Source organism: Bombyx mori, chromosome 12 (assembly GCF_030269925.1).
Source record: "Bombyx mori chromosome 12, ASM3026992v2".
NCBI classification, from domain to species: Eukaryota; Metazoa; Arthropoda; class Insecta; order Lepidoptera; family Bombycidae; genus Bombyx; species Bombyx mori.
Window position 1 is genome coordinate 4743288 of NC_085118.1, and position 142107 is coordinate 4885394.

The following is a 142107-nucleotide window of genomic DNA, read 5'->3' on the forward strand; positions in this document are numbered from 1 at the left end:
AGCTGCTTGTAGCTCATCAAGAAGCTATAATTATAGTAACACGTCTTTGCTTTTTCATGGGCCCAAGATCCTACATATTTAAAAACCTAGTATAACAGTGAGTTTGCTGCGTTTTCCTCTGTTACCGAAATACCCATTAATAGTAGCAGCGTGCTGTAAAATACAAACATCACAAAACAGCAGCAAATCTACATGGCTTAGATAACACTGAATAAAGTTGTAAAATATTCCCGGAGCAAGTTTATTCTTAACCTTAAAAGAGTAAATTAACATAAGTTCATTCTATTTCTATTCTATTCTATCAGCCCATGGACGTCTGCTGCTGGACATAGGCCTCCCCAAGCCTCGCAGATGTTAAGTTTTAATTAACTAAGTTCATTCAACCCTGATTAATTATGTGAGTTTAACCTTAACTTTACATAGAAAGTATGCAACGATATGTGTGAATGAAGAGCTAAGTTACAGGCATAAAATCACATTAATTTCAAATTAAGTCTTCTTATTTTAATTTATCACATTGTTTCATGAACAATTAGTTTGACATTTTTACAAGCCAATTTAATAAGCTTTCCAGATCAAATAGATTTATTTCAGTTTCTCAAAATGATTGTAAACTTGTATTTTAACTCAGACATCACTATTTTGCTTAAATATTATGAAACTTTAAAGGAGCTGCGCCTTGCAGTATCGGCATTATATCTCCTTTTTTAATCCAAATGGTTATTATATTCCATGATTATATTCCAAATTACATTTATTATCTATGGATTATAATTTTTCTTGGCGGGGACGCGAGTAACGGAGTTGTGTGAATTGTTTTATTTGGTTTATTTAGTGTTTCTTCAGGGTTAAATGCGTAATAACGGTGGTTTATTAACTGTTTAGTATCTGTGAAATTGCACAAATATGGTAAAATGAACCGACTGAAATACTCGCCGAAACTTCTCGGGCTCTTTAAAAAGTCTACTGAAAAAGTCTCGGTAAATAACCATTTCACTGAGATTATATTTCATCCCATATTATCTCATCTCATTTTATTTAATTTCATGCCAATTGATTAATGTTTCAAATTAATCAACTTAATTTAATTTCACTTCGTATTATCATTTTTCATAAAAAAAATGTATAAAAGATATAATATATGGTATGATGGCTTTGCTTTTTCAGTTGGAAAAACAGAACTACTACTAAAGTTTTTTAAATTTACAAATGTGGATTGTGGACTTTTTGGCGGGAACGTGAGGAGTGAAGTTGTGTGATTGTTGTTATTTTATTTTGTTTATTTTATATTTCTTTAGGCTTAAATGCGTAATAACGGTGGTTTATTACCTGTTTAGTATCTGTGAAAGTGCATAAATATGGGAAAATAAAACAAAGCCGCTGGAAGTAACTTCTCGGGATGTTCCAAAAAGTCCGTTGAAAAAGTTTCAGTAAAAGACCACCATTTTACTGAGATTATAATATTTCATCCCATATCATGTCATAATTTTTCATATAAGAACTGGACTTGGAAAACTGGAAAGCAAAGCCATATACGTAATACAAAAGACTAGGCTGTATGGTATGACACCTTTGCATTTCCAGCTGGAAAAATAATACTACTACTTCTGACTACTTCATACTTCATATCATATTTTTATTATTTATCAGGGCACGGAAGTACCGTATGTAATTATGTAAAAATCTTCAAACATGCAGAATGTTCTTGATTCAGATAGTGAAGACGAATTACCGCCTGGCTGGGAAGAAAAGTCTACAGAAGATGGAAATGTTTACTTTGTAAAGTAGGTTTTATGTTTATTTTGTGTTAAATTGTCGTTAATTACTATAAAATGTAAACTAGCACGTAATTTTTTTTCTGATAGTACTTATACAAAAAAGACCCAGTGGACCCATCCTCACACGGGTTGCAAGAAGGTTATTCCAAAAGATTTACCGTTTGGCTGGTCTAAAACAGTGGATGAAACCAGCAAAACAATCTATGTCAATAGAGAAACTGGTAATAAGACGTATGTAGACCCAAGACTTGCTTTTGCAAAAGAAGAGAAGAAGCATGTGCACGACTTTAGACAAAGGTTCGATGGGTCATCTACAGCATACCAGGTAATGTACCAAAAAAATGTATCTAACAACAATAATTTTCGAAAAAAAAAATTCATCCTCTTATAGTCGTGACCCTCATGTCATCTTTGTAGGTTCTCCATGGTGTTGATTTGTCTGGTAAGTATGCCTTGATAACTGGTTCTAATACAGGTATAGGCTATGAAACTGCTAAATCATTAGCCAGGCATGGATGTAATATATTATTTGCAAATCGTAATATGGAAGCTACAGATAAAGCTATTAAGGAGATTGTGAAAGAAACAAATGCATCAGAAGAAAATTTAAAATCTATATATTTGGACTTAGCTTCATTAGAGAGTGTCAAGCAATGCGCTCAAGCGGTCGAAACAGTTTTCTCTGAGTAAGTAAAAATTATAAATAAATTTGTTTTCTAACTTTCTGCCTTAACTATTGAAGACTAACTGACCTGGCAGACTTCGTATTGCTTCGATCGATAAATAAAAGACCTAATAAACATCAAAGGAAAAACAGAATTGTTATTTTTATTAAATACCGAGCATTTTCATATTTATCTACCATTTAAACCTTCTCTGGACTTCCACAAATAATTTAAGATCAAAATTAGCCAAATTGGTCAACCCATATATACATATATATAAATGAATTAATGTTCATTAGTCTCGCTAAAACTCGAGAATGGGTTGACCAATTTGGCTAATTTTGATCTTAAATTATTTGTGGAAGTCCAGAGAAGGTTTAAATGGTAGATAAATATGAAAATGCTAAATATATATATATATATATATATATATATATATATATATATATATATATATATAGATTAGAAGAAATAAAAAATGTAAGGTTGGATACACTTTTACGCAAATAATTTGTAGAATAATCACAGAAAGTGGTTGATTCACAAAGTGCTCGAAATTCAATCATAACCCCTATGATTTAGATTCATTTTATGTGTATGTACATGTTATGTTTTTTTATTGTAACATAATTTTCACTATTTACTCTGCACTACCTTTGGTTGATTGGTAGAGAATGCCTTAGGCATTAAGTCCGCCAATGTTAATTTTACATGAAGTGTAATAAATAAATAAATTTTTATTGTCTTCGTAAGTAGAACTAATAACTTTTCAACAATCTTCTTCACAATTTACAGCCATTTAGATATGTTAATACTGAATGCGGGTGTATTTGGCCTGCCATACACAGAAACTCAAGATAAACTGGAGACTACTTTTCAAGTTAATCACCTAAGCCACATGTATTTTGCACTGCTACTTGAGCGACTGTTGAAACGAGGTTCCAGAGTAGTATTTGTATCATCAGAATCACATAGGTAAATTTAAGAAATGAATCTTGACAAAATAATTGTTCAACATTTAAGTTATGTATGTTTAATATTGGTGTATTGCATCTAATTTGAAAAAATAATATTGTGGTTATGAAATCTGTATCATATTATATTGACTGCAATTTGATGTACAAAAGGAATCATTTCAGAAAGAAAATATACATAGGTTGTTACCATGTTTTTATGCTCGATGAAGGAACAAATACAAACTTCTAGCAAAAGTATTATGTCTGTTTTCTAACTGTTACAGTTCCATATTAGTTGCATAGGACTTTAATTTACTTTAAATTTTCAACAATACAAGTCCAAACCAATTTTTTTATCGTAAAACCCATCTTATGAAAAATTCAGTTTGAAAATTGAAACAAAAATGGATTATTGTCTTTCATTATATTGAGATTTTTAAGTTGTATTTTTTATTAATATAATTATTTTCAGGTTTGCCAATTTAACAAATATTTTTACTAATCAAAATCTTGCAATGACAAAAGATCAATACTCTGCTATGATGGCATATAATAATTCAAAATTATACAATGTCATAACAGCAAAGGTAAATTTTATTATGATTATAAATAATAATACTCAACTAATTTACGGACAAATTTTTATATTTACATTTAATTTAAGCTTCATACATTTTCAGTTTTAAGTAACAATACCAGCTTTTACCTAACACTAAATAACAATTTGCAACCTTTTAAGCCAAAGTAAACCTACAAATGATTAATCAAATAAATATTTTTAATTAATTCAAGAAAACCATTCACCACATGGGTTCAGTTATTATCTAGTTTTAGCTGTGCGTTAGTAGCTTAAATTGCTTCAGGAGTTTAAAATGTGTAGACTACCAGTGATTAAGCAAACATAAATTACTTCATTCAAATTGTAGTGTTTATCGACTCACATTACTATTTTATACTAACTGTAGAATTAAACAAATAGATATGTATGTACAATAATAAAAGCCCAGTCATCGTTCTTGTCGAACCCGTCGGTTGCGACGAAGGGCTCGACGAGTAAATTAACCCTCAGACACAGCCCACTGAGTTTCTCGCCGGATCTTCTCAGTGGGTCGCGTTTCCGATCCGGTGGTAGATTCTGCAAAGTACGGCTCTTGCTAGGGTTCGTGTTCGCAACGTCATTAGGTTTGAGCCCCGTGAGCTCACCTACTAGTTAAGGCGACGCTGATATAGCCTCTCAAGGCTATCAGCTTAGGTAGGAAAAAAAATAAAAAAATAATAATAAAAGATACCATGAAATTCATACACTGAAATTTTCTAATATAAAAATTTTATAAATTTGCAGATGTTAAGCGAAAAATGGAAGGCAAAAGGTATATGCGTGAATTCTCTGCATCCAGGTAATATGGTATCTACAAACTTGAGCAAATCGTGGTGGCTGTATAGATTGGCATTCTTTTTAGTAAGGCCCTTCACTAAATCTTTGGTGAGTAATTTATTTATCTTTTCAAAGAATTTAATGGCAGTCGAGGAAACGGAATGGTAGACATTGCTATGGGCACAACAAAACCTATTGATATTCAAACCACTATACCGTTTGAGATACATGTCTCAACCTCAGGGTAGAAGTTTGAGTTCTGATAGAATAATGCCTGAAATACTGAAAATCAGAACAGTTGAATGAATCTTGGTTGTCATACTAAAAAAAATTACACTTACATGTATGACCAATTGTAAAATAGTAGTGCCAGTACAGGCATTAATACATATAGAACTGATATAATAATAATTATATGCATTTAAATATATATATAAGTTAAGGAGATGCATATTGGGTATGTAAAAAAATGCACATATTATTTGGTTTTGGAACGTTGAGTACACTCGTTGGTACTTCAGGGAACATTTATGCCAGGGTACTGTAGGGCAGGGATGGCCAACTTGATTAAAACCAAGATCAACTGTTTACTGACGAAACACTACAGTCAGCCAATGACATTTCTTGAAATTTAATGAAACAATGTAATTCAGTATACAAATAAGTAGTATATTTTTTATTTATTAAAAAGATTTACATAGAGCTGAAATAATATAATAAAAGAGAACTATTGTGTGGAAGAGAGGATAAATAATGTGACGTAATGGTCATTTACAAATGATACAAGATGAAGATGATGTGTACAGCATTTATATTTTTTGTCTTGTCACGATCGACTCAAGTAATAGCCATGATCGACCGGTCGATCGCGATCTACCGTTTGGCCACCTCTGCTGTAGGGGGGAATGATACCCCGCCACGTTTTTCCCCTACCTATGCTGATAGCCTTGAGAGGCTATTTCAGCTTCTTAACGTGTAGGTGAGCTGACGAGGCTCAAACCGGAGTGTTGCTAACACTAGCCCGGATCGGAAACGTGACCCACTGAGAAGATCCGGCGAAAAACTCAGTGGGCTGTGTCTATGGGTTAACCCCGCCCCGCTTAGCTTTCTAGGCAGTTAGTAGTTAACCCTTATACGTTAGTTAGTCGTTAACGTGTAGCGATCCACCGCGGTCGCTGACGCGAATAAACATATGTTTTATTGACTGACCACTCCGCTGTGGTTTCCCGAGGACAATTCACACAACAATAAATAACCTCACTACAAATCTTACAGTAACATATATGTATTTAAAAGCTTTTTTTTATTGCTTAGATGGGTAGACGAGCTCTCAGCCCACCTGGTGTTAAGTGGTTACTGGAGCCCATAGACATCCATAACGTAAATGCGCCACCCACCTTGAGATATAAGTTCTAAGGTCTCAAGTATAGTTACAACGGCTGCCTTACCCTTCAAACCGAAACGCATTACCGCTTCACGGCAGATATAGGTAGGGTGGTGGTTAGGTACCGCGCGGACTCACAAGAGGTCCTAGCACCAGTAAGAAGAGTTCACGCATTGGGCACAATACGCCCTGCCGTAAACAATTATAATATTTGTCTAGCAACAAGCAGCAGCGACGACTGTCTACGCAGCGACCGCCTCAGAGCTCGAAGGCGTCACAGGATTGTACTTCAACAACTGTTTCTATTGCGAAGAGTCTGCGCTGGCAAGGGACAAAGAAATAGCACAAGCCGTCTACGACATGTCGCTTAGGCTGATCGAAGATATCTCGAAGACATGATCACGGATAATTTGTGAATTATTGTCGTACGTTATAAATAAAGTGAAATCGGGCTTAGTCGTGATACGATTAATGTACGGAATTGTTTTTATAAGGCGAAAGGGATTGACGTCACTTCACATCGTACATTGATGTATCGTAAACTCGAATAAGAAAAAGGGGCAATAAATGTAAAAATATGTTTTTATTTTTTATTTACTTAGATCCCCCGTGCAGACTCAGCAAAAAAAGGTATGTACAGCTATAAATACACCCGTCAAATAATTAAAGCAAATTCCGTAAAATGAAGTGTATGTAATACGCATGTATCAAAATTAAGTACTTTTTCATAATCTTGTTATTTTTGAGGTTTTCGGTTTATGTTCCTCTCTTGATTTTGGCAACAAGAGCGTAAGACCGCCGCATACTGTAATGAGAAAAAAATATATGTTAAAAAGGTCAAAGATTGTTCCAATTGGTGCATAATATGGACTTGTAATTGTCTAATTTTTTCTCTCGACTAAATGACTATAACAGTAAAGTAAAGAATAGTAATTCCCAAGTTTTAATTGAAAAATTTAGCATTATTTTGTGTACGATGTGCTTATTAAAACCCATTCTTTCTTTCTTTTTCACCATCGTTCCGGATCGTGACTCTGCTGTAGTTTTCTCACTGTTTTTCCCCCCCTATTCCTAACCCTTTTCCTGGTAGAGAGTTCGTTGATCTCCGCTGAGAGTAACCTGGTCAGACCATCGCTTTAAGTTTCGGCCTCTGGACGTTTTGTCGGTAAAGATAAGCCTTTCATTAACAATGTTAAGTCTCGCAAAATTGATGAATTTTTTTGGAACGCTGTCTAGGGAATTCTCATCATTCAGAGTCAACACATTTCAAAAGGGTCTATTCGATACTTGCTAGTGGTTCTCAGGTTTCAGACATCTAAGCCATAAAGCAAGACAGGAAAAATTAGCGTTCAAACTTCGTGTACGACTTTTTGTGTTGCCGTTTTTCACACCATATTCTAATGGGTCATGACTCTTAGAACCCATAGACACTGTTATCGTCACCCGAACACTGTCTATTAGATGGTGGGGCTTATTATATACGCACAAGTGGGTTCAACGATTCTACCAAATTAATGTGCCGGTTTGACGGCTTAGATTGTCTTTATACGAAATAAATGAGCATTTATATTGTGCTTTCGGGCTCGAGAAATGAGCAAATCTCTCACCTAAGAGTAATCCGCCGAATAGATAAAAAGTTGCTTCGCAGGCGGCACGCAGTAATATTCCGGCCACGTTGGTTCCTACGACAGAACCTGTTCGTCCCAACATCATTGATAAACTTACTGCCATTCCTCTGCAAAGATTACAAACTATGTAAACATTTTAATGTTGAAAATTATTGAATTTTGTGGATACACCACGTGTTAGGACTGAGAACAAAGCTTTTTCTTTCTTAAATAGAAACTATATTTCCAGAAAGAGATTTCTCGTAAGGTAGGTCCATCATCTCGTTTTTACCATCGCACCGCCCACCACCGGAGTAGAGTTCATCCATACTACTTGGAGCCACTGCGGTCATCCACAGTGCGTTTCCAGAGGTATTTTTGCCACATACCATCCGGCTATGGAATGAGCTCTCCACGGTGTTTCTCGAGCGCTATGACACGTCCTTCTTCAAATGAGGCTTGTGGAGAGTATTAAGCGGTAGGCAGCGGCTTGGCTCTGCCCCTGGCATTACTGAAGTCCATGGGCGATGGTAACCACTCACCATCAGGTGGGCCGTATGCTCGTCTGCCTACAAGGATAATAAAATAAAAATGTGTTTTTCAAATAAGTTTCAACAAGTCTCCCTGGTCTTAGGAAGGGGCTCTTTAACAAAAAAAAAGAAAACCGATTTCAAGAAAAGAAAATGAGAATAACATCAATTTATACTAAGTCCATTAAATATGCATTTAAATTCTATGCACCAACGATTTATAGGTACATTAAAAGAGAGAGAAAGAAGTTGTATTTATTTGAAGATATCTGATTTCGTGAGTGTTCTATAATAATAAAATTAGCCGATGATTTAAGCCAAAAAGGCATTGATACGAAAGATTGTTTTAATTAATTTTATAACAGTAGCTTAGTAGAAGTTAAGTTCTTAAGATTTTATGACTACGTATTGGATAATGGAATTAGTAAGATATGATAAAAACCCAAATCCATGTACTTCGTCACGTTCGTTCGGAATAATTCTATATTGGTCTTATCATATACTCCAGGTGTCTTAGAGCGATGCGATCAGTTGTCACACTCAGGAAACACGTAAAAATATGATGAGCGTGCTCATCATAGATAAGTCGAAAATAATCGTACAAATAAAAAAAAGTTTGAACATATTGCTTAAAACTTAACTTTATTCGTGTTTGGTTAAAATAATAAGTTTCATGTAAAAAAGCCGTCTATAAATACAGCTGATGAATAAAATTAAAACAAATATGTAATTAGTTCATTACGAAGACGGTTCAACCCGCTTAAATTCCAGATTTGACAGATTGCAGTCTATTTTATTTCATGGAGTCAGTGATGTCAGTTCAGTAATGACCATAATAGCAAAACTTGCTTTACGGCAAATTATAATTATTGGACTACTACCTAAATTCCAAAAACTTACATTTCAACATGTGATAAAACTATTTATGAAATATTTCTTCATATATATAAATATGAGTTATACTTATAAATATTAATGGATTTATTGATAAACTATCGAGCAAATCCGTTTTTTTTTTTGTATGAATAACATTTTAAAGAATAATAAAATTATCATACGAAAAAATCGGGTAAATCTATTTTAAAATATTCATAATTGCTGATAAGTACTATTGATATGTTATGACACTGCAAAATATATTAAAACACACGGAATAGATAAATAAGGTCTATTCCGTGTTAAAACACATTAGATGCTATGTTTTTATTATGACCTAATAAACCAGCTAAATGTTTACGAAACAGATAAGATAAATTTATTTTGGACAATATGTGTAATCTGATGTATAATTATGACTTCACAAGATACCCATTCAAAAGATAGTGAATTAATGAGATAAATCGTGAACCGGTTAGCTGACATGGATGGAAATGAACAAGCTTAGGAAATTATTCATTTTTATTTCCGTAGATGTGCAAACGAGTTCTTGGCTACTAGACATTATGATTGTTTGTTAAAAAAGGTGTGGTAATATGTAGGTACTGAAATAAACACAGAAATAAAGATAATATATTTATAACTATGTATATAAAAAAATATATTTACTGAGGAGTCGTTAGTATTCGTCCGGTGCATTCGTATTTAGCGATGCACCGGTATTCGAATCCCAGGCGAGTACCAATTTTTCTAATGAAATACGTACTGAACAAATGTTCACGATTGACTTCCACGGTGAAGGAATAACATCGTGTAATAAAAATCAAACCCGCAAAATTATAATTTGCGTAATTACTGGTGGTAGGACCTCTTGCGAGTCCGTGCGGGTAGGTACCACTACCCTGCCTATATCTACCGTGAAGCAGTAACACCTTTCGGTTTGAAGGGCGGGGCAGCCGCTGTACTCATAAAAGTGAGACCTTACAACTCATGTCTCAAAGTGGGTGGCGGCATTTACGTTGTAGATGTCTATGGGCTCTAGTAACCACTTAACACCAGGTGGGCTGTGAGCTCGTCCACCCATCTAAGCAATAAAAATAAAATGTTTCAGGTTAAAAGTGACGTAAAACGGTTTACCAGCAAAATTAGATGGGACATATAATATTATTATGAAAAATATTCATTTACGCACCTCAATTGTGTCGGAAATATCTCAACAGCGTAGGCATTCACTGGTCCAATGCCCAACCCCATGATCGGCACAGATGATAACAAAACCGCAAACAGCATGTCTTCGGTTATGTAATTAATCAGTATGCAAAAAACGCCAATTAAACAGAAAATAATAATTAGCAAGTTCTTCTTTCCGACGAATTTGACAGTACTGCTCACGGCTACGGCGATTATAGCGCAGCTGACGCTTGCTATCGAATTGATTATGTAAGTGATTGAGTCAATAGTGTCAATACATACAGCATCTTGGCTTACTGTCTGTAAAAATTTAGAGATAATTAAAATTAGTTACTAAGAACTATTTGTAGATATAGGATAGTTTAAGTATCTAAAATACAAACAACAATAGTACAGTAGTAGTGTCAACAAAAGCACTTAAACAAGGTGTAGAATGAAAAAAAAATCAATGTTTACGAACCTCATTAAATCTTTGACCGATTACTTGGCATGCAGTTAACCCTGACTGGCTTCCAGTTAATACTCGGTTTAGAAGGTCTGGTACCCACATATAGAGTCCATTTAATCTAAAAATAGGGCAACATTATTGAAATACAAAGCAAAAAACAAAATGATAAAATGGTGAAAATTAGGGCTGCTGCGTATTTATCAACTATTTCAATTATGTTGATACACATTTGACCATTTTGTAGTGTAAGATTTTTTTTATTGCTTGAACTAATATAGGTAGTAATAGTCAAGTTCTATAGTTTCAGTTACAACTTACGCTCTAACATAGTTGAAAACAATTTTTTAATTCCTCTAGCGGTAATTGAAACTTGGATTTCGTTTTATAAGGTAAGTAAGTAGTTTAATTCGCTTTGTCAACTTGACACCAGGTCGGTCAAGAGTTCGTCTACGCATCTAGTGTAGGTATTAAATAAATAAAATTAATTGTATTGTACAGTGACAGTGGCATCCTTCATAATGGAACGCATGATTCTTTCGCCACAGAAATATGCAGGGTAGCTCCTCTCCCAAGGGAATTGGTGTCCTCCTTTCGAGTATATCTGTAGGTGGCAGATAACAAGAGCCTCTAGGCCCAAAGGTATCGCCCGGTCTCTCTCGTCGTTACCAAGGCCGGGCGGATGCGGGCCAAAACCAGCACGAGGTGGGCTGGGAGGATTGTTCTCTCCATATTTTTGATTTGATGAAGAGTGCTGCTGTAGAGTGATATCTGCACCGTGTCGTCCGGATGGAACTTACGGCGCAATGCCATTACTGCGAAGACCGTTACGACGATGACACCGTAGAGCACACGCTCGCACGCTGCTCCTCCCAGACGACGTCGCCCTCGTCGCGGTCATAGGATGATCTGTCGCTGCTGACCGTCGTGGCTACGATGCTCGACAGCGACGTGTTCTGGCCGCCGGGCCGCCGTACCGTAACAACTGACGTCTGTGTCTTCGTTTCGCCTCGAAGGCTCCGTCAGCGTCCTAGGGGTGAGCCGAGCGTCTCTAACCTCGGCGAGAATCGGACGCTTGGGCGAGTGTAGGGTAGTCGTTAAGTCATTAGAGCTCTAAATACCATCCTTGTGCCCACGTTCCGCTCTCAACGTTTACGGACCATCCAGTCCCACATACTTCTTCGTAGGATATCGTAGGAGGTTCGGCCTCGAGTTCAGAAGAAATAAATAAATGGTATCCTACGTGTGCGAACTCACTATAGCACTACAATAAAATCAACCTGTTATAAACTCGTTTTAAATATATAAGATAAACAAATATGTCTTATCATCGAATACGTCATATTGTGCATTGTTGTTTGCATGGTTGTTTATAAGTAGGTACACATAATTATTCTACTTACACTGAAAAAATGCCAAACAATAGAAATCCATTTAAAAACAACCATTTCAAATATGGTGGTTTTAGCAACGGCATTGTCTGCACTTGGAGGGATTTCAAGAAGCTTATCTTTTCACGTTCGCCATCTGCAACCTGAAGTTGTTTAACCTGAAAAAATATTAAACTAGGCTTAGCTTTAAAAAAATAGACATACTCAACGTCCATATATACAAAATTGTTATATTTGCACTATGCTCCTGACACGAATGTAAATATTTATCAATTCGTTTAAAATATTTTGACTTATGGACGATCATCAAATCAGAAATCTGTAAGAGCTGAAATAGGAATCCCTTGTAAGTGGCAGTAACCGATAGGTCTTTGGAAGTAATCGGTATAGATTTATTCAATTTGGTAACAATTGTGCCAGTTAAAGCATCCTGGTACCAGTTAAGTGAATTTGGAATGATGTTATTCCGTGAATCAATTAGATGTTGTTCGTTAGCACGTATTAGGTAGGTATATTATTTAGAAAAAAATATGGTACCTGCTAGAGAATTTGAATGAAACCCAATGACATATTATATCATATCAAATGGGTCATTAAATTTTCTACAAACTAAAGAAAGGGTATTAAAAGTTGATGTTTTGTGAAACTTACAGGAAAATCTTCTGGTGATTTGCTTTTGTTCTTTGCGTACATTGTTTGTAATATTTTAAGTGCTTCTTCATTTTGTCCCTGAGAAACTAAGTATTTGGGACTTTCCGGGCCGAACGATAAAAGAAAAGCGGCCAAAATGAAGAACAGTGAATAAACTATGACCAAGAGACGCCACGATCGAAAGTAGTATGCCCCGAAGTCTATTCTGAAGTCTAGGGGTAAGATCAACCAACCTAAAACTGAAAGCAAAAAATTTCCTATTATTTTCATCGTTATTATTTTTTGTGACAAAACATAATGAATGTTGAAGTTTGTTTACAGGTTTCTAGAAGGATGATAGACTTAAGTACAATCACATTTTTTGTTTTGAAGGTATTCGGATAGTATTATTTTAAAGCAATGTGGTTTGTGCCTAAAATAGCACCGCTTCATCTTTTCTATTAGGTATCGTAAAAAGCGATCAGTGAGAATGGACAGTAGCAGTCTCTGTAGTTTTATTGCATAGAGGGGTACCAAATCACGGCCATCTGGTGTTAATTGTTTACCCACCTTGAGACATGAGATTTAAGTCTCAATTGTGTAACATAATGGTTGCCCCGTCCTTCAATCCGGAACGCATCACTGCTTTTCCGAAATAAACAGGCAGATTGGTGATATGTACCTATACGTACCGGCTCACAAGACGCCCTCCCACCACTAATCTATCATCACTACTTTTAGTATTAGATCATTATGATATATCAAATATATATTATAAATCTGTAAGATTTTGGGGATACCAAAAACGATTAAGTTCTCAAAATTAAAAACCGGACTCACGAGGAACTAAAGCTGATCCTGTTATTTGCAAAGCGTTTGTTATCGAAAGCATGATATCCCTATGCCTTCGCGGGAGAATCTCACCAATATACGAATAGGGAGCCGCAGCTGGACACGCTAAACTGGAATTATGGGTCACTATTAATTCACAAAATGTAAAGTACCTAGTACCTAGTCGTTTGCTGATGAATAATAATAGTGCATAAAATTAAGGATGGGACTTTGTCGCTATTTTAGGTCGTGCTAGCCTGGTTTTTATCTGCTGGGGATCAACTAAAGGCTAAAATGAAAATCGTTGAAACTATCTTTGAATCTCTAATTCGCCAAGTAGAGAATGCTATTAGTAATTTTACATTAATTTAAGACACTTAACCCAAATTTTTATGGGAATAAATATTATACTAATATATAGCAAGCCTAAAATACATTATTTTATTATTTACCAACAAATTATGAAAATTCTCACCATAGTGAAGTAATAAATTTGCATACAGTAAAACTTATTAGTTCCGGCATAAAGCCTGATATTACACCAAAACCTCCTGCCGCCAATGAACCATATATGATAACACGTTTCCGACCTTTCGTGTCTACTAAAAAACCCCAAGGGAATGACGCTACAACAATACCTGAAAACAAAAAAAAAACTGTTAATGTTTTATAATGAACAGTCTTTCTCTGTTATACCCGTCCACGGGTAGCTCTAATAGCCCCTTAGACTACTAGCGAATAGGTAGTGTAAAAATATGTCTATTAAGTGTTGATCAATATTAACGACTACTTTTGATAGATTGCGATTGTTGTCAATCATTGTCAAATCGCTTGGTGATCACATTAAGTTCCTGTCACCTTTGTCGTGCAGCAATGAAAACAAAGTAGGTCTGAGTAAATTTTAAAGGCGTAATGTAGCCGTTTTTCACTTCGGTACCTATATTTTGTTGTATTTTCTAATTGTCTAACATACTTGAAATCACCGGACTTCCGCCCTCCACCGGGGATGGAGGGCGGGGCATGTCGGAGTTGAATCGATTAAAACCTCCTGTCGCTCAACAACCAGCATCCAAACCTCGCATGAGACAGAACTCATGAAAAGGCAAAGGGGGGAAAGTGAAGCGTTTAGTGTCGGTCGGCAGCCTATCCGAAGCCCGCCTAGATGGCGCCGGTTAGAATGGTCTATCCCACGGAATACCCCGCTGTGTCAGAACCAGCGTGGTTTGAGGATAGCCGGCCTTTCATCACCCGGATGCTCTTGCATAAAACGCGTGCAGAGCAGGTTGCACGTCGTCTTCTTAGGCCCCCCGTCTAGCATACTATACATAGTTTTATTATTGCAAACTAAACAATTTACGATTCACGGTTGACACTCCGTTCGACATTCTAAAGAATTGAAACTCAGTTCTATTACCTTTGTTATAGGGTATATACTACGAGTATTAGGTATATAAGACGAAATGGATAGAGAAAAACACCCTTTTTTTATTATCGTAAAGCCGTCATTAGTATCTATGCCAGGAATAAAGATCATAATGTTTTTATTCGCATGTTCAAAATCAAGGATAACATAATAAAAAATGTCGATCGCATTTGAATTACTTGAGATCACTGTTCAACGACAAAAAATAATGACTTCGATACTAAGTATTACAATATTTCTGAGTAATTCATTTTGTGTTAGGTATCTAAGATTTAATTTAGAGGTCGAAGATTGCGTTTTAATAAAGATTCTCAGCAGTTTTCCCTAAACGTATTGAATGAAACCTGCTAATAATTTGCTTTAATTACCTTTGCACGTTATTAATTTTTTTTCTTTTTACGAAAGAAATAATGTGAGAAAATGCAACCTTTTTAAATCCTAAACAATTCAATACTGATGCGCTGAATCAATTACCACTCTGATTTCGATATATGTACAGTCAAACCTGGATAAGCGAGAGTTCAAGGGAGCACAATCTCATTCTCGCTTATAGAGGTTTCTCACTAACCCGAATTTCTCGCTAATGCACCCTCTGAATTTCATTTCGCGATTTTCCGGGTTCAAACGCAATCACTATTTTAAGTTTATAATTTAATGACAGTACTTTAATTTTCCGTTTTGGAATGATGCAGAACAGAACTTTCCTTCGCAATTGATTAACGATAAACTGAGTAAGTCCGACAAATAGGACGGTACACAGGCACACGTGTCCATTCGACAAGAATGCGAATGTTATTTAGTTCCACGAAATAGAATAGGTTCAATATTGATGAGAAAACAATAAAAAAACAATGGTAGGAAGTTCCACGAAAGTTAATAATGAGTCATAAAATATCACATATTAAATTTGTAATTTGTTTTGTCATTTATTCCTCCTAAATAATATAAATAAATAAAGCTCGACTGTCGCTTATAGAGGTATAGATAAGTAGCAGTCTCACTTACGGAGGTCCATGAGGGAAAAACGACTCTCTCTTACAGAGGTTTCTGTTTCTCGCTAATAGAGGTTTTGGGAGCTTAAAATGACGGGACCTGGCTATTACTCTCACTTATAGAGTTTTCTCACTTATCCAGTTCTCACTTACCCAGGTTTGACTGTATTTATATTGATTAATAATGGTTTTTATCAACCGATTTTATTTTGTTTTGTAGCTGTTGTCGAGCCTTAGGCTAAATTTTTTTTTCCAGTTTAGTTGGTTAGACGAGCTCACAGCCCACCTGGTGTTAAGTGGTTACTGGAGCGCATAGACATCTCGAGCTCACAGCCCACCTGGTGTTAAGTGGTTACTGGAGCGCATAGACATGCAACATACAACGTAAATGCATCACCCACCTTGAGATATAAGTTCTAAGGTCTCACTATAGTTACAACGCCTACCCCACCCTTAAAACCGAAACGCATTACTGCTTCAAGGCAGAAATAGGCGGGGTGGTGGTAGGTACCTACCCGTGCGGACTTACAAGAGGTCCTTCCACCAGTAAGTGATAAGTGATACTATATTGAAAAATCAACTCACCAATATACGGTACAGAAGAAATAAAGCCTCTCTGGGCATCAGTCATGTTCAGATCGCATTTTGCTGAAGGAACAATGAAGGAATATCCAACCGGTTCTATGATTGCAGCGATAAGAAACAGCGCCAACACAAGGCAGTACTTGAAATTATACCAACCTAAACCTGTTTAAAAATAAAAAGTTATTGTTAGAGCAAAGATAAGGTCATTGCTTTTTATTACTCCTATAAATATGCGCGTAAGTAAGGAATGTAGGAAATGACCTTTGTCTTAATATTGTAGATAGGATCTAAATGATGCAGCGTTGTGTTCTGAAATTAACAGGTTTATTCATTACTCAAATTTATAAGTTATTTGTATTCCATTGGTTTAGTTACGCAGATACAAAAGCTTAGAGCGGTACTATGATCATTGACACCCTGATCATTATGTTATCAATAATTGGCTAATGTATTGCAATGCCATCGTTTTGTTTCCATTGCAATAATTTAGTAGTAGTAGTAGTAGTATTATTTAAATGTATTAAAGCGATGAGCACATAGTGTAATTTTTAACACAATAGCTTTTTTTACTTTGTGCCTGGATATTGCAAAATTTATGAACAAACCTTTTACATTCATAAATTATATGTACCTACTTCATATAAAATTGTGTAGTCAGGGCCGGATTTAAACTGAATGCCGCTCCTGGGCACCGGAAAAAGATCCGCCCCCATACTGGAATTTTACTTAAACTTACAGTTTATATATTTTATTTTTCAAAATTAAAATATGTAATTTATTGCAGAAACTTTATTAGATTGTTGAGTCTCTATATCGGGCAAGGATTAATAAGACACATATTCAGTTAAGTGACTAAAGTATATTGGGATTACAACCTAAAGTGCTATCGACAGCCCGACTATCCCGAGACTGACGTAGCATCATCATCATCATCATCAACAGCCCACAGTCGTCCACTGCTGGACATAGGCCTCTCCTAATCTACACCACTGAGCATCACTGCAATGTAATTATAGCTCACACATACATATTGCTATGTTGCATAATTGCTATGGGGGTATTTGTGGTGCCTACAAGATGTTTTATATTCCAAAAACATAAATAAAAATTTGTTTTTTTTTCTAACTTTAAAAAATTTGCCGCCCTGGGCACTTGCCCCGACTGCCCCTAGTGTAAATCTATCACTGTGTATAGTTGTATCTAATCTTAATACGATACAGAATAAATGAAAAAAATTAAATGGGCAGAAAACTTGTTCTGTAAATAGTATAGGAATTTTATTGTTATAGTTTGTAATGAATCGAATTGCCTTTAACAAATGCATTCTAATTTTATCTCATGCCAATGCTCTCGTTGTACAAAATACGTTCGACATAATAATAAGATTCGTAACAGATTGTAACGTCGAGTCGGTATACTAATATAATACGAGTATGTATGTCATTCTTAATAGATTTAACCATGTGTTAGACATATGTCGTAAAACAATTAAAGATTTTTATTTTTATTTTCACACAAACGCCTTTACAGAATTTAGTCGCCGTACTTTTGGTAAATATACTGTGACTAACAACACAGAATTTTCAAAAAGTCCAAAGGCCTCGGAATTCTTCAATGTTCTTGAGCACTGGACATGATACCGAGATTAGGTCCCCCCAACAACTCATCTGGCGACGATAGCTAATCTCTTCCAACCCCCTCGTATCGACGACCCGAACCCCCACTTCTTTTAAAAATTGATTAAAGAGTGAGTCATCAGGTCCTCATAAGAGGTCCAAACATTTACCAAGGGCACCGACCAAGAAGGAGAGAACCCATCGTCGCTCCCCGCCTCCTCCCATGTCCCCCATCCCGGTTGTCTCCAATCAGGGAGTACCCACCTCAGACTGCAAGGCGGGACACCTTATGCGAACGAGGTGCGTAAACTCGGAACCTACAATTCCCCCTAAAATCCAAACTACCCCTGTTCCTCAATTGACTCGTGTTCCGCAATTGATTCGTATCCTGCACTACTTGGCGGACTAACGTAGCTCGGGCCAGTGCACGGTCGCAGTCCTTCTTGATATTGAGAAGGCCTTCGACCGTTTGTGGCACGAGGGGTTGGTTCACAAGCTGCAGGATGCGGGCCTACCGCTCGCCCATGTGAGATTGCTTGGGTAGTAGCTGGAAGGTCGATCCTTCTTTGTCGCGGTTGAGAACGCACGGGCCTCGTGCGTTCAATATCGGCGGGGGTTCCGCAGGGTAGTGTCTTATCTCCTATCCTCTACGCCCTCTACACGAAGATATTCCCACGCTAAAAGATAACGGGAGGAGGACGTGATGCTGTCACTGTTCGCTGACGAATCTGCCTACTTTGCGTTCTCCCCATTCCCTCTGCAGCCATAATGAGGATACCGAGGCTTTTGGATTTACTGCCCCAGTGGCTGGACCGTTGGAGGGTCGCGGTCAACGTGAGTAAGACAGCGGCACTCCTTCACCGGTCCAGTCCGTATCAGAGTCTTCTCCAAGAAACTCAGCCTCCGAAGTGTGAATATCGAGTTTAGGCCCAGGTTATTAAGATCGCTATTTATAAGGCATATGTCCGTTCCCGCCTCACATACTCTGTTGCGGCCTGGTACCGGCTGTTGTCGCTATCCCAGCGATCTAGGTTGCAAGCCCAGCAGAATTTTTTCTTCCGTAATATTGTCGGGGCCGGGCGGTATGTCAGAAATGACGTTATCGTCCGGGACCTAGGTGTGCAGTCGCTAAGGGAGTTCGTGATTAGGCTCGCCTTAGGAGCCGAAAACGCCCCCCATGAGCATCATCAGAACATTGCCCCGCTGCACGCCAGACCACCTGATGGTTTGGCGTTACCACGGCAGCTTTTGAAACCCCCGACGATCGTTCAGAGTTAAAGATCCGCCTCGGTTGTGAGGCCGAAGAGGACCTATGAGTGTCCGCCTTGGGACTGGGTTTCACTAGCCTCTTCCCACATATCTCGAGCCGGTGTGGCGGGTCCCTCCTCAGGGGTCCGCACTCTTGCTCCCCGATAACGAGCGTCGGTCCTGCTCTTGATTCGAAGGAGGGTGTCACGCTGCCCCAATATATAATGTTTCTGTGCTTTCTTTCCCCACAATAGCAAAAGATAACCCTTTTAGATCGAGACGAATGTTTTCTTCTTGGCAGTAATATGTTTTACATGTAAAACTTGATATGTAAAACATTAAATTGTACTTTTTTTTAATTAACACAGTCCACATACGTTTTTTTTTAAATACTAGCTTTCTTAAATATTTATAAAGTCTATAAATTTGTTTTATTCTCAGATCACAAAACTAGTTTGGTTTGTAGTTTCTAATTAATTTTGTGAACGAGTATTGTTTCTTTTTAACGTGATAAACAGGATTCGAATAATATAGTATAGAAGAAGGGAAATGAACACTATAAAGACTATTTTTAGGGTCGACCGGGTATTAACTGTTTACCAGGATCCATAGAAATCGCATCGCGATTGAACCATCCACCAAGACACCTTCAGATAGGTATAACATCGAAGACTCTACTGTATTCTGCCTGTTAGATTCTTCAAAACCAAATGCGTCATATGAATATATTCGATGGTGGCACCTATTTCTGCGGACTTCAATATGCTCTAGTCTCGTCATTCATGCAAATTTATAAATAATGCAATTTGAATATTCATATGCAAAAACATTTACATTTTAACAATATATCTTAAACCGATTGTATATGCTAAAGAGGACATTAAGAATATTCTTACATATTACGAGGTATTTTTTTTTTTGTTTTTATGTATCTCTCTACTGCTTTGTCAATATTTTCCTGTTTAAAAAACCAAACAGTGATAAGATTTTTTCACTTTTTAATTTTACAACTTTTCAATAAAGCAGTATAAATAAACAGTTCTTTGTGAACGAAGGTCAAACAGGATTGCTTAATGGAACCCCAATTATTTAGTTTTTATTAGGTATAAAAAAATTATGAACATATTAAGACTTTTACTGATTTATGTGATGATTCTTTATAGAACCAGTAAAACAGGTAATGCTCGACTCTAATTAACGTTAATTGTATGAATAGCATGGATTATTTGAAACTTCTCGCGCCTTTCTTATCGTATGTTGATGGTCCTCTCTCAGTCGGGTACTCTTGACAAGAGTAGTTATCATGGTCAGTTACGATTAATAGTTGCATTACATACGCCAATATCTCGCGCTGCTGCCTCTCGTATGCATGAATGAAAGGGAGTGGTTTTTTTTTTATTGCCCTTGTAGGCAGACGAGCATATGGCCCACCTGATGGTGAGTGGTTACCGTCGCCCATGGACTTAAGCAATGCCAGGAGCAGAGCCAAGCCGCTACCGCTTAATACTCTCCACAAGCCTCGTTTGAAGAAGGACATGTCATAGCGCTCGGGAAACACCGTGGAGTGGAGCTCATTCCATAGCCGGATGGCAGTGTTGATGAGGTCTTTATAGGCCCAGCGTACGGGGGATTGGCTCGACCCTGTATAACATGCCTCTCTACGTAATTATCTCCACGACATGTAGCATGGCCGCAATATCATTGTATGCGAACTCTTACTACAGATAATTAGCAGCTCGTCCATTAAATGCGAAGCATGCATTCCCAGTTCTCGTCTCCAGGCTGTCGACTCTTATCACTTTGATTCCTTTACTGTTCAAGTCTCAGTTCCATAAAATAGTATGGAGAACAACAGTCGTGACAAGTCTGACCTGTCTATGGTTATTCTTCTTTTCGGTTCAAATTCGGAGCAATAGATAAATGGTTGTTTGCCTTCATTATTTGTCTTCGGTCTTTTTAACGTAAGACAAAAAGACTTTCTTTCGGATCGTAATAGGTCATCCTGTGAAATGTTACAATGCGCCCCACAGACCAGTACGCATCTTTCAATAATTTTGCAGGGTTGATCTTTATTACTTTGTATTGTGATTAAGGTATCGTGGACTGTGTCTTCTTAATTTTTCATTTGTCGGGTTTTTTTCTAAAATTATTAATAAAATTATCACAATGAAAAACATAAGGTTAGAATCTAATGTCACGTCAAAAGAAGAAAATAAATTATTAAAGTCTGTCGTAACTTACTAATATATTTCCAATTATCAACTAAAGTTTATTTAATAGTCTAAATTTTTTAATTAGAACTAGCTTGAAACAACATTTCTAGGGACTTCGAACCAAAAAGAAAAAAAATATATTTCCCTTGTAGGCAGATGAGCATACGGCCCACCTGATGGTGAGTGGTTACCGTCGCCCATGGACTTCAGCAATTCCAGGAGCAGAGCCAAGCCGCTGTCTACCGCTTAATACTCTCCACAAGCCTCTTTTAAAGAAGGACGTCATAGAGCTCAGGAAACACCGTGGAGGGGACCTCATTCCATAGCCGGATGGTACGTGGCAAAAAAGACCTCTGGAAACGCACTGTCGATGAATGCAGCGGTTCCAGATGATATGGATGAACTCTGCTCCGATGGCGGGAGGTGCGATTTTATGTGTTACTGATAAATATTGTATTTTATGGTCCGCTTGATGTTTTAGTTACCGTATGGGTATGCCTAGGACATCACAACTTAAATGCCGTCTACCGCCTTAAGACATGGAGGGTCTTCTGGAGACACTGGATGAAGATCCGTGGGGGCGACCCTATCATATAGTGCACAATACAATGCACCCAAGGGCGTCTCCATCACGGAGCGTTTCCAGCCTCAGCAGCTGCGGGACATCGTCTCGGCGCTGTTTCCGGAGTTCAGTCAACAGTTCCGCTGTTTCAGGAGCGTGAGGGCATTGTCGCTCCCGCTATGGACGCGAACGTGGGGTGGGGTTAGCTTACGACTTCGCGAGTGTGTGTACCACCAAATCGAAATCGCAACACCCTGAGAAGATCCGCCGAGAAACTCAGCGGGCTGTGACTGTGAGTCATTTCGCTCATCAAACTCTTTAAACGAGTTAATTTTTTTATTGCCTGGATGTGTGGACGAGCTCACAGCCTACCTGGTGTTAAGTGGTTACTGGAACTCATAGACATCTACAACGTAAATGCGCCACACACCTTGAGATATAAGTTCTAAGGTCTCAGTATAGTTACAAGCCCCATCCTTCAAACCGAAACGCATTACTGCTTCACGGCAGAAATAGGCGGGGCGGTGGTACTTAACCGTGCGGACTCATAAGAGGTCCTACCACCAGTGATTACGCAAATTATAATTTTGCGGGTTTCATTTTTATTACACGATGCTATTCCTTCACCGTGGAAGTCAATCGTGAACAATTGTTAAGTACGTATTTCATTAGAAAAATTGGTACCCGCCTGCGGGATTCGAACACCGTTGCATCGCTATATACGATTGCACCGGACGTCTTATCCTTTAGGCCACGACGACTTCACAAAAGTTCGACGAAGACGGAGAATAGTGCTTGAAGAGCCTAACAGCACCTAGAGTGGATCCAGGGATCTGATAAGACGTGTTTCGGGTGATGGCGGCTTTGCGTTGCCCCCTTGCCCTGGTCGGATATCTAATTAGCGGCAGCCACGATAAGAGGGTTATCGTGTCGCGTTGCTTTGTCCAAGTATGCCATACGTCACATTGACACATCTTCAACGAGTTGGATGAGTACGGTGATCCGTGTTGTGACTGCCAATAGCGTTAGAACTAAAAGCACTAATTGGGTAAGCACTATGTATGCAGTAAGCTGTATTTTCATTACACCCTCGAGACTGAAAAAAATTTAATTGCACATGACCCATAAGCTGCAGTTTATTTACTGTAGGTAGTTATTAAAACATTTAACGAAAAAATTTAAATTGTTTATTTTTATATGAATTGATAAATTTGAAAGATTATTTAGTTATTACTGTTTTTCATATTTTCATTTTATTCTCACCATTTATAAAAGACATTTAATTAGCTTATAATTTTTTCTTGTGTCCACAAAAGCTCTTGTAATGACATCGTTGTGGCTATTAACATATGAAGATGTCGAAAAAAAAACTTTTAATTTTTATGACATACCAACAACATCCAAAGCTTGATCCAAATCAACCGGATTTTTGTGACGATTTTCGACAAATTCCGTTACTGTACCAATTTTATTTTCCATTATAAAGCTTCATAAGTATTGAGCACTATAAGTTCTTACACAAAACACTAGGTCTTGTAACAGTTTTTGCATGAACTTTTTAACACATTAGTGAATTTTTATAATATGTAAAAATATATTGTTTGTCGCCCGGACGAGCGTTGTTCAGTCGACTGTCTTACTCGAGAGTCGCACGTTTAAAAAACATCGGCGCCGGGACTGAAATCAACACGCTAGACTTTATCAGTGTTTTAAATTCATTGAAGCTATAACTGAGTTATAAATATAATCCTTCTAATTTTTCTACTGGCACTAAGCTCGTACGACCAAAATGTTAATTACTCATTTAAATCGTCAGTCACACGTGACTTGTACGTCAAGAATTACGTAGTGTATTTCTTTATTCAAATTATTATGTACAAGCAATTATTGTACGTATAACATTTTTGTTAGTCGAAAATAATCACAAAGACATCAATTTTCACTGAATTTTTAAGAGCATACAGGAATGCAGGGATCTGCAGGCTCACTACACTATCCTGTTTATATTTTCCGTGACGTAATCAATTAGTATAGTTACGGTATCTATAAGTTTCGGTGACCGCTTAACATAGATTAGCAAAGAACCGCTTTCCTTCTGCCAATCTACAAGAATAAAAACATATAATTATAATTTTATTAAAATCATCATTGGCTTAAAATAATAGCAATACAATATTGTCTGTAAAGTTTGTATATTTTATTTTATTACATAGATCGGTGAACGAGCTCATTGCCTAACCGGTATTAAGGGGTTGTAAGAGCCTGTAGATATGCCGCGAATGCCGCAACCCACTTTACGACATGAGGTCGAATTCTCAATTCAATTGTGCAACGGCTGTTTGTACCCATTCTTCAAATCGAAAGGCATGATTGCTTTGAGGCAGAAATAGGCAGGACATTAAACATCACCTCTTATCTGGACATTTGAAGCCCTAGATCGATCTTCAGAATAAGTTACTACTGATGAGTTTAAGAGTTGCTTGTGTCACTTTCTAGTCCGTGTAGTTTCAGTTTATTTGTAAATTAGTTGCTACGTAGAATCACGAATCAGTGCACACACTGTTATCGTGTCATCTTTTTTTAGCAGTTAAACCCGACGTTGTTCTGGGCACGTCATTTGCTATTTATCTTACAAGCATGTTTATATGAACTATTAATGTGAAAAAATTATTGCTTTATCAGTGGTCAGCATTATTAACTTTTAAACAAGTTGTTTGCATTTATTTGTATTATTGTCGAAGTGCTATGTTCACTAAGTTTCAACTTAGTAAAACGAACCGACACATAACATGAACTTAAAAGCAAACTTTTATTCTAATTGTAAATATTGTGGTACCTAATCGAAATTTTTGTTCGGCATAGATTGAAATAGTAAAAGAGTTTGATTTACCTTTGATTTGCATAGATTACAGCAAACACGTACAATCTTTCGTAAATTTTAATAATTTCATAGATTTTGTTTTCTTTACTTGTTGTATTTTAGCTTTATGTTGCTGCTGTTCAGTAAGAAAATCTATATCGTCTTTTAGTTCTTTGATAACGTTTTGTAAAGGAACTAATTCGTGATTGTATATCCAACTTAAAATATTCTGTAATTTGCTAGCTTCATTGTTGTTTACTGTTGTCTCATTCTTACTCTCTTCGTTTTCTGTGACCCAATTAATTTACAGATTACTAAATTACTCTATATCAATTATAATTGTTCTTGCCAATAGTTCATTCATCGTACGAGAAAAATGCTATTAATAAAAATTGTAAACGCTTACGTTGATCTTTACCTTCTAAAACATCTTCTCCACGAGCAAATGTATTATTAATTTGGACTTTTTGATTCATGATTCTAGTTTTTTTTATTTGGATTATTAAATCGTTTTCGCTATCGACCGGGAATCGTATTTCCTTGTTAGACGTTCTCATTTGTGATTTAATCATTATTGTTGCCAGATTCTGGCTTTTATCTTCGTCATATGTTTGAGAGGTATCCAAGGTTTTTATAGTTTTTTCGTTATTGTTATTCATAAAAATAGCAAATTCCAAGTCCATTAAATATGTATCGTTTTTTAATGCGAGGGAAGCTGATGGCTTGGGATAAGATAATGGTTCACCGATGTCTGATTTATTATTTTCATTTACTTGTTGTATTTTGTGAAATACTTCATTTTGAGCGTGAGGTTTATCTGTTTTATGACGGCTATGGGAAATATTTTTCTCGTTTCTAAGTTGTTTTTCAGCTATATTATGTCGGTTTTCCACTGAAGTGCTACTTTTTGGAATTGTAATTTTGCTTAAAATATCTGGTTCGATGCTATATCTGTCTTTGTATTTCGTTTGTGACGTTTCTCTTAATGGTTGTTCAATAGTTTGAGAATCAGAATCTAGATTAATTTCCAGTATGGAACCTTTCAACTCCACTTTAGTATTTTGAGTCTCTTCGTGATTTTTCGTTTTGAAGTCCTTCCTCAATTCTTTGTTAAAATTAAAATCTCCAACATCTTTGCGTACATTTCCATGAGATTGGTTTGGAGATACATCTATTTTCGATTCGATTTCATTAGTTTCATTATTGATAGTTTCTACACTATCTAATTTAGAATCGGGCACGTCAAAACTTCCTATATTCATCGAACTAATATCTTCTGTTACGATAATATTATTACTAATAGTTTTAGCATTAGGAACGTTGGTTTGTTCTAGTTCTTTTCGGAATATTTTTAGAACACTTTCGTTTTCTTTTTGTTTCTCAGATTGCATTTGTATGTCTTTTTTAATCATAAGGTCCCGGGATGTTGAGAAGTTAAGATCACGCTCGTCTTTATACTCCAAATGTTTACTTCGCTTACTACTATATTGAACCTTGTTTGTAAAAGTATTGGTTGTGTCCATTTCGTATTTACTATCGTGACTTGAACTGATTAAGGTTGACGGTAACAAATCATAATCATCTTGATCTAGGTCAGTGTTATGCGAGAAATTATCAGTTGTTTTTATATCATCGCGTGATTTTGATGATAATTCATTTTCATTATCGTGCTGAATTAAATTATTGTTTTCTTTTTCGATCAAATTATCAACTGATCGCATTTTTTTATCTAAAGACATATTTTCAATCTGGTGCTTTTGAAGATCATAGTTTTTCTGAAACGGGTTATGGTTAAGCGATCTATTACTTATGGAGAAAAATGGGGAAGATTTCGAATTATCATTCCTGGTCTCCATATTTTTGGCGTTATTTTTATCGATATAAGGTTCGATAAGTTTACTAATTTCAGGGTAAGCTGCCACTCGATCTTGAGAAGGCGTCGTACTATTTTGGGAGAACATATTTTGGTAATTATTGAGACGGATTTGGAAAGATTCCTGTTCGACATCCTGTAGTGATTTATGTTTTGTGATTTCACTCACTATTTTGGCTTGTTTTGTTTTGTATTGGTCAGATTTGGCGGTACCAATATTTTCTGCTGCACTAATTTGAGCTGGGATTTCTTCTGCTTTTAAAAAAGAGATATTGTTAGTATTAGCATTTTCTATTGAGATTGTGTTTGGTGGTTTAACAGTATTTGTTTGTGATTTACTTTTAGGAAAAACTAGTCCGTCGATAGCACGATTCAAGCCATTTGTATCAAGCTCTGTGATTTTAACTTTATTATCAGTTTCCAGTTTTGTTTCTTGGGATGGAAGGATGAGCCGTTTTTCTATATCTTCGTTTGTATCTATATTTGTGATAATGTCTGAAATCCTACCATGTTTAACAATATCACCGCATTCTGAAATTGATTTTGCCTCAACAATAATGGAATCTTTTTTCATGCTTCCTGTTTTTGGAATTAATGGATATTCGCTATTATTTTGATGTACTTTTTCTTGTAAAAATGTAAAATCAACGTCCGGCATTTCTAATTCACACTCAGGACTTTTAAATTTCCGTTTAGTATTATTGTCTGCTGTACTAGATTGATTTTCCAGAATTGCAGTAGATGATCTAATTTTGTTACTTAATCCCTGTTTAAAATCACTTTCTATGCTTTTTAATTTTTCGTTCATAGTATTTACTTCATCGCTATTATTTCTCACAGATATCTTCGAGTCAGAAAGTTTTTTTACATTTCTGGGAGGAGTAAAGTATGTTCCATTTGATATGCCCAAATACATATTTTTTGGACTACTTTCAGTAGAATTTTTGTTCATATTTTTAGTATTATTTATTTCCTCGTTAGATAGTGATGTGGGATAAATAGTTAAAGTGCTCGAATGGGAATTGCTGATAGTTTTATGAAGAGATTCTGCTTCATAAATATGTTGAATAGTATTAATTTCAAGATTCTCTTTAAAATTCCACGAAGTGATTTCGAAATCATTAGGCGTGTTTGCTATTTTAATACAGCTACCATGATTGAATTCAGGATCTTTTACATAGGGATCATTCGTTTTTTCTGGGGCGCGGATTTTTTTCGATATATAATATTCATAATTGTCTTCACTAAAAGCTGGATCCAAACACCCACCTTAAAACATATTAAAATAGACTTTCCAAGTTAGGACAGGTACGAACCGTTGTCCGATAAACTGAGAATTCTTAGTCCGGAAAAGAAGAGTGGAAAAATTGGCGTTTTACGAATCATAGTGATCAAATTTCAGCAATTTTTGTTATATATTTAAAACAAAATTAAGGATACCGTAAATATTAAACTATGATATAGGCCTTAGCTAGAATTTTTAGTACCGTGAGACTACTATTGAGACTAATCCTAATACTTATAAGCTATATTAGATTTACATAAATTTAGATATTAAGTACCCAGTCACAGAGCAACAAACCTATTTCGCCAAATAAATTAAGAAAATTGTACGTGTGTTTCCCCGGATCTCAAACTAATAAGTTTGTCATAAGGAGGTTACAAATTTGTCTGATCACGCTTTGTCGACTGCCTTTGCTTTTCATTCATTTTGGGAGTCTTCAAAACAATTGTAGTTAGTTAGTTTAACGTTCAGTTCAATTTTAATATATATGTTAGAATTAACTCACCTGGCTTGCATTTCCCAATGAAAATTTTATGCTTTTTTAGATCTGCAGGTGAATTTTTAATAAAGTTGTTTTTGGAAAGTCCAAAATATTTATGGCCCGAATCATAATCATTCAAAGTTTCGAATTCGCTCATTTCATTTCTTTTACGGGAAGGATTTTTGGGCATGTATGGGATGTTATCTTCTTTATTTTGGGTATTTAAGCAAAGACCTGAAATTGTGCTTAAATTAACAGTTGAAATTAAATTTACAATTAATCATTTCAGATATTCTAACCTGGCCGTAACATTTTAGTAATTTTATTGCGATGCTTCTTTGAATTTTCTTTATCCTTGTCGGTTTCAAGTAATAGTTTAAATGACATTATGGTATCATCGCTGCTTGCTAAGTGACAATTTGCTTGATTTTGTATGGACTCAGTTGCTAAGTTTTTCTTTAAGTGCAATTTATTATTTTTACGAACTCTCAGTTTTAAATGTAAAGGATGTTTTTTCTCTGTTTTATTAACTTCTGTAATTTGCGGTGGTTCATCTTTGAGTTGAAAATATAAATTCGTAGCTAGTTCTTTTAGCAACTCTTCGTGATCCATAATACTGAAAATAAATTAAGAATAAACAATATGATCAATGAGAAGTAGACATAAATAAAGCAAAAAATAAATTAATATTCATATTATTTAAAAATAAATTTATTTCATTCATTAAACACAACTGAATACACAACGCGATTCGAATATAGATTATTTTCACTTAAATTCGTTTGGATTTTGACAATATTTTCATAGGCGGTGCTATGTCGATTCTTTTTTTCCCAAGAAGACTGTAGTTTGGCGTATTGAATAGTAATTTCATTCAGCATTATTTTTAATGGTAGCATCTCCGTCTCCATTAAACGTAGAAACTCGGCCAGTCTTTGTTGTGGCGTTGCCCTTGATACCGTTCTTTTGTTTAGACAGCAATCAAAGTTCTCCTGATCACGTATCATGTTTTTAGCATAGCTATTATTGTCGTGAAGGTTTTTGACCAAATCAGTTTCCTGATATAAACCTGTGATCGACCTTTTGGCATTTTCCATTGTTCTTTTTGATATGATTATTTCTTCAGCTTTTATCGTATAATTATCTAATTCAGTGGTGTTTGTTGGTTCTAATCCTATTTTAGATAAGAAAAAATCCTTGCCATAAGAAGTATTTTTGTTGCCAATATTTTTGTACTTGAATAATATTATATCTGTACTTGTTGATTTGTCACAGTTTATAGTGACAAATCTATTTTCTAAAACAAAACAAAAAAATAAAAAACAAAATACAGCAATAAGAATAAAGAATAGTTGATGAATTATAGGAAACTCATTTAAAAGAAAAACTTGTTTTAATTGTTTTTTTGTTCATTGTTAATTTTGTTAACAAATTGCTTAAAATGTTGTATTTTTTGCGTAGATGGTATTAACTTGTTATCTGAGCCCTTCTTAATGTAAATGCCGGCACTGATCTTGATTCCTGAGGTTAAAATTTCAATTGTGTAACGGTTGCCTCATCATTTCAACTAAAAACGTAAGACACATCATCCTACGAGACAGAAATAGGCAGGATGGTATCAGCTAACAATATTCATCCGGTTTTTTTCTGTGAATAGTGAAACTGTTCGTCACATTAGCTTAAACTATTTTTGAGATTTAATATCACGTTTATTATTTTTATTTTAGTTTTTAGCTCACGAAGAAATACTAAATTGAATACCTTTTCCAAGTTTCGTCTCATCATCAATTATTAAAGTAGTTTCATTAATATTTTCTGAAATCTTATTTTTAGATTTATCATAACATAATTTGTAATCACTAATTTCTTTAGTGCTATCATCTCTATAATCTTTAATTGTAAATTCACTTCCCATCTTTTTATAGAAGACATCTACAATATGTTTGTCAAGAACTATTGTGTCACTTTTATGTCTTTTCAAATCTCCAGAGCCTTCGTAATTATTTGATAAAGCCGAAGGAATGAGTAAATCGACGCATGAGTAATAAAATTTGTTAGAATCATCCTTATATGTATATTTTGTTTGTTCGTTTGCTTTCTTGAATACAATTTTGTACGTGATCGGTATTGTATATTCGATTAGCGGATCTTCATCCCATTTCAAATTATTAAAATTTTCAATACTCTTTATTTGCGGTATTATTTCTATGCAACATTTTGTATTGCTTCTCTGAATAGATTTCATGATTGGTTTAAATTTTATCTTTAAGCTTGTAAAATCCATTGATACCCCAATCTAAAAAAAAACTATGTCTATTGTTTGTCTTTGTTTCTATTTAGGTTTCTTTATTGAAGTAAGTTTAAAGTCCGTGTAGATAAGCATTATTTTATTATCAACGTACATTATTGCAATTTCTATTGAATTTACTTTGTATATGACTAAATAATAACGTAACAATAAAAAATACGACGATAATACTACATAGCTTTCGAATTATATTGTTTATTTATTTTTAAAGTTTATGGTTGGAAAATTAAAATCCAAAATTACATTTACCTGACGAATTATTATGTATCTGATTGTGATTCTTAGATGAATTAATTCGAAATTATAACCGAAAATGAATAATATTATAATTTAACTCATAATTTAGAATTTTGCTACAGAGTGTTTAGCAGTGACAGTATTTAATGTCATGTTGTGGAAAGTATTTTTTTGGGAATCGAAACGAGGTCAGTTTCGAATATATTAAGTGTATAATCTATGTGTCAGTTTACTTGAATAATAATAGAACTTTAATTTTATAATGTGTATAATTACTAATACAGTCAAAATCTGTTATAACGACATTGAAGGGACTGCTCATATTACACAGTCGTAAAAACCGATAGTCGTAACAACCGGTGATGCTTAATGTGTATCGTGCAAGTACAAACAAATCGATAGGGAATTATTGGAAAAATATATTTATTCAACTATGTACATTTTGTTTATTACACATAAGTACAATGCATATTATTTTTCTGTGAGCATAAAATCTGTAATTTTGGTCTGTTTGGAACACTTCTGTTGTGCATAGATATTTTATAATTCACGTTGGATTTTAATTATCGTATCGTCATCGCTCTTTCCAAATGATTGCAATTGTCGAGTGTGATACACCATATTCCTTTGCTAAGTCTTTGTTTGAAATTCCGCTCTCTAGCTTGGATATAATACGCGATTTTTCTTCAATAATAATTTGTTTTCTTTTTCATTGCGACATTTTTAAAGTTTCACGAATAACTCCACAAAGTTTTGGTGCGTCTTGTGTATAGATAAGTAACAAACTAACTGAAGAGATATGAAAAAGCGGGCTTTGACTCTACTGCATGCACGTGTTTTGTTTCTAAGAATTAAAAAAGACCCTACACTAAACTAAATCCTATTGTTTTCTTTCCTGATTTTAATAGCCATTAAAGACAAATGTGGATACCTATTCAAATTGTTTACAATACAGCTTAGCCGGTCGTTCTAACAGATCTAACTCTCCGAAATATTAGTTAAATGTGGTCGTTTTATTAGGTATGTCGTTATTACCAATGTCGTAGAAAGCAATATTTTTAATAAGGCGGTCATATGGCATTCAGCCGGGACCTTTGTTCTAGGTTATTATAACCGGCATGTTGTATTAAACGATGTCGCAGTAAACGGTTTTGACTGTATCTAGAAAATAGTAATAACCGTGTGATATTCTACGAGCTTCTAGAACTTTATAGTTATGCTCACTGCTCCTCATCACATGTGTTAATAAAATTCATTTTGCAACGTATAATGCAGAATTTTTTATCCGACGTTTTAATGATAGTGCAGAAGAGTCGTTTAGTGAGTAGGGTCCTAAATAGCATTGTAAGGCCCGCGGTTCTCTCCCAACCGAGATAATTACCGGCTTGAAGGATCCTACTTAGCTAGAGCCCTCGACGACTTCAAAATTCAATGCTGCTATAGTAGAATTATTTTGTCCGTGCAGTTTGGGTCATAAAACATAGCCCGGCTAGGGCGGTGAGAATGTTGCGCGGGCGCAACGCCTTTATCGATAAAACCAATGAGTCATCGAAGGCAGGCACACGGCGGCGGGGTGGTATACGAAAGGTGGTGGACATTGTTATGTTAAGAGTCATTTGTACTTACCTGCAAATTATAGTACATTATGTCGAAGAGAAATGTGTTTTTATGCATTCGTGCTCTGAATTTCTTTAGTGACACAATGGCTACTCCTTTGTTTGTATCAAAACGCAGAATTTATTCAAAATAATATTTGCACGTGTTGTTATCAACAATGTGTTAAAGATTTTCACTGAAATAAGAATAGATCCCAAAAAGTTATAAAGTGTTAATTTCTGCCGTTCTCGTTAACTTGCTGCGGCGATATCTGTGTAAGTGTTCGATTAGTGATTTTTTCTTTGATTTTTATCACTAACCCATAAAATGACAAAACTAAATACACTATCGATAACGCTTATCGACAACAATAATGCGCATCACTATGCCCGTCCGTAAGGCTCGCGAGCGGAAGAGAGAGCGAAATACTAGAGCTTCACCGCTCCGATTTTTTATAACCCACACTGCACGGACAAAATAATTCTACTATAGTGCAGTATACGTAGGTATATACACTGTACGACTTGGCATTGTTCAACTATTTTATGTACTAAGTTCTTCACGGTTCAAGTTTTATTGTATATTATATCTACTTGAACTTTTCTGTCTCCGCGTTAATTTCGATAATAAAAAAATTAATAGAAATTTAAAACGTTTATAAGTATGACTATCGTCTCTTACTGAGAAAACCGATATAAATCAACGGGCTAATTTCTCGTTTTAAAGTATTTCTCATTTTATTAGCAGTTTTAGGGTGAGAAAAAGAGTAAATACAGAAATATAGCCAATGAATAATCGTATAAGTTAAAATTCAAAATTTTATCGTAATCTGTAATATCAATAACGAATTTAACTAAATCTAAAAAGAGATCGGAGCATGGATGATGTGGTAATCATCTGATTTTATTTTTTTATTTTTTTATTGCTAGATGAGTGGACGAGCTCACAGCCCACCTGGTGTTAAGTGGTTACTGGAGCCCATAGACATTTACGACGTAAATGCGCCACCCACCTTGAGATATAAGTTCTAAGGTCTCAAGTATAGTTATAGCGGCTGCCTCACCCTACGAACCGAAACGCATTACTGCTTCACGGCAGAAATAGGCAGGGTGGTGGTACCTATCCGCGCGGACTCACGAGACGTCCTACCACCAGTAATTACGCAAATTATAATTTTGCGGGTTTCATTTTTATTACACGATGTTATTCCTTCACCGTGGAAGTCAATCGTGAACATTTATTAGTGATAGGCTATTAATCAGAAGATATAGATGGATAAATGTCGCGCGAAAAATTTATATTCCAGCAATTTCTAAACTGTTCATGACTACAGACAGCGATGCAACAAACACCGCATCATAAAGATAATGAACTATTAAGGACATTATGTCTTTATGGCACACTTATTGATAGCGGTAATGTATATCTCATGGATATTAAGTGCGAAAATAAATTCTATCTTTAGTAAGTGAAATGTAAATTTCCACAATATTTCATTTAATTTTATTAGGGCTATTTACTACAGGCGCTTCCTTCTCCCAAATCATCTCCCGAACCCGAGTCAAACACAGACGCAGATCAGAGTTCATCAATTTGCTTTCCCAATGAGTATTTTGGAATCCTCTCTATGTTGATTACGTATATTTTTATGACTTTAGCAAACGAGTGATTAGAGGGATGGAAAACCTTGTCGCTAGTTTTGACCGTGCGATGGATTGGCATCATCCGTGTAGCATTAACCGCTTGTGGTCAGTGAGGTCCTCAACTAGAGAGACGATCGTTACAATGTTAGTACGACATTCTGTGGGGCGGATAGCCAAATTTATTCTATAACGGTACCGCGTCATCTCACATTAATTTCTCATTAATTAACTAATTCTGTCTTGACGGGATTAAACTCTTCATTAACAGAAGAATAGATTATAATTTGGATCCGATATACCGACTCAAAGCTAGTGATGGCGTCCGCCAATTACTATCAGTCTTTAAATTGACTATTTACAACAGAAGACGGTAAGTAAACAAATACAAAATTATATAACTTAATCTTTTCCACTTACCACTTGAATTAAAATAAAGGGTTCAACTGGAACCAATTGTTCGATTGCAATGAATGACTTTGAAAATAAAAAACCATTGTGATTGTATATTAAATATTTTATTACTAAGCTCTACACTACACATTCTTCACTGTCTCTTTTATTTACGATATGCAACGTGGCATTATTGCTCCTTCATGTACCAATCTTAATTAATAATTCGAAGAAGAAAAAAGTAGTGTGTGCGTATGTTTATTGATATTTTCACTTAAAAATGAAAAATTGATCACGGTTATTTATTTTTTAAATCATAAATACGAAATGACTAATATCTGTTAATTTCTATTCTTATTCTGACGTTGTAGCAACACTATTTCAGCTTAAAAACAACTCATAGGCATCATTCAACAAAACATTTTTTACAGCACAAATTGTTAGATAGTGTTGATACATATTGTTTACTTACGGCTAAATCTATACATTTAATTAATGGAATTTTACTTACGCAAGAAAGACGAATTAAAATAAGCATATAAAACGAAATTGTTTAAAGTAAAATGTAATTCTATAATTTGTAACCAAAACGTACCAATGTTATCATTTTATGAACAAACACTATTCTTAAGTTTATTATTTAAAATAAAATTTCCATAGGCAATATGCCCTAATCATAGTTTAACAACTTAACTATCAAATACTCAAACCAAATTAACCAAACATTCATTTCATTAGGTGTTAATAACTGAATCGAAAAAAAAAAGTCATTACGGACTGTTTCCGTCATGTAGTCGCCACATTACCAATTACGCACAATTGAGCATTTGTGGTGGTTACGTTTCCTGGTTAGCCGGCACCTTCGTATATCAATCAGCTCGTAAACAATAAGACTGGTTATTCGTGATTTTGACGCAGTCAGCGGGGCAACAACTACATTGATGGAGGCCCACTAATTATTTTATCTTACCGTGTTCATTTCTTATATTTTCCGATATATATTTTTGAGGTCATTAAACCCGACTTAAATATATTGCAATCGATTATACGAATTTTAAACAAACCGTATCCTTAAAATTAATATTGTATAAACCTATATTATGTAACTAGTATCGTAAAACTGCATCTCTATCGTAGTGTTTCTCTTATTAATTCCTTCAGGCAGTATTAAGATTGTCTATCAATATAAGGCATCTTTATCGGCGTCTTGAATGAGGCAAGCAATATGAAAATACAAATACTTTATTAATACGCTTTTTTTTGTTAATTAAATTTGATATTGACTTCGTTTTGATTTAGTCCTCTATATCTTATACTATTTATTAGATTATATTATATTATAACAAAGTATCTGATTATCATTATATATATTATATATATTTGTATTAATTATATTATTACAATAATCAGATTCTTTGTAAGCAATGATGATACAGACTTTACGAGATGCGTAGATGGATCGTAAAATTAAACAATTGGCGATGCGGTAGACCATTTCTCTGAATAAGTTATACACATTGACAGAGTATTTCATGCTATAGCAAATGTTAAATATTAATTATTAAACTATCAAACTAATATAGTACTAGCTTACTGTACCTATATATTGAACCGTTTTCTGAGAACGCTTCATGTCTTACAAGTTAAAGACTAGATTCTGAGATCATTTCGAAAGCCAATTTATATTTACATTCTTTTTAAAAATATTTACTAATTAAAGTTATATCTACATATTTTGTGGATTCCACATTTGTATTTACAGTTTTATATTCTTAGGTATTATTCTTACTCTCTCTCGCTAAAGCATTTATTTTTGTAAAATTCTTGTCTATTTTTATAGCTATTTATTCTGTTTTATAGTTGATTTGTTTTAGACCGGTAGACAAGCTCACGAGACACGTGTCAACTGACCACCGAGGTCACGTTAATTTATAAAATATCAATAACCGACAGCTTTCCTTAAGATTAAAATATATACGTTAAATACCTTCAAATAAATAAACAGAAGAAACGATTTATCTCTAGTCTTTTTTAATTGAGGTATTTAAGCTACAAGATAGAGGTTAAGAGGTTTTAATTTCGCGAGTACGAATTTTATTAAAAAACAAACAGCGAACTAAGATACGGCCGTTTATCTAAATTTTCAACTAAATTAAAATGATACATCAAAAAACTGATTATCATTATTTCGTGACATGTGATTATGTTGAGATATAACGCAAATTATAATTATTAGTGAGAAAGATTTTAAATTACTCAAATCTTATGCGTTAGACTGTGTATATTTTTGAGGGTTGCATAGTCGTGTCTACTGAAATAGATCAAAATACTATAATATTAACTGTATGTATAAACGATTAAATAGGTTTTAAATAATATAAAAGGGTCGGGCAGCCGTTGTAACTATACTTGAGACTTTAGAACTTATATCTCAAGGTGGGTGGCGCATTTACGTTGTGGATGTCTATGGGCTCCAGTAACCACTGAACACCAGGTGCGCTGTGAGCTCGTCTACCCACGTAGCAATAAAAAAAAAATTGTAAATTTTACCCTAAGTTTCACTTAGAAGTCATACAGTTTTTTTAAATGGCACAGGGTCTACTGAAATGTATTTCACAATGTCTGATACATTACATGAATGGATATATAAAAATCATCCTTGAAAACGAAGACTGGTGTTGATTGATGCCTAAAACGATAACAAAAAAAAATTGCTATCATCATTATTTATTGGTGTTGGTTCTTTCCACGCAACATCATATGGTTATAAATAGTACGACGGGCATTCGTCAGACGGCTTAGATTGCCATATTTTTTTTTCCTGCTTATATAGGTGATCGAACTAACGCTCTATTTTCCCGGTGGTTGCCAGAGTCCACTGATATCGCAATTTGTGTGCCTTGAGACATGAGGTTTAAGTCTCAATTTTTATAACGACGTTCCTACTCTTTAAGCTGGAATGCCTTACGATGGTAGCAAGCATCGTGCGGGCCTAAAATGCGCCTCATCCCTAGTAACTGATAGCAGAAAGTTTGAACAATTTTTTTTATTGCGCTTGTAGGCAGACGAGCACACGGCCCACCTGATGGTGAGTGGTTGCCGTCGCCCATGGACTTCAGCAATACCCAGGGGCAGAGCCAAGCCGCTGCCTACCGAAAACCGAAAACTAATATGACAAGTATCAATGTTTGATTAAATAAATAAATGTAGATTCTTAATTAGGTTAATTCTAATACCTAATATTATTTCGGAGTACATTGTGCCGGTTTTTGTGTCTTATCGTATTGTTCGTATTTCTTTATTTCGTTCACGTTTATTTCAATTTTCTTTTTTTTATTGTTTAGACGGGTGGACGAGCTCACAGCCCATCTGGTGTTAAGTGGTTAATGGAGCCCATAGATAAACATCTACGATGTAAATGCGCCACCCGCCTTGAGATATGAGTTCTAAGGTCTTACGTATAGTTACAGCGGCTGCCCCACCCTTCAAACCGAAACGAATTACTGCTTCACCGCAGAAATAAGTAGGGTGGTGGTACCTACCCGCGCGAACTCACAAGAGCTCCTACCACCAGTATTTTATTATTTTATTTATTTAATTATATAAAGTTTATAGTATTATCAAATTTTGAATCAGGACCTTGCTGCCAATATCAAAACGGGGTTTCGTTCCGCAGAAGAGGTATATTCGTGTTATTTATCTATGTTTAGTATATATATACTTGTTTATATATACAAACATCGGACGCATATAGCACTAAATGCGCCTGATGTCACGGTATGTGTGAAATGCAACAAATAAACTTTAAGAAGCTTTATCTCTATTACGGAATTTGTCTGGTAGTTTTTTTTTTTTACAAACGATACACCATTCCTCACAACTGTTACTAGTATGGGTCGCGAGCTTATTTACCCGTCTAGTGAAAAAAGACAACGAAAAATAAAAATTAATGCGAATGTGACTCTTGCACGTCTTAATTATTCCACCGATAAGGATAACATTTTTGCATACACGTTATCAGATATAATCCAATAAGAAAAACTATAAATTTATAATCATAAGTAAAAATAAAACGGACCGGTATTCTTGACGTTTTTCTACATTTTCTTTATCAACTTATACAACATGATTATTGTTAAAATATTCTGATCGTCAAAATGACACATCACTTTAAAATATTTTTTAGTATTCAAAGATAATACGCAGAATATATGTTTATCAAGAAACAAACATTGCATAAAAATGATTACATCAAGACAAATATGTGCACAATTTTAATGTAACAACTACTATCTTAGTACTAATTACTGGAAAAAGCCAACTCATAAAACTAGTTAATCATACTATAATGCTTCCTTGAACATATCTACAAGTATTATAATCTTTGTTAGAATTTATTTACGTTCACGCTTTCTATTTCTAACGTGAATGTTTTACGGGAAATGTCGATAAAAGGTAATAAAATAATTAACATTACTCTAAATTATGTACATAAATATTGCATTAAAGTCCCACCTACTACGACTGCGCATCGCAAATCTTAAACATACCTAGTCCTACACAAATTTGTAACTTCCATCGTGCTCTGATCTGCCCGCTTGGGGCAAATTCGTTTTATATTTTAATCACATTCAGTAATTATCTAATGCTAGTCATATCCGTAGTAATAATATAAATTTTTTCTTAAACAACGGTCGTAACTAATATCTATTGTGAATTACCACATATTAGGACCACCATTTCATTTCTGTTAAGATGTGATTATACTCTTTGATTACAAACGTATGTTTCATCTTATGCAATCGAGGTTTCTAGATCATACCTCAAAGGGGGCAAGGGGGGCAGTGCCGAGTCAATCACGTTGTGGTGTCTATGGGTTCGGGAAGCCGCTAAGCTAGTTTCAGGTGAGCCCTCTCAATCTACGCTATATCTTAATCTCGGTTTGAAAATTTTACGCAAAGATTGTATTCGTGACAACATTTTGTTTCACAATAATATGTACTTTTCTGAATGAGCTGAATGTGAATAAAATATAAGGCCTTACAACTAAACATCAAAGTTTGTTTTACGATGCTTCAATAATACTTTAAATCAGTTTTAATTTTTTCAGCATCTCTTCAGCAAGTTTTTTTCCCTTTCACAATTATTACCCAAATAGAGCGGGTTACTGAATGTAATTATCAAGATCAAGGTAATACTATCAATAGTGAAACCAAGTTCTATATTTTACCAAACTCGAATTATTTTTGTTTTGTTAACAGGGATACATTATTTAATATTAAATAAATGGCGTAAGCCATTACCTATCTAGGGGCCCGTATTAGTACCTTATGTCCAGCGGTGAACGAGTGAAGACTGCTGATAATAAATTGGAATAATAATGAAGTTTTAGCGTCGACATTAGTATTCGTTCATGATATTTCTAAAAAATGTTTTCTTTGTTTTTGTTCAGCTACACCTATTACTAGTAGAACTTGAATATAGTTTGCGATAAAACTTCATATTTTGATAAGAATAATTAAGATTTTTTTTAAAGTTGCATCGTAAAGACAAACTACAATCATTTCCATTCCATTCTTTGAATCTACTTCTTCTATCCAAATAAAAATAGTGCTATTATAACATATACTTGTGCATAACGTGTTTTTAAATTAGATTATGGCAGATTGTAAAATATAAGTGCATTTATTCTAAGCTTAATGAATTATGTGTTCGTTACTTTTAAATAAATCACAGCTTAAGCAATTGAAAATTACATTTCACCATGTGAGGTCTGCATATTTTTAAGCAAACTATATATAACGTGCGATCAAAAGAATTATTCTTTAATTAATTCATCGCTCACTTTTTTCCGGAAATGTAAATACTAATGTATTCATAACGATTTATGAGATTTTATTACTTTAAAGAACAATTTTGTGATGTCACGAGTCGTTTCGAGGTTATGAATGACAAGCATGTGCCTAATTAATATCTATATAATAATTATGGTATTACAGCACATAAAATTACTAAAACTAAACACATCTTTCGTTGATATTTGAAAGATGTTATTATTTTATTTTTCCATTTTATGGGACTAATATTCAATTTAAGAAAACGTAAACGCATATTACGAATAAATAAGTAAATTATGTTAGAAGTAGCAATAATCTTCAAAAACAAATTTCCAACATAATTAAACAGTTTTAATATATAGTTTATTTCATAGTGTTACTATTAAGACTTTGTATAAATAAACAGGTTTTTTTTTATTGCTTAGATGGGTGGAAGAGCTCACAGCCCACCTGGTGTTAAGTGGTTACTGGAGCCCATAGACATCTATAACGTAAATGCACCACCCACCTTGAGATATAAGTTCTAAGGTCTCAAGTATAGTTACAACGGCTGCCCCACCCTTCAAACCGAAACGCATTACTGCTTCACAGCAGAAATAGGCGGGTTGGTGGTACCTACCCGTGCGGACTCACAAGAAGTCCTACCATCAGTAAGGTATTGCCTTAAATAAATAATAACATCCGTCAAATGTCAAATTGAAAAACTTATCATCAGCTGGCATGACTAAGGGACACTGCATGCTTTAAAACAATTTTACGATTCGCAGATTTAAATCGAAAACACGAGATCAAAAAAAAATTACGGTTTTTAATCTTATTTTATATACGTCTGTACATTTTATGTACCTATAAAACTAATTAAAATGATTAACTATTTAGAGACATAATTACGTGCTAAGCTTCAAATTTATACTAAATACAAAACGTGTTTATTTTACAAAAGACTAGATTCACTCATCCTTTTGACTAGAAACTATTTCTATCTATCTATTGTATTGTAGAAAATAATTGTACACTTTAATTCTAATATAAAGCGGCTACCTTTGGATTCTGTGTAACTTTAATATTAATTAATCTATCCTAGAATGTGAGATACATAAATTTTACAATGCGTCTCAAGTTAAGTTCATATTTATGGCGTGTCTTAATAATAATGGAATACATTAGAAGATCAATCGATCGTAATAAAAATAAGCTTAATTTAATTTCTAGCACAAAAAAAAACAAAAAACAATTGTTACAAATATTATTACGCGACATTTAAAGAAGATGGCTTGTTATTGAATCAAGAAAAAAACAATTATAATTCGACATAAAAATCTTGATTTATCAGTAAATGATATGGGGTAATATGTGATGTGAAGCAATTTTTTTTTATTAAAAAAACCTTAAATGTATGAAGTCAATTCAATGAAAACGTTTTAATAGTAAATTGGCAATTATGTGGCACTTAATATTTCGATGTATTTTGTTCTCATTTGTTAGCTGAGCAGTAATAATTAATTATGCATTACTGAACTACTAAAATATTGTATTACTTTTTTTTTTTATAAAATATAATTTAGAAAAGGAGTATCGAAATTTTATATCACTGTTACATTTGCAGGGGATCCTACACTGACTGCCCGGTTCATCTCTAGTAATATTGTTATCGATTATCTTCTCCTTCTTAAATTTATCCTGCTTCCCGGTAGCTCCATTCGCTTTGTAATATCTATTGGCTCCCGCAATCTCTTAACATTAGGTAGACTGTGTACTCGTCTGCGCGTCTAACACTATTAATTAATTGATAAATACGAAAGCGTTATCAAAACTAATTCATAAATTCAGGTCAAGACATTCTTGTCTATTGTTTGTACGTATTACATTGAAATTAATATGGTTTACAATTTTAAATTGTGTTGTATGTATTCATATAAAATGATAATACGTGACATGTTGTATGAAAGTTAATGACCTCATTTTAATCTACAAGTACACTTTTCCAACCAAGAATATATTATTATGAAAGATAATTCAATTTTGTTGTGGCATTTAATCAACAATAAAACGTAAAACGATAGCTTTACGGTGCATTTTTAATTGTTCGTTTTATTCTCAGACAAGTTACAATTACTATAAAACAGCTCGAAATTCGAAAATTGCTTGGTCACGTTGGATGCAGGTGGCAACGGACCGGCCGCACTGGATATCAGTTGGAGAGGCCTATGTTCAGCAGTGGACAGTAGACAGGCTGAGATGATGAGCTCGAAATTCATACCAGATCCTTTAAAATCGAATTCTTATCTCGTATTAAACATTATTTGGCAGTAGTTTGTGTTAAAATTTTAATATTACAGATTCCTCTTGAAACACGCCCTTAACGCAGGCATCCGATTGAAATGCGCTATTGGGCGCCGGCGTGGCTCAGGTACACAGTCCCGAATTGTCGACCAGGGATCTCGCTAAAGCATCAGCCGCGGCTATGTCACTCACTTTACCTTCAAAATGGCCGCGTACGTGGAACATGAACTCGGCTTTACCGGCGAACTCTTGTCTACACATGAGACATAAATGGTGTGCGTGTGTGTGTTGAGTTCGTTCTGGAGCGTAGTGTGTGTGTCCGTGAGTGAAGTAAGTTCCCCCTCCTCCGCCTCCCCCAGTCTCGTTGACGACGGTCGCGGTGGAGACGGTCGCTGTCGCGATGCCGTGGCTATTTAGTATCTGCTGGTTCTGATTGTGATGGTGTAGAAGCTGAAGTTTCTCTTGGTTCGATAAATGAACCTTTTCTTGTTGCTGTAAATGAATGAATTATGAAAATAATTGTAAATAGACATGCTTTAACAAAAACCGATTTAAATTGAAAAAAAAAAACCATAACAAATTCATATACAATAAAAACAATAATCATCGAAATCGGTTGGCGTGATACCGAGTAATGGAGTTACCTATTCATCTATTTGTCGCGCACGTACTTAATGCAAATTTAAGACTTAAATGGTTTCCTCATGGATACCATTATCAGAACTGGACTAAATTGAATAAGGACCACACGGGAAGCGTCAGCTTTCTAATAAAAAACAGAATCATCAAAATTGATTCACCCAGTCAAAAGTTATGAGGTAACAAACATAAAAAAAACATACAGTTGAATTGAGAACCTCCTCCTTTTTTGGAGGTTAAGAAACGTATTTTCAAGAATAATATTCAATATTTGTAGCAAAAGCAAACTCAACTGAGGCCTTACGTACTGTATGGTTCTTGTAGTTATTTTCTATTTCTATTTGTCATGTCAATCAATCACTAAGCTTCACTTTGTTACAATCATAAAAAGTACAATTTGGTTTAACTATTCATTTTTTTTATTCATAGCAAGGGACGTCAGACTAGATATTATCGATCGGTACCACTATCATCCTTATTTCTGCCGAAATCAATTTTAGTGTGTTCCATTTTTAAGGACAGGACAGCCGTGTGTGTGTGTTTTTTTTTTTGCCGTATAGGCAGACGAGCATGCGGCCCACTTGATGGTGAGTGGTGAGTTACCGTCGCTCATGGACGTCAGCAATGCCAGGGGCGGAGCCTGTCTTTATGATTCGTCGGAAATTGCATTCAAGTTGTGTTTTCTGATCACAGCTATTAAAAAAAACGTACCTGATGTTGCGTTGCCTGTTGCATCTTGTCTTGCAATAACTTAGTATCAGGCAAATGGGACTTTGCGTGTGCACTCCATTCGTCTCTAGTTGCAAACAATCTGCCGCAAAGCTCACAGGACCACGAGACCACCATTCCAGCCGTAGCGGCCGCCACTGCCGCCGTTGTGGCACTCGTGTGCACCAAATTGGTGTTCTAGAATATTTGCGAATAACATCTAATTTGGATGGATATTTTTGTAACAAACAGGGTTTTCGTTTCGTGAATACTCTCATCTATATATTAATACGTGAAGGAAAAAAATTGTATCCCTTTTTACGAAAATTGCGCGAACGGAGGAGTATCAAATTTTTCACATTTATAAAAAATATAGAGAAGGAGCGCAGAATGTTAATATTTTTTTTTAATTATGCCTAAAAAAATACATTAAATTAATAAAATAAACGTTACACACACTACCATGTATTTGACGCACACACGATGCATACTATTTATTTATTGTCAAACTTTTGTTCTTGACGTCTGTGGTCAAATTGAGAATAGATTAAATATTGTTTGTTTTTATTAATATTTTTCTTTAATATAGTCTTGGCGAAAGTTGTGATTGTAATAGTCTTTGACTATAGAATCATATTAGTGTACAAACTTATAATTTCAATTAATTATAGTCGAATTTCGACTACCTGGCGACCATTAGTAACAATAAAGCAGCACATTTACGTTTATGATTTAGGTTTAGGATTGAAATTTGTGAGACATATATAGTTTAATCGGAAGACCAAAACGCACACACAGAGCTATAAAGTCACTTATGCGATTCTTGTTAAAACTGAACTGAGTTTGAGAATATTTATTTTTTAATAGTTATTAGTGAGATGATTGCTTTTAATAAAAAACGTTTATTAAAGTTGTAGTTTAAATATTATCATTTTATTTCTTTAGTCCAGAATAATTATATAATAATAATTGTATTAAAATGTTGAATATTCCAACGCCTCTTCTGAAAAATTACATAATTTGCATAAGCGATGTTATAGCACTGTAGGTATGTGCAAAAAGTAATGATTATCTTTTGTTTAATGTCAAATCATTTGAAGAGATATAGTCTAACATGAAATAGATGATAATTGATCAGCTAAGTAGACAAAAGCGGATATAACAGGTGGCAGAACGCAAGAGTCAAACAACGCATTATGTCAGTTACAAAATACACAAAAATTTTGCAATAGTAATGAAATATGAGAGATGTAAAATGAAATAATCAGTTAAAGTGGTTTTTTTTAATAACAGATGAAAGGTGACTCTACGAACCATGCGTTGTATTCTCATTGGGATTTACCGTAAAGTTGTGTCCAGGTACCTGGCACACCTGTATCGGCTGCTGATGGGAATGCTGCTGTTGCTGTTGTTGTTGAGCCACCGCCGCAATCTCTGCCTGGCTTGGCTTCGTATCTTCCTGCTTCGGTAGTTGAGGCTTAACATCGTCTAACTTCAATGCTGCAAAGTACTCTGGTTGAGAATCTTCGGTTCTATTGATTTCTGATGTTACGAACAGAAAAATATTCCTGTTTTCAAATCGAACATTCGCTGACCAATTATTAATATCTAACTACAATCTAGAACAGTCATTTCATTTCATTATAATTTCTAAACAGTAGATTACATATTATTGCAAGTACGAAATAATGCAATATCTGTAAATAAAAACTTACGTGGTATCGTAATGGTTCTTTTCCCCAAAGGAGCAATATTAGAAGGTGTTATATGTTTTAATTTATTCATATGTAGCACTAGTTTATCCCGACGTGCGAAAGCCTTGTTACAAACTTCACAAACGTAAGGTTTCTCTCCTAAAACATAATTTTCAATTTTTTATTTTATTGCTTAAATGAGTGGACGAGTTCACAGCCCACCCGGTGTTAAGTGGTTACTAGAGCCCATAGACATCTACAACGTAAACGCGCCACCCACCTTGAGATATAAGTTCTAAGGTCTCAAGTATAGTTATAAAGGCTGCCCCACTCTTCAAACCGAAACGCATTGCTGCTTTACGGCAGAAATAGGCGGGGTGGTGGTACCTACCCGTGCGGACTCACAAGAGGTCCTACCACCAGTAAAAAGTAAAGTAAAATTTTTTGTTTTCGATACATTTGTTTTGTATTCTACTCACCCGTGTGTATCCTCATATGAATTGTGAGCTTGTCTTTGCGTGCTAAGCCTTTACCGCAAACGGTGCATTCAAAAGCTTTCGTTCCTGGAGTAATTAGGAATATTAAACATCATTCATGAATGACAGATAATCAATTTAATATGAGTTGTTGTACCTTACTCTAATATATAAAATAGCATCAATATTTTAAGATTACAATTAAAGTCTTGTAATATATTTATCTATACTAATATTATAAAGAGGAAAGATTTGTTTGTTTGTTTGTATTGAATAAGCTCCGAAACTACTGAACCGATTTGAAAAATTCTTTCACTGTTTGGAAGCTACACTATTTCCGAGTGACATAGGTTATAATCTTTTTTGAAAAATATTAGGGATTCTTACTAAAACTCCAATAATGATACCCAAGGTGTAAAAAAAATACCTAAAATAATCTTTACATCGCGTGCCCTGCGAGAGCTATTGCTGATAGAATAAAATAATGTACTACGACATTGAAGAACACATTATTATTTACAAAAAGTGTTGGGACAGCATATGTCTAACTATTACAGTTATGCCGTAATAAGTGTTTTTTTTTTTAATAAAACATTGTCAAATATCATTGAAATTTTTGTTAAATACCCGAGCGCAGCCGGAGCGGGCCGCTAGTATTTTAATAAAGCCACACGCTATACGCAATTATGAGTTAAGGAAATATCTGGTATACCTTCAGTAGTAGAACTAGTCGCTTTAATAGCGGGATGTTTTCTAACGGTCGTCCCTTGTAAAACCTTTAGCCTAGTACCGGGGTGCATAGAGCCTCCTTCTGCATACGGTTCCGTGAATGGTATTAAATTAGGTCTCGGAATATTATTTGTTACTTCCGGTGACCTGAAAAAGTGCGAAACTGTATGAATTCTTGTCGTTTTGAAAATACTCACAAAAATGAGTCAGGCCGAGGAAAGTTACTACTCGTTTTCTTAACAAGCATATACATTTGTAGAAATCGGTAAATCTATAAATACTAGACCGATTGTAAAAGAACTTAAGCAATAGAATGTGACAAACATAAGCTACGTTGAAGCTATACATCGCAAGCATAAAGTCGGATGTAAATTTAAAAATCTGGACTGAATCTGATTCTTCTGTCTATAATCGCAATACATCGCAATTCTTTGTCTCCATCTTATTCCACTAGGTAGGGTCGGCACAGCGAGTTTTCCTTTACAAATTCTCCTCTATCAGCCGTCATCTCGACACTCAGTCCTCTCTCTCTCTCTCATATCGTCATTCACACACTCCATCCATGTCTTCTTCGGTTGACCTCTTCCTTCTCTACGTTGGTTCTCCAAAGACTATCTCTATATATAAAAATTAATTGCTGTTCGTTAGTCTCGCTAAAACTCGAGAACGGCTGGACCGATTTGGCTCATTTTGGTCTTGAATTATTTGTGGAAGTCCAGAGAAGGCTTAAAAGTTAAATAAATATGAAAATGCCCGGAATGAAATAAAAATAACAATTTTGTTTTTCCTTTGATGTGTCCCCAGTCGGACGGATTCCTTTTGTTTGTTTTATGTCTATTTTATACAAAAGTTCACGTCTTTTGTTTATCGATTGAAGCACTACGAAGTCTGCCGGGTCAGTTAGTAAATAATAAAAATTAAAGTCACCAAAGTACACTTTATATTACTTACCAATTACCCAAGCTCTGCAGTACCCGAACACCTCCTTCGAAGCCCATACCGACATCATCAGGTACGGTAAAAGTACTGTCAGGTCCGCCAGTACTGGAGCTAACTTGTGGGACCTTGATCGGTGAATTGATAGTGGCGTAATGATGTTGAGTCGAACTAACGGTGGGAGGGGACGGATGGCCTGGGTGAGCGTTGTTGGTTTGGGCTTGTTGCTGCGGAAATCAAATACGCTGTCAATTGTTATCCTTATTTCATATCAAAAGCTAAATATGCGAAAACGTAATATGTATTCTGACAAAATGCAATAAAGTAATAGTTTTATCCACCGAGATGGACAAACGAGTTTACTGCTTATCTCTGTTGATGCTCCTATAAAACAGATAAAGGACATAGAAATAGAAATACCGGTTCTCCGACTTTGCAATTAATTTTAAGCTGACTTGAATCTGCTTTTATAAAAAAATATCTATTTTTGCTAGTACCTGCAATTCCTGATGATGTCTTGTTTGATTATTAGCATTATTAGTTTGCTGTTGTTGATGTTGCTGTTGTTGTTGTTGTTGTTGTTGATGCTGTTGTTGTTGTTGCTGCTGCTGTTGTTGTTGTTGCTGCTGCTGCTGCTGCTGTTGTTGTTGTTGTTGTTGCTGCTGTTGTTGTTGCTGCTGCTGTTGTTGTTGCTGCTGCTGTTGTTGTTGCTGTTGCTGCTGTTGTTGTTGCTGCTGCTGCTGCTGTTGTTGTTCGCGTCGTGCTGCAGCAGCAGCCTGAGCCATATGCTGTTGGACAGCCACGTGAGCTTCAAGGTACGCCGTTTTCTGAGCTTCCGTCATTTTATCCATATTCACAGTGCCATCCTGTTATGACATAAATGTTTTATAAATTATTAAAGTTCATCATACGTTTAAGTTTCTATTTATTTAAAAAAAAACAGATGTTATGTCAAAATATGTTCAAAAATATGTTAAAAAAAACAGATGTTATGTCAAAAAATAGATAGACAGACAAACATTCCATTATCTATTTTATCACTGAATTAATACTTTTTCTAGGGTCTAATTGATCCCGGTCGTGGACGGGCTTGCGGTGCGCACTCTGCGTGCTGTGGGTCTCGTCTGCGGGGGAGTTGCTGGACTTCGACCGGGCGCGTCCGTAGGTGGCGGATCACGGGCCTCTGGGCAATAGTCACAGGGGCATCGCTCCTTCTCTCCCGTTGTGTTACGGCGGGAGAGATTGAGCGACGCGGACCAAAACCAGCACCGGGGGCTACACGCTCTCCTCCCCCTTCACCTGCTGAAGGGTGGTTCTTCTGGAGATGCGTGGGCCTCCACTTTTTTCCCTTTTCTTTGTTACTTTATTGTTTTGTTTTTACTGTCCCTTGGTTATTTTTATTGATCTTAAGTTTTACCCTGTCTCTTTCTCTTCTTTTGTTTCCGTTCATTGTTTTATTTTACACGCTTTTCTATTCTTCTTCGCATGTGGTTTTATTTTGTTTTATTTGGTTTTATTTTCATCTTCTTTCCCTCTCATACCCAATTCTAAGCTCTGACACCCGGCGAGAGAATGAATGGCTGGTGGGGGACCAGTCGTTAGGGTGTCCCAGGGAACCGTACCCCGGGTTAAAAAAATAAAAAATTTATGTAATGGCCAGTTTAAAAAAGTTATTACCCCAGGAGGGTACCTCCCGCTCAGCGGGAGGAGAATCCCTCCGTGTGGCCGACTCGTCGGACGCACGCTGCCCCGCGTATTCTGGGGGGGGCAAAAACTGCCTAGACGTCAGGTCCGGGAAGGACGGAGTTCAAAAGAAGAAAATTATGTCCGAGAAGGACCCTGAAGTAAGCTCCTTAAGAGCCGATGTCGTGTCGGACAACGATATGGCCACAGTTGGTTCGGCCCAGTCGTCGACCCATTCGTCGCCGACACGACGACGGCGGAAAAGGGTGCTCAATATAAGCTCGGACGGGCTGAGTAGCAGCTCCGGCTCGGAGGCTCAGGATCCGACAGGTGTGAAGCCCAGAGCAGTCACGCCGTCAAAGCGTGGACGGGGACGCCCTGCGACCACAGGGCAGTACGTTGGCATGGCCGCTGCCAGGCAAGCGTACCTCAAGGCGCAAAAAGAGGAGAAGGAGCTCACTGAGAGCGCGCGCACCACACGCCACAAGAGGAGAGCGGCTGAAGGGTCTGTCCCTAAGCCCGATGCCGAGCGTAGGCTCCATCAAAGTGCAGAGGTGGCCCTGATGGTCGCCGCCAAATCCAGCAGCCCGAAGGGCACGTACGTGCGTGCACTGAAGGAGTTGGCAGTCACTGTCAAGGAGGCCACGGAGGACCTTGTGGGCTACACCGCAGCCGAAGAGGCTAAGAGACTGCGAGCGGTCAACGTCAAGCAGGAGCAGGAGATCCTGCAACTGCGTAAGGAGCTCGATGAAGTTAGAAGGGAGTTGGCGAGGGTTTCGCAGGTGCTAGCGTTGCCCACATCGACTGCGACCCCGGCCCCGAACACCAAGGAGGAAGAGGAGGAGTTGCGCCTACAGCGCATTATGCGAGCTGTCGGCACTATGCTCGACGCTCGCTTTGAAGGGCTGGAGGCACGGCTTCTACCGGAGCCCCGAATGCGACCACCGCTAGCGGCGGACAAGCAGAGGAGCCGGGAAGAATCGTCTAATCCCCCTGTCGTCGTTGACGCTGCACCGGATGCGGCACCGTCATCAGTGCCACCGATGACATTGGCGAAAAAGAGGATGCGTGGCCCCAAGAGAAGTGTCACCGCGCAAGCGGCTTCATCCGAAACGCACACCTTCCTCCCGGCTCCAGCTTCCATGATCGAGAGCTGGTCAACGGTCACCCGTAGGGGTGCTCGACCGAGGGAGGAAGCAGTGAGGACGGTTCCAGCGGCAGCTATCGCTGAAGCGGAAAGGAAAGACCGGTCTTCTGTAAAGAGGAAAGAGAAGAAGCTGCGCCCTCCACGCACTCAGGCCGTTGTCCTCAAGCTGCAACCAGAGGCCGTGGAAAGAGGACTCACGTACCGCACTGTACTCGCCGAAGCGAGGGCCAAGGTAGATCCTGGGGCACTTGGAATACCCATCCAGCGCATCCGGTCTGCAGTGACTGGGTCTAAGGTGCTGGTAGTGGAAGGTGCAGACCAGAGCGCCAAGGCCGATCTCCTGGCCCAAAAGCTTCGTGAGGTTCTGCCCGCAGAAGGGGTCATAGTGACCAGGCCAGTAACGACTGCAGCCATCCGCATCAGCGGACTGGACGACTCCCTGATGCCGGAGGAACTTACCGCGGAGCTTGCCCGGATTGGCGAATGCGCTCCTGATGCGGTGAAGATCGGAGACATCAAGTATGGCCCAGGCGGGATGGGTCAAGTATTGGTCCGGTTGCCCGTCGTTGCCACGATGAAGGTTCTCGCCGTTCCAAAACTGAGGGTTGGTTGGAGCGTGCTCCGCGCTTGTTTGTTAGAAGCTAAGAAGCTACAGTGCTTCCGATGCCATGAGCTAGGGCACGTGAGCGCCCGATGTCCTTCGTCGGTCGACCGCAGCCGGGATTGTTATCGGTGCGGCCAGACCGGCCACGTAGCGGCCGGCTGCTCTCTTGCACCACACTGCGCTGTATGTACCGCTGCCGGCAGACCGGCGGACCATGTCTCCGGGAGCAAGGCTTGTGCCAAGTCCCCGAGACCGAGACTTAGAAGAGGAACTTCCGCTGCACTTGAAAATGCACGGAGGCAGCCCGGTACGGCTATGGAGACATCGAATGGCGTCCTGCTATGACAGGTGTCCTTCGATTCCTGCAGGGGAATCTCAACCATTGCGCCAGAGCTCAGGACCTTTTGTTCCAGAGCATGGCGGAGGGGTTGACCCATCTTGCGGTGGTCGCCGAGCCGTATCGGGTCCCTTCGAGCCCCGATTGGGCGGCCGATTTGGAGGGCCGAGTGGCAATCATCCGGCGTTGTTGTGTGGGTGCTCCGCCTACGTTTGCCGTTGTTGAAAGAGGTCGCGGCTTCGTTGCCGTCCTCTGGGCCGAGATATTCGTGTTGGGAGTGTACTTTTCCCCAAACAGGACGCTCGCCGAGTTTGAGGTTTTCCTCGGCGAGCTCAGCCGCGTCGTTGGAAGGTCGCACTTCCGACGGATTCTCGTTCTAGGTGACCTAAATGCCAAGTCATTGTCTTGGGGTTCCTCTAGGACGTGCCCCAGAGGTAGAGCGGTGGAGGAGTGGCTGGTCGGAAGCGGTCTCCTCATCCTCAATCGCGGTACGGAACTCACATGCGTGCGACGTTTGGGCGGGTCCGTGGTGGACGTTACATTCGCCACGCCTGACGTCGCATATCGCGTACGCGGTTGGGCGGTGATGGTTGGCGAGGAGACCCTCTCCGACCACCGTTACATCCGATTCAGTGTCGCCGCGACCCCGGTGGGTTCTGTTCGGAGCTTTTCCTTGCCCATCAGTGGCAGCGCTAGGGGTCCTCGTTGGGCCCAGAAGCGCCTCAACATCGAGCGGTTGCGTGAGGCGGCCATAGTGCAGGCGTGGCGTCTTGACTCGCTTGGCGAGCCAGCAGACGTGTGCGAGGGGGTGGAGCGTCTGCGCGAGGCAATGTCACGGGTGTGTGACGCTGCTATGCCTCGCGTGAGAGCTCTCGCTCCTAAGCGCCAAGTTCATTGGTGGACCGAGGAGATCGCCAGCCAGCGCCGGCTATGCGATATTAGTCGTCGCACATACCAGCGATATCGACGACGGAGAACGCGCCGGGACCCCAACGAGGAGGACCGCCTGTACGAAGTGTACAGGACGGCGATAAGAACCCTGCGCTTGGCTATCGGGGAGGCGAAGGAGGCCGCCTGGAACGACCTACTGGCCTCGCTGGACCGTGACCCGTGGGGGCGGCCCTACAGGCTGGCGCGTAATGCGCTTCGCCGTTGGGCTCCTCCCGCAACCAGCACCCTGCCGCCGGAAACATTGCAGCGGGTAGTCGGGGGTCTGTTTCCCGATTTATCCGGGACGGCCTTCGTCCCCCCTGTGATGACAATGGCGCGGATTGCTGATAGCGAAGAGCTTGAGGACGTCTCCCAGGTGGAGTTCGATTTGGCTGTACAGAGGATGCGGGCTAAGCGCACGGCACCCGGTCCCGATGGGATCTCGTCCCAAGCGTGGGCGCTCGCCTTGACAGGTGACGGCTTGGGGCCTGCCCTCCAAGGGCTATTCAGCAGGTGCCTCCGTGAGGGCAGGTTCCCAGAGCCATGGAAGACTGGTCGGCTTGTCCTTATTCCTAAGGAAGGCCGGCCACGTGATGAGCCAAGCGGGTACCGCCCAATCGTCGTGCTGGACGAGGCTGGTAAGCTCCTCGAGCGCATCGTCGCCAGTCGCCTCGTCCAGCACCTCGAAAGCGTTGGGCCTGACCTGGCTCCTAACCAATATGGTTTCCGGAGAGGTCGCTCCACCATGGACGCGGTCTTGCGCGTCCGCCACCTCTCCGATCGTGCGTGCTCCGAGGGGGGCGTGTTGTTGGCTGTGTCGATTGATATCGCCAACGCCTTCAACACGATCCCTTGGAGCACGATCGTGGAATCGCTCCGGTTTCACCGCGTCCCCCCTAGTCTCCGGACCCTGATAGAGGATTACCTTTCAGGGCGAAATGTAGTCTTCCCCGAGAGGAGGGGGTGGGGACGGAAAGCGGTGTCGTGCGGGGTCCCGCAGGGGTCGGTACTGGGACCACTCCTGTGGGACATCGGTTTCGACTGAGTCCTGCGCGGTGCTAGCCTGCGTGGCGTCGACGTAGTGTGCTATGCCGACGACACGCTGGTGACGGCCCGCGGAGCCGACTACAGAGCCGCAGCGATCCTTGCGACGGCGGCGGTCTCCACCGTCGTTAGTCGCATTCGGAGATTAGGTCTTGAGGTGGCCCTCCGCAAGTCCGAAGCGGTGTGCTTTCACCCAGTCCGGAGGGGACCTCCTCCGGGAGCGAATCTCATAGTCGGTGGAGTATCGATCGCTGTCCAGCCGAAGCTCAAATATTTGGGCCTTGTGCTGGACAGTCGATGGCGCTTCGACCACCACTTTGGTGAGTTAGTCCCGAAGCTGCTGGGGATGGCGGGCGCACTAGCCCGTGTTCTCCCCAACGTCGGTGGTTGCAGCGCCGGCGTCCGGCGTCTGTACCTGGGGGTCGTGCGCAGTATGGCTTTGTACGGCGCTCCCGTGTGGTCGCCCGCACTCTCTGCGCGCAATGCAGCTTTGCTGCTACGAGCGCAGCGGGTGCTCGCGGTGAGAGTCATCAGGGGGTACCGTACGATCTCCCGGGAGGTCGCCTGCGCCCTCGCCGGTTCCCTTCCTTGGGATCTCGAGGCTGAGGTAGCAGCTGCGGTATACCGGCGCAGAACACAGTCCCTGAGTCGGGGATGGACGCCCGGCCCGTCGGCTGTCGGTCGGTGGAGGCGTGCTGCGCGTCATCTGGCGTACGCCAAGTAGAGGGAGCGGTTGCTGGAGGAGCTTGGCCAAACTTCAGTCACTCGCCGACGCACCCTCGAGGCCCTGGTGCCCGTGCTGGAGGCATGGTCAGATAGACGACACGGCGTACTCTCCTTCCACTTAACGCAGGTCCTCTCGGGGCATGGTTGCTTCGGGAGGTACCTGTGGAAGGTCTGCAGGAGAGAGCCACATCCGGGTTGCCACCAGTGCGGGCATCCGGACGATGACGCTCAGCATGCACTCGAAGCGTGCCCGCGTTGGGAGCGCTCGCGGCGAGACCTCATCGCGGTGCTGGGGAGAGACCTCTCCTTGCGGGCTGTCATCGCCCGCATGCTAGAGGACCAGAATTCTTGGGAGGCCATGACCAGGTTTTGCGACCTGGTCATGGCGTTCCGTGAGGCTGAGGAGCGCGAAAGGGAGTGGGATCCCTCTTCGGCTTCAGAGCGAAGAAGGCGGAGTGGGCGGCACGGGCGCGAAGCTCCCGTTCATCTCCCGTAGGGGCTGTCGGGTGCCGGGTGCGGGGGTGCCCGGTACTCGGCTGTTGGTCCGGTGGTGAGGCGGCGCAAGGTGGCTCCTGTGCACCGCTCACGGTGTGTCTCCGAGACGACGTCCTGCGAGATTTTCCCGGGGATGGAGTGCCGTCCTATTAACAGGATGGGTACCGGCGACGGCGAGCCTTCGGCGCGCACTGTGCGGTACCGTGGGTTTCGTGGAGTCGGAGTGGTGGGGCTCGATGGGGTTTAGTCGGTAGTCGTTCTGCGGGGCAAGTGCTTCGCGCGCCTTTTTCAAGGCGTAGTCTCCTGTGAGAAATTGGGGGAGGTGAAGGACCTCGGCTCTTCTCTTCTCCCCTTCTTCCTCTCAGGAGGCGCCGGAGTCCGACATAACCCGGTCCGTTACCCCCCTCGACCGGGTATCCGTAAATGGATTCCCCAGCGTTAAAAAAAAAAAAAATAAATAAAAAAAAAAAAAAAAAAAAAGGGTCTAATTGATAATAGGATTTGTCTTTGTCACTCTTAAATAGTGCAATGAACTCTCCAAAGAATTTGAGTCAGACTTGTTATTGCATTTTTTATTTCGTCAACATGCCTGTTGGTTTGTCCATTTGAAACGCTTCGACTTTTATCCAGTAAATTAATTTAAGAATCAGAAATTTAACGCGATCAATCAGTATTGTACACCTAGTGGTTAATAAATATTCAATTCTTGTAGACTTCGTCGGAATTACATCGTCGGCTTCATTGAGTGTCTTTGATGCGACGGAGGGCTTCGAGGGAGGGTCGCAATAGGGTGGCCACCCCCGCCAGTGCATTCACCCCGCAGAAAGTGAGAATGGCCCCCTGAGCAGACTGTCGACTTTCATTCCGTAACACGTAGCGACCAACACCCTATGCTTAATTGCCCAAACTCGGTGCGATGCGGGTTCAACGACCCAGGATCTCTCGGGAAAAGCGCACGTCAGAATGTGATTTCCTCGCAGTTTCGTATGTAGAGGTCATTGACTCCCGGATTACGAAGGATTACATTGCATCAGTACGGGAAATGTTTACCGGAATTATAATGAATGTTTGTTAAACAGTGGTACGTTTTTTTTCTTTTTCTTAAAACTGCTCTAGACTGGATTGTTATTCTACAAAATAGATCAATGGCAGGTTATTATAAAAAAGGACAATAATTTGAAAAAAATAGTAAATCCTGAGTATTAAGTAAGAGAAAACAGTTCTCGATTTTATTTTAAATACCGTTATAGTTTTAACTTATAAGCGTGAACATATACCTACATTTGGAAATATAAGAAACAAGAGTAAAAAAATATTCTTATTACAAAATATCATATCAAATTTTAATGAGGAATTTCAATATGTCTGGCGCCCTTCATAGACAACAGAGCAGCGTGGAGTTGTCTCGAGGGGGTTTATCGCGCACTGATCAAAAATAAGCTTCCGTATATAGGGGTTTTGAGGTTGATATTGGTGGCTTTGTTTATTTATATTACGTAGAAATTATTTTTAATCAACGCGTTGAACAACACTTTCAAAGTCAGAATTTAAATGACATTTGAACTGAAATCTAGGAAACTTAAATCTCTTAACATCATGGATATGAGAAGAATGTTTTGTTTTTTTTGAACGCGGCCCTTACCCATGTGGTGCATATCTGTGGGAATCCCTTAATTAAGATAAATAATGAGAAAATTAGGCTCTTTATAATCCAATCCAACGAACAATTTGAACGACGTTAAACCTATATAATCGGACAATAAAAAGGAAAAAAAAACTACCAAATAGATTTTATTAATTTAGGGTAATTTGTAACTAAATAGTAGTAGTATACTGTTGATCTAATATACATACATTATAACTTAAATTTCAAATTCATAATCTAAAAGAAAAAAAAACCATTCTCTTTTTTTTTGCTATCTAATATTCAGTTAAAACAAAAATTTCTTACTCCGAAGTTTCATTGTTGACCGGCGTTATTTAATTGCATTATAGTTATTTACACTTCACTCGACGATATAGAATATCCATTTTATCGGCCACATTACTTTGATAAAATAAATCAAAATCTGGGTGAAATTTGTTTTTTTAGTGTACAGTGTGTTTAGTGTACAAAGTGCTTAGTGTACAGAGAGATTCTTTTTAAAATCGTTCAGGTGTAGACAGTCGGCGCGTCTTGGGCGGGTCAAAGACGGGCGCCCTCCGCCGTTTCTATGCACTAAGTGACAAGTGCAAGTTCATAGGCTGCAAGGCCCTCCGATCGATTATACTTTCCTCTTCCCTTTCCCTTCGACGGGGGTTGAAAAATAAAAGATCACTCTCGTTTGCGTCTTCTAATTATGTTATGCGTTATTATTTAAGCTAGTGCGTCTTCTAATTATGTTATGTGTTATTATTTAAGCTAGTGATCTCCTGGTATTATTAAATACTTCTATAATCACAGACTTCACCAAGACTACACTTTAGACAAATATTAATAAAGACAAACAATTATAGAGTATTCTCAATTTGAGCACAGACTATAAGCAATAAGAAAAGTTTGACATTAAACAAATAGTATGCATGCGTGGGTGGGTGTATTTGTCAAATACATTACATATAGTGTGTGTAATATTTTTATTTATTGATTTAATGTATTTTTTAGGCAAAATTAAAAAAAAATACTAACATTATGCACTCCTTCTGTATATTCTCTATAAGTATGGGAAATTTCATACTCCGTCTTCGTAAAAAGGGGTACAAAGTTGCTTCACGTATCGTGATATAGATGCTTACGTGATTTGTACATGTGTTCATATGTATAGTTAATTTTTATCAAGTGATAGACTAACCATTTTAAATTAAAATGAAGCTTTGGACATCACTTCTCTAGTTGGATAACGAAATTCACCGTGTGGTGTATTTTATATGGGAATTTAAATTTGCTTGAGAGCAAAATTAGTAGAGATACCTGTAATTCTGGTTATTGGTTGCAAATGTGGAATATATGTCGTCCCAGCCACACGATTCTTCGGTAGATAAGCTTTTTATTCATAGTAACTGTAATATCATACGGCGTCACCCTTCTGTTTGATAAGATATTTAATTACAGTCAAGCTCTTATCTCTTGTACGATTTTCGAGAATATTTAGTTTTATTACACATATATTTTTTGATCCAAACTTTTGTAATGATTGTGATATGAGATAAAATTCCCAGTTTTATTTTAGTGGGATTCATTGATTCATCCACTGAACGAAAAATAGTTCTGCAACTAAATTCAGAAAAGTATTCAAGTTATATATACGTTTACTTTTTTTCAGTTTTCACCAAAGACAGAGACCGTTCCGAAGTTTCCTACCACTCAATGTTATTCTACGAATCTGATAAACCCATATAAGTGTTTCTAACTAATCATGTTTTCAATTAAATAATTTCCTCATATTATCTTATGATAAATAATCTAATGTAACATTTCTTGTACGTAAAAAATTATTTGGTGGCGTTACGCTAACCGCATTGTGGTTCTTAGTACCTATTTCGTTATGTTACATTTTCGAGGTGTTTCGTGGCTGTATAGCCTCCATCACGTGGTGTGACGAGTGGGGAAGGTTTGAAGCTTTCAGTGCAAGTGGTGTTCAGGCAAAGCGGGGTCGTGCAGGCCCCCGCGGGTGGCGGGAGGCCGTAGTAGGAATATCCTTCACCTCCCGCGCTAGGTCAGGGTTAACTGTGCCCCCGAGCTCGCTGACGGTGAGCCACCTTCGACCTTGGACGAGATGCGTGCGGTAATGCACTCCCCGCAACCTAGCCTCCACTTATCGATAACGCCTTGAACATGATTCTCATGTGCATCTTGTGATCGAAGATTTAACGCGTTCTTAATGTAATAACATATACATATTTGAATTTCAAACTGCGAATAAGCATTCCAGCTCACGGACGTCATAGACAAAGGATATCGATTTATTGTCGTGTAGCTTTATTGGTTGTACGTACGTTTCAGCCGGCGTAAAACAACAAGTCTACGGACATGCGTAGCCAATGCTTGAACTTATACCAGTCATATTGCGCAGACAGAGAACATGACGACCTTATACCCATTGCTTTAAAGCGGATAATTCATTTACTTGAATTCTGTTTGATATCGAAATAACGACATTCGATTATCGCTTTTATTACAATTTTCTTAGGTACGAAATCGTATGCTTTCATCCAATTGTACGCCGATATGTGATTTCGAATTTTGTCGGCTATTACACGTGGTTAAGGTTGAGTTTGGTGAAAACGTGACGACGGGTGGTGGGTGGCTGTGGGTCGATAGTCCCGGGCGCGCACCGATCAATAGAGGAGGGGCGCTACCTCGCGCGGAGACGCTTCTTGCATCGCCCGCCGCGTGCCTACACACTCGAAGCAATAATACCTTCCTCAAAATATGAACGCTTAATTTGTCAACAGCAGGGGGCGCTTTGTCTTTTTTTTTATCTTACCTAAGCTGATAGCCTTGAGAGGCTATATCAGCGTCACTGAATGAGTAGATGAGCTCACGGGGCTAAAACATGCGGAAGTTACTAACACTGACCCTAGCAAGAGCAGTGCTTCGGAGAATCTACCACCGGATCGGAAACGCGACTCACTGAGAAGATCCGGCGAGAAACTCAGTGGGCTGTGTCTGTGAGTTAGTTTACTCGCCGAGCCCCGTCACAAGCGACAGGTTCGACGAGAAGGCCCTTTATAGTTTTGGGTATTTCCTCAATTTTGAACCGACTGATATGAAATGTTAAAACATCTATAATATAATATCGGCATAGTAGTCGATAAATTCTAATTAAGTAGCATGAATATATATCAAAGATCTTGTAAAAAATATTAAGCTACATAAATAATGAGATACATAAAACGTTTAATTTAGCATTTTGAAAGTACCTATATGATATAATTATTAATTTCTCGTCTAAAAATAGGTGCGGGAATCTTATACGCGATTTATACGATATTGACATGATGACAATTTAACAATAGGCCGAATATATATATTTTGTTACAAAGATATTGAAATCGGAAATAGAACCAGGACTCTGGAAGTCAATCCCTTCGTGAACCTATATTAGGATTTCAACCTCTTTTTATAAATAACGTTTAAAATATACTTCGAACAGTAGTAGTAGTTATATGTTTTTAATTATTATAAATTAATCGAATCAAAGTGACTTTTATGAATTGGATACATTGTCTGCTACTGCTGAAGTTCGGTAATAGATTGGAATTTGATAAAATAATTTAAAAGAGAACTTATATTAGATAAATAATGGTACGTCAAAGGTTCTTAAATATTACAATAATATAATTGAAACAGAACCTACATGTTTTAAAAATGGTATTAGCTTTTAATAAAAAATACCGATTGTAACTAAATTAAGCAATGTTACATTTTTCAAATGAATGAGAGCTTGCACCGCAAAATCGATCGCTCCTTATCGCGACACTAATATCTACATAGATTATGATTTGTGTCGATTATGTTGGCTTCCTAGTTTAATTAATTTTTCGAACATAAATGCCGATAATTACAATGCAATATTATAAATTCAACATTTACAAACAAATTAACATGATTGTAAACATTCACGAATGAATTACTTTTATAATAAATAGTAGTCCTCGATAGTCGAAACTCGACTATAATTAATTGAAATTATAAGTTTGTACACTATTATGATTCTATTATCAGAGACTACTATACTTTTGTAATTACAGATTTCGCCAAGACTACACTTTCAATAAACAATATTAATCTATTCTCAATTAGACCACAGACTATATGCAATAAGAAAAGCTTAACAATATACAAATAGTATGCATGCGTGTGTGTGTCAAATTCATGGTAGCGTGTGTAATGTTTTTTTAAATTGATTTAATGTATTTTTTATGTATAATTTAATAAACTATTTACATTCTGCACTCCTTCTCTATATTTTCTTTAAGTGTGGGAAATTCCATATTTCTCCGTCCGCTCAATTTTCGTAAAAAGGGGCACTAATTTTTTGCTTCACCTATTAATATATAGATATTCTTGGCACAGTTTTTTTGTGTATAAATTAAGCAAATGAATCAAAAAGCCAAACAGGTGATTAATATTAATATAACACTTACTTGAAAATTGATTGTAGAAGTGACGATCCGCATTGACTCCGCATAGTTTCTTAGTACAGAATCCGTATTCAAGCAACTCTGTCTCCACTCATACAGCTGCTCCAGTCTTGTGACGCATCGCTCACAGATCTTTTTCGGGAGGAAGTCGTCTTTCGATATCTGCTAAGTAACAATTGTATAGTTAGACATTAGATCTGTTACGATTTTTACAACGCATGAGTGAATGAACTATAATGTTTGAGTTAAGCAGTTTAGTATGAATATTGACGGATATTGGATTATCAAAAAACGGATGTCCCGAGTTAAGTAGAATTAAATAGGAGAATCCCTTTCCTAAAAGCCGAAAATCTCGAAATTCAATATTTTTAATTATACACTTTGGACTGTATTGGATAGACAAGTCTTAAAAATAACGGAAAGATAAAAAAAATCTATAAATAACTCAATAATTCAGTCTAAGTTGACATAATGTATGAGCTCTTTAGTTCAGCCTAACGTGTTCTAGTAGTAAGAATTACAACTTAAGCTGGTTGAAATAACGACTATTATCGTGTGAAAACAGTGTCGTCGTGTTAGTCGCGTGTCAGGGATCATTGCTTCCCTCGTTCGATTTACTTCTGTATTGGATACATTTGCTACGGTAACGAGTAAGAATATGAAATCCGACAGTATTGAGAGGGCTGAGATTTGTGGAGAAATTTATTAGGATTAAAATACGTACTTTTACTACCGAATATCGTGCTAATTTATTCTTTCGTTTTGATGACTTACGATTTCTAAGTTATCCTTTTAGTTTAGTTCACTTTGATTTAACGCTGATTTTTTTATTCTCTGTTAATAAAATATTTATTATCTTTATTTAAAAAATTGCGATTTTCGAATATGCTTTGAATATGCAGTTTTAATCACTTAAAACAGTAGTTTTATCAAGCGTGCATGCAAACACGGAAACTCTGTCTATAACGATACCATACTATGGGTTTTTTCGAGTATAGAATCTAGAAGAAATATAACTGTTACAATTAAACTTCTTTATTATAGAATATAAAAATGGATTAAGCCAAAAAGTTCAATGCCATTTTTTCTTCTGTTTGTTACCAGATTTTGTTTTTTTAATATGTAAGCTATTAATCAGTTTTGTGTATTTATAACATTTTTACGGCTTTTGCGCGAGTCGTAGACAGAATTACAACTACTTTTACTGATTAATCTCGCGTTTTCATTCTTTGTCTTTTTCCGGCGTTTGTGTATTTTTTTTGATTAATTTTACAGTTTTCGTGGTCAGGAACGTCTAAAGTGTTGTCAAGCTAACGACTTAATCTTCCGATACCACGATAAGGAAAAAATGAAATTACCTTATCAATGGAAAAAAAATACAAATGAATAAAAACAAATGCTTATAAATCTTGAAGTTGCAATAATTGTGGTCGAATTCGGACGATAGGTAGAGAGATCTCTTATTGGGTTAGAATGGGATTTGTTTTAAGATTAATATAACTTCAAAGTGTCGCGTGAAAAATAGTGGCAAGGCCGAAAATTATTTTACTAAAACTAAGTATTTGTTTTATATATTTTTTCTGTGTGAGCTTGTGATGTTTCAATAAAGAGCTATCTAACACTTCATATCCAATGCAGCCTTATCACTTAAATAGATATCTATAAATATCTATAAACTATAAATAAGATAAGAGCATATTTTTTTAATGTGATTCTTCCGTTTTTTGGGTTAAAAGGCTTTTGCATTATATATGTATACACTTATTAAACTTGTATTTTTACTATTTTTATTTACAAAGAAAAATGAGCGTCTCTACCTTTACAAAAAAAAAATTGATTTTTTATATGAATTTGGAACACATGTCATTTATTTTGTTACCAAGGGCTAAAATTGGAGTCGTAGAAAATTCAACAGGTATCGTGAAACACCATAATTTACGGCGTAACCCACAGCGGTGGTGCGTAGAGCGCACGCGTCTACGGGGCCTACGTCTCAGCTACGCAGACGTAGTGTGTGCATCTTTTCTTCACGGCAAAGCTTTATGTTTACATCTAATCAGAATAAAATTATCTATTGCTAAATCGGTTTCATGTTACAACGTAACATTATGATGACATAGTGACAAGTTTACATTATTCATTACTTTTAAGAGGTGTGCACATTAAAACGATAAAAGATATGAAATAAACATGATAGACTTACCATAGTCGGTAAGCAGGTCCTGAGTTTGAATAGGATCTGCCTTTGTTCCGACTCCTTATCGAATATGTGGAGCCTCGGACCGCTCTTCAACGAGCACAACCGACATAGGTCTGTGAATGCTGTGAAGTTGAGGTCCTCGGGCTCGGTCATAGCGAAGCACCTGATGAGGAGGTCAAGGAGGCAAGAGTTGTCCATGTATACGGCGGTAGTTGTCGGGTGGCGGGAGACAGGGTCAACGCCGCATGTTCGGGTGCAGGCGTCAGGGAGGCGTCGCGCCGCCACTGCGTCCGGGGGGCACTGGGGCCAGTGCGCGCCCCCGTCCGCCCCTCGCGACCCCCTCGACCCCCTCGCGCTCCCCGCCCCAGAGGGGTGGCGCGCGCTACGAAAACGCGTATCAGTTTTTCCACTTAAAATCTCCTACGTGACGCTTACTGATGTCGCAATTGATTTTCATTAATGATGCGTGTTTGTTTCTTTCGTGTTTTTTTTTTGCTTTTAATGTTTCATAATATCTCAATGAAATGATTCACGCGTGAATTGCATATTTAAATTTTAATTAATTTATATAATGATTGAAATAATTTAATTAAAGCAACCAAATAATTCTCATTACTATTTTTGGACCAGACAAACGTATATGCTGCTTACAGTTTCTTTTACCGTAAATTATATACTATATATTGTTTATAATACCAAAGAAATAAAAACTTAAAAGTTAAACATATACATAATAAACAAGAGATTATAATTAGTTTTACCAATAATTGTAGTCCTAATATATTTATTGTAAAAAAATATTAATGAATCAGGGAAATGAACAACATGATACTTCTTTTAACACAGATAAAAACACACAAATCCATCGTCACGAAATACAACCTCTTCTTTGCATTTAAATATAAACACGTATGTCATTTCCTTAAGTCAATTAGGCACTAGACATTTAGAAAACTGTTAACTATTAACATAAAACTACCAAGAGTACGTTTCAAGAAACTACTTATAAATATATGAACTGATTAATTAATTTTACAAAGTGATAATCGCCTATATTTGAAGGGAAGAAATGTCCGTGACTTCATCGGACTCACAAGCACCTAGTCATGCGTATTCCGAACGCACGCTTGCATTGATTAAGCCGGAAGCATTCCAGGATTCAGAAGCTATTCAAGATCATATAAGAAACAATGGCTTCACTATCCTAGCTGTAAGTGAAATTCAACTTTTGTAACTAATCAATGTTACTATACTATATTGTATTTAATAATTTTTTTGTTAGAAATTCCAGAATGAATACGTTTAAAAATTTTAAAACATAATAAATCAGTCAATTTTGTTTTCAGATTCTTATATATTTTTATTTTTAATTTATTACTGCTAATTTCGAGGGATGAGCTCACGGCCCACCTGGTGTTAAGTGGTTACCGGAGCCCTTGACACTCGAGTTCTAAGTTGAAAAGCTGCTTCACGGCAGAAATAGGCAGGTTAATCTATCCGTACGGACTCTAAGACGCCCTACCACCAGTAATTACGCAAAGTAATTACGTATGCTCATGTGCCTACAAGGACAATAAAAAAATATGCACGATTCATTACAATAGGTAAACTTGCATGAAAGCAGCGGCTTGGCTCTGCCCCTAGCATGCTGAAGTCCATGGGCGACGGTACCCATTCACCATTAGGTGGGCCATATGCTCGTCTGCCAACAAGGGCAATAAAAAAAATTGTTATTATTTTTATTAAATTAGTGTTCGCCTAGTAATAGAAATTCAACTTTACGGACACTTAATAATTTTGAATTATTTTATGCTTATTTAAGTAGTGCATTATTCCTTATTATTTCATTAAATATGTAATAAACATATTTTTTATTATTATTTAAAATGTTTAAAAAAAGTTATATTTCGAAAATATTTAACGATTGAACCTCGTCAACAGCTAAGTTATATAAATTAAACAGCCTTTAATTTATTTAAAATTAGACTACGAAATTGACCATAACTTTATTATATTTGTGTATGTACCTATTTGTGTTTGTGTATGTCAATTACTATTTTATTTATAATTTTTATATGGTTTATTTGATGATATTTAAATGGTAATTTTATCAATATTTCAATAACTCTATGTACACGTGCCGACTTGTTTCCGAAATCTTTCGAAAATTCCGTATTGGACGCGAAATAATGATTTTTTTTAAATAGCTTACTGAATGAAATATCAATACTCTGCATACATATGCAGACAAAGGAATACATTTCTAAATTTATTCTGTTATACATCTTGTCTCTTCACACCTACTTCTCTGAGTCTTGTCCTGGTTGTCTAGTTGCCTAGGGTTCTGCTGCTATCTTTATTTCGTCTTCTTACAGCTACTTCTGATTGATTCTATGTGATGTCTCCATTTCATTTTCCTATTTGTAACGTATCATATGTCTATTCTATTTCTATTTAAGAAAGTTCGAGCGATGCACCGGTGTTCGAATCTCAGGCGGGTACCAATTTTTCTAATATAAATACGTACTCAACAAATGTTCACGATTGACTTCCACGGTGAAGGAATAACATCGTGGAATAAAAATCAAACCCGCAAAATTATAATTTGTGTAATTACTGGTGGTAGGACCTCTTGTGAGTCCGCGCGGGTAGGTACCACCACCCTGCCTATTTTTGCCGTGAAGCAGTAATGCGTTTCGGTTTGAAGGATGGGGCAGCCGTTGTAACTATACTTGAGACTTTAGAACTTATATCTCAGGTGGGTGGCGCATTTACGTTGTGGATGTCTATGGGCTCTAGTAACCACATAACACCAGGGGGGCTGTGAGCTCGTCCACCCATCTAAGCAATAAAAAAAAAAGAATATTATTTGATTCGATCTGACAAGATTGTGGAAGAAACATCACACAGTCATCAAATTTCCCATTTGGTAACATTAGTTCTAAGCCCCAATTTCCCTGGCATAAGGTCTACGATTATTTAAGCACAGTATAAACCAACCTCTGTGCTATAATAATTCCCTGGTCCGATCGTAAAATACAAATGACGCCAACGCACGCAATGTGTTACAATGTAATTACATTTGTATGGTCGATAAAGGGAAAAAAAAAACTATTTCTATGTTAAGTAAGAAGTGATTAAATCATAATAATTATGCATAGAATTACGTGAAGTGGCATTAGTCATGGAATCGGCAGTCATATATTTATCAAAGCTCTTTACGATACGAAATCCATCAACGTTTTAAAATTGTGCAGAATTGTTCGTTCATTTCAATATCAAGATATGTATGTATGTACTTTTATTCTATTACTTTAGTTTAGCTAGGGGCGGCTGGACAGTGCCCCTGACATTGCCGTACTTAAGAACCACCTCACATATTAAAATGTAACTGGACTCGAAGAGGGAACTTAACATTTTTATTAATGTACTAATCACTTTTTTTATATTAATACGGGTACGTATCTTGAAAATTGGAATAATTTTTAAAGATTAAATTATTAGGAACCGAAACTTTGTGTTAGTGGTAAATAAAAAAAATCATTGAGTAATTTGTGTTTCAGGTTTATTATCGAACTAATTTTACGCAATCCTGTACATTATCGGTCATAAAAGAAACCACGCCAATCCATTTGTACCGAAGCACATGCTCAGTATCAGATAGAGTTGAAAATCGATAAACGAGCTATCTGCTTTAACTTCGTTGAATTACATCTCAAAGGGTTTCGTTGAATCTAAATACGCATGTCTGCATGACGCGTGTCCTGCGCTATATCTAGCGAAGGGTTGCGTAATATGTGTATCTTTATAGTATAGAGATGGGACACTGACCATGTGTATTAACTATTTGAACGAGTTCTGCATTACATGTATAACGCAATAAGCATCGAGTTTTGCTCGATAACTTAAATTATTTTTTACAAAGTAGACGAGTAGGATCGTTGTCTAACTACTCACAGTTTGTGGACGCTTTGACATTGAGATACAATATAGGGAATAGGAAAAAATGAAGAAAACAATTATATAAAATATCTGTAGACGGATTATGGTTGGACACCATCGTTGTGGTGGATAAAAAATCAGGAGTTCCATTTTTTCTCTATTCTTAATAATGCTGTCTCTTTTTCGCAATATCACTTAATTATCAATACATATAAAATTTTACCACGTTCCACCTGCTGTAAAGCTATGTTGTGTATGTATTTCGAATCCTCCCGATCAACTCTGGGTGCTTTTAGACTTTCTAAGCACCGGTCACCGTTATCTTTAAACTCGTCGAGCACGACTAAGAGTTCGACGTGCAACTTAACCCCCCGACCCAAGCCACTGAGTTTCTCTCCGGATATTCTCAGTGGGTCGGGATTCCGATCTGATCGTAGATTCAGCGACGCACTGCTCTAGCTAGAGAAAGATGTTAGCAAAGTCTCTCCGGCTGAGCCCCGTAAGATCACCTATCAGTTAGGTGAAGCCGGCATAGCCCCTCAAGGCTAAGTAGGAAAAAACATCTGTGAGGTTTCCGGAGACCATTTATACACCTTATCCGGAATGCTACTTGCTACCTGCACGACTCGGTATTGTGATACTGTATGTAATATGTATCGTAAACTATAAGCTGTATGTAACTAATAGTGAATGATGGAATGGTAGCCTATATAATATACTATTTTGAACGGTGGGGCAGCCTTTGTATATATACTTGAGACCTTAGAACTTATATCTCAAGGTGGGTGGCGCACTTACGTTATAGATGTCTATGGGCTCCAGTAACCACTTTAACACCAGGTAGACTGTGAGCTCGTCCACCCATTAAAGCAATAAATTTTTTCTAGGACAAATTCCGGTGGCGAGTATGCTGGTTTTTATTAAAGTAATGGGTAGATGACCTCACGATACTCCTGATACTAAACTTTTAACTTAATACTAAACTGTTAAAGACCAATAAGTGAATACAGCCACCTGGTTTGAATCGTCTTCATTGCTGAAAATCTTGTCGTTTACAAATAATAATTCAGACCTCGATATTATACCTGAAGCGTATTAATTAGTAGGTATTATGAATTTAGAAATCAAATGCTGTAATGATCTTGGACAGTTCTTTATTACCTCCTAGAACGTCAAGTTTTATAAAACGACGCAGAAGCTTTAAATTCGTAAAAGATGAATCAATTTTACTGAAATCAGAGTTCATCTCTAGTACACGATATGCAAAATTCCGTATCAACATTGGTGCAGAGAGGAACCCTTCGTAATAGCCCGTCATATGCACGCTGCAACCCTTATTTTCACAGGGCTGGCTCTGGTAGTATTTTTTTTATTTAACACCTCTTTGAGTAGTTTACTTTTAAAGTAAACGAGCTTAAGTTTACTTTGATCTTTAATTACCACCATTGTTCACACGCATCAATAACAAAGTAGTAAAGTACTGTATGTACGGAATGCGAATATATTTCACGTAATTACAATAAAATTCCGTTAGTCATAGAATCAGTAGATATTCATAAATATTCCTTAAAAAATGATACTTTATTTTCGTGTTTTGTCACGTTTTTGATACTTTATCGTATGAATTTTCCAATAAATGTTTTGATTTCCCTTAAATGCTTTGGAACCCTTGTTTACATGATTTTATATTGTTTGTTGTAATTTCGAATTGGACACTTCAGCTAATAAATACCCTATAACAGGTTTAGTAGTGATCAAGTTTTTGACAGATTGATATTTTATTTTCAAAGGTGTGTTGGAGACGAATGTTTTAAAGTTTGATCAGGGATCACTTTTTTTTTCTACTTTTACAAATAGCCTTGAGAGGCCATTTCAGCTTCATCCTAACGTGTGTAGGTGAGCTCACGGGGCTCAAACTGGAGTGTTGTTAGCACTGACTCTAGCAAGAGCAGTGCTTCGCAGAATCTACCACCGGATCGGAAACGCGACCCACTGAGAAGATCCGGCGAGAAACTCATATATTGTAATATATATAATATTAACGCGAAATTAAATTGTACCTAAAACCTTTTTTTTTTTTATTAATTGTTCTCAGATTTTCTAAATCAAATTTTTGTATGTACATATTATGTAGAAATTGGTAATAATTTTATAATATTTTGAATTTCATAATGAACAACCCTACCATAATGAATGATTCAAGGATCTTGGAGCACACCCCAGCTCCGCGGCGGTCACCGCTCTTATCTGTGGAAACCATACAAAAAACTTATAAAATTGTCGACGTTTCGAGGGGTCAGTGTTCGTGAAGGACGCGTTTCTATTCAATTACTAGTTTTATAGTTACGGGGTGGGGGGTAATTATAATTACTTCACGGCAATCTGTTTTTTTTTTCGAATGAGTCATAAGTATTTTATTTTTTGTTTTATGTTTTAACTGCAACCAAACAAAATTTTAATTTTTGTTTAAAATTTATAAATCTAAATTATTTTTCCTAGTAAACTTTGAATTGCTTGTTTTAATCTTTTTAATTATATTTGGAACACGGTATCCGATCCATAATTTGACTCCATACGGCGCTTCGGATTCTCGATAATTGCGATCAGACGAACATTTGAGAACCATTTTATGTTTTTTTAGAAGCGCGTAGTTCAACTAACACCGGAGCAAGCAGCGGAGCTTTACAGAGGTCACTACGGACGACAACACTTTCCTCATTTAGTAGCTCAAATGTCATGCGGTCCGATAGTGGTATTGGTCTTAGCTGCCCGAGATTGCATTCAAAAATGGCGTACCCTTATGGGCCCGGCCAGGTGAGCTGATTTTAGTTTCAGTAGATGTAACGTAATTTATCGTGGGGCTACTTTTATATTTTTTACTTTTTTTTACTGCTTAGATGGATGGACGAACTCACAGCCCACCTGGTGTTAAGCGGAGCACATAGACATCTACAACGTAAATTTGCCACCCACATTGAAATATAACTTCTAAGGTCTCATTATAGTTATAACGGCTGCCCCACCCTTCAAACCGAAACTGCATCACGGCGGCAATAGGCGGGGTGGTGGTGCCTACCCGTGCCCACGGCATTGCCCATGTATATGAATAATAGTGTCTATAATATGTCTATTACCTACCTACGTCATCTACCTTACATTTGAGGCCGTCAGCGTAAAAGTGACTTAAGCTTACCGTAGTTAGAATTTACATTTACATACTTCGTAGCTAAAAATAATTCGGACAAAAATAATGTTTACAAAGCCATCTGTTATATATGAGTCGTCTATTATCAAAGGTGGCAATCTGTGCATTTGGACAAAATTTTTTTATTGATATGTCAATACAGATTGATTTGAATATAATCGTCTCCTTCAAAGAATACGGTTCAAAACCTGCATTAAATAAAGGTTAATAGTTAACCTGTTATTTATCTAAGATGTCGTTCCGAAGAGTTTTGTGACTGCCGATGGAATACAAAGTCAATAATTCGTTTTTCTGATTTACCAATCATTGTCCAAAAGTCAGATTGCCGCCTTTGATAATAGTCGACTCATATGACTGTGTGAAACTAGGGCTAAACCGTTTTTGCATCAAAATGTATTGTTTTAAATAAATTGCAATAAATAAGCACGAATATGAAAAATTGTGGGTTAGGCCACTTTTACGCTGACGGCCTCATTTATCTTCGAGAGCAATAAAAAACAAACCGAAAATTTGTTTAATTCCTAAGGGTCGCCGAAGCTCAAGCATACTGGCCAGATAGTCTACGGGCATGCTACGGTCGTCGCACTAAATACGGAGATTATTTTAACGGTCTCCATGGCAGCGAGAACCTCGCGGAGGCTGTGAGAGAAATACATTTCTTCTTTCCTAACAGTAAGTTGAGATGTTACGACTAGTCTGAGATTACCGCGACATAATTTTATTTTTTTAAAAGAAAACCAGGTTTTTATGCCGGTGTTCAAATACCGCCGCAGTTGCCGTTTTTTTTCTAAGGAAATAAGGCGCAAAATTAGAAATTTGCGTAATTACCAGCACCATTCTTATTTGACAATATTGTCGACTTTATACTATTCACGGCAATTCTTAGCACCTGTAGTACACTTGTATAGGTTCTTAGCCAGTAAGCAGCATTGGCTGTGTCCCTGGCATTGGTGTTATTCAAAAGCAATGGTGATCATTCTTTAGTAGCTGGGCCATATTATGCTTGTACAATTTTTGAAGGCCAAGCTTGCATTATCATCTGATAATTTTCAGAAACGGAACTCGTTTTATTTTAAATGAGCAGAATTTTTTCATTTATTAAACAAATAAAATCAATTAAGCATTTTTTTATTGCTTACATGGGTGGACGAGCTCACAGCCCACCTGATGTTAAGTGGTTACTGGAACCCATAGACATCCACAACGTAAATGCGCCATACTTCGAGATATAAGTTCTAAGGTCTCAAGTTTAGTTACAACGGCTGCCCCACCCTTCGAACCGAAACGCATTACTGCTTCACGGCAGAAATAGGCAGGGTGGTGGTGGTACCTACCCGCGCGGACTCACAAGAGGTCCTACCACCAGTTAAAATGGTGATAACGTTATTATTTCAGTGATAGTCGGTCCTTTACTTCGGAATTGGCAAATAAACGATTATATGCAGAAGTACATTACTCCCACGCTGCTGCCTGGCCTCACGGCTCTGGCTCACGAGCGACCCGCTGAACCAATATTATGGCTGGCAGAGTTTCTCCAACGTCACAATCCCAATGAACCGAAACTAGCCGATAAGATAAATCATCAGCGCGAACAACAGCGCTGCTACACTCCCGTGCCATCTGAAGAGAGTATTTTAAAGTAAATAGAAATGCGAAAGTGTAGTAACCGAGGTATTGAGAAGACAAGAACTACATAAAAGCTATGTTTGTTACAAGAATGATTGACTTTATAAATCATATGAAATTAAAATCAATAAAAAAGAACCACATTAACCATTTCAACAAATTCCGATGTATGGTTTAGGAACGCCGGGAAGACGTAGTGTATTTTTTATATACACACATTTATATCATACTAGCTTTTCATATACCATCGCCTGCATGGATAATCCTTTATCGCACGAGGGAAGACCTGTGCTAAGTACTGAGTTGAAAGAGTTAAATGCCCTATATTATTTCGTAGGATTAAAACTATTCCCATGGAGAATTTCGTCAAAATCGTTTTTTTATATTTTTTTATTGCCTATTTGGGTCCGGAGCCCATAGACGTCTAGAACGTAAATGGCGCCATTTACCTTGAGATATGATTTCTAAGGTCTCAGTATTGTTATAGTTATATCTGATACGGCCGGTAAAATCGTAACTGAAAAACAGTTTTGTGTTCAGTGAACATACTTGTATGTAATGTCGGAGATAATTAAGGTTGGCATGTCCCGGGTCATATCATTTAATTGCCATAAAGTAAAAAGTGGTTTGCGTCAACCCATGTTATAAAAACCATCTGATAGGTTTCAACAAAATTCGTCCAGTTGATTTTTTGTGTGAAAGTTTAACACACAATCCACAAAAAAAACTTCCACGCTTATAATATTAGTACGATATTCACGAGCAATTTCGATACCGTACGTAAATCGGCTACAAATCTGTAGTGGATTCCCGTTGTCTTAAAGGTGAAATGAGGCCATCAGCGCAAAAGTGGCCTAGCCCACATTTTTTTATATTCAAGCTTATATTGGAATTTATTTAAAATTTTAATAAATGTTGATGCAAAACCGGCCTATCCATAGTTTCACCCATAGATAACTGATAGCTTTGTAAACATAGTTTTTGTGCGTATTGTTTTTTTTGGCTACTCAAATTGAAATTCATGAAAATTCAAACCTAATTACCTCCATACTAACTATGGTAAGCTTAGGCCACTTTTACGCTGACGGCCTCAAATATCCGTCACTCTTCCATCATGTTGATGGTGAGCTGCTGTGCCTAATCCTCATATACCTGGGCTCCATGATTACGAATACTGGATCGTGCGAGTCTAAGATACGAAGACATATCGGGATAGCAAAAATACGACTTTGGACTCCAGCATCAATGTCGCTCCACTCCGCGGACAAGAAGGAATATAGGAACATAGTCCTAACAAAAGCTCCTAATAAAAGTTACATTTCAACAGAAGCCGTTGGGTGGGAGTGGTAGTGTTTTCATTTATACTAATATATAAATCTACAGTGGTTTTTACGGATGTCCGTTATAACTACTGAACCATGCATCCGATTGACTTGAAATTTGGTATCCATGTAGAAAACACATGTACTTAATGGATAGGCTAATATTTATATGAGTGTTGAACTCCCTACACCAGTTGCGGGGTCGTTAATGATGAGACTCTTTGCGGGGGTGAGAAATAATATTGTTAATTTTAAATGTCCAGCAAAGCGGACGGGTACAGTTAGTTTATAAATAAAACGCAATTATATATTTTAATATTTTTTTCATAAAAACACATTTTAAAATTGGCCATATTATACAGGTAAGTGTACTACAAGTTAACAGTTTATTTCTACAACGTAGTTGTCGTTGATAGCCGTCAATGAAATTATATTAGATCGAATTCAGAAACGTCATAGCGACTGTTTTGTCGCATCGACGCGGTCTACTCGATGATCGGATTTCTCAAAAAAAACCCAGATACTGTGATTAGCGGTTTTTAAGTATTTGAAAAACTTTTAACACCCAATTTCTATCGGGGAATATGTATTATGATAAAATAAACCGGTATTACTGTAGAATATGTAAGATAAGAAAAATAATTATTATTCATTTACATTATATTATTGTTTCGTTTGATTATTCTAAATCAAGTAATAAGCAACGTATAGACTGAAATGATAAGTCTATTTCCATGAATAAGTACACTTTTGATACAATTTTTTGTTGTTGTTTATAATGGTTACAAAATTATGTTGATCAATCATGAAAAAAAATAAACTTAAAAATAAACACTTTTGGTAAAAAAAAAACGAAGGATTACATACATTACAAGAAGAGATTACCGATTCTATCTATAGTTATATTGTAGATGGAACAGGTACCTGAAAACAAAGTATATTTTTGTCAAATTAATAATGAATAATATTTTTTTACTTTTGACGTTTTTAAAGTAATTATTTTAATAGAATGATTAATATATTACAGCTATGTAAATGAAAAAGAAAAGAAAACGATGCCACTACTACGAATTCGTAGGAATGTGTTCGTTACTTTATAAAACTATACTGAGACCTTAGAACTTATATCTCAAGGTGGGTGGCGCGTTTGCGTTTTGGATGTCTATGGGCTCCAGTAACCGCTTAACATCAGGTGGGCTGTGAGCTCGTCCACCCATATAAGCAATAAAAAAAAAAACACATTTTGGTTATTTTTTGTCTAACATTAAATCGATTGGTAAAATCCTACGATCGTTTTTGCGCAACTTTACGTCCATATTTAGATTTAAAAGATGGAATCATTTGGAAGCGAATTACGAGCGGCAGTACCAATCCAGTGAAATATATATATATATATATATATGTAGGATGGCGGAATAACGAGAAATGGATCTCACCTTATTTATTTTTTATTTTTTACACAAAGAAACAACAACATATCACTTTTACATCTTACCACCACCACACACACTAATCTTTTTTTTCTGACTACCTACTGACTTTGACAGACCATCCACAAATTGGGGTTGTCAGATTTAAATAAAATTAAATTCTAAAAAATACTCCACACGGCCGTCCTGGTTAATCATCTGACCCAGATGAATAATTTTCTACCGACGTGACCCATGGTTTCATGAAATCAGCAGAAGAAGTCGTGTTGATTGGACCCTCTGTATTTCCAACTTTCTTCACAACATATCGGTCATTTCCTTTGTTTTTTAAGACTTCATAAGGTCCTAGATACTTAGGAAATAATTTACTGCCTTGAGAGAACTGCGTTTTCTTGATTGCTACTAAATCGCCAACTTTGTAAGAGGTCGCTTCTTTTCTCTTTCTGTTATAATTTTTTATGTTTTCTTCTTGTATCTTCAGCAGCGATTCTTTAGCTTTTTCTCTCAGCTCTTGTCTTTTTTCTTTAAACATTTGTATTTCTTCTTCCTCTATTAACTTCTTAAGTTCATCATCGTCTTTATCTTTTATTTTAGTGCCAAAGAGTAATTCAAATGGCGTCATTCCTATGCTTCTTTGGTAGGTACCATTCAGACAGCGTTGTACTACAGACACACGGCGGTACCATTTGGTCGGATCATCAGCGCTGAGCTTGCTCAACACGGCAATGATAATCTGATGAATCCTTTCGACCTGGCCATTTCCTCTGGGTTGTCCTGTAGTAATCGTATAGTGCGTAATATTTTCATTACGGCAATACTCTTGAAATTCATTTGCAGTAAATGCGGCGTTTCGATCAGTAATAATCCTTTCTGGTGATCCGAAAGTTTGCTGTTGCAGTCTTAACTTTTCTACCGCCTCTAGAGCGGTAAGAGTCTTAACAGGGTAAATCCAGGTAAATTTGGTATAAGCGTCAACAACGGTGAGGATATACTTGTAATTTTTATGAGTAGATGTCAAAGGTCCGAGATGATCAATGTGGTATGTTGATAATGGAACATTGCCTTTGTCTATCGGGTGTAATAGTCCTTCCCTTTTACCTCTCTTGTGCGATATGAGAATGCATTCAACGCAGTTATCTATAACTTTTCTTATCTTATCTTGTAAATTCTCAATATAATATTCTCTGTTGATTAATTCTTCTGTTTTTGTAATACCAAAGTGTCCTCTCTCATGGTTTTTACGAATGATCTCGTACTGCATTTTCTTAGGTATAACAATCAATCTATTTCCTTCCTTCTCTTTGTAAAGTATGTCTTGCTGTATTATGTAATCTTGATAATTTTCTTTCTCTAAAATTGTTTTTATTAGTCTTATTCGTTCATCTTCGTTCTGTGCTTTCCTCAAACGAGCCATCGTTTTAGTGAGAATTAAACAAACTGGATTTCTACTCAAAGCGTCAGCGTGCTTCATTCTGGATCCTGGCCTGTGTTCAATTTCATAATCGTATTCTTCGAGGAGCAGAGCCCAACGGGCGACTCTCGGTGGCAGATCCTTTTTTTGCAAAGTCATTGTTAGGGCAGAACAATCGGTTACTATTTTAAAATGTATTCCCAAAACGTAAACTCGGAACTTCTTAATAGCAGCAACTATAGCTAAAATTTCTAAATAATAGCTGTGGTATTTCCTCTCAGCTGGAGTCGTTTTCTTACTCATATAATAAACAGGGTGCATTAGATTGTCTTTAGGGCATTTCTGTAATAGGACAGCTCCGTATCCATCCATGCTTGCGTCTGTATGAATTTCTGTTTCGTAATCGGGGTTGAAAATTTGGAGAACAGGCGATCCACATAGTATCTTCTTTAGTTCAATAAAAACCTTTTCACATTCATCGTCAAAATTGAACTCGGCATCATTCTTCAAAAGATTCGTTAATGGTTTTGCGATCAAAGAGTAGTTTGTTACAAACTTTCTAAAATATCCAGTGAGTCCGAGAAATGATTGTAGTGATTTTACATTGTGTGGTATTTTGAATTTAGACACCGCGGCAATCTTTTCTTTTGATGGCCGAACCTCATTATCTTTGATGACATAGCCCAGATACTCTATTTCTTTTTTCATGAAATGACATTTCTTGTAGTTAAACTGTAAACCAAATTCTGCAGCTCTTTTAAATACCTTTTCTAACTTTATCAGTCCTTCTTCTTCTGTCTTTGCTGGAACAATAAGATCATCGAGATATGCCAGGACAGTGCTATCTGAGATAAGATCTTGAAAGATATTATTAATAAATCTTTGAAATACAGATGGCGCTGTGCAGAGACCGAAGGGCATTTTAAGAAATTCGTATTGGCCTTGGGGCGTAACAAACGACGTATACTTTCTGCTGTCTTTATGGACGTTAACGTGCATGAATCCATTTTTCAAATCTAATGATGAGTACACTTTCGCTTCCTTTAGTTTGTCTATTTGGTCTTCGATCAGTGGTAATGGGAACCGGTCTTTTATTATCTTCTTATTCAGTCTTCGGTAGTCTACGCATAGTCGGTAAGTTCCATCTTTCTTATTAGCTAGTACCACAGGGCTTGCGTAGTCAGATTTGCTTGGTTGTATTATCTCTTTTTCTATCCATTCTTTTATCTGTTCATTAACCGTCTTCATTTCCAGGGGTGAAAGTCGTCGCGGATTTTGATGTATTGGTTCGTCGTCGGTAAGTATAATCTTCATTTCAACGTTACTTTCTCTCTTTACTTTGTTAGGTTTATATTCTTCTACTATTTTTCTAATTTTCTCTGAATTTTCTGATTTAATTGTATCATTTTCATTGTAGATATTTTTCTCTTCAGTTAATAGCGTGAGATATACAATTTTTTCAACAAAAATCCCATTCGCAGTAAAATTAACTTCAAATTCTCTCAATATAGGGTTTCCCAAAATCACATTTATAGGTATGTCATTATCTTGGACAATATATAATGTTATATCAGCGTAACAATCATCTATTTGTAATCTTGCATTAAAGATTCCTTTTGTATATACCTCCTTTTCAGCTATACCTGTCAAGCATATCTTAGAGTTATTTTGATTATTCAATGCGTCTTTCGTAATCCTTTCAGCTTCAGTCATCCTAATCAAATTAACATCGCTTCCTGTGTCTATTAGCGCTATCATTTCTGTTTCATTAATCTTTATCTTCTTGTAGGGAACTTTCTCTTCTTCACTTTTATTTAGAATGTTCAGAGTCTTCTTGATTTTATTACTTGTACAGTCTGTAGATTTGTGGCCAAACTCGTTACATTTAAAACATTTTATTCCTTTTGGACAGGCAGGTGCTTGATGGTCCAAGTCGCCACAGTTGAAACACCTTTTCACATGAGTCTTCTTATGGGTTATGTGACTTGCAGACGACTGGCCAGAATGAAAAGGTCTAGCAGACATCTTCTTCCTAAATTCACTATAGATGTCCAACTTCTTTCGAAATTCTTTTATGTCTGCTGCACCGTACAGAATTGCTTTATTGGCTTCAATGTCACGAATGCCATCTATGACGTATTCTATTAGCGCAGTGACCTCAACTTTACCATGTAGGGCTAACTCTTTCATCGACAAGAAGTATTGTTGATATGTCTCGTCATTCTTCATTTTACGCGAAGCAAGTTTTTTGTGTACAACTGCGCTGTTAATTTTGGGACCGAACTCTTCTTTAAGAGCATTCTTCAAGGTTGCGTAGTCTTTTATCCTTCCCATAGATCGTAAGAAAAGCTTGGCAGTTCCATCTAAGAGTCTTTTTGCGTAAATCAATTTTTCGACTTTAGTCCAATTCATGATCTGTGCCACGTCTTCGAATTCGTCAAGAAATGTCTCAATCGGGTAGGTGTCATCTCCGGTAAATATGTTCATCGACTTCTCCAAGTCTTTGAATGAAATATGCACGTCTACTTCCTGTTCCTCACCTTCGGCATCTTGTAAGTCTTTTTTCGGCGGCATCGTGATGCTTGTATTAATCTTAACTTCTTTAGGGATCTACTTCTAATCTTAGGGCAAAACGATGGTCTTCCTGGACTTATTAAAGTTTTATTATATCTTCAACATCAGAAAATGGACGAAAATTATCACATCAACACATCATCAAAAACTATAATTTCCGTACTTTTTTGTAGTGTGGCAACATTTTTCACCAGTGTGTCGGTAAAACAATTCTTCACCTGAAGTTATCAAATTTGAATGATTCAACGTTTTTCGTCTTCAGTCTTCGATCCACTTCAAATTAATATTTTAGCCAATCCCGGACGAGCCCCCAAAAGATGTAGGATGGCGGAATAACGAGAAATGGATCTCACCTTATTTATTTTTTATTTTTTACACAAAGAAACAACAACATATCACTTTTACATCTTACCACCACCACACACACTAATCTTTTTTTTCTGACTACCTACTGACTTTGACAGACCATCCACAAATTGGGGTTGTCAGATTTAAATAAAATTAAATTCTAAAAAATACTCCACATATATATATATATATATATATGTGGAGTATTTTTTAGAATTTAATTTTATATATATATATATATATATGTGGAGTATTTTTTAGAATTTAATTTTATTTAAATAGTTTATATTAGTATATATATATATGTATATCTATACTAATATATAAACTTACAGTGGTTTTTACGGAGGTTCCGTTATAACTACTGAACTTGACAAGCCCGACTTGAAACTTGGTATCCATGTAGAAAATATAATATGTACTTAATGGATAGGCTAATAATATTTATATGAGTGTTGGACTCTCTAATAATAATGACAATAAATATTAATGTTAATTTTAAGTACGGCTAGTATTTTCATAAATATACATACAAATACACAATGTAATAATAACTATTAATAATTTTTCTTTTTTACACATAAAAAAAGCAATTTACATATAAAACATATTTAAAATACCTTTGAAACATAATATACAATTGAAGTAAATACCGATTTCAGAATCTACCTTTTAACTATTTTTATACTTTTGTATTTTTTTAAATATAGTTTTATTTATGGTAGGCAGCGGCTTGGCTCTGCCCCTGGCATTGCTGACGTCCATGAGCGACGGTGACCACTTACCATCAGGTGGGCCGTACGCCTACGAAGGTAACAAAAAAAAAAAAAGTTTATAAACAATACTAACGCGTTAGTTCCTCTTCTCGCGGTACATGCGCACGTATGCGGTTTCGGTCCGACCACAAAATCCGATCCTCTGGCAGACGCCCTTCGCGCCAAACTCTTCGATGAGGTGAATGATGCTTTCGCCGTAAATCTCCAGCATTGCGTGACACTGAAAAATAAAGCGTTTGCTGAAAAGTGTACTTATAATAATATGTATTAATGTATTATTGAATTCACATCAAAATAAAGTTTAGCCCAGTAAAACTATAGCCCCAAACCGAGTTGCTCTATAAAGATAAACAACATTTAAAGCTATTGCTTCACCTTTTTTTTATGTTTTTTTATATTTCAAAATTCAAAAATGTTTTAATATTTCTAATTTTTCTTCTAATGTTTCAAATATTCAAAACACCATTTATGTCACCTGTATATCATATTATAACCTCTTTTAAGATTTATGTCATAAATCATATATAAGTTACATAGTATGTAACATTAACGACTACACAGATAGCACGCATGTATCCTGTGAGAGTGAAGATAGTAATCGTCACAATAGGGGCGACTCCTCACGTGCATGCTTAAAGCGAAATTTCGCTTAATACGACATTTTGCAATTAAAGGTGCCTTTTATTTGATATTCGTACGAATAATTCAATGTTTTTAATTCGATTCGTTCAATTTCGTTTACTCCATTCAAATAGCTGAAGAAGTTTTGTTTTGGTATAATATTTTTTTCCAACATTAAATGCCTCTCGTGTAAAGTTAGAAAAGTCGCTTAAGCTTAATATTGTTTCAACCCTCGATATGTAAATATGTGGCATCGATTCCGATTGAGAGATACGGAAACTTGATGACAAATACCCGTTCTATGAAGCGAAGTTTCCCTAAAAACACATGGCACGGCTTTTTCTTCAGATGCATTTACGAAGAAAATCGAAATCGACTCAAACAAATCATCAACGCGAACGGTTCACGGTTCGCAGTTTCGTGAAGCGTCACGGATCACTCATCCCTTTCTAGCGTCCGAGTTAGAGAGAGATAAAGAGATATGGCGAACTCGCTCAGATTCAGTTCGTAGTTGTTTTCTTTCGTCTGTTAACGCACACGAATCCATCTCTCACTCTCTCTCTGTGAAACTTTGTACCCCTTTTTACGAAAATTGCGCGATCGGAGGAGTATGAGATTCCCCACGTTTATAATTTATATAGAGAAGGAGTGCAGAATGCTAATTTTTTTTTAATTATGCTAAAAAATACATTAAATCAATAAGAAAAACATTACACCACCACTACCATGTATTTGACACATCCACGCATATATACTCTTTTTGGTTATTGTTAGTTTGTGGTCAAATGGAGAATAGATTAATATTTAAGTCTTTAATATTATTTGTCTATAGTGTAGCCTTAGCAAAATTTGTGGAAGTATAATATTTCACAATAGAACCTTAATAAGGTTAAAATTTATAATTTAAATTAATTATGGTCGAATTTCGGCCACTAGGCGTCCGCTAATTATACATAGACTTACATTTAAACCTTATTGTTTCTTAGGCTGAGTTCATTATGATTATATCGGTAGGAGTCATATTTGCGTGACTCACGTACCTTACCTACGATAATAATTACTCGAGCTGCAAGTGATTTTGAACGCTATAAACACGTACCTGAGCGTTGTATTTGGCGGGCAAAAGTCCACACGACTTCTCGATGATGTGCACGATGTTGCGGTCGAGCTTCTCGTTTTTGAGGACCTTCTTCACGGCCATCACCACTGTCTCGCAGACGGCGCAGTCGAGGATGTCTTCTATACGAAATTAAATTATATATTAGCATCGGAGGATTAAGCTAATAGATAATTCAAAGGTCAATTAAATTATATATTAGCATCGGAGGATTTAGCTAATAGATAATCCAAAGGACAATTAAATTATATATTAGCATCGGAGAATTAAGCTAATAGTCAATCCAAAGGCCTTTTTATGCGGTTATGTTTTTGTGTCCTTGTGAACGATTATCGTCAATTACCACCGTAAGGTGACGGTCATAGTCCATTTTGAGTCATGAGGTTGAAGGCTCATTTGCCTCTCACTATAAGTCTCGTACGCTTCAGAATCATTTCGGAAGTGGAACTGGCCATAGCTGGGTTACCACAAACAAAACACTAAACTAATGTTTTATAAAACATGTTTATTGGTGGTTTTGTTGAGTTACTATTTTGTGAAGACGCAATGTAACGCAGTCTAAATTTAATTGCGTTGTGTGAAATATAAAGAACATGCAACTTTTCTGACATGACTTTCGCAATTGGTCCCAATATAATCTATATAAGATACAGGGTGCTATTTTTTGATTAAATATATTTTGTAGGTAATTTAATGATGTTTTATTATAGTTTCGCAATTAATCTTCTTTCGTTAAAGATTTACGAGCAGAATTGGGTTCGATTTTATGGATTACACGTTATTAAATTTAGAATTTCGCATTATTTGCAATGATAGGTTTAGTATAAGACCATGTTCGGTCTTTAGTACCGACCTGGATATTATTTAAGATTGTATTTAAATTATATACAATTTCTAGTGAAATACAACGCACCACGATCGTCGATCACTTAATAATGATGAAAGCACAAGAAAAAAAAGAAAACAATTACTTTTTATTTTATTAATTTTCAGTGATTCTGGTTTGCATAATTTCAATTCTTCGCAGACTTCGCTCGGGTCCAATTCTTGAGCGAGGAGAGAGATGACTAAATCCGCGTATTTCTCAACGAACTGGTCGCACTCAGCGCTGACCGACTTCGGCATGTGTTTGCATATGCCGTGAACAGCTTTCTTGATTTCGTCCTATTCAAATTATGTAAACAATGTTAATTATGTAACTTAAAAATACAAAATGAAATTAAATAAGGTGACTGGTGGTAGGACCTCTTGTGAGTTCGTGCGGGTAGGTACCACCACCCTGCCTATTTCTGCCGTGAAGCAGTAATGCGTTTCGATTTGAAGGGTGGGGCAGCCGTCGTAACTATACTGAGACCTTAGAACTTATATCTCAAGGTGGGTGGCGCATTTACATCGTAGATGTCTATGGGCTCCAGTAACCACTTAGCACCAGGTGGGCTGTGAGCTCGTCCACCAGTTTAAGCAAAAAACAAAAACAAAAGGTGAACGATCTAAAACAAAAAAATCCTAGTCTACCCTAGTACTATTTAAGTTTGTTGTATTGTGAAATTTAAAGAGTAATGTTACAGCATAGATCGTTATTGCTGTCCGCTGACTGAATATAAATAGATAACTGATTATTGGGACCCTTGTCTATGGATAAACAATAATTCAGTATAGTATTAAAATCTATATATTAATACGTGAAGCAAAAACTTTGTACCTCTTTTTATAAAAATTGCACAGACAGAAGAGTATGAAATTTCCCACACTTATAGAGAATATAGAGAAGGAGTGCAGAATGTTAATATTTCTTCAAATTATGGATAAAAATACACCAAATCCATAAATAAAACATTACAGTGTTGTTGACACAACACATATACACATATATACTCTGTGTTTATTGTCAAACTTTTGTTATTATTTAAAGTCTGTGGTCAAATTGTTTTATTGTGTGGATTAATATAGTTTTTAAAATTATTTGTCTATAGTGTAGTCTTGGCGAAATCTGTGATTATAGAAGTATAATAAATAGTATTTGATAATAGAACCATAACAATGTTCAAACTTATAATTTCCATTAATTGTAGTCGAATTTTGACTACTGGGGCACCACTAGTACATATTATTAGTTGTTATAAAGTTCATAAAGTAATTTGTCACATTTAATGTAAAAAAGTATGTGAAAACTAATTAAATACATATTTACAAATTATTTTTATTATGATCAATAGAACAGTTTAATAAGATTCGATACAAATATAAATTTCGAACACGCAAGCACAGGTTTTGAGAATTATAATATGTAACTCAATTAACTACCTAATTATTAATTAATTAATATAATATGTCATACGATTCCGATATTATTTAAATGGCTTTCTATTCCGCGAGTAACCGATATTAATTAAAAGGTTTAATCTTGCACTATATTATTTTCGATGTCACTTGACCACAAAAACTGTAACATATTCCAGATATTGGGTATAATATACTAACTAGTTTTTATGAGATTTACTTATTCGTATTGTTTTGACATTATTAGATTACGACTCGGGTAGGGATGTATGGTTATTGAGGACCGTGGTCAACATGAAGTGCCTGGTCCTTGAGGTATAATTCCACTATGCTGAACAGAATATTTGGACTGCTTCGTGACACAGAGTTAGGTCAGGTTGTACCGGTAATTCGTATCTTTTTTTATTGCTTAGATGTGTGAACGAGCTCACAGCCCACCTGGTGTTGAGTGGTCACTGGAGCCCATAGACATCTACAAAGTAAATGCGCCACCCACATTGAGATATAAGTCTAAGGTCTCAGTATAGATACAACAGCTGCCCCGCCCTTCAAACCGAAACGCATTGCTGCTTCACGGTAGAAATAGGTAGGGTGGTGGTTGGTGCCTACCCGTGCAGACTCACAAGAGGTCCTACCACCAGTAAAAGCTAAAGTAAGTAACCAGTAAACTAGAATGTTTGGACTCCTTCATGACACAGTGTTAGGTCAGGTTGTAGCGGTGATCTCATGTATCGTAGGGACGACACTTACGTCGTTATGTTTGTCTTTTATTTGGTCGTCGATTTCCTTCAGGACGAATTCGCAAAGAACACAGACGTTGCTCTGAGACTTGTGCGAGACGCGGCGACCGTTCACCGTGTCGTCCAGGATCTCGTTCGTTTCTGAAATAATAAAGCGATTTTTGAAGTGAAAACTTCTTTAGAATCGTTGTGATTTCAAACCGGATGCAACGGAAAAAACGACAGGTAAGAGACACAAATACGAAAATGTGTAGGATGAAGCCAGCAAAGAATGAGACAGAAATATACATACTATTTAATACAGCGCCATCTGTGAGATTTTTTAATACTAACGTGTGTATGAAAGCTCTTGTAGTGAATTTTAATTTAGGATTATACGTGAAATTAAAATATCAATTCACAGAGGGCGCTACCTTACAATTATTTACTAATGACAAAATTTTACATATCTTTAAGACGTTTAGGATAATTGTATTTTAATTTTGGAAGGTTTCACTTCTACCACGTGTGAATTGCACACATTTTGTTTTTTATTTATTGTCAACTTTACCATTATTGTAATGCAAAAAGTATTGTTTATTTTGAAGTTAAATGATTAAATTTGATTTGTTAATTTTGATAATTTTTATTAATAAAGAAAATAATTCGAGGTTAGACTTTTGAAACTCCTTTATTTACCTACATAAGAGTCATATTTTGCTTACTACTTTAGTTTTACGACCGCATGTTATAAGCGTTTTGTAATCTGCCATGTTAAATTTTTTGTTTGTTTGTTTGTTTGTAAACTATTCGTTCGCAACACAAGGTTTATTCGTATATGCCATAAAAGTCATAGTATGATGGGTGGTATGCGTCTATTTTACGGATACGTTAATGTTCTATATAATTGTAGTAAACTCACCGACGTCACTGAATTCAGAAACCAGCATGTGTTTGGGCAGAAGCGACTTCTTCCTGTGGTTGTTCCTGTCGCCTCTCAATGTCGGCTTCGCGTGGAACTTGTCTATGGACGAGTGGGTCAGCTTGAGGGGATCGTGCAGTTGGTCCCGACACAGCTTCAGGAACACGCAGATCTCCTTCGCGTTCATGTCGGCCACCAGCATCTCGACGAGCTGACTCGAGTACGTGTCCACGAAGTCGATGCACTCGCTCTGCAGTTTCTGGGAGAGCCGCGTGCAGAGACCGTCCAGAGCCTTGCGAATGTTCTCCTGGAACAAACGAATTTCAAATTAAGTTTTAAAAAAAGAACTTAATATTTTAAATTTCAAATATAATTGAATAAGTTCTTAGTTTAAAAGAGTAGGGTTGAAAAATAACAATTATAAAAGTTTTTCCAAATTATATATGTATGTTTAAATATGGACAATCTATATCATAATATGTATATATTTAAAGAGTAGGGTTGAAAAATAACAATTATAAAAGTTTTTCCAAATTATATATGTATGTTTAAATATGGACAATCTATATCATAATATGTATATATTTAAAGAGTAGGGTTGAAAAATAACAATTATAAAAGTTTTTCCAAATTATATATGTATGTTTAAATATGGACAATCTATATCACAATATGTATATATTTAAACGAGCAATTCTTGTATATAAACACTAGCGACACTAGAGCGACCCGCTCTCGCTTCGCTTCGGAAACTGTTATTTATTATTGATTTCTCCACTATTTAATGGATGTTATTATACATATAAACCTTCCTTTTCAATCACTCGTATCTATTAAAAAAAACCGCATCGAAATCCGTTGCGTAGTTTTAAAGATTTAAGCATACATACGGATATAGGGACAGGGAAAGCGACTTTGTTTTATACTATGTAGTAATATGTATAATCTGAACCTCGGAAACGGCTCCAACGATTTTCATAAAATTTAGCATACAGGGGATTTCGGGTGCGATAAATCGATCTAGCTACGATTTATTTTCAGAAAATGTTTTATTCGTGTTTTCAATAATCAACTTTATCGATAATTTTGATTATTTCTTTAAACAGCCAGTTCATATTTTATTATTATTCTGTCGGTAAAATCGAAAATTCATAATTCAATTCAATTCATATCTTATTTAAAATTAATATTATTCATATTTCATAATTTTATCAATATGTAATTCGTATTTCGGTCATTAACTTTATAAATTGCTGTGTATTTGTCTTTAAAAAAAAATACATCGACTTGTATATTGTAAATTAGTGAATTACAACGTTTTTAGTGTTGTGGTATCTGGTATCAGGAATTATAGCTGATATCTATATATTGATATTATAAATAAGGCACGTGCTTGTGAAGAGATTAAATAATTAGTTACGTGCCATCGTTGTATTTCTGCTACGAAGCAAGTTTTTAGTTTGAAGACGATGTCGGGCGTTCAAGAAGTTCAAGCGAAAATCATCAAGAAGTGTATTCAGTGATTCACAAACTACATTTACCATAATATCGTACATACCTCACTACGGTTGTTCTTGAGCACCGATTCTAGTTGTTCAACGGCGAAGAGGCACAGGGGGCAGTTAGATTTTTCAGAATTGACGTCGACTCGGCGGATTTCTTCTGTTTGAGGGCAGATTTGAAGAGCGGGACATACCTGCGGTAATACATGGAAATGTTTAGATGAACACGCGAGTTCAGAGCGCACTTCACGTTAAGCGGTTGCCAGAGTCCGAAAGACTATGCGTAACGTAACGTTACGTTATGAGACGCAACGTTGAAATCAAAATTGTATTCATACTACGGCCGTCCGATCCTTCAAACCGAAACGTATGATAGCTTCTTGCCGAATTGGACAGGTCAATAAAATAAAATAACATAGTCATTTATTGTAGTTTAAGAAACAAATCGGGAGTCGAAGGAATTAGTTAGTCAGGTACAGATTTCGGATTTCTGACAAATACCCGCGAATGGAGTCGCGAGCACGGCACTCATGGCAATAAAATTTAACCGTCTTCGCTAATAATATAGAACAAAATAACCGTTTATTACTGGTGGTAGGACCTCTTGTGAGTCAGCGCGGGTTAGTACCACCGCCCTGTCTATTTCTGCCGTGAAGCAGTAATGCTTTTCGGTTTGAAGGGTGGGGCAGCCGTTGTAACTATACTTGAGACCTTAGAACTTATCTCAAGGTGGGTGGCGCATTTACGTCGTAGATGTATATGGGCTCCAGTAACCACTTAATACCAGGTGTGAGCTCGTCCACCCATCTAAGCAATAAAAAAAAAAAACACTTAACCCCTTGTAACATTTTTGTGACAAATATAAAAAGTCCTAAAAAATTCACAGACTATACTTATTTCCTTTTAACTCCTTGTATCTTCACTGTTACATATCGTACTAAGGAAATAATACATCACGTCACACAGAGATAGCGTTACTATTATGTACTTGAAAGTTCATTTAGATCAAATCGGGCATTGGCCAATTTGGTCAGAAAATAGGATCAGAGGTGCAAATTCCTAAATGCACAGGAGTCTCCCAAACTTTATGTGATAATATGGTGTGGCTCTATGCTGTAATAGGAAAAAGAATTGCTTCAAAGAGTTCTACACCACATAGAGGAATATGATAATATTGGCTCAATGTCACAGATATGTATGTACTCTCTATTTTCCGATTTTCATTATAGTTAATTAAAGGCGATTTATTTTAGAACTTATGATCATGAGTTACAAGGGGTTAACATGTATGTATGTAATTTCACGTTCATGGTTCCGTCCCATATGAGGACAATCCTTGGAGCCTAAAACGGCAAATTCATATTGCAGTGACATTACATTAGCCAGCAATGGAAAACGTCTTTGAATACTGAATATCGGACGTGACAGCTGATTTTATTAATTGTAGTACATTGCGTAGAGCGCAATAATCACCAGTAAGTAAGTACAGTATGTAGTATATAATTCTCGATTGAGATTTTTTTTTGAGCCAATATATTTACAATTCTTATCTAAAATTTCGAATTTAATGATAAAATTGTGTATTTATTTGTTTGTGAATAATGAATGGGCTCGCTCATATTTTATCCGATTAAGTTTTAAATTCGTTCAGTTGTCGTTGAAGCTTTGGAGAATTTCTTATCATAGTACTTTAAAAGTACAGCAGGTGGCGCGAAAATATTTTTTTTTTTATATCAAATATTTGTGAGTCACAGCGAAGCCGTTCGACTAGTTGTCTTTTTTTCCGCTACCTATTCTGATAGCCTTGAGAGACTATATCAGCGTTACCCTTATGGAGGCAGCGGCTTGGCTCTGCCTCTGGCATTGCTGAAGTCCATGGGCGACGGTAACCACTCACCATCAGATGGGCCGTATGTTCGTCTGCCTACAAGGGCAATAAGAAAAAAAGAAAACCCTAGCTTGTAGGTGAGCTCACGGGGCTCAAGCCAGAGGTGTTGCTAACACTGGCCCTAGCAAGAGCAGTGCTTCGCAGAATCTACCACCGGATCGGAAACGCAACCCACTGGGAAGATCCGGCGAGAAACTCAGTCTGTAAAGTTGTGAATAAAGTCAACTCACGCTGGCGGGATCGATTTCTTGAACGAGCAAAGCGATGACGGCGGATCCGTACTGCGTTACGAACTCCTTGCATTCACCGTTGAGGGCGTCGGGCAGCACGTCGCACGCCTCCTCTACTGCGGCCTTCACTTTGTCCTGTCAACAAATATTTTGTAGTCGTCGTGGCCTAAAGGATAAGACGTCCGGTTTATTCGTATCTAGCAACGGTGCAACGGTGTTCGAATCTCGCAGGCGGGTACCAATTTTTCTAATGAAATACGTACTTAACAAATGTTCACGATTGACTTCCACGGTAAAGGAATAATGTAATTACTGGTGGTAAGACCTCTTGTGAGTCCGCGCGGGTGGGTACCACCGCTCTGCCTATTTCTGCCGTGAAGCAGTAATGCGTTTCGGTTTGAAGGGTGGGGCAGCCGTTGTAACTGAACTTGAGACCTTAGAACTTATGTATATCTCAAAGTGTATATCTCAAGGCGCATTTACGTTGTGGATGTCCATGGGCTCCAATAACCACTTAACACCAGGTGGGCTGTGAGCTCGTTCACCCATCTATGCAAAAATAAATAAAATATATATACTATAAATTACTGAACGTAACCAGTGTGAGGTTATTGATCATCATCATCATCATTCTCCTGCCCTTCTTCCAGTCACGTGGGTGCGGCGCAACATGTTTTCTCCTTCCATACTCCTCTATCATATAACATTTCTTCGCTCACTCCCCCTTACACATATACTCTTTCACGCAATCCATCCATCTCTTCTTAGGTATACCTCTTCCACGTGTTGCGTGTGGTGGGCTCCTAAGTTGCGTTTGGTAGGAGCCTAAGAATACCCCCAACCCAAACTTAGCTCATGGGTGTCGTAGAAGGTGACTAAGAGCCAAAACCTGACCGAGGCTAATACAAACTAGGTCCAAGGTTTACAAAAGCATTCCCAAGAAGGGTTGACGACAGGCAGGCGGTCGGTCATAATTTTTTTGCCAAAACTTAAGTGCAACATGAGAATGTGAGGTTATTGACCGTTAAGACAAATATTTAAGACAATTTAGTTTATGTACAAAAAAATAAACAATAAGAAAAGCTCCATCAATACTACTCCAGTCTGATGTCGATTTTCTAAGACGGAAAGCCCACAGTTTATGCGGTGTATAATATAGCTACCGTAGCCCACAGACATCGCGATCGAAATCTCGATTGTATTTAAAACGGTTATCTCAAACCTTCAAACGCGTTGTACCGGTTGACCGTACTGTGAGACTCACCTCGGTCCTGGTGTCGCTGAGTTGCACCTGCAAGTAGTGCAGGAAGTACTGGCAGAACGCGCAGGCGGCCTTGCTCTGCGGCGCCGCTACGAACATGCGCTCGAGGGGGAGCACGGGCACCGCCGCGCTCGCCGGCTCCGCTTGTTTTGCTAACGGTACATGAGCGATCTGGAACGAACAGCCACTGGGGGGTCAGTACCGATATCCCGAACACTGAGCGAGTATGTTTTGTTGCTCTACCTAATCTAAGTAGCCTAAGCAGCTATTCCAATTACAGACGGTTTGGTAGATGAGCTCACGGGGCTCAACATGAGAGGACTTGTTAACACTAGCCTTAGCAAGAGCGGTGGTTCGCTGAATACATCACTGTAAGAAATTGCGGTCCACTGACAAGATCCGGCGAGAAACTCAGTGGGCTGTGCCTATGTGTTAATTAACTCGTCGAGATCGATAACCGGTGGTGCTGGGAGAGTCTAAAAGCACCGAGAGTCGATCCGGAACATTCGACGAGACATGTTTTGGGCGACGGCGTCTTTGCGTCGCTTGGGTCCGATATGTTATTAGCGGCTGACATGATAAGAAGGCAATCGTGTCGCGCGGCTTTTTCAAAGAACCGTTCTGACGCTTTCTTTAGATATTCACGTATCGAACTTGTATTTCATTCATCATCATCATTCATCATGGCAGCGCCGCTCTGAGGCAGTCGTTTTAAATTTATTGCGCGTTATAAATGATTTTGAAGGTACTTTAAAACCTGGCTGTAGTTCGGGCACTATTGTTGTCCATTGGCCAAATACAAAGGTTTTAAAATACGTAATCCTTGATGATCTTACCAAAATTGTGAACCAAATGAAACATTCAACATTTTTCTTTTCTCGAAATCGGATTTTTGTCCTCTGATGATTTTTATAGTTAAGATTTGAATTCGTCTGTTTAAGTCCGTTCACACATTGAGCATTTTTTTTTAAATCTTACCTTTGATTCTTCAGCGCCAATCAATTTAGGTTGCACTTTAACGACCAGTTCCCTGGCCACGAGCGGCGAGATCGGCGCGCTAGTGAGGTTACCGCAGATCCCAATCATTTTGCACGTTTCAGCCGGTTTCAAATCGGACACTAGGAAGTTGTAGATAACCGGGTAGTACTGTTCGGCTAAGTGTAGACATTCGTCCTTGAATTTTCCCGTTTGCTTGCAGAGGCCTGTGTGGAAAATAGTACTATATTTATATAAATGGGAGGAGGGTGGGGTGGTAATGTGAATAAATTTTTTTTTTTTGTTATGCTTCTTTAGACGCGTTATGAAAAATTGATGAGAGTGAAATTTTACGATGCGCGCGCACCGTGACACAAAATTAACAGAAATGAAGTTGCCCACTAAATCGCTCATTACAATACGACCGACGTAACTTGGCGAGTCTGAATATAGCCGCAGGTAAACTTTCGCGCATGTACACTCGTAAAAATAAGTGTTATTAGCATTCATTTTTTAAAGTTAAATATTTATTATTAATAATTTAATATTTAAAAAAATAATAATAATAAAAATAAAGTATAACTTCTTACGCGCGTACATAAGTACACGCACCCTTTTTTTTAAAAGGATTTTTGACCTGGTAACTAAGACCTTTAAGCCATGTCTTATTTTAATTTATATTCTTATTTTTATGAAAAATAATAATGTGGAGTGAAATGAAATGAAGATGATTAATTTGAGACATTTATCAACTGGGATGAAATTAAATGAAATGAGACGATATGGGATGAAATATAATCGCAGTAAAATGGTGGTCATTTACTGAGATTTTTTCAGTGGACTTTTTGGAGGAACCCGGGAAGTTACTTCCAGCAGCTTTGTTTCATTTTCCCACATTTGTGCACTTTCACAGATATTAAACAGTTAATAAACCACCGTTATTACACATTTAAACCTGAAGAAACACTAAATAGACAAAATAAAACAAATCACACAACTTCACTCCTCGCGTTCCCGCCAAAAAGTCAATTTATGTGAATAAAGCAGCGGTGACATAGATAAAAATTTTTGTGAAAAAAGCAGCATAGATAAAAAATATGGCATTCAGTACAATAAGATGATCTTTAAATAGATGTAAAGATAGTGTACTTACTCTATTTAATCTGAAGCAGTTGGGAGGGGTGTTAATGGTATGGGTTGTTATAAAGCAGCGATGTCATAGATAAAAAATATAGCGTTGAATGAATTAAAAAGTGATGCGAAATTGATTTCTATTTTGATTGAGTGGAACTATTATAAATTACAATAAGATAATCTTTAAACGTAAAGACGTTTAAAGAAGCATTGTTGTACAGATCAACACATTAAAGTTTTATTTAAAACAAAAATAAAAAGTTAAATTAGAACTAATTGACATTATAAAATATTTAAAATCGAAAATCAATCAAGTGAGTGATGATATTTTATAAAATTTCAATTGTCTTATTCAGTTTAATTATTTTTCTTCTCCCATAACCGTTATACTAGTTGGAAACAAAGGAATACTAATGAATACAATATTTTGGATCGCGTATCCGAATCGAAAGCCAAAAACAAATACCTTGAAGGACTTTATAGAATTCGAGTTCAGTAGTATTAGCGACGAGAACGTCTCGCAGATGTTTGACCAGCTGTTCGCAAAATTCGCACGGAACATCTCTGTGAACATTAGAAAACCGATTTATAGCGCTATATAGTGCCTATTTCTGCCGTGAAGCAGTAGTGGACGAATTCACAGTCCATCTAGTGTTAAGTGGTTACTGGAGCCCATAGACATCCACAACGTAAATGCGCCACCCGCCTATGAGATATAAGTTCTAAAGTCTCAAGTATAGTTACAACGGCTGCCCCACTCTTCAAACCGAAACGCATTACTGCTTCACGGCAGAAATAAGCAGGGTGGTGATACATAACCGTGTGGACTCACAAAAGGTCCTACCACCAGTAATCCAGTAATTACGCAAATTATAATTTTGCGGGCTTGATTTTTATTACACGATGTTATTCCTTAACTGTGGAAGTGTCTACGTCTATGAGCTCCAGTAACTTAGCCCCAGATGGGATGTGAGCTCATCCACCCATTTAAGGAATAAAAAAAATCTTTTTATCGACTATACACAAAACTCCTGGATGAAAATTCACAATGTCGACAGTACGTATTAAAACGGATTTTGAAGATATTTTGAATGTTTCTCTTAGCACGTAGAACGCCATGACGGGTATCTGGACATATTTTGACCTAAACTTAGGCCAACCAGACGAGATAATAAACGTAAACAAGCGGACCGTTACTGAGTTACATTGCGATAGCGAGGGATTATTATCTCTGTCCTTATCACTCGTATGCGCAGTTATGGCGTCAGTTGGTCTACAACAGCTGTCGTTGTGTGTTTCGTGGTACAGGAAAGCACTGAGTACCGCAGTTGTCAACAAGTTCATACCTGTTTGGATTGCGTTCGAATTTTAAGGACAATTTTTATAGCAATATTGACAACATGATTGATAATACAATAGATAGTTTTATCATAAACACAGCTGACTCGGACTCTTCCGACGAATCATCTTTGTCTAGTACAGATGATAGCGATTAAAATTCGAACTTTGTAATAATTTATTTAAATAAAAATGATTTTTACTCCTGAAACTTTGTTTACATTTTTTATCTCGTCTGGTTGGCCTTACTTTAGAGCCGCATCAATTTATCAATAATCGCCCAAAAATTCTTGAGATGTTTGTTTTTTTCGCAAATATTGTCAAGAAATAACTCAAAAATAATGGGCGACATTCCAGAGAGAAGACAAATGGCAGCCCCACGGTGTCCGATGCGGCCCACTTAATTAAGCATGGTTTCCAGTATAGCGTTTAACGTGTTAAAAGAATATGATATTTTTGGTAGATTAATTCATGAACCAAAGTATTTCCTTAATTATTCCCTATAATAATTATGATGTATCTTGTGTATCAAATTAGGTTTGATACAATTGTTTTTTCTCTTCTCAATTTTAGTAGCAGTGGTAGTACATCTTTCAGTTGTGTACAATATTCTGCCTGTATGAACCAGTAAAAATTCCCTAAAGGATAATTCCTTTATTTTTACCATATAAATATTACTGAAATGTTCTATAGTAAGTTTTTTTTTATTGCTAGATGGGTGGACGAGCTCACAGCCCACCTGGTGTTAAGTTGGAGCCCATAGACATTTACGACGTAAATGCGCCACCCACCTTGAGATATAAGCTCTAAGGTCTCAAGTATAGTTACGTATATATAAGTATATAACTGGATAATACTTACTCGGTCGCAGAATACTGGACCATCTGTTCAGGGAACGTAAACTCATCGTGATTATGGAACTTGTACGAACACTGTCCGCTGACATGGCAGATGCCTTCGGGGTTTAAATCCTTTTTCACGGCTTCCAAAATGTTCTCGTAGTATTTGAATATCAGCATCGAACAAGAGTCGGATAATGAGTCCATGTTGCGGCATACCTTGAATTGAATATACATAATTATCTCAATTTAATAATTTAAGTATGTTTGGATTTTAAAATACACACAGTGGTAAATTTTCATTAAAACTTTTTTTATGTATGAATTATGTAGAAGAGAAACTACACGTTCATAGTTCAGAAATTTAATCGCTCTACGGGACATAAACTATAAATTTTTATATTTTTTTATTCAAAATATTTCACCAATATATTACCCTCAAACTGTGAAGGATAACAAACACACGACTCACAAACTAGAAGGATTGCATTTCATTTTAGTTAATATTGTTTTTTTTTTTAAGTTACCTGCAGGAGTCCCACTAAAAAGTCTTCATACTTGGTCTCGTCAAACTTCTTCCTGACAACACCGACGGTCTTCTGACAATTGTAACAACCGGCCCTTAGTTCTCTTTGGGCGTTCTGTGTACAAATTTTCGAAATAAATACATGTGTATATTGTTCAATAAAATTTTTTTTTGTTGATTCTAATTTAATCGACAAGAAATTCAGACTTCACTGAGTCCTTGGAATTTTGTGTGGCAGTTGATTCGGTGCTCATTTGCCTAAGAAAAAAAAAATTCGTCTCCACACAAGATCAAATGTGTGGTGTCCCAAATGACTAATTAAATATTTGCATAGCTGCATTATTATAAATTTACATATTCCGCAAAAAATGATTAATTTGAATATGGTTTTCTGGTTTATTTTGGTTTTTAAGTGATTTATGGTATCTTCTAGCTCTTCCCATCAATAAACATATGGCATGTCCAATAGTAACTAAAGAGGTTTATTTCCCGCAATTTGAACTAAAAAAGAAATTCATTTATTTATTATACATTGGATTTTGTATACAAGGCAATATCTACAAGTTAGTAGTGGCAGTACTAAAATTCTCTACTAAGTTGATGCCGAAAAAACCTATTTAAGTATTTTAGTTTTTAAATCAAAATTTAAATAGGAATCGTACAATATGCTATCTAATTTTTATTAAACTAATATCTGTTTCTTTTAATCCACAGACTTCCAACCACCCACCTGCACGCTAAATGTTATGGGTAGGTCACGACTACGGGTAGTGATTTTGCAGTAATTTGTTAATTTACGTATTTTTTTACTTATGATAGTAAACACATTCTTTTATAGTGTAAATGACATACAGGAGTATTATTACCCCTCGAATAAGCCTATTTTATCGCAGTGAAACCCAAACTTTTACTGATATGATGTTTTTTATACATACGTAGAGAAATTTCATTAAAAAAAAAACAAAATGGCTGCCATTTATCGTGGAGGCGGGTTGGACCCAAGTTTATGCTGTATTTGTATATTAAAATAGTTGTTTTATAAGTATCTAGATTATCGCTAGTCCGTAACCGGACACATTGTATATAGTATAATAAATTTCAAATTATTTAACTCATTCAATCAAGATTGGAAGTACGTTATTAACCTTCCATATTTATTTACTTTAAACACAACAGCATAAATACAAAGAAAAACGTTCTATCGTATTGTAGACGTTCATTAAAACGATAAGTAATGATTACATATGTACGTATCATTTATTAAAATAACATGACATAAGGTCATTGAGCGACATAAATAATACGAAGTTATCGACAAAGATAACCCGGTCATCGTGAACATTAGTCACAAAACACACTACGGCAGATATTAAATTACAATATTTTTATGCAAACGGCTTATTCAGTGGCCAATTATCACTGTGGTGTGATAAAGCTACTGGGAATTTTTTTTATAGTTTAAATTTATTTAAAGCATATTTTTTTTCTTTCCTTGGATTTTTGTATAGAATACTTACGTTATGATGATAATGTATTGTGTGCGTCTCATATATATTACTGTTAAATAAATATGAGAAAGTTTACATTAGTAGATAGTTGACGAAACAAACTAGAATCATATTTTTTATAATACTAAACCGGAAAGAAAATAACTGCAAAATAATTAAAAACAAACAATCATTTGCATTTTATGCGCTGCATAACTACTTCTGTCATTTAACTAATATCAGTCTCATAGTGTTTCTTTGATTAGTAAAATTATTTATATTTAACAATAATTTAGTATTTATAATTTTATTTGATATAGCATTTTAATTTAATTGGAATAAATAAGCGATTATCTTTAATATCTCGATAATTAAAATATGAAACTGTACATAGGTTTAAGAATTTAATGCTGAAGTTTCCGGCTCACGGGACGTCATTTTATGACCATTCCTTTACGGTTGAAGCAGTCCTTTTATGGAATGCACTACCCTTAAGCATCTCCCTGCAAGGTTGCCTAGAAGAGATCGCTTTCAGCGCCGCCAATTTATGTCACCGTCTATTATTTGCTTTATATATTGTTTACTCTGTAGATGTAGTGTCAAATAAAAAGTTTTATTATTATTATTATTGTGAGTAAATTGAAAAAGAGAAGCATTTTTTGATGTGAAACATTTATAGCCGCACGTAAAACCGATTTCTGGCGTGGCGACGCGTCGCCATGCGCAATCGACTGTGCGATTCTCTCCCACTCGATCCGGCGTTAAGCCATCTCTCTCGCTAAACTGAGCTCGGATACCTATAGTGTATACTCCGTAGTGTATACAGTGTTGTTTACCACAGTATACATAACCTGTGTTTTACTTGAAAACAAATTATTTTTTCGTAATATTTTATTTTATCATTATGACATATTTAGTTCCTATCACAATCTGTTCTTTTCTGCAGATTACTTTTACAAAATAATGTCGACGTTTCACATCTGCCAGGCGTCCCGTGACGGCTCACATTTTTTTTCTTTTTTTTCGAGATTTGACTTTGTCTTTAGCGCACGGAGTGTTTTTTTTTTTTTATTGCTTAGATGAGTGGACGTGCTCACAGCCCACCTGACGTTAAGTGGTTACTGGAGCCCATAGACATCTACAACGAAAATGCGCCACCCACCTTGAGATATAAGTTGTAAGGTCCCAAGTATAGTTACAAAGGCTGCCCCACCCTTCAAACCGAAACGCATTACTGCTTCACGGCAGAAATAGGCAGGGTGGTGGTACCTACCCGTGCGGACTCACAAGAGGTCCTACCACCAGTAATTACGCAAATTATAATTTTGCGGGTTTGATTTTTATTACACGATGTTATTCCTTCACCGTGGAAGTCAATCGTGAACAATTGTTGAGTACGTATTTCATTAGAAAAATTGGTACCCGCCTGAGATTCGAACATCGGTGCATCGCCTCAACACTTATGCACCAGACGTCTTATCCATTAGGCCACGACGACTACTAGATTCGTTCGTACTAGATTCTTAATAACCAGCGGTAGCTTTAAAAGAATTAAACTGTCTTTGACTTACGTAGTCTACAAGCAGCCGATCGATCTTAGCGTTGTTACAGAGTCCAGCGACAGAGCACACGGCTTGGGGGTTCATCTCTGAAGCGAGCGTCTCAATCAGCTCGACCACGAACTCATCGGCCAATTTCATACATCCCTCTGCCACGAACTTTATGGAAATCAACTTGCACGAACCCTCGAATACTTCTTTTATTTCTTCCTGAAATTAAAAAAAGGAAAAGTGAAGTTTCTATACTAACTAATAGTCGAAATTCGACTATAATTAATTGAAATTATAACTTTGTACACAATTATGATTCTATTTTCAAAAACTATTATTCTTCTATAACCATAGACTTCGCCAAAAATACACCTTAGACAAATATTAATAAAGAAACAATTATTTAATCTATTCTTAATTTGACCACAGACTTTAAGCAATAAGAAGTTTGACATTAAACAAATAGTGTGCATGCGTGTGTGTGTCAAATACATAGTGGTAGTGTGTGTAATGTTTTTATTTATTGATTTAGTGTATTTTTATGCATAATTAAAAAAAAACTATTATTATTCTGCACTCCTTCTCTATATTCTCTACGAGTGCGGGAAATTTTATACTCCTCCGTCCGCGCAATTTCCGTAAAAAGGGGTACAAAGTTTTTGCTTCACGTATTAATATATAGATAATATATAAATCTACAGTGGTTTTTACGGATGTTCCGTTATAATTACTGAACCATGCATCCGATTGACTTGAAACTTGGTATCCATGTAGAAAATACGCGTACTTAATGGATAGGCTAATATTTATATGAGTGTTGGACTCCCTACACCAGTTGCGGGGGCGTTAGTATTGAGAATCTTTGTGGAGGTGAGAAACAATAATGTTAATTTTAAATGCCAAGCGGGCGAGTACGGCTAGTTACTAATAAATTGACAATACTGACAAAATAGATCGCAGTGTGGTTTTGTTATCAATGTGAAAAAAGGCCTAATGATAATAATAAATCACTTTTGATAGGGTGTCTTATAAGCACACACAAGTGAGTACCACCATAATTTTTTACTTTTTTGTAACATTTTAATAATAACTAAAGGCAAATAAAGTAAATAGTCATGGCCTAAAGGAAACGATGACCGGTGAATTCGTATCAACCGATGCGACTCTGCCAATTTTCGTATCTCACAGGCCAATTTTTGTAATTTAATACATACTCAACAATAAATGTTCAGGAACTTCCACGGGAAATAATTTTGCGTAATAAAAATCAAACCCACAAAAATTATAATTTGCTTATTTAGTATATTATTATAGTGTCTTGTGAACCAGTAGGTAACACAAATGATTAAATTTTATTGAACGGTTTTAAAATTTCGTAATTGGTTATTTTACAAAAATAGTGATTATCCTGGTTACTATTTTTGGTAGGACGTCTTGTGAGTCCCCGCGGGTAGGACCACCACCCCGCCTATTTCTGCCGAGAAGCAGTAATGCGTTTCGGTTTGAAGGGTGGGGCAGCCGTTGTAACTATACTGATATCTCAAGTTAGGTGGCGGCATTTACGTTGTAGATGTCCATGAGCTTCGGTAACCACTTAACGTCAGATGGGCCGTGAGCTCGTCCACCCACCTAAGCAATAAAAATTAAGCTGTTTTTTTTATTGTTTCATTGTTGCCGACAGATTGCTTGTTACAGGCGTTCTTATTAGAGACGTTCACAATGCAGAGGTTAAGTTTATCGGGCGTTGACTTAGGACGACTTTATGCCGAGAGAAGTTCATGTAATGTTTGCTTGTACTGATAATAAACTCAAAGTGAAAAATTCTATAATCAAACTTAATTGGGCTTTGTCGGGCTTCATTATTTTGTTATCATGTTTGGTGGTAGCGAGAATCCGTTAACTAATTTTCTGTGTAGTTTTTATTAAAAAAAAATTAATATATCTATACATATAAATAAAATTGGAGTGTCTGTTTGTAATATTGAAATAACCGCTTTTTACTACATACATATGAATGATACGCTACATACACTAAAATAACATTTTTTACAATTTTTGTCTGTCTGTTTTTTCCGGCTAAACAAGGAACGGCTGGACCGATTTTGACGAGACTTTCACTGATAGGTAGCTGATGATATAAGGAGTAACTTAGGCTACTTTTTTTTAAGACTAGCTTCGCCCCGCGGCTTCTCCCGCGGTACGACAATAACCGCGGGTAACATAGTGGGACTCGGCTAACAATAATAAAATTTAATGTTTCCGAAGCGAAGCGAGGGCGGGTCGCTAGTATGCTCTAAAATCGAGGTAGTTTAAGAGTCCCATGAGAAATACAAAACGAACCAGTGTTAGAAATCTGACTTATGCTTCAACGCTATCAGAGCTATCCAAGGATAGAAACTTTTAATGGAAATACATGATGGCTTCACGATAAGAACAGAGAGTGATATGAAAATTAACCTGAGGATGCAATTATTATCGGATAACGGGGAATTAGTGATAAGAGCAGGTCGAGAAGAATGAGTTCGCTCATATTGGGATCAACGGCACAACCAACTTATTGACATTTAATAAATAACCTCTGGTCATACGAATGTATTGGATGTGCTGATAAGATATAGAAATAGCTTAGAGAAATCGTAACTTACAGAAATGCTATTTTGGAATATTTTTAAGGTGAGCTACACATGTATACACAAAATAAAGGTGGATGTACATATGTGCGTATTGTATTGCTCTTCTTTTTTGTTTTTGTAATCTTAAATTTATAAATTTCTCTGTTTTCATTTGTTTACTTTCTACTTATATGTGGTTTTGATGGTGGAAACTTGTCTGGTTATTGTTTTAGCTGTTTTTTTATATATTATAACTAGCGACCCGCCCTCGCTTCACTTCGGAAACATTAAATTTTATTATTGATAGGCGAGTCCCGCCATGTTGCGCGCGGTACGACAATAGCTGCGGGTGACGCCGCGGGGCGAAGTTAGTCTAAAAAAAGTAGCCTATGTTACTCCTTATATCATCAGCTACCTATTAGTGAAAGTCTCATCAAAATCGGTCCAGCCGTTCCAGAGATTAGCCGGAACAAACAGACTGACAGACAAAAATTGTAAAAAATGTTATTTTGGTGTATGTACCGTATATATATTCATATGCATGTAGTAAAAAGCGGTTATTTCAATATTACAAACAGACACTCCAATTTTATTTATTTGTATAGATATATTATGTTTGTACTGTTGGTTTCCCAAATAAATAAACAAAAGAAAACTAAGAATATACATTATTTAAAAACATTATACCTGAGTTTCGTTGCTCTGTAGTTGGTCTCTCGCCTGCTTCACCATGTCCAAGCATATCTGGCATACGTTGTCGTTGTCCTCCGGGAAGGTCATTTTGGACCACACGCGGTTGATGCAGTGAGGCGTAGCGTTGCATTCTCGGCCAGTGCTTTGTACGTAAACATATTTATATAGGACACACAGTTTCAACAGATATATTTACGACTAACACACTCTTTACGCCAGTTTCATGAGCTTTTGAACAAATATACATAATGCTGTGGTGGTACCAAGCCAAATTGACTTATATACATACTAGTACAGTCTAATTGGACAGAGATGTTCAGTGTTCCGTTAGGATGTTTAGATTGCTTTATATATAAGTTAGTTCAAAACGGAGATGGAAGGATTTACGTAAGCTATAACTTAACTAACTATGACTCTTCTTCTTTTTCTCCACCTTATCCCACTAAGTGGGGTCGGCATAGCTAATTTTTCTCTTCCATTCTCTTCTATCAGCCGTCATCTCAACACTCACTCCTCTCTCTCTCACATCGTCATTCACACACTCCATCCATGTCTTCTTCGATCGACCTCTTCCCCCTCTACCTTGCACTACCATTTCCATACATCTCCTAGTCACATGCATCTTCTCTCTACGCATCACATGTCCATACCACGCTAACCGTCCGCTCCTTAATTTGTTGCTTACCGGGGCCACTTTCACACTTCCTCTGATATACTCATTCTTTATCTTGTCCATTCTTGTCACTCCACACATCCATCTCAACATTCGCATCTCTGCCGCATGCACTCCTCTTTCATGCTTTACTTTCGTCGCCCAACACTCAAATCCATACAGCACGACAGGTCTAATGATCGTTTTGTAAATTTTTCCCTTGAGCTGAAGGGGCATTCTACGATCGCATGCTGTTGCAGAGACCTGTCGCCATTTCATCCAACCAGCGTTTATTCGATTAGTGACGTCCCGGTCTATGTTGCCGTCGTTCTGGAGTATAGAGCCGAGGTACTTGAAGTCGGAGCAGGCTGGCAGGGATACACCATGTAAGGCGATTGGCGTGAAGTCTGAAGAACCACCAAAATCACAAAACATGTGCTCGGTTTTTGTTCGACTGCTCTTCAAACCCACGTTTTCCAACCTTTCTTTCCATTTTGCCAGTCTCCTCTGTATCTCAGGCCCTTCCTCTCCAACGAGAACAATGTCGTCAGCGAACAGCATACACCAAGGCGCCTCTTCCTGTATGTCCGATGTTAGGGCATCCATTATTAGGATGAACAGGTAAGGGCTTAAAGCTGATCCCTGGTGTAAGCCTACCGCCACACTGAACTCTTCGCTATCGCCAGCTGCGGAGCGTACGTACGTACTAGCTCTACCGTACATAGCTCGAACAAGCCTTTGGTATTTCCCTGGCACTCCTTTCACTTTCATGCTCCACCACAAAACCTCACGGGGAACCTATAACTAATATAACTATAACTCTATAAATATAACTCTATACTCTACTACTATACTCTCCTATACTATATTCTAACGTAAATATAACTCTATACGAACTATCTATTTAGAAGAGAAAAAAAAAACAAGTATTCACCATAACTATTGACTGAAAACTAAACCAATAAATTGCAATTTATTTTAGCGAAAACGAGCAGTCATAGCAGTGGTAGTAATATGTAGATAAAGTACATCTGAATGTTTTTATCACGTAGAAGGCAATACGTTCGTGACCTAAAGGTGAAGTGCGTGCCTGGCATTTTCGTGATTGTTTTTTTTAGCTGAGCTGACCATACGAACTCGCGGTCTATCTGAAGTCCAATCCTTCCGTGATGCCCCTAGATACTGAGCAAGTGTTAAGTTTCAGCTAAGTTTCAATGGCATTTGTGACAAGACCAGTCGAGCGTTTCCAACACGACCGTATGTGATTTAAATTTAATTGTACTAGCTGTTACTCGCAGCTTCACCCGCATGGTCAAGGTGAAGAGTCAATGTAGTTCGATAAACAGAAGCCTTGGGGGTCATCCGTAAATTAAGTCACACGTTGATGGGGGGGGGGGGGTATCAACGAAATCTTACACCTTTAAACGAGCAATTCTTGTATATTAATATATATATAATCTGAATCTCGGAAACGGCTCTAACGATTTTCATAAAATTTAGTATACAGGGGATTTCGAGGGCGATAAATCGATCTAGCTTCGATTTATTTTCAGAAAATGTTGTTTTATTCGTGTTTTCAATAATCAACTCTTTCCGACATCTGTTGGCGAATAATAATACTATTTTTCATAATTGAGGGCAACTAACCGCTTTAAAGACACAACAAGATGGCGTTATCAAAAAAAAACCCAGCAAAGCTCGGTCATCATCTTGTGTGTCATAGTGTGACAAGGGGCATGGGGGTCAACAGTTTAGTGAAGTCACATGTTAAAATTTAAAATATTAAACGCGAAATTTAGATATAAATAAAAAACTAAAAATCCACGAAGTTGAACTATAGTCATTAATAATTTAGCATTCTCGCTATGAGATTATCTCTCATGCAACGTCATTTAACTTACCTACAAGCATAAATTGAAATAATGTGTGACGTCACATCAGAAGGGGGTTATAAAAATGTGACAACCTGTGACAAGGACGGGGGGAGGGGTTCAAAAGTCTTAAAATTCGTGTGACGTAATTTATAGATGGCCCCTTGTCTTGCCAATGTCCATACCGAGATCTGTCATCGACGACTTTAAAAAGCACTTATTACGGAATACGTTCACGACAGATATCAATTTACAGCCTCGGGTCAACTCCATGGGTTTACTACACGCTTATTTATCCACGTTAGTTAATAGAGACCACAATAATGTACTTTGGACCCATTTGTCATCTCTCCACTAGATTTATTTTTCATTTTTCTAATAATGCATTTACTTCATTTTTCTAATAATGCATTTACGTAGTCGTAGTGGCCTAAAGGATAAGACGTCCGGTGCATTCGTATGTAGCGATGCACCGGTGTTCGAATCCCGCAGGCGGGTACCAATTTTTCTAATGAAATACGTACTCAACGAATGTTCACGATTGACTTCCACGGTGAAGGAATAACATCGTGTAATAAAAAAATCAAACCCGCAAAATTATAATTTGCGTAATCACTGGTGGTAGGACCTCTTGGGAGTCCGCACGGGTAGGTACCACCACCCCGCCTATTTCTGCCGTGAAGCAGTAATGCGTTTCGGTTCGAAGGGTGGGGTAGTCGTTGTAACTACCTTAGAACTTATATCTCGAGGTGGGTGGCGCGTTTACGTTGTAGATGTCTATGGGCTCCAGTAACCATTTAACACCAGGTGGGCTGTGAGCTGGTCCACCCATCAAAGCAATAAAACAAAAATAATAATAATAATAATGCATTACAAACAACAACATAAAATATACCTTACCGAAATTGCAATAAAACATTTAAGAGCAAAGACATTCGAGCAATGACAATCGAACGTGAGTTTCGTTCATTGTTGGCGTTTTAAAATTTTAAACTGTTTTACTTAGAAAACAAACAGCATTGTAACCGGAACTTATTGAACGACTGAAAGGCGAACGTAATCATTGTTTTGTAATCGTTTCAAAGCGAGAACCGATGTTTGGGAATAGACAGGTCAATGTACTCATAGTACATAATATAACTACTGAGTAATAATACTGGCAGTTTCGGAAGCAAATAATATGTAAACCAAATAAAAACATATCATCAAAAAAAATTAATTGGCATAACGTACATCCTTAAATGGACAAAAAGTACGATGTACGTATTTTTATTCAACGGTCACCTCGGTTATTTCCTATCAGTACAGTTTTAGCACTGATAAGAAAAGTGAGATTGTTTAATTAATGGAAAACATTATGACGACTTCGGCAGGGGTTTAGGCAATGGTTGTGTATTGCTCTGTTTGTATAATTGCATTTTATCTGTGGGTCATCTTTTATAACTAGCTCGTCAGATCTAATCCCTATATAGTAACATTTTGTTACAATTCCCGTACGTTTTAACTGACATGATGGCACAGTACCGTCCCTGACTGCTGGACCGAGGGTCGTGGCATCAATTCCCAAAATCGGGAAAACGCTCATGTGATAAACAACTTTGTTTACTCTTTCTTTGTATGTTCAGTATCTATATATGTACACATACATATGTATTTATGTAACATATATAAGCATGCATATCAGTCTCATTGTTTATATTTCTTATTATTAATTACTGATTGTAGCGTGTGTAAAGTCGACACCGTTATTCTTAAGTGTGAATCATAATATGATATGAACATATTATGTTCTTATTTCAAAGTTAAAATACTATTTAATCTTTGAGACTTCAACTTTAAGTTGATGTAACTTCTTGGGGTCCGGCAACAGTTTAACATCAGGTGTCGGTGCTTTTAGGCTCTTCAACCACTGGTCACCGTGCGAACCAACCCACAGACACAACCAACTGAGCTTCGCACCGGATCATCTTATTGGGTTGCGATTTCAATCCGGTGGTAGGTTCCGCTCTTTTGCTAAGGCCAGTGTTAGCAAACTCTCTCAGGTTGAGACCGCGAGCTCACCTACCGGTCCGCGAGTAGTTGGAATAGCCCCTCGAGTTACCATCGATTAGGCAGGAGGGGGGGGAGACCTACGACCAGCACACTGCCGCCCGAGACATTGCACCGGGTGGTCGGGGGTCTATTTCCGGACTCATCCCGAACGGCCTTCATCCCCCCTGTAATGGCAACGGCGCAGGTCGCTGACGGCGGAGAGCTGGAAGGTGTGTCCCAGGCGGAATTTGAGGCGGCAGTGGCGAGGATGCGCGTGAAGCGTACAGCACCAGGCCCCGACGGTCTGTCGAGTCGAGCATGGGCTCTCGCTTTAACTGAGGATGGTTTGGGACCTGCACTTCGAAGGCTGTTTAGCAGGTGCCTCCGCGAGGGCAGGTTCCCGGAGCCGTGGCGCACGGGCCGGCTGGTGCTTATCCCGAAGGACGGTCGCCCTAGAGACGAGCCCTCCGGGTATCGCCCGATAGTAGTGTTGGACGGGGCCGGTAAGCTCCTTGAGCGTGTGGTTGCCGGGCGTCTTGTTCAGCACCTGGAGAACATTGGGCCGGATCTCGCGTCCAACCAATATGGCTTCCGGAGAGATCGGTCGACCGTGGACGCGGTCTTACGGGTCCGCGATCTTTCCGACCAGGCGTGCTCTGGGGGAGGTGTACTGTTGGCTGTGTCGATTGATATTGCCAACGCCTTCAACACGATCCCCTGGAGCACGATCGTGGAGTCATTACGGTTTCACCGCGTCCCCACCGGTCTCCGTAATCTGATTGAGGATTATCTCTCGGGGCGGGCGGTGATCTTCCCCGAGCGGAGTGGGTGGGGACGAAAAACAGTGTCGCGTGGGGTTCCACAAGGGTCGGTACTGGGTCCACTCCTTTGGAATATAGGCTTTGACTGGGTCCTCCGCGGGGCTAACCTACCTGGCGTCGAAGTGGTTTGCTACGCTGACGACACGCTGGTGACGGCTCGCGGAGACGACTACCGGTCAGCAGCCGTCCTGGTTGTGGCTGCAGTGGCAACTGTGGTAAGACGAATAAAGAGACTCGGCCTCGAGGTGGCCCTCCAAAAATCCGAAGCAGTGTGCTTTCACTCAGCTCGGAAAGGGCCACCTCAAGGCGCGAATCTCGTAGTCGGGGGTGTCACCATTGCTGTCCAGCCGAAGCTCAAGTATTTGGGCCTCGTGCTGGACAGCAAATGGAGATTCGACCACCATTTTAAAGCGCTGGTTCCGAGGCTCATGGGGGCGGCAGGTGCGCTGACCCGTCTTCTTCCCAACGTCGGAGGATGCAGCGCCGGTACTCGGCGACTGTACCTTGGGGTGGTGCGCAGTATGGCCCTGTACGGTGCTCCCGTGTGGTCGCCCGCACTCTCCGCGAGAAACGCGGCTCTGCTGCATAGAGCTCAGCGGGCGCTCGCGGTGAGGGTCATCAGGGGGTACCGCACCATCTCTCAAGATGTGGCCTGCGCTCTCGCTGGATCCCTACCCTGGGACCTTGAGGCCGAAATCTTGGCTGCGGTATATCGGCGTAAGGCGCAGGCCTTGAGTCGGGGACGGTCGCCCGGCCCGTCGGCTGTCGGTCGGTGGAAGCGTGCTGCGCGTCATGTAGCATACGCTAAGTGGAGAGAGCGATTGCTGAAAGAACTTGGCCAAACTTCGGCCACCCGCCGGCGCACCCTCGAGGCCCTGGTGCCCGTGCTGGAGGCATGGTCGGATCGGCGTCACGGCGTACTCTCCTTTCACCTTGCGCAGGTCCTCTCGGGACATGGCTGTTTCGGGAGGTACCTGTGGAAGGTCTGCAGGAGAGAGCCACACCCGGGCTGCCACCAGTGCGGGCACCCGGACGATGACGCGCAGCACGCGCTCGAAACGTGCCCGCGTTGGGAGCACTCGCGGCGAGATCTCGTCGCGGTGCTGGGGAGAAACCTCTCCCTGCGGGCTGTCGTCGCCCGCATGTTAGAGGATCAGGGCTCGTGGGAGGCCATGGCCAGGTTTTGTGACCTGGTAATGGCGTCCCGTGAGGCTGAGGAGCGTGAAAGGGAGTGGGATCCCTCTTCAGCACCTCAGCGCAGAAGGCGGGATGGCCGGCGCGGGCGTGAAGCTCCCGCTCAGCCCCCGTAGGGACTATCAGGTGGCGGGTGCGGGGGCGCCCGGTACTCGACTGTCGGTCCGGTGGTGGGGCGATGCAAGGTGGCTCCTGTGCGCCGCCCACGGTGTATCTCCCGAAATGACGTCCTTCGGGATTTTCCCGGAGATGAAATCCCGTCTTATCATCAGGACGGGTACCGGCGAAGGCGGACTTTCGGCGCGCACTGCGGTACCGTAGGTCTGGTGTAGCCGGTGTGGTGGAGCTCGATGGGGTTTAGTCGGTAGTCGTTCTGCGGGGCAAGTGCTTCGCGCGCCTTTTTCAAGGCGTAGTCTCTTGCGAGGAATTCGGGGAGGTGGAGGACCTTCTCGTCCCCCTCTTCCTCTCAGGAGGCGCCGGAGTCCGACATAACCCGGTTCGTTACCCCCGCGGACCGGGTATCCGTAAACGGATTCAAAAAAAAAAAAAAAAAAAAAACCATTCTCAGTCTAACTACAGAATATATAAATTATATTCTGCAACAAAATGTAACATCTTTTTCACTTTTGCATATATGTGCATATTTTAGTTTTTGTTTTTTTATTGCTTAGATGGGTGGACGAGCTCACAGCCCACCTGGTGTTAAGTGGTTACTGAAGCCCATAGACATTTACAACGTAAGTGCGCCACCCACCTTGAGATATAAGCTCTAAGGTCTCAGTATAGTTACAACAGGTACCCCACCCTTCAAACCGAAACGCATTACTGCTTCCCGGCAGAAATAGGCGGGGTGGTGGTACCTACCCGTGGGGACTCACAAGAGGTCCTACCACTAGTAAATTTCACATATCGCATATAACGGTCTTCAAATACAAGAAGCGATACAACAATTGTTGTATTTCAAAAAGAATTTCTTAGAAACTATTCATTTCCTGTTCCATAATTTCTCACTAACGACCGGTCATTATTAAAGTGATAATATTAATGTGTTTTTACTCTTTAAATAATTAGTTGCGTTCGTTACGAACTATTTACTATTTGCTTTAGTTTAACTCAATACGTTTTAAATATTATTTATTATATTTATTATATATATATTTATTATTTTGCTTTGTCATTTTAAGCGGCAGTACTCGAGAAAGAAATATCTCTTCACACGAATTTGTTTTTTCTTGAATCTGAAATACGCTGTTGGTTTATAATTCAATGTTATTATTTTTATTATTATATTATATTGAGTTTTGTAAACCTTTTTATTTATTATTCTTCTTAGTCAAAATACGTAAGCCTTACCTAAAATTACTGCACCAATACGAAGGACCCCAAGTACAACGGGATTTTCCAAGGAGCTGATCTGTAAAATATTCGGATATTTATAAAAAAAAAAAAAATGTTAACTTAACATGGATATGTATTGAAAATTTATGTTCTGCAATGTTATTATATTTTTTTGGTTCGTTACACCTGAACAAACATTATTTGTATTGACATGTAAACGAAACATTTGTTTTACGTAGTTTTAATGTTTTCATATTCACTTCGATATTTTGTATGAACAGTCACCAAATTCTATTATGGCGTGAACTTGTTAATGGAATCTCATATTGAATTTTATTAAATTACTTTATTAAATGTTATTATTTTATTAAATAATTCAGTATGATTTAAAAACTACTTTAAATGACTGACGATCGTCAGTGATGAAGAAAACTGTAAAGTATTCGTAACGTCGTAAAGAATATGATGTAAAAGTATAATAGTTTTAATTAGGTATGTTATGTAGGTACGACTCGCGAAAATTCTAGAAAATTCTATACTTTATTAGTGACATATTTAAAGTCATAACGAATCTTACCTTTATGCTTGACGGGCACGTTGGTGCTTTTCTTCTGCGGAAATAAAGTTTAAGTCAAATTTACATATTTTTTAAAATGAAAAAGAGTTTAAAAAAAAAGTTTGTTAACAAAAAAAAAATCGAAAATCGAATAACAAAACTCACGTTCAACGAAATAATATTGTCCAATTTCATGTTGTTACACATGCCGACGATTTTGCACATTGTCTCGGCCGATGTGTTCGATTTGAGAACGTGATGTATGTAATTTTCGAATTGGGCCGTGTTGTCTTTGCATATCTTCGCGATCGCAGGATACTGGATATCCTGGCACGCCGATTCGATGCTCGCAGCCAGATATTCCTATATTGAAAGTGAAATATTTGTTTCTGCAAATTATTCAAACTTCAAATGGATCTCGAAGTCGAATTGTCCGAAAAGACAGGTTGCACTCTCGATAAAAGGATTTGTCAAAGCTGTCGAGGGTCTTTGGTCCGGAAGTCTTACTCCTCGCTGTACGGAAAACAATAACCTATTCATCCCCAACAGCATGCAAATAAGCAACTCTATGTTTATAGCCGTTGTTAAGCAGATTAATCCAAGACAGATTTCAAAGTTGGAAAAATGAGACTTTTATTTTTTACTATATACCTAAATATACTGGTTAACTAAAACTCTCATCATAATATTAAAGAATCGTCAGGTAAGCAAGGTATATACTGGTAGGAAGGCGTCTTGCGACCTCGCCCGGTATTATCACCACCCAGGAATTTCCACCACGAAGCAGTAATGCGTTCCGGTTTGAAGGGTAGGGTAACTGCTGTATTATAGACTAGCGACCCGCCCTCGCTTCGCTTCGGAAACATTAAAACACACATGAAACCAAAAAAATAAAATAAAGTAAAATAAAAAAAAAGTAGCCTATGTTCATCAGGGACAATGTCGGCTTCTAATGGAAAAATAATTTTTCAAATCGGTCCAGTAGTTTCGGAGCCTATTCGAAACAAACAAACAAACAAATCTTTCCTCTTTATAATATTAGTATAGAAAATGAGACTTAGAACTTGTGTCTCAAGGTAGGTGGGGTACATTGATGAGTTTCGGTAACGACTCAACTCCAAGTAGACCATGAGCCGTCGTTCAGCCGTCTAAGCACTAAAAAATAATAAAAAAAACAAAGTTTTTGACTGTTTTAATCTTTACGAACAACATTAATCGGTTTGAAGCAAAATTTATCACTAACAAACTAGTAGGTCAGCTCACGGGGCTCAAACCTGACGACGTTGCTAACACGAACCCCAGCAAGAGTCGTGCTTCGCAGAATCTACCACCGGATCGGAAGCGCGACTTACTGAGAAGATCCTGCGAGAAACTCAGTGGGTCAAAACAACGATTAGTGTCCAGCCTTATATAATAACACTGTAACCTCAGAAATTGTACGTTTTTGATCGCTTTCTATTAGAACCTGTAGTCTCTATATATAAAAATGAATTGGTGTTCGTTAGTCTCGCGAAAACTCGAGAACGGCTGGACCGTTTTTTTTTTTTTTTTTCCACAGTAGAAATCGCCTGATCCCCACCCGCGCGGCAGGTGGGGTATGTGGGAGTTGAACCTCACTAAAAACTCCTGCCGCTCACAACCGGCGCCCTACCTCGGACCGGGCCGGAGCCCAGCCGGGGCTATTGAAACGGCGGGACAGGGTTGACGCAGAGCACATTACATCCATCCCACCGTCCCACGGACGCCGGACCGGCGGCCGCCAGCGACACGACCACCGGTTCCCTCGTTCAGCGGGCCGAGAGCCCGCTTTGATGGCGCCGCGGGCTGGACCGATTTGGCTAATTTTGGTCTTGAATTATTAGTGGAAGTCCAGAGAAGGTTTAAAAGGTAGATAAATATGAAAATGCTCGGAATTAAATAAAAATAACAATTTTGTTTTTCCTTTGATGTGTCCTCCGTCGGACGGATTAAATTTGTTTGTTTTAAGATTATTTTATGCAAAAGCTTAGGTCTTTTATTTATCGATTGAGGCACTACGAAGTCTGCCGGGTCAGCTAGTCAATAATAAATATATTCCATAGATGTAATATCTATGTTCAATATACAATCGTGCTAATGCCCTAATCGCTTGATGCGACAAATTTCATAGGTTTGAGAATCAGCTCGAAATAGAAAAAAAATATTGAAACGCCCAGAATTTCGCAGTTACATTTGATTAAAGCTACTTCCTTTCCATAAGACAGTACAAGAAGCCACCAACGATTTTCCTAACTAAATAAAATATACCTGTTCATCACACGAATTCTTGACCTATGCAGGAATCGAACCTACGACCCTAGGCGCAATTTTCAGAGCCGCTAACTACCGAGTCAGTCACAACTTATTCGTTAGTTATTACCATAACTCGCTGCTTGCCTACCCAGCTTCTCATTTCAAATTCCGTGAATGAAGTTCTCATTATTTACTACGTCTTTAAACTTACCTCATTAATAAGGTCTTTAACATCTTTGAGTCCTCGGAATAGTTTCACGAATTTCGATGATATTTCGTTGTCAGAAACATCCGGCTTTTGTTTCTCCCACACAGTCGCCGTACAGTGTCCAACCGCGCCGCATTCAGCCCCCCGCCTATCAACAATGACTCAAAACGTTTATTATGTACACAGCCCAACAAAATTGTTTCTGAATCACCGTTATTGAATCATTATTTACTTAAGTAAATTTTATTGTTAGAGGCGATACGTTTTCTGTAACAGTCCTGCGTATGCAAGAATACATATTTTTGTATAGGTATTGATCTAAATTTAACATCGTTAATGTTGATATAATGCCAAACATGACGGAGAAAATAACATTATTATATGTTCACGTCACAGTAATTAGAAAATATATATTTTTTTATATATGCCTATATTATTACTATTGTGTATTAAAATGGCAATATACATAATTAAACAACTTTTATGTTTGCAAATAATTTAGTTAACATTTGAGTATAGCATAGTTAATTAAATAACACGTAAATAATATATCACGAATATAAATGCTGTTTTTCAACTTACTTTAGACTCTCGCACCATACTTGTGGTCCCTTAGCACATTCCTTCGGTACTTGTCGCGCAAACGACAAATCTGCGAAACAGATTGCTATTTAGAAACATGTTTGCATTAAACCGCTAGACAATTTTTCACTGGTCGGAGTGCGCGTTGCAAGTCCTAACGGGTAGGTATCACCACCTTGCCTATTTCCCACCCCCCAAGAAGCCATGCGTTCTTGTGTTAGGGGCTATTACTAATTGAGAATTAGATGTCATGTCTTAATGTGTTGTGGCAGTCACGTTTTGTCTATGGTCTTCGGAAACCACTTAACACCAAGTACGCAGGGGGCGCATTCGTTCCTGTACGCCTTAAAAAATTGTCAAGATCCACGTACCTATTTGTTCTTTATATGATCGTTTATTGTAGTTTTGTCTTACACTAATCTTGTACATAGACAAAGAAAGTGATGAATAAAAATATCTCATTATTTGTTGACTTTGTGCCAATTCAATTTGTTATACAACTTTTAGATTAGTATTTTAACAACAAACATTCGTATGATGGGCATGTATATTAGTTTATTTTCATTTTAAGTTCAAATGAAGATCGGACCAATGCGAGAAAAATCAGACAATCTTGTAGCATTCTGATAGAATTTCAAAACCGTGAACCGGCCATCTTATTGTCATTCCATAAGCATGTTATTGGATATTGTCATGTTATGATAAATATAAACATTAAGATAGAACAGAGGGTTAAGTTTACTTATTTTTAATTTTTTTAGTGCACTTATGTTTTTGTGTACTTTCTTGTACATGAAAAACCAGAATTATAACAAAATCTAAACTATTAACAGAGGAAAAGAGAAAGGCTGCTTGTTTGTAATTAGCTTATGAACGTTACATTAATTGTTTCTACCTAATTTTCTATTTTTCTGAATCTATACAGGGACACAGTAACTCTGTTACTTGAATTTTAGTGAAAGAACATTTTTGTTTATTAAATAAACATTTGAAGGAAGGAAGGTTGTTTCTATGCAATTTAGACTTCAACTTTATGCCTTTAACTGGGCAGCAACATTGATGTTATGTTGCCTGCGGCATCACCAAGGTTTCAAAACACTTGTCCTGTCAAACTTAATGATTCTCTGATGTTATTTGTTCTCATTATCTTATCATATTTCTCTCTGGGCCTGTGTGTTCTGATTAATAAGCAGCTGACATCAACAGGAAGTTCTTAATTCAGACCACATTTTTAATTACTTTCCTTTAGGACTGTTCCAGATATATTTTTATGGCGATTATTATTTTAATATGTTCATTTTTTCACAACATATAATTAACAATTTAAAGATTCAATGACATATTCAAGGACAATTATTGTTTCATTTGTCTTACGCAAACAGGAAATATAATAGCTTTTAGTAGGTTAGGAATGATTCATTTGCCATCACTATTTATATTATTACATTTTTTTTGTTCTAATTATTACTAATAGGTAGAAGTGGCAAGAGATAGATTTTTAGTTTAGTTGCAAATTTTTTGCTGTCTTTATCATATTTTCTATTTTTATTGTGTACATGAATAAATGCAGTCATGGTCATCACGGGTGTCAAGTGATTGTCAGTTTATAGTGGCCAAACATCTTGAGACATGAGGTCAAAGTTATTTGTATAGTATATAGTATAACTTCAAATCAGTACACATGACTGCTTCTTCTACTGTCTACATGTATAGATTTACAATACACTCTACCACTAGTGTATGCTAGCTGGTGATCCCAGTATGGCAGTGTCATAATTACAGAATGCTGAATGATGCCATGGTACCCGTAATTACCTTTTATGACAACTATGGGAAGGAGATAGGGAACCAGAGAAAAGGATAGTAACATTAAAATTTTAGAAGTTTTATGTATCGATCTGAGACTGAGGGAAATAGTTCTCAGTTATGAAAGGTGTTAGTGAAGAAGAAAACCATTTTGATAAAAATCGTTTTTCTTAGCATGGACTATGTTAAAAGCTATATGATGCAACCTAGGGTAGCAGATTATGTATGATACTACACTAGCCTACATGTGTTTATTCTCTAAGTGCTGAATAATAGCTAAAATGGATTTTTACTGTCTTGGAACTTCCATTAGAAATTTAAGGCTATGAAACATATCCAATTTAAAAAATTGCAATGAATAAACAACAATAAACAACAATGACGATTCTTCATTTAAAGTTCCTTTAAAATGATGCTGTCAGAGTTTAATGTAATTTGAAATATTTTAAAGTAGACCAAAACATGGACCTTTTTTGTTAGGAGCTTGTGATCTGGTCATAGCCCATTACTTGTTTATTTCCTCATTTCATTATTGTTTAAATTATATTATGGTGTCCACTTTACCAGCACATAGGCATTGGAAATTGTATTATTCAAGAGAAATTATCAATGTATTCTTTTTTGACGCCTTTAAGGCAGTTTGAAGAACAGTTTACTTCTAACTAAAATCAGAAAGTGAGAGTAACGTATTTTTTGCATTAAAATTTAATGATGTAAGTAGTAGGAAATCGAAAAAACGGTTTCCTAATTTTATTGCAAGTATTTTTACGTATTTTACTTAATTTGGATTAAGCACGACAAGGTCAGCCTTAATTACAGTCTTTGAAGTAGAATGATTGAAGCATGAGACAGAAAATATTAAAAACTTACTTGTACAACAAAGGAACGTTAGAGACAGTAGACAAACAGCAAACGTGTTTGTCATCGTTGCGAATGTAATTTAAGTTCAACACTCCAGCTTTGATTTTGGCTCTCCAAATACTAAAATTTAAATAACTCTGTTCTAATTTTATTGCGTATCGATTGATATCAAAATGTTAAGTCACCGCTGTCAGTCACTAAATTCACAATACTAAATTTTGCTGCGAGCAAAGCAGCAAGTGGCATAAAAACAAATACAAGCAAAAAATAAATCAAAGCTGTCAAAGTCAACATTGCGTGACATAAAATGTCAATGTCACATATGTCAATGTGATGTTTATCTGCTAGCATAACATATATTAGCCATGGAGTTAATAAGTACATAGTAACTCTATGATATTAGCATAATTAAAACGTTTAATGGTTTTTTAATTAGGTTTGCAATGTAATACTCTATCAAAACTGTTACTAAAACTGTAATAAACTATATATATAATCTATTAATGGTTTCTATTAAAATTGTTTTTGGAAATAGATAATTATTCATTACAAAGAAAATAGTATTTGTTTGCACAGTTTTGAAATTATTCTATTCATCCATAGATGGCGGTTGTTAATCAATTTACTACTCGTTATGTATGTATTCATTCATAGATGGCGGTTGTTAATCAATTTACTACTCATCAATAGATGGCACAGTATTCTGTGTTACTCAAGGTGCCAACCAGATTAACAAAAAATAGCGAAATTAGTTTCAATTAATGTTTCTACAATATTTTACCATTAAACATGCCAATGAAAGTGTCATACAATGAAAAAAAAATCTTTGGCAATGAAAGCAAAAAGCATGCACTGGTAGGCTACAAATCCTGTAGGTAGGTACGTCTGTCTACTCGGAGTCCGATAACGCTCTAAATCGAGCATTGAGCCGATAGGTAGGTAATTTTTTAAATAATTTTCAGAATTTACCTAACATTGTATTCTCACAAGACTTCCTAAACGCAGAAACAAAATTGTAATAAAAAAACTACATACAAGATTACATAGGTAGTTCTAGTGTGAAGGTGTATGTACATATTGCCAATTATGAACGAATGATTTGGAAGCAAGAGCAATAGGTAGTGCAAACTTTTGTAAAATGTCATTGGGCTAAGGTTTATGTTCGTCTGTCTACAACAGCAGTAAATACATAAAAACATCCATAAAGTAGTCATTGTAGAGTCATTGTAGAGGTAGGTACTTTTAATACAACAATAAAGAAACTTCTAGAATAAAATTCACGAGGAAATAGAAAAGCATATTCATTTCCCAGGTTGATTTTTCTGAGACACAATTAGAAGGTTTTCCTGCGGGATTGGAGTCGGGTCGAGTAATAAAATTAAGAAGACGCCCCGGTCGGACGGTCGCGGTAAGTCGATGTCTTCCGTGGGCATAAAACAAATCCGCCCGGAGCCGGCCCGTGAGGACTGCCGCACACAGCCAACTATGGAGACTTGTTTGCAAAACAATAATATTATAGCTTATTCATTGCATCAAACATAGTGTTACAATTGCAGTGTAACACTATACTTGAGACCTTAGAACTTATATCTCAAGGTGGGTCGCGAATTTACGTTATGGATGTCTATGGGCTCCCGTAACTACTTAACACCAGGTGGGCTGTGAGCTCGTCCATCCAAAAAAAAAACATTCGCAGCGCTACCAGTATCGAAACTTGATAAGTACCAGTATCCAAGTTGAAACGTTCATTTTAAATCTATCTTCATTTTAAATCTAGACAATTAAAATTCACAAAATTAAAAATAGAGTAGAGTACTTATGGTATGCTTTATTATACTCATTGTACATCAATATAAAATAAATACAAATATATAACATTAAAGACAAAAGTATAATGGGCGCTTTTATCAATAAGAGCGATTCTAACGAAAGAAATTAAGAAATTAATTATCAGTTGAAATGTATATTATAGGTACATCTTCTTCTTCGTCGCTTTCTTCATTGCTGAAGGTCGTGTCCCTGAAACTTGACCGTTGCCTGTCTCGTGAGCTGTTTCCATCTCGTCCGGTCCTCAGCTGCTCGAATGGCGGTTGCGACTGGCAACCCAGTTAGAGCGGTTACTTGATCACACCAACGGCTAGGTAATCGGCCGCGGGGTCGCTTTCCTTCTACTTTGCCCGTCACAATCACTTTGTCCAACTTATCTGACTGTCGGCGGGCAATATGACCGAAGTAGCTGAGGATCCTCTGGTAACATACATACTGTACATATAAAATGATCTAATGTTACACTGTTGTACTGGCACACACTCATGTTGAATCCCTTGATTTAGCAATATTGGTGTTTTAAATTTTACTAGTGCTGGTAGGGCGTATTGAAAGCACGTAGTTGATACTACAATCCTGACTATTTCTTCAGCCATAATGCGTTTAGGTTTAAAGGATGGATATAATTGCGACATAGATCTCGTTTTAAGGTGGGTGGCAGAATTCACGTTATGATTGATGTCCATGACACCCGGTAAACACTTTACACGGAGTGGTTCATAAGATCGTTCACCCATCTAAGCATAAAGTTAAATTATACGAGTATCATAAGCCGAGTCTTCGGTTACCGATACTAAAACATTTGCTGCTACGTATTAATAAAACGCATGTTATACAAATCATATTTAAAGTCAATATTATAAAGGAATAGTTTTTTTGTTCTTTCACGCAACAGCAGAACTGCTTAGCAGTAGAGAGTTGGTCCGACCCTTAGGCCTGAGAATGATACAGGCTATAAACAAGACAAAAGATGATTCTTGTCATAGAAACCTACACTTTAAAAGTCGTCGTGGCCTAAGGGATAAGACGTCCGCTGCATTCGTATTGAGCGACGCACCGGTGTTCGAATCCCAGGCGGGTACCAATTTTTCTAATGAAATACGTACAACAAACAAATGTTCGCGATTGACTTCCACGGTGAAGGAATAACATCGTGTAATAAAAATCAATCCCGCAAAATGATAATTTGCGTAATTATTGGTGGTAGGACCTCTTGTGAGTCCGTGAGGGTAGGTACCACCACCCTGCCTATTCCTGCCGTAAAGCAGTAATGCGTTTCGGTTTGAAGGGCGGGGCAGCCGTTGTAACTATACTTGCCACCTTAGAACTTATATCGCGCATTTACGTCGTAAATGTCTACGGTCTCCAGTAACCACTTAACACCAGGTGGACTGTGAGCTTGTCCACCCATTTAAGCAATAAAAAAAACTTTTTTAATTTTAAAAAATCTATGCAACCAATAGCAACTCCACATATTTGCTCACGTGCGCGATGTTCACATATTCTGAATAACACTTCAATACCGCGGCTCCGTAACGCACTGGACAGTGTCTCCTCGTGCACACGTGACACGACTACATACGTGCTCATGTGTGTGCCTTTTACTCGACTGTTGTTCTCGAGAACAACCTGTAATTGGTATATCAAAGACATTACGATATTTTATGAGCACTTTTGTGATTTCGTTTGTATTCGAACTCATAATACCTACTGTTATATTTTGAAGCTTTCGCTCCATCATTTGTACTGCGTGATTATGTTGCTGTGGATTATTTGGAACCACAATGTCTGAAGACAAAGGTCTATAATGAGTACGTCCTACCCGTGCTTACCTACGGAGCCGAAACGTGGACATTGACTGTGCGACTAGTCCACCAACTAAAAGTTACTCAGCGAGCTATGGAGCGAGCTATGCTTGGTTTGTCATTGCGAGACCGAATACGCAATGAGGTCATTCGGGCAAAAACCAAAGTGATCGATATAGCTCGCAGAGTTAGCTGAAGTGGCAGTGGGCTGGTCACATATGTCGCAGAACCGATAACCGTTGCGGTAGACGTGTTCTGGAGTGGAGACTGCGAACCGGCAAACGTAGTGTAGGACGTCCTCCTGCTAGATGGAGCGACGACCTGCGCGAGGCAGCTGGCAGTAACTGGATGCGTAGAACCGAAGATCGGGTTCAGTGGCGAGCTTTGGGGGAGGCCTATGTCCAGCAGCGGATTGCCGCAGGCTAATGATGATGATTTGGAAATCAAGTCTCGAGGTGGGGGGTGGTCGACATTTACGTTGTTAGTTTCCGTTGTCTCCGGTAACCACTGAACACCGGTAGGGTCGTGAGCTCATCCACCTATCTAAGCAATAAGAAAATTTTATTGGTGGTGTGCTGTAGATATTCTGTTTTATCAATGTAGTTGTGTTCGAAATCGTGCTGGTGCCTACATTAAAGTTCGTTGATACAACAGCACGAATGAAGCCAAAAATTTCGTTCCAATTACACTGTTATACAGCTGCTGTGTCCTTTGAAAGAAATAAGTGAGATGACAATTTTCAAGTCAGGACGTTACTAACCAATCATCCTAGAGAGATGATGTCTGTGTCTTCATTGTACAGTAATTAAGCATTAAAACAATTTCGAATTTTTTGCGGGTTTGATTTTTAAACGAAATCCTGCTACCTTGCTTACCAATGACTACAGGTTCCGCGAGGTGAGTGGGTCAATGGTGCAGGAACAAATGCAGGTGCAGATGGATCAGGCGTGAATCTTTTAGGGTGCAACATTTGAAGATGTCGGTCTCTGTTCTAAATTTCAACTCAAAATCGAATGTTGAAGGATTGCGCTCTGCCACCTCTTAATACCTACCAGGCTGCTAGGAGTCATGGGCAACGCAAGAGTCCTGCAGGGTATAGGGTTACTCTTGGCATTTGATTGAGAGCGTCGGCAGATTTGAGCGTCAATATATTCTACCCTGGCCGCAGTTTAGCGTGATTTGCCACATCTGCGTTGTTCTATTACTACTGCCCCGAATGCGGGTCACCAAACGATGTAGAGCGTATTACCACACCATCATCTGGCACTACCTGCGTGTGTGTATTACCACGGTTGACTAACATTAACCTGCCTATTTCTTTCGCGAAATAGCCTTTTGTTTGGAAAGTTGTCTCTCTCTGTTTGTTGGATTGGAAAATGTCTTGAGGGCTGTGGCTTCCACATTGTGGTCTCAGATGTCTGACTCGCAAAGATTTGTACCGCGCTAGAGCGTTTTCTGGGAGATCAGAAGGAGAACTTTTTTAGAAATTTATAGTTCTTGTAAAATGGTAGATCTGTTCAAAACGTGATTCCGTAAATATTTCTCGGTTAAAACCTTATAACAGGAAAAATATAATTTTGGACGCAAAGCCTTTCACAACGGCAGCTCTGTGTCAGATTATTTGATAACAATTTTTATATTGTAGACTCTGTAAGTGTTTTAAAAGTAATGTGTCGAGGAAAACCAGCATCCGCTGTCAGGGTTGATATGTTCTTAGTTGTAAGCTCACACGAATTTTAGATGAATAATCGGATAATTGATATATATAGTACACATCAGTAAAAAAACAAAAAGTTTCTTCTCTTAATCTATTTATTTATTTATTTAATATATTTTGTACACACAGCTGTTAGAAAAGACACGTCAATAAGGATACAGAGTACAAGGGCACTACTTATTTCATGCTGAAATCTCTTCCAGTAGACCCGCAAAAGGAAAGAAGAATTAGGAATCTAGTTCAACTTGCCAATGCTTCCAAGCCATCTTCTTCTTCTTCTAAGTCAGTCTTTTCATTGCTGTAAGTCGTCTTTAGCTTGAAGTGTGGATCATTGGATCAGCATAAAATTCTACAAAGCGGTGAATTTAATATTTTGAAATGATTAAGGTTTTTTTATTGGCAGATGAGTTTTCACCCCACCTGGTTTTAAGGGTGCTGGTTATCCTACGCACCAAGCCGAAACGTAGACAGTAGAAATAGGTAGGATGAAATGTCCTTCTTCAAACGAGGCGTGTGGAGAGTACTTTTTTATTGCTTAGATGGGTGGACGAGCTCATAGACCACCTAGTGTTAAGTGATTTAACGGAGTCCATAGACTCCTACAACGTAAATACACCTTGAGATTTGTGTTCTAATGTCTCCATTTTTAAAGGGCTGCCATTTTTAAAGGGCTTCTTCGAACTGAAACGCATTACTGCTTCACGGCAGAAATAGGCAGAGTGGTGGTACCTGGGTAGGCACGGGTGTGCGGACTCACAACACGTCCTATCACCAGTAAAAAAATAGCAGCAGGTTGTTTCTGGCCCTAGCATTGCTGACGTCTATGAGCGACGGTAACCACCCACCATTACCTGGGCCAAAGGCACGCCTGCCTACAAGGGCAATTAAAAAAACAATCTAATGTTACACTCCGTAGACTTATATTGAACTCATAACTTTCATCTAAGATGGAATTAAATAACTACGTTACAAAAAAATAAAGTGAAAAAAATGCATCGCCTTTTGTGTACCATATTCGGTTGGGTATTTGAAGCACCTGAGAGTATCAGGTAATTTTATCCAAGTTTCCAAACAAAGCACCTGAACTCGAGTAAAATATACGGGCGGTGTCCGAGAGAGCGTTCTCCTCCGGAGTGGAGTCGCGAAGTTGGTCCGCAGTTAGCGGAGATTTGTCGCACGCCGCCCAGCTAATACCGCACTCTGGCTGCTGTAAGTAAAAATTATGATTATCGCGCTCCGAGAACTGAGCCCTTGATCCCTAACTAACGGCGGAGACCGGAGACTTTCCTTTTCCTTGAAAACTATAACTCTTTTTTATTGCCTGCTCCGTTGCAGTGAGGCCGGCCACTGGATTACGGCTTGACCTAACTGATCGCCAACGAAGTCTCTGGAATATGGTCTATACACAAATCGTAAATGGCTTTACTGTTCTCGGAACGAACGTTATTGGATTGTCAGGTTGGGCCTTTAAGTAAATTTAGTGCTTAAAGGGTTTTTTTGCTGGCTGTATAAATTTAATAAAAGGTTGCTTTCAAAAACGAAAAAAAAAAAAAAAAAATTTAATATAGAATCACCTCTAGTGCGAATTTCATGCAAGTACATCGTGATATCGTTTGATAGATATTTAACTTTATCTTGCATGCATTTATTGATCGTGCTCATTAATTGTAATCAATAGTTACCGTTCTTTTTTGTTGCAGCTTAAATAATCACGGGAGCTCACAACCCATCTGATGGGAAGCAGTTATGGGAACCCATAAACAACGAAATGTGAATACCGTGAGACCACTAGGAGACATTACGTTAAAGTATTTTCTCTTTAGACAGGTTTGAAGGGTGGGGCAGCCGTTGTATCTATACGAGATCTTAGAACTTATATCTCAAGGTGAGTGGCGCATTTACGTTGTGAATGCCTATGGGCTCCAGTAACCACTTAACACCAGGTGGGCTGTGAGCTCGTCCACCCATCTAAGCAATAAAAAAATCCATGATAGCTTTGGTGCAATAATTAGCTGGACCGCGGTACCAACCAATACTCAAGATTGTTCGGATTGGTTCGGTAGGAATGTTCTATGATAAGTACGTTCTGATTAATACACGTACGAACGACCTTTAAATTACTCTACATTCTTGAGTGTTAGGGCAGACTTAGTGGTATTTATTTTATAACTAGCTGACTCGGCAGACTTCGTAGTGCCTCAATCGATAAATAAAAGACCTAAACTTTTGTATAAAATAAACTTAAAACAAACAATAGGAATCCGTCCGACGGGGGATTTTCATTTAATTCCGAGCATTTTCATATTTATCTAACCTTCTCTGGACTTTCACAAATAATTCAAGACCAAAATTAGCCAAATCGGTCCAGTCGTTATCGAGTTTTAGCGAGACTAACGAACAGCAATTCATTTTTATATATTTAGATGTCCAATCACTTGTTGACCGAATACTGAAATAACAATACATAGATCAATTAATTAGTCTTTCACAAGCGAGGTCCATGACACTTCAATAACCAAAAATTAATTTTAGTGAACGAAACTGTTTGGCTGTACCTCCCGCAATCTCGTACATTCTCTCATTCATCTCGATTAATAAAACTTGAGCAACTTCAGAACTGCAATACAATATATAAATGAGAGTCGGACCCTAGACAGGGGTCGCGGAGGCTGCTACGGTCGATTAAGGAAGCGAGTGCAGCGTTGCCTTGGCGACGCCGCCATCTTGACACCCTCAAACCCCCTAACGACTCCTCAACACCCCTTTTCCCCCTTTGTAAACAACCACCGCGCTGTATCGTTGCACTGAAACACTCGATATATTTAAAAGGCTCTCCGCTGAAGTCGTTTCCTCGAATCACTGCCGCCCAGATGATATTGTCAATTTATTTGAGGATCAAAAAAATATTGTGTCAAACGCTTTTCGATACTATCGATAACTGACGTGACTCGTTCAAAATTCTGACTAAAAAATGGTTTGCATTCATGCAACTGAAATGTTACAATATCAAATATTTTCTCAGTATTTAAAATCAATAGTAATACACATATGTAATTATTTGATATAATTTGGTATCAAAAATAGTTTGAAGTCGAAAATATTAATATTTACAGCCCTAATTAAACAAAACGAGAACTAGCTGGTCATAAGCATGCGTGTAAACAATGAACATAGTTTAGTCTACTTAATTTTTATAATTAAGGAATTAAGAGAGATACATTGTATAAGCATTTTATTGTTAGATTTCAGAAGCATTGTATTAAGCCGCTGTCAATATTTAATATAGGCTGTCGGTTGTAAAAGTATTCTGTATGTAATAAAATTTATAACGACAACGTGATACGAAAATATATGTTTTATTAAAATTTAGAGCTTCTGGGATTAAGCAGTCGAGGTTTTTATTTCAAGACATATTTAATGTTTTCGAGATGCGTCCGATTTATTATGTTTTTTCAGATTTCTTTTAAAGTAAGATATTTTATGTTTTGTAGATTGCAATTGGAAATATATACCAGTCACATCCTATTAGACAACAAAGTTTATTCATTTACCTATTCCTTTACCTGTTGCTAAGTATTTTCATAGTTAAAATATAGTTTATGGTATGTGTTTTTTCTTTACTGAATTTGCATATTAAAATAAATAAAAGTAAGGAGTAGATAATGTAAATTCACACATTGGAGGTAACTCAAACATTTCCAACAAAACCGACTAATTTTACCCAACATAGGTAGTTACGTAATAACCATTAAGTTTATATTATTAAAATAACAAGCAATCTGTACGCCCGTTTTAATGTATTATGTAGAATTATAAAGGCGTCGGGCACGCTTATTTCTTATGATTTATTCATGAGAGAAGAACAACGTTAAATTTGAACATGCCTGCTTGTACATTACTAATACGGGGACCCTTTAAACATCAAATAGCTTGTGTACTGGCTGGCTTCTTCCGTAAATTGTGTAAGCTTTTTAAAATTATGACAAATGTAAAATGTTTCTTCGATTTTCCTATTTGTCAAATGTGTGTTATCTTTTTTAATGGTTTCCACAGTTTTTTTAAAATAAATTTAATGGTGGTAGTATCATACTCGTACTGGAAAGGTCGAGGGCAAGCGACCAAGAGGCAGGACCCGACCCATTGGACGGACCAGATTCGTGCAGCCCTTGATACCACAGTGCACGATGCTCTGCACTCAGCTGCAGATAGGAACAGATGACGGTGCATTATAAAAAACAAACTGTTTCAAAGCCATGACCACGACACTCAGTAATGAGGAAACCGACGCAAGGAGGAGGAGTGTCATACTACGAGTATAAGGACGACAATGTTTAGATTGTCAGAATTTTTAATTTTTGGTTAATCAGGGAAAACAGAAACATATTACTCGTATATAATTAAAAAAAATTTAGGAACAATAAGAATGGAATCGGTTCATTTTTAAATTGAATCATGTTGTGATTTACAAGATGGACAAGTTCTAAGGCCTTCATTCCCTACACTGTGCCGTTTTTTTAATTGCTTAGATGGGTGGACGAGCTCACGGACCGCCTGGCGTTAAACGGGTACCTGAACCCATAGACATCTACAACGTAAATGCCGCCACTCACTTTGTGATAGGAGTTCTAAGGTCTCACTTTTATCAGTACAACGGATGCCCCGCCCTTCAAACCGAAATGTAATACTGCTTCACGGCAGAAACAGGCAGGGTGGCGGTACCTACCCGTGCGGACTCACAAGACGTCCTACCACCAGTAATTACGCAAACCATAGTTTTGCGGGTTTGATTTTTTTATACGATGTTATTCCTTCACGGTAGAAGCTACATCGTGAACATTTGTTAAGTACGCATTTCAATAGAAAAATTGGTACCTGCCAGCGGGATTCGAACATCGATGCATCGCTATATACCTACGTATGCACCGGACGTCTTATCCTTTAGGCCACGACGACTTCCTCTTAAGTCAAGCCAAAGTCTTCGCATTAAAGGGGCGCGCGTAATACATGAGAAGACTGACTGTAAAAATATTTTGTAGTGCCTGTCAAATATCTATGAAAAAATTATTTGTATTCCCTATTTACCTATAGCATACGAGATACACCCACAGGCTCGAAGTAGGTCTACGTCTCGACGCCTGCGCACAGTAGCTAGTAACATGGGGTGCACACGTTAAGGCGAAGGTGAAATAGCTTTTCAAGGCTATCAGCATAGGTAGGGAAAAAAAAACATCGAGTGCAAATCAAATCAAATCAAAAAAAAAATACTCAACATAAATGAAAGTACGCACTTGTTGAACGTCAAAAAGAACTACCGCCAATTCACAAAAACTAGCCTCCGTCCTGAGAAGAACTGGCAAAAAACTCAGCGGACATGTCTTTTCTTTTAAATATTAGAATTTTTTAAATGCCTTTCTTTATTTTATTTTTTTGTCCTACCTAAGCTGGTAGCCTAGAGAGGCTATTCCAGCATAACCGTACCTAGTAGGTGAGCTCACGGGGCTCAAACCTGACGACGATGCTAACACGAACCCTAGCAAGAGCCGTGCTTCGTAGAATCTACCACCGGATCGGAAACGCGACCCACTGAGAAGATCCGGCGAGAAACTCAGTGAGCTGTGTCTGAGAGTTAATTTACTCGTCGAGCCCTTCCTCGCAAGCGATGGATTCGACGAGAACGGTGACCGGTGCTTGAAGTACCTAGAAGCACCGTTAGTGGATCGGGAGGATCCGAGATGACGTGTTTTGGGCGACGTCGACTGCTTTCCATTCTGTCCGCAGGATCGGGAATGTAGTTACCGGCGGCCACGATGAGAGGGTTCTCGTGTCGTGCCGCTTTATCGAAGTGGCGGCCTTTCTTTAAGTGCCTTGAATAGACGGTATAGGCGCTTGCAAGTTGTCTCGTCGTGAATTCTCTGTCGGTTCGCTCATGGAACGAGACGGTGTTGGACGATGACGAACGATGATGGTAGGATCACTTGTGAGTCCCGCGGGTAGGTACCACCGCCCCGCCTATTTCTGCCGTAAAGCAGTAATGCGTTTCGGTTTGAAGGGTGGGGCAGCTGTTGTTACTATACTGAGACCTTAGAACTTATATCTCAAGGTGGGTGGCGCATTTACGTTGTAGATGTCTATGGGCTCCAGTAACTACTTAACACCAGGTGGGCTGTGAGCTCGTCCACCCATCTAAGCAATAAAATAATAATAAAAAACCCGATCTAGTAGGCATACTTTTAAATACAAACATTATCTTTTTGCGTGTTCGGTCATGGTATAGTGTGCTTAGTGGGTAGAGACCTTTATCTCTTAATTGAAAAATGAACCCTATTGTTTCAATCAAAAACATTGTATACTTCATTTGAAAGAAAACTACAAATATATATCGTCTTGCCATAAAAATTACAACAAAGAAAATATCGCTTTTTTTCTCTGTGATATTAAATATATTCATTACTACAGTGTGCGTTGGTTTATACTTTAATATAAAAGATTTTCAAAATATCAATATTATTCCAGAAATATCCATTAACTGTACAACACGCTTATCAGGACAAGTTATGAATTGAAATACGTATATTTACACTATAGTTTCACTATGTTATGAAATCTTATAGAACCACAATTTTGAGGCTTACAAATAATCATGGCGTTTAGAGAATGCCATATACCTACACTGAAATAGATCACGAAGCAGAATCAATCGAATTAAGATCGAGACTGACGGTCAAACTTCACTCTGTATTTACTTTTTGTAATGCTATTCAGTTCTCTTTATCAGCCAAATTCAATTTAATATAACAAGAATATTTAACTACCATTGGCGCGGGAATGAGAAAACAGAACTACATTAATTATATGAGAATGACAGGTTCTAAATGCCAATCTAATTTTACTGTGTTTTACTGTAACAGCGTTTATGGCCAGATCGTATAATACATATAAATGAGGTCACAAATGTGAGACGCTATAAACGAAATATTAAAACTACTAAGGAAATAAAATCACAACCGAAATGGATTGACTTGTACCGACCAACCGATTTCGTTCACATAATATTTGGGCAAACAGAAAACTTGTTTGAAGTCGGAACAAAGCCAATCCACCGCGGTTATCCGTGATATTTTCAGGGAAAGTCGTACCTTATTCGCAAACATCGAATTCCGTATACAATACAGTGCGAAACGAAATTCGAAGGATAGATAATTTCGAGAAAGAAATAAGGCGAAAGGGAAAAAAATATAAATTGAATAGTCGAATACACGCATCCCGGCATTACCATAAAGGCAACAGGGATCAAGCGGGATTCCTCTACGAACTTTTTTATTTTCCTTCCACCTCTAAATCTCACAAGGAAAGCTTCGCGAATCTGCAAATGTTGATTTGATGATGTCGTGTCGCGCTCGAGTCTCCATGTCTAGCGCGTTCTATTCCACTGTTTGTTTGTTCTGTTATCTAATAATTGCGATTTGTTTTTGATTGATAGTGGTATATAGATGAATGCTGCGGTACATGATAATGATATTAGACGTACCTATATGCGCCATAAAAATTACATTTAATGCATTTAATTAATAATTATAAAGAATTCCAAATAAAATACGAATATTTCTAATAAATAAAATTTGCAAAGAGTTGCATAAGTTTTTTCCAAAAAACATATTTACATAAAATATTGATATTAAAAAAAAAAACTTGGTTAACAAACAAAGGAGAAAATAGTTCTTAACTGTTTTGTCTTTTCCATTAAGATTTAGGCTTATTATATGAACATTTAAATAAACTGTATTAAAAGCGTGTGTGACGTATTTAGTAAAAAGATTAATATAATAATGTTGTATTATACATCACAGGTCGCCATCCTCATTGAACTTGTCAAAGAGCTCAGCGTTTAGCTTAGCCCAGAAAATTAGCCCGTTGACCTTCTCAGCAAGTCGCGATTCTAAGGAAGTGGTAGATCGCTTCAAGCCGATCAGAAGTGCTCACTCACCATCCCAATGACGCTAAGAAGCGAAATAGCTTAGCATACAAAGATTTCTACCGCATGCGTACCTACCGTGGGCGTACTTGCACGCTCAATCGTATATATTAAGAAAAATCCTTCTGTTAATCAAACTACGCAGTTTTTAATAGTCTGTTCGTTTAGCGTAACCGAGTGGATGTATGCGCATAAGATTGTGGACGCGGTAGGATTACGGCGTTCATCCATTCTGGTCATTAAGATACAACACTCCTTCGCCCCGCAGACGCAAACCCGCTTTTTTAATTCAACTTTCTTTGTTCAACAATTTGCATGATTACTTTCGCTTTTATTATCATTCTCCGTTGATTCTGTCGTTCTAGTTGAGTGTCTGGGGATTTTAATACGAAGAAGAAATTTTAGTGAAGCAAAAAAACCCTTCGAACCATTTGAATTTAAAACGTTTTTTTTTAACTGGAAATGATTATGTAATTGTTGAATTGTTAAATTATTTTTTAAAGTAGATAAATATCATGACAGTACTATACGATATAAGTACAATTACGTTTTAAACTGCCTCAATATACTTACCTACACTCTCATTGAAAGCTTATCTGGCGGTACGTTACACAAACAACTATCCGAGACTACAATTTTGAAACAATTACCTCGAGCTCAATATCGTAAGATTAAGAAAGTCCACGGTCGGCATTAGGATTTCGGAGCGAATGAGGGCGAACCGTCTTAACAAGCCGACTCCACAAATTGCGGACCTTAACGAGCGCATAAAACTCGAGTCGCAACGCCAGAGACGCCACAGATTGTACTCAGACTTAGTTCAGGATTAATGGTGTAGAAAACAGATTATCATTGGCCGGATTTCCATTAGTGTAGACCCCTGCCACCGGCGCGTGAAAACTCCGCAGATAACAGCCACTCCGTGTTATTATTTTCCACATAACGGAGCAGCGCTTCTCCCAATTTAATTCTATTACGTTCTGTCGCGTTTGAACGACAGGACAATAAAGTTGTTTGAGTCGGCACGAGGCCGCGCCAGGCTTTGCGAACCTATAGTTCCTGCGAGATAGCTTCGTTGAGGATTCGCGCCTTTATTGAACATCCAATGATTTCATTTCTATAATACTATTCTAGTTTTGTTTACTTTTTTTTACTTTGGGGACACAACGCGATTTTTTTACTGTGTCTAAAGTTAAAATGTGGTATCTAAAAGCTAAGTACCGTTCACTCTATGTATTTTGTGTTAAACATATGTTTAATTTCCTTGGAATTCAATTTTTAGATCAATTATTTGAATCGTTCATTTCCTAATTTGTTTCGAAAATGTAATTCAGCTATATCAGATTTTAAATCCACTGACATCTTCTATTACTATGTAAGTACATATGTATATACCTAAAACGAGTGCATGATGAAGAAAAAACAAAAAATGAAATCAGTAAATTTATAAATTAGCGTATTTACTGGTGGCAGGGCGTAATGTGAGTCTGTAGATGGTACTTCGACTATATCAATATTAGATCATATATTATATTGTATATAAGGATATCCTTTGAACAAAGCAGTCGTGCCCTCTGGCTTGAAAAATAAGACTGCGGTTGTGCAGCATAAATGTAATTTCAATATTCGAATATTCAATTTCGTAATTTCAGCCCAAAGTTAATATCCGATATTTTTTTTATTTCTTACGAATTCTTTTCGGTTGCATTTTTTTTTTTTTTATATGATTGAAGGATTACTGGTGGCCCGGAGGCCTTTCCAGTTTCACCAGGACAGGTGGGCGAGCAAAGGCTCAGCCAGGAGGGGTGGGAATTGCTAACAGCTACCCGAGCGCCTCCGAAGGAGACCTAACAGCTCAAGAGCAGCTGCTTCGCGAATGAATCTACTACCGGATCGGAATCGCGACCCGCTGAGAAGATCCGGCGAGAAACTCAGCGAGCTGATTCATGGGTTAGGTTGCACGGCAAACTCTTTGTCGAGTTCGACGAGTACGGTTACCGAGGTCCCTAAGCCTGCTCCTAGAGCTGAAGGCGTCTAGTGCGAAGGTTATTGGATCTGATGGATCCGTAAGGACGTGTCTAGGGCGTCGACGGTGACTGGCTCCTGCATGATCAGGATTCGGGGAGTAGTCAGCGGCGGCTACGATAAGGCGATTATCATGACGCATAGTCTTATCGAAGTACCGTTCCGACGCTGACTTCATGTATTTCTGTATAGATTCGAGGCCCAGGTCGTCGTGTAGGTCAACGTTCCTCACGAACCACGGAGCTCCGACGGCTAACCTGCAAAAGCGGGATTGTAGAGATTGAAGGGTGTCTATGTGCGTGCGGGCCGCGTGAGCGAACACCACACTCGCGTAAGTCATGACGGGCCTTATGCAAGTTTTGTAAAGTGTCACCTTGTTCCGAAGGGACATTTTACTCCGCTTACAAATCATGGGGTAGAGTCTACCGAGAATAAACGCGGCACGGTCACGGACTGATTTTATATGCGGGCGGAATGTCATCGATGCATCCAGGGTAACGCCCAGGTACTTGACCTTCCTGGCCCAGGGTATGGATTGACTAAAGAGAGTAATCGGGGGTGTGAGATTCCTCCTCCTAATACGGGAGGAAATCCGTGTGGAGCTTCCCCTCTGAAAGAGCACCGCAGTACTTTTCGCTGGGTTGATGTCTATGCGCCATTTTCGGAACCACTGTCCTAGGGCTAGGGCTGCGCTCTGAAGCTTCTTCGCGATTAGGGACTTGTTTCTACTGGAATAGTAAACAGTCGTGTCGTCGGCGAATAAAGCTAAATGGGTCGGCGGCGACCGGGGAATATCGTTAACGAATAAGCTAAATAGGAGGGGTGAGAGGACAGAGCCTTGCGGGACTCCAGCTGTGAGAGGTCGTGGGGAGGAGCGGGTTCCCTCGACTCGATATCGAAAAGAGCGGTTCGACAAGAAGTCCCGTATGATGAGCACGAGACTATCCGGCACACCCATGTTGAATAGTTTGAAAATCAAACCGTTGTGCCAGACTTTGTCGAACGCTTTTGCGACGTCGAAGAAGAGAGCTCCCGTGTATAACGGTTTTGGTCGATTAAGCCCCACAAGAATGTGCTCCGTGAGGCGGTGCACCTGTTGAACGCATGAGTGATTTGTACGGAATCCGAATTGTTCATCGATGAGAATGCCCTTGGATGAGACGAAGTCTCTGAGGCGTTTATAGAGCAGACGCTCATACAGTTTGCCTAGAGACATGAGGAGGCTAATCGGGCGGTAGCTCGTCGGATGATTTTTTGGTTTACCGGGTTTATGTATGCCGATAACGTCCGCTTCTTTCCACACCGCGGGAAAGATACAGTTCGCCATAGCGGCATTGAAAATAGATGCCAACATCACGATGAGTTGGACGGGTAGAAGTTTAATAACGCGGTTGGATATACCGTCGGAACCGGGAGCCTTGCGAGGACGTAGGTCTTTGATCAAGTCTTTAACTTCCATCGGGGTGACGGGTGGTAACACATCAGAGGGTGGCAAGGAGGCTCTGCGTTCTACCTCACTGTCTACTAATTCTACATGCACAGGGTCCACGGATTGAGTGCTGGGCGTGCACTGGGTTTGCAATGTATCGGCCAGCAGCTCTGCTTTTTCGTCATCATCGAACGCCGTGAGTCGGCCTGAGGGGCCTACGAGGGGGGGCATAGTTACTACCGTATCCGATTTGAGAGTACGAGCTAAGCGGTAGTAAGACCTTTGGGAGGGCGCGAGTCCTTCTAAGAAATCAGACCATCTGGCATCTCGGACTTCGGCGATGCGAGACTTTACGTCGCGTTGTAGGGCACGCATTCGAATACGATTTTCCGCGGTAGGATACCTGTCGTAGGCGCGTATCGAGGCGTTCTTAGCTCTAAGGAGTTCCCTAATATCGTCGGACAATTTGAAGCGGTGAAGGAAGTCCTCCGCTACAACTTGTTTCGATGACCTATCTAATGTCGAGGTGATGTGTGACGTTAAGATGTCTATGGCTTCAGCGGTATCCTGAGAAGACGGGGTAGAGTCCGGGCTAAACGGTAGCGATGGTGGATCAGATTCAGCCAGGCTGATGCCCAGCGTGTGCCAATCCACCACAGTCCTCGTGACGGGAACGGAATCGGGAGCGCGACCGAGCTTCATAACGACGGGACGGTGGTCTGAATCTAACTCTGAAACTACTTCGATCGAGTGTAAGCGCAGAGTTACGTTTTTTAATAACGCTATGTCGAGTATATCCGGGCGATGCGCGATATTTAGCGGGTAGTGAGTCGGGATTAGCGGAGCGACGATATCGAAGGCGAGATTATCGACTAACGCGTCAAGCCGCCTGCCATTCGGGGTTGTGGTGTGTGAGTTCCACCTAATGTGTTTACAATTTAGGTCGCCCGCCAGAATGACAGAGCTCCCCATGCCGAGCAGCGCCTCGATATCACTGCTTAGAACGATCTTATCCGGTGGAAGATAAACGGACGCGATAACGATCGGCGCGTGTCCCGTCAGTGAGATTCGGCACACTGATGCTTCGATATTAGCGAGCGCGGGAGGATCGAGTGGGACGCAATGCAGGGCTCTTCTATAGTAAATGACGGTACCACCACCACGAGCAGAGAGCCTGTCGTTCCTGACCATGTTATAGTTCGCGATTTTAGGGTCACGGCGCGCGGGCTTAAGTAGGGTCTCCTGCACTAAAAAGATATCAATTTGATGGTCACGCAAAAAGTCAGAAACCTGATCACGCTGATTTGCGAGACCGTAAGCGTTAAAAAATCCTATCGTTACGGATAGGGGCTTTATTCTACTTATATACGCCATTGATTACCGGCGGAGTGAGGGGAGGACGTACGTATTTAATGACGCGTATACGTCGGCGTATTCTTGCACAACGGCGATAAAGTGTTGTGCAGTGGAGGCAGAGCGAATGGCGTCGCCCAAAGCGTTAACGCGCTCAAAGTTGATCGACTGAAAGAAGTCGATCGCTAAAGCGAGATTGTCGGACGCGGTCGGAGGGCAAGTCGCGGGAGAGGGACGAGTCGTGGGGGCGGGACGAATCGCGGAGGAGGGAGTTGTAGCCGTGTTCATGTACGGCAGCGGTTTCGCCCAGGCCGAGACACTGGGCACCGGCGCCGGAACGAACGCTGGCTTAGCCTGCGACACAGAGGGTGCCGAGGCTTTGATGTCTGGGCCGGAAGCTCGGAGGCGGTTTTGGCGGGCGACGCGGCGATTTATTTTCGGGGCTCGGGGGCATCCGCGGTAATTTGCGGGGTGACCCTGTGTTCGACACAGGACGCAGCTAGGCGGTTCTGTCGCGGTTTTTTGATCGCGAGTGCATAGGGCCGTGGCGTGATCGCCTAAGCACTTGACGCATCGGGGGCGCGCGTGACAGTTACGGGAAGAATGCCCGTATAATTGGCAGTTATGGCACTGGCTAGGTGTGCCTTTCTTGTGTGGGGTTTCGACTGCGATTCCGGAAAGGCTACAGACCGTTCGGATGTTGAATATTTGCTTACCCTCGGGGGTAGGCTGGAGGGCGACGAGAACCATATTATATGGCTCCCTTCCGCGGCCTGTGTGCATGCGGTGTACGGAGTTAACCGGTAGGCCTTGTTCGAGAAGGTCGGCCTTGACGAGCTCGGCATCCAACTCTTTAGGGATGCCACGTATAACGGCACGGAGTTCGCGCTCCTCCTGGAGCGTATATGTGTGGAAACTTATACGCTCCTTACGGAGGTAAGAAGAGAGGGCCCTATGGTCGTCGGATGTTCGAACCTTAATTTGAATGCCGTTCGCGAGGTTACGGGCATTCGTAAAATTGATATTTTTGGCCTTAAGGGCCAGGGAAACTCGTTCCCAAGCTGCCTTCTCTTGAAGGATTACCGGGGGAGGGGTCTGGGCTTTATTTTGTGCCACCGGACGCGGCGACGGAGTGGCACGGGCTGGAGGCGCAACGGGAGTCTGAGGGCGGGGGCGCGACGCGTTCGCGGCTTTGCTAATTTTAGCGGCCGCGGGAGCTCGAGACTCCGCGGCACGCTTCTTACCCTTTTGCACCAGGGTGAATCCATCCGTCGATGAGGCGGGAGCGAGGTCGACCTCCATCTCCGAGTCAGAGTCGGAGGACGAGGAGGCGGGCGCAGGTGACCTACGAGTAGGTGTTTTGGACGGCGCGACGGAGGCCGCGGATGATCGCGCTGCTGGAACGGTGACCACGGCGGACGACGCAGCAGTTTTACTCGCCAGTATAGGCGACGCGGGAACGGCAGGCACGACGGAGGCTGCGGTGCTCGATGCAGAAGCTTTGCACGCAGGTACAGGCGACGCAGGAGCAGCGAGCTCGGTGGAGTCCACGAGAGGGCTCGCAGTGTGATCGGCCTTGAAGGCCTGAAACTCGGAAGTGAGCTTTGGGTAGCGAAGCCGGAGAAATTCCGCAAATACAGCGTCCATGATGTCTACGTGCCCAGGTGGGGCTACCCTGGGTCTTAGAAAACACTCGCCTTGCGGCGAGGCCCCAACTTCTCGGACCTGAGCGGTTCTATTGAACACAGGTGGCGATGCGGCACGATTACTGCAGGACAAAGAAAAATCACAACAAAACGGAAATAACAAAAAGAAACAAAACAATTAAACACTTCCAGGAAGACAGTTTGTCGGCAGATGTACCACGAACACAGAAATAACAAAAGGAAACAAAACAAATAAAAACTTCCAGGAAGAGCACTTAGTCGGCAGATGTACCACGAACACAGGCCGCGCGAACAATGGCCGGGCTAACAAAAGCCGGGCGAACAAAGGCCGGGCGATCGAGTGGTCGATGAGCACGTCCGCGCGTGACGGGTGCCTCTATCGGAATGGGTTGCATTTAGAGCTGGTGGTAAAGTCGTGACGATTTAAAATCGCCTACTAAGGTGAAGACTTGAATAAAAAACATTTTATTTTGATAAATAAACAAACAAACAGTGGTGGCCTTTGTTGCCTAGCAACGGTTTTTTTTATTGCAATCGTCATTGACTTAATAAATAAGCTGACGCCATTTTAATGGAAAACATTCATATTTCTCAAATATTTTTCGTTCACATTTAAAACATTGCACGTACACGTCGTGATGTTTTTAAATGAATACAAATTACGTTTGCAAACATGCTTAATCCTGAAATTAGTTCCGAACCCCGCTCTATAGCCCCTACGCAGACTTATTAAGTACCGGAACACATTGATTCATTTGATACACTTTAAAGGTTGTTTTTATTTGCATAGGCGGGTGCACGATCTCACGGCCTACCTTGTGTTAAGTGGTTATGAAGCCCATAGACATTTTTTCCTCCTTCCTATTCGCTGGTAGCTTAAGAGGCTATTCCAGCTACGCCTGGATGGGTAGGTGAGCTCACGGGCTCAACCTGAGAGAATTTGCTAACACTATCCCTAGCAAGAGCAGTACTTCGTACCCTATGATCTGTAAGCGGAGTAAAATGTCCCTTCGGAACAAGTTAACACTTTACAAAACTTGCATAAGGTCCGTCATGACTTACACGAGTGTGACGTTCGCTCACACAGCCCGTCCACTCGTAGACACGACCTGGGCCTCGAATCAATCCGCAAACACATGAAGTCAGCGTCAGAACGGTACTTCGATAAAGCTATGCGTCATGATAATCGTCTTATCGTTGCCGCCGCTGACTACTCCTTGAATCCTGATCTCGCAGGAGCTAGTCACCGTCGACGCCCTAGACACGTCCTTACGGATCCATCAGATCCAATAACCCTTGCATTAGACGCCTTTAGCTCTGACACTGGTAGCAGGCTTAGGGACTCCGGTGGCCGTGCAACCTAACCTAAGCATCGGCCCGCTGAGTTTCTCGCCGGATCTTCTCAGCGGGTCGCGATTCCGATCCGGTAGTAGATTCATTCGCTAAGCAGTTGCTCTTGAGTTGTTGGGTCTCCTTTGGAGGCACTCGGGTAACTGTTAGCAAATCCCACCACTTCTGACTGAGCCCTTGCTCGCCCTCCTGGCCTGATGAAACTAAAAAGGCCTCAGGGCCACAACTAATCCCTCAATCATTAAAAAATCAATATTTCGCAGAATTTATCACAGAATCGGAAACGCAATCCTCTGAGAAGATCCTGCGAGAAAATCGGTGGGCAGCTCATAGACATTACGATGTTTATAACCACCAATTTGAGACATGAGGTGTGTGTGTCAATTGTATAATAGTATAATTGTAATAGTATATGTAGGTATATAGAATAGTAATTGTCTAGAATGTATGACTGTTTCTCAGCAGAAATAGGCAGGGTCGTTGTAGCCACTGATATAAGCTTAAATATGCCATGTCAGAATTAAAAATAACTTCAAAATCGTACAGCTCTAATTAAGAACCAATTTGTTTCGCAAATTCTTATTGAGCTTCAACAGCTAGGCTCAAAGTTCAACTTAGGTCCGTTTTAAATGTCCACAAATATTGTGTGTAAATTAAAGAAAAGGCAGCGTTATTTTAAGATATTCATTTAACAAATTTTTGCTAACGCAGCCCTGAAACTTGTAGGTATAATAACAGGAATTGGGCTCCTTTACGCCTCATCTAGCGCTCGTTATGCCTCGCTCGTAAATCTTCATTCGCCCCCACCCCTTGATTCCAGCTTCCACTCGAGGCGAGGCGGCACATATCATATAGTGAAGATTTTGTATCTTAAAAATTCGCCTCTCAAAAATAGTTCATAAAAATGCTATGCTTTATATATATGTATGTATATGATTTATGAAAGAAAAAAAATTACTTCGGTTTTTTTTCAGAACATTTTTACGACAATATCCCGTGATATTGAAAATGAAATTCAAAGGAAAGATAATTGAAAGCAAAAGGGCCTGTTTTCGTCAAGTAAAATACGAAGCGTGTAAATTTAAAAAAAAAACACATTCAATTCTAAATTTATGATGATAAATAGCTATAAGTTACATCCGCATATATTTGTTGTTTTTGACTTATAAAATCGAAGTTAGTGCTAATAAAGAATTTTATTTGATGCCTGTCTACATTTCCTTCACAATTGTTATGTAGTGTAAAAGCACAATGTCTTTGTAAGAGTATGGCGGCATTTGCAATAAATCCATGTCACTGTTTATTTATTTACTGCTTGCCCCATTCTGCTAGACAGCCACCGCCCAAGTCACCCGCCCTACACCGCCTAAATGCATTGCAATGTTTTCTCTGTAATAAATGCTATGAAATTGTATGTAAAGATTAGGAATAGCTTAGTAAATATACCAAATCTCTTCAGTTTAGTTCAGGTTTTCTCTACGCTTTTGTTTCCTTTATTTACGATTTTGTACTTAATATAATATGAGTATGGTATTAAGTAATTTTACAACAAAAATCCCCTTTAAACTTTTGTGTTTTCTTCTGTTGTTTGTGTTTTTATTTTTTATTGCTTAGATGGGTGGACGAGCTCACAGCCCACCTGGTATTAAGTGGTTACTGGAGCCCACAGACATCTACAACGTAAATGCGCCACCCAACTTGAGATATAAGTTCTAAGGTCTCAGTATAGTTACAACGGCTACCCCACCCTTCAAACCGAAACGCATTACTGCTTCACGGCAGAAATAGGTAGGGCGGTGGTACCTACCCGTGCGGACTCACAATAGGTCCTACCACCAGTGATTACGCAAATTATAATTTTGCGGGTTTGATTTTTATTGCACGATGTTATTCCTTCACCGTGGAAGCCAATCGTGAACATTTGTTAAGTACGTATTTTATTAGAAAAATTGGTACCCGCCTGCGAGATTCGAACACCGATGCATCGCAACAACGAATGCACCGGACGTCTTATCCTTTAGGCCACGACGACTTGTATTTAATTCTTGTTAAATATCATTATAATATTAAATCAGTGTGCTAAGGTCGATTATGTACCTATCAGAAACTATTCTTGGAAAGGGAAAGCGTTAGGAATTCGGGAAAACTCATCACCGGTGTTGTTTCGACCTTTCTTTTATTTCTGGTTTCGTCAGAGCTGAAGGTGGTTCATGGGTTGGTTAATGGTCTATTTCAGAGAATATGGCATGCTATAAACACCATTGAAGTCCCTAAAACATTCCATAAAATTGGCAGCGGTGAATTTTCTCTTGGTGAATGTGCATGTTAAAAGATAACTGGACACAGTGTTTAAGGGAATTACATTACGACCAATGAGAATTTAATTAAACGAGCTTCATATTTTTAAAATCTTATTATATTAATGTACTAGGTTTCCGTCCTTTTTTTCCTACCTAAGCTGATAACCTTGATAGGCTATGTCAGCGTAACCCTAACGTGTAGGTGAGCTCTCGGGGTTCAAACCAGGAGGCGTTGCTAGCACTGGCCCTAGCAAGAGCAGTGCTTCGCAGAATCTACCACCGCATCGGAAACGAGACCCACTGAGAAAATTCGGATTTCCCTCCACAATTTCGCCTGCGTAGACTCTTTATATCTGGTAGTCAATGACCCGTGTTTAGCAATTGGATGTAGAGTAAGTAACCTAAATTCTTTCCCAAGGTTGAAATTATTTTCTCACTGATTTCGTCCAGTGACTTTTGTGTGAAAACCAGGCAGAATTATTCTCATATCAAAAACATTATTTGCTGTGCAACTTTTTATGACATCTTATTTTAATGAAATAAAGCCTAAATTCCGCTTCAATTTTATATTTGTCCGGAGAAATTCGCGAACAAACAAACACAGAGAAAGACAAATAGACAGAAAATAATTTAAAAACGTTGCTCGTTTTTAATTCTGTTACTCTTATTTAGTCACCCTCCTGCTATTTTTATTACTTTTCTTCAATGTACCTACAGACAGGCACACCGGATTCTAATTTTTTATTTTTATTTATGTCAATAGAAAGTAAATCAACACCCGCTACGGAATTGTTTAAAGAAATATTTCTAATCTGTGCTTACTAAATAAGTGATATTTCAATGGTTCTAGGTAATTCATTCAGTCAAACTTATTAACAAATAATCCGAGGAAATTAATTGGATCACCGAAAATATTACGTTCATAATTATTACGTTATTTAGTGGTTCTTTGAAATACAAGTTTATTGTTAACTAACAACAAGTAAATTAGTAAAACCAAAAGTGCATTATTAAAAAAGCTCTGTATATTCCCACCTAAGAAGTTAATTAAAAATTATAGAGTAGCATCTTAGTTTCGATACACAATAACATGTGTGATATGATTTTGTAGTCTACGAGCTTCAGGCACGGAACACAATTAACTTGTAAGATTGTCTGCGGAGGCTGCACTGGGACCCTCCTCATCCATCCTCCCCTCCAAACAAAACATCAATAAAACGTACCGACTCTTGTAATTTAGACTCTATTCTGTAAGCAATAGAGACGGAAATGTATTTGAAGATTCGAAGTTTTATGTGCCGCATTTATTTTGGGTAGATATAGCAGTCCAGTTACCCTTGATTGGTTGTCGTTCCTCTAATCCCGTTTTGATCCTTTCCACCCGAAACCTAGCCCTCTTCGTCTCTCGTTTAACTATTGACGTGGGTGCATACCTGCTCGTGTGGCCCCTCTAATTATATGGAAAACTGAGTTTATACACAATCTAAAGCATCATACGGCTCATATGACTTTATGGTTCTGTAACAACAGCGAATAGTCGTGGCAGTGCTGAGAGCGCCAAGCAACTCGTGTTGATGTCAAACGTTATGCGTTAGTTGTGTGTAAACATTACGTAGGGTTGATAATTTGATAACAGGCCCGAATAAGCACGTAGACCCTGAGAGCGGTGACTAAGGCGATCCTTGATAAAATAAAAAGCCATGCCAGTGTTTGCTACCATAAAGATAAGCGGCGTGACGCGAGCTCGCCGTTGCGGCCACCGCACACACGTGCCTGTACAAGTAAAGACGAAACCGTGAACAAATACTATAATTAAACAGCAAATATTAAAACTCGACGCTGTATCCCTGATAATGATGGAGAAAAACAGTTCGCAGTCAGTTACGTTGACATCAAACGGTTTCCGATTTTTTTTTTATTGCCGTACAAACCGAATATGATCGCATTCGGAATTGAAAACGATCAGACCAGCCGGCAGCCGCGGCGTTAGTCCGCGAAAGCTCCCAACAAAAGGAGCAAAGAATCGGAAAGCGATACGGTTAATCCCACTAATCGGAGAGCAATTGAAAAATAAAAATGTAGATGGCGGAATGATTCCGCTTAGAGCCAAAACGATGCGACAAAATAATAAAAAAGGCGGGAGCGGAACGGTCCGGGCTGGGCCGGCGGCCGGCGGCTAATATTGAAAGCAAATCCTCGACTAAATCCTTAAAGCGCCTGGATTCGAGCACCTGGAAACTGTGTTTGGGTGGCCGCTGCCTGGCCCTCGCTGATAATCATTCTAGATTATTCTATACTTTTCACCTCATTTCAATCTGTTTTTTAAATCAATGGTCCGAAATGTTTTTTTTTTCATTTAACTTTTATTCGAATAAATACTTGTTTTCATTTTAATTTTCGAAGAATTAAACAAACAATATGGACGGAGTTGTTAGTTTTTATGCATGTTTTTTAGATTTAAATGATAAATGAAGTTAATAGTTGCGATTTCAATACGGCAGCAATATCTGTAAGTACTTTTAAATTGTAAATGAAATGTTTTAAAATAGTTGTGTGCTAATAATATGTTGTGTGCTAA

The 142107-nt window shown here is 38.3% G+C and overlaps 6 protein-coding genes across 14 annotated transcripts; 2 read left to right on the forward strand and 4 right to left on the reverse strand.

The window, feature by feature from the left end:
* The first annotated feature begins 1425 nt into the window (after positions 1-1425).
* On the forward strand, positions 1426-6738 carry LOC101742509 (WW domain-containing oxidoreductase). The gene is made up of 7 exons (XM_038014543.2): positions 1426-1784; positions 1866-2103; positions 2196-2464; positions 3239-3418; positions 3872-3986; positions 4742-4882; positions 6378-6738. Exons 1-7 carry the CDS (start codon positions 1693-1695, stop codon positions 6555-6557), a joined length of 1215 nt encoding a protein of 404 aa, XP_037870471.1. The 5' UTR covers positions 1426-1692; the 3' UTR covers positions 6558-6738.
* On the reverse strand, positions 6723-23831 carry LOC101737870 (putative transporter SVOPL). The gene is made up of 10 exons (XM_004929398.5): positions 23690-23831; positions 16660-16821; positions 14135-14297; positions 13669-13790; positions 12850-13088; positions 12211-12356; positions 10823-10928; positions 10364-10662; positions 7766-7893; positions 6723-6963 (listed from the first exon to the last, which is right to left on the reverse strand). The coding sequence occupies exons 1-10, from the start codon at positions 23775-23777 to the stop codon at positions 6884-6886; spliced, it is 1533 nt and encodes a 510-aa protein (XP_004929455.2). The 5' UTR covers positions 23778-23831; the 3' UTR covers positions 6723-6883.
* LOC101738005 (uncharacterized) lies at positions 23469-31521 on the reverse strand. 5 transcript variants are annotated; one of them, XM_062671383.1, is made up of 9 exons: positions 31355-31517; positions 30559-31093; positions 29999-30094; positions 29097-29413; positions 28822-29031; positions 27371-28300; positions 25565-27283; positions 25189-25446; positions 23469-23975 (listed from the first exon to the last, which is right to left on the reverse strand). In XM_062671383.1, exons 4-8 carry the CDS (start codon positions 29407-29409, stop codon positions 25205-25207), a joined length of 3414 nt encoding a protein of 1137 aa, XP_062527367.1. In that variant the 5' UTR covers positions 29410-29413; positions 29999-30094; positions 30559-31093; positions 31355-31517; the 3' UTR covers positions 23469-23975; positions 25189-25204. The 5 variants fall into 5 exon arrangements, with proteins under 5 accessions (XP_062527367.1, XP_062527366.1, XP_062527365.1 ...); XM_062671382.1 differs by having other exon boundaries at positions 25565-28300; positions 28822-29004; XM_062671381.1 differs by having other exon boundaries at positions 25577-28300.
* A 3556-nt stretch (positions 31522-35077) lies between these two features.
* Positions 35078-63873, reverse strand: LOC101742647 (uncharacterized). Of its 5 annotated transcripts, none has more exons than XM_038014540.2 (10): positions 63569-63873; positions 61369-61530; positions 48771-49139; positions 48289-48500; positions 47321-47484; positions 46612-46695; positions 46154-46291; positions 45781-45938; positions 44442-44636; positions 35078-43583 (listed from the first exon to the last, which is right to left on the reverse strand). In XM_038014540.2, the coding sequence occupies exons 1-10, from the start codon at positions 63761-63763 to the stop codon at positions 43215-43217; spliced, it is 2046 nt and encodes a 681-aa protein (XP_037870468.1). In that variant the 5' UTR covers positions 63764-63873; the 3' UTR covers positions 35078-43214. The 5 variants fall into 5 exon arrangements, with proteins under 5 accessions (XP_037870468.1, XP_037870465.1, XP_037870466.1 ...); XM_038014537.2 differs by having other exon boundaries at positions 45781-45980; positions 61369-61527; positions 63569-63862; XM_038014538.2 differs by having other exon boundaries at positions 45802-45980; positions 63569-63858.
* A 43-nt stretch (positions 63874-63916) lies between these two features.
* Positions 63917-72498, forward strand: LOC101742800 (nucleoside diphosphate kinase homolog 5). The gene is made up of 5 exons (XM_021350138.3): positions 63917-64549; positions 64628-64775; positions 70149-70321; positions 71239-71384; positions 72108-72498. Exons 2-5 carry the CDS (start codon positions 64635-64637, stop codon positions 72353-72355), a joined length of 708 nt encoding a protein of 235 aa, XP_021205813.1. The 5' UTR covers positions 63917-64549; positions 64628-64634; the 3' UTR covers positions 72356-72498.
* Positions 72499-73967: 1469 nt separating this feature from the next.
* On the reverse strand, positions 73968-116270 carry Sap-r (saposin-related). The gene is given in 23 exon segments (NM_001043366.1): positions 73968-74584; positions 80273-80419; positions 81920-82059; positions 82909-83101; positions 84968-85098; positions 85859-86165; positions 87417-87554; positions 89479-89613; positions 90743-90910; positions 91718-91941; positions 93315-93412; positions 95048-95244; positions 95553-95666; positions 98610-98807; positions 101888-102035; positions 109816-109876; positions 110378-110411; positions 110522-110719; positions 112839-112983; positions 113418-113422; positions 113425-113457; positions 113459-113487; positions 116094-116270. Coding segments are annotated over 22 exon segments (2895 nt in total). The 5' UTR covers positions 116149-116270; the 3' UTR covers positions 73968-74584; positions 80273-80275.
* Between the last annotated feature and the right edge of the window lie 25837 nt (positions 116271-142107).

Excerpts from the sequence above, each read along its gene's own strand:
- LOC101742509 (XM_038014543.2), top strand. The coding sequence starts at position 1,693 with ATGCAGAATGTTCTTGATTCAGATAGTGAAGACGAATTACCGCCTGGC. Across the intron at positions 2,465-3,238 it reads GTCGAAACAGTTTTCTCTGA|CCATTTAGATATGTTAATAC; the intron begins GTAAGTAAAAAT and ends CACAATTTACAG. Across the intron at positions 3,419-3,871 it reads GTATCATCAGAATCACATAG|GTTTGCCAATTTAACAAATA; the intron begins GTAAATTTAAGA and ends AATTATTTTCAG.
- LOC101737870 (XM_004929398.5), bottom strand. The coding sequence starts at position 23,777 with ATGGAAAATAAAATTGGTACAGTAACGGAATTTGTCGAAAATCGTCAC. Across the intron at positions 10,663-10,822 it reads TCGGTCAAAGATTTAATGAG|ACAGTAAGCCAAGATGCTGT; the intron begins GTTCGTAAACAT and ends AAATTTTTACAG. Across the intron at positions 6,964-7,765 it reads ATTCGGCGGATTACTCTTAG|TATGCGGCGGTCTTACGCTC; the intron begins GTGAGAGATTTG and ends TTCTCATTACAG.
- LOC101738005 (XM_038014532.2), bottom strand. The coding sequence starts at position 29,409 with ATGGATCACGAAGAGTTGCTAAAAGAACTAGCTACGAATTTATATTTT. Across the intron at positions 29,032-29,096 it reads TACTAAAATGTTACGGCCAG|GTCTTTGCTTAAATACCCAA; the intron begins GTTAGAATATCT and ends GCACAATTTCAG. Across the intron at positions 28,301-28,821 it reads CATTGGGAAATGCAAGCCAG|GTGGGTGTTTGGATCCAGCT; the intron begins GTGAGTTAATTC and ends ATATGTTTTAAG.
- LOC101742647 (XM_038014536.2), bottom strand. The coding sequence starts at position 63,763 with ATGGACAACTCTTGCCTCCTTGACCTCCTCATCAGGTGCTTCGCTATG. Across the intron at positions 46,292-46,611 it reads TCATATGAGGATACACACGG|GAGAGAAACCTTACGTTTGT; the intron begins GTGAGTAGAATA and ends ATTATGTTTTAG. Across the intron at positions 43,584-44,441 it reads AACAGGCAACGCAACATCAG|CAACAAGAAAAGGTTCATTT; the intron begins GTACGTTTTTTT and ends ATTCATTTACAG.
- LOC101742800 (XM_021350138.3), top strand. The coding sequence starts at position 64,635 with ATGTCCGTGACTTCATCGGACTCACAAGCACCTAGTCATGCGTATTCC. Across the intron at positions 70,322-71,238 it reads ACCCTTATGGGCCCGGCCAG|GGTCGCCGAAGCTCAAGCAT; the intron begins GTGAGCTGATTT and ends TTAATTCCTAAG. Across the intron at positions 71,385-72,107 it reads ACATTTCTTCTTTCCTAACA|TGATAGTCGGTCCTTTACTT; the intron begins GTAAGTTGAGAT and ends TTATTATTTCAG.